Genomic DNA, 121,896 nt, shown 5'->3' with positions numbered 1-121,896 from the left:
GAGTTGCTTTTATGCATATACTTTGGGCACACATATTTTCTACATGGTTGCACTTGCAACCTTACTTCCCACATACATATTCCAATTGATGTATGCATTTAGGAGATAACAGGTTTGGGGTTAATGCAGAGAATATTTTGTTGTGATTTTTATTATTATTCCGTTGTATAAAATGCCTTTGCTTTGAACTCAGAGTATGCTCTGGCTGACTAGTCAAAGTAAATATACTGGGGAGAGCTTATGAGAAATGATTTGGAGAGTTATCTGATCCACAGTTTGATCCATAATTTTCTCCTGGCCTATAAATGAGGAAGTGTTGGGTACTACCCTGACTATAACATGTTGGAATATGTTCAGCCATGAGCAACAATAGCTAATTTCCTCACCTGTCAAATGAGGGCTTTTAACTCAACAACTTCCAGGATCCCTTCTAATTATAAAATCCACTGAATCCAGAAATATTTTATTAATAACCATATATTTGACCTAGAGGGCCAGCCTTAGAGTCAAGATGGCCTGGGTTCAGATCTTGCCCCCAACATATTTCTAGCACCATGAGCTTATCGGCAAATTGCTGATTTGCATCAGTGGAAAGAGTTCCCATGCTGGGAATTCCTTACATTCGTGAAATCACAGGTTCAGGCCTTTCTCCTCCACCGCCCTCCATATCAGGTAAGAAAAGCTATTCCTAGGTGTTATCTTCATTTCTTTTCTTGCTAAAAAACATTTTGTCTAGACTATTTTGGGTACTATAAATTGGGTGTGGTATCTTTACTCATACCGATTAAAAATTTAAAAGAATATGAAAAAGCTTAAAGCAAAATATCATTCACATAGGATTACTTAGGATTTAAATAAGCAAAATATATGTTTTTCTTTTTTTTAGTGCTCATCAATGATAGTATTGAGAATCTTCCTGCTTTTCTACACCGTGGAGTCTTGTACGCAGAAATGAGTTGCTGGGGGCTGGCAGTTGCTGACTTTGAAAGCGTACTTGAACTAGACAGGTCCTTTTCCCCTTTTTATGTAAGATTAAGTGAGAATGGAATAAATAAGTATGATTATACTGTTTTATATTTACCAAAGGTAATTAAACACAAGAAAAAGAAAAGAGGCAGTTATAGAATTCTTGGATTATGATGATGCCTATAAAAGTAAGATATTCTTAATTTTAACATTTTTAACTTAATATATTTTGAAGATTCTATGGGTTGTAAAGGTTATTAAGAAAGATTTTCAGATTACAATCCTTTTGAGGTTAACTACAGTTAAAAATAGTTACCACATTTTATCACAAAATATCCCTTGGTGTTAATATCAAAGATAAAAACGCTAGGTGGGATAACCCCTTTGATCTCCAATTCTTAGCCACCACAAAAAGAGCTTCTATGAATATGTTTGCACAAATAGACCATATTCCCTTTTTTTGGATGTCTTTGGGATACAGATCTAGCAGTGGTATTGCTGGATCAAAGGGTATATACAGTTATATGCCCTTTGGGCATAGTTGCAAATTGCTTTCCTGAATGGTTGGATCAATTCACAATTCCACTGGCAGTGTATTAGTGTCCCAGTTTTCTCACATCCCCTCCAACATCCAACATTTTCCATTTTTGTCATATTAGCCAATCTGATAGGTGTGAGGTGGTACCTCAGAGTTGTTTTAATTTGCATTTCTCTGATCAATAGTGATTTAGATCATTTTTTCATATGACTTATAGAGAGCTTAGATTTCTTTGTCTGAAAACTGCCTGTTCACGTCCTTTGACCATTTATCAATTTTTATAAATTTGACTCAGTTCTCTATATATTTGAGAAATGAGGCTTTTGTCAGAGACACTTGTTATAAAGATTGTTTCCCAGATTTCTGCTTTCCTTAAAATTTGGTTGCATTAGTTTTGTATGTGCAAAAACTTTTTTAAGTTTATATAATCAAAATTATCTATTTTACATTTTGTAATGCTCTCTATATCTTCTTTGGTCCTAAATTCTTCCCTTATCCATAAAATCTTGGTACCTTTCTTGCTTTCATTCCTGATTTCCCATAGGTTTTCCCATATGGTGGTAATTAGGGGAAGAAAGGCCTTTGAGCTCCCACAAGGGCACATGAACAGTTCCTGTGGCTGCTTCTTAACCTTCACATTTAGAGTAGCAAATATTAGCATAGAGTCTTTGTTACATTGGAAAGGGCCTTTCATTCTTTTACTTGGAATGGAATTTTGTCACAGTAATATACATAACCTTTTCAACACTTTGAGCATTTAAAACAATATTTTGTTACATTAATATGAAAAACATTTTATTGCATATAGGATTATTTAGGCAACTTGGTGTGGCAGACACTATTAATAACTAAATTGATAGACTTTGTGTTCCTTTTTTTAGAAGCACGTCTTTTGCTTTAATAAATATTGGCATCATATACCTGTTGCATATGGACAAGTACTTTGAAGCAATCCACAAGTTTACAGAGGCCATTCAAATTGATCCTTTGTGTATTCAAAGCTATCTTTGTCGAGCACAAACTTATCATAAGGTATTAAGAGCTTAGTACTTAAAACTGTTAAGAATTTGTTGAACCATTATGAAGTTATTTTTAATATATCGTAATATGTTCCCTTAATTAATCATCACAAAAGTTAAAACCTTTTTAGGCTATAATTTCTCCTTACCCAGTTATATCTCAATCCCTTCTCCTTTCCCTAAATCCCTTGCTCCTCAAACCCTCATCTCCTTGATACATGGCTTCTTTCCCAAGGTCACCAGTGACCTTTTAGTTGCTAAATCTGGTGACTTTTTCTCTTCCTCACATTTCTAGATCTTTCCGCAACATATGACACTACTAACTATTCCTCCCTTCTTAATGCTATCTCCTCTGTCTTTTGTGACCTCGTTTTCTCTTGGCTTTCTTCCTAGCTGTCTAATCATTCCACTTTGGACTCTCTCACAAGTTCATGAATTAGTTGATCCAATAGACATTGATTAAGCGCTTTCTCTTTGCAGAGCATTGTTCTACAAAGTTTAGACATGTATTACACAGTCCTTGCCTAATGAAGCTTATAGTCTGGTAGAGGAATAAGACATAGACGCAGATAACCATAGATAAATGTATCAGAGTTGTTGATCAAAGTATTATGTGATATCTAGGGGAGAATTATGGAAGGCTATGTGGAGAAGGTAGCATTTGAGTTGGGCTTTAAATGATGGATAGGAACTCAACAATTAAAGAAGGCATATCAGGCATAGAAAACAGCCTAAGCAAAGTCACGGACACAAAAGACTAGAGAGCGTGTTAAGGGACCATAAGAGTCCAGTTTGGTTAGAGCACAGAGTACATAGGAGGGAGCAATATGCTATAAGGATGGAAAAGTAAGATATTGCCGGTATGGTGGGTAGTGAGGGCACTTTGTACTAGGGGAGGTGCTGACAGAGCTATATCCACTCACACCTGACTCATTCTCCATTTTTCTACTGAAAAGGAACACCCAAGAACAGCTGACCTTCTCCCCCAGGGATAGCTGAGGGTTTGGGGTATAGTTTTATAGTACCGTAGCTCATGAGCCCCATTAGTGTGGTTCCTCCACTATGATTATGTCAGTTGATATCAATTAGTAACCAGATTTTTTTTAAAAAAATTATTTATTTTATTTTTACTTTGTGGAATAAAACAAGCATTTCCGTAACATAGTAGAACAAAAAAAGATTGCACATGAAACTGTAAATCTAGTATGTACAACTTGCTGTTCCTTTTAAATATGTAATAGTTATCATGTAACTTTCTTTTTTTTCTCCCCTCTCTCCCTCCCCTACCCTGGAAATGGCTACCATTAGACACAAATATGCATATATGTATAAAATCATTCTATACATCCTTCTTTTTATCAGTTCTTTCTTTGGATGCAGAAAGCTTCTTCCTTCATAGGTCTTTTGTAGTTAATTTGGGTATTTATAATAGTAAAAATTACTTAGTCACTTAAAGTTATTCTTAGAACAATATTGCTGTTACTGTATACAACTTTCTCTTGGTTCTGCTCATTTCACTCTTCATTATTTTGTTCAGGTCTTTCCATGTTTTTCTAAAATCAATGAGCTCTTCATTTCTTATAGCATAGTAGTATTCCATCACAATCATATACCAACTGACAGGCATCCCTAAAATTTCCAGTTCTTTGCCACCACAGAGAAAGCTGCTATAAATATTTTAAAAGATAAAGGTTCTTTTCCTTTTTCCCTCATCATCTGCCTGATTTCTCCCCTATATTGTCAGTCTGTGGCACAGATGTGATTATCTTTTAGAAATGGAAATTTGCTAAGTTGGTATAGTATAAATAGTTGGTACAAACATTTCCCTAAACCAGGGGTATATTCACTCACAAGTACATATAGCATCCAGGGGAAAGTGGGCTCAAGCTTAGAGTCCATGTGGAGAAAGGGTTACTCAGAGCTCCTGGTTTCTGGAAGTCCTTTTCCTCCCTTTTTAAGGTACTCCTGAAGTTCCCCTTGGTCAGGGAGCAGCTTTCTGCTGGGTTTCTAGTGGAGTTATGAAGTTGTTTTTTCTCAGTGCACCTAATTTGTTTTTGCTTTCTAATTCAGATGCTGCTGTCACTGTTGTTCTGAGAATACTGCTAGGGATGACCATGAGAAGTGTAAAATGTTCTAACTTTTAGAAATTCACAAAGTCATCCTCTGGTCAAGGGAAATGAAAAAATAGGTCTTTCCTGACCCCCAACCCCATACAATTCCCTTTTGAGGACTTTGGCTTAAACTACTTCCACTACTGGGTTAGCCTCCAATTAGAACACCAGGTTGCAGACTGGCTTGCTATTTTGTCCAAGTCTCACAAGGTACAAATGAATGTCATCAACTAATCCCAATCCACTGCTTTTCCAGTGTCATTTTATTTCAACCAATGGCTTTCATCTTTCCAAATTGTCTTTAAAATGTCTTTAACTGATTGATTAAATAAAGATGTTTTCGGGATTTGATCAGTTCCCACCTTTACTTACAGAAAACAGTGAGCAGTCCTGAAATTTCCTAACCAAAGATGTGATATATTATTTGGCCATTGAGTGGCACTCCAACCACACACTCAGTCTACTTCCCCTTTCATCTGCCTGATCCTCTCCTATATTGTCAGGCTGCAGCTGGCCCCAGGTTCTTTAAGACCTAGAATCTGTTCTAAAAATTAGCCAAAATAGGAAACCTTCATCTCTGTTCCTCATATGCTAGCTGACATTCATAGATTTAAACAGTTTGTTGTTTCCTTTCTTAATGGCTACATGCTTTATTTAAACAATCATCCATCATTTTAAAAAAAGCTATAAAAGGCTTTCAAAGAGCAAGCTGCAGGATTCTTTGCAGCTTGGATTGACTCTCCCCATTTTTTCTCCCTCCTACACTTCCTTCCAGCAAGTAGAAGAGGAAAGGATTTGGCAAGCTTTAAACTCATCAAGGTTTCCTCAGCAATGGCTTAGGGAGGAGAGAGGAAGAGAGAGAGGGAGGGAAGGAAGGGAAGAAGCAAGGAAGCATCCTTCAACTGCAGCAGCACTCAGAAGGAAAACTCAAAGCAGACCTTGGACAGGTGTCACTTTTTTCCCATCCTGTACTTATGAAACTCACAGCAGGAAGTGTCCTTAAGCATAAAAGAAACTGAAACCCAAGGACTCTGGGAAGTGTGTGCCCATACACATTTACCAGCTCCCCCTAAACCTCATTGATCCCAATTACTGCCTAGAGGTCTTAGAAAAGCCCCATAATGTCAGATCATGCAAGGCCTTAAATGCCAGGCAGAGACATTGAATGTTTATGAAAAGAGGAGGATTGCATAAAGAAGATTATTCTAGCAATGGTGTAAGGAATGGATTACAAAATATCAAAAGTGGAAGTGGGAAGATTTGTTAGGAATCTCTTACAATAGTTCAGGGCTGCAGTAATAAGGGATGGTAGAGGGAACAGATAAGACAGATGTTAGATTTTGTAGAGGTAGAGTTGGTAAGAATTGGCAACTGTGTATGAGAGGTAGAAAATGACTGACAACTGAACAACAACAACAAAAAAAGAGAGGTAGTTAGGTGGCATAGTGGATAGAGTGCCCAGCCTGAAGTCAGGAAGACTCCTCTTCCTGAATTCATACCTGGCCTCAGACACATACTAGCTGTGTGACCCTGGACAAGTCACTTGACTGTTTACCTCAGTTTCTTTATCTGTAAAATGAGCTGGAGAAGGAAATGGCAAACTACTTCATTATCTTTGCCAAGAAAACCCCCAAAATGTATTCATGAAGACACAACTGAAACAAGCTGAACAACAACAATATGAAAGGTGAAGGACAGAGAAGTCTCTCAGTTTGTAAACAGGGGAGTCTGGATAAACAGCAGTGCTGGGTATAGAAAAAATCATAAGGAGGAGTTTTAGAGGAGGAAGAGGAGTTTTGTTAGGCACATGTTGAGTTTGGGATGCTCCTGGAATGGATGAGAATAGGAAATAGAGAAGGGGAAGTTAGAGCCATAGGAGTGATTGCCAGTGACAAGAGAGTCATTGAAATGACAAGAGACAAGAAAAGAAGATGAAGGAAAAATCAGATATTTGATTTGTCAGAGAAATGAGATTATGTCCTACATAGTACCTATGATCTTTCTGTTTAAACGCATCATCATCATTCCTGGGATCCAGATACATAACCTCAGAATAATACTTTACTCTTCACTTTCCCTCAAAACTCATCTCTGTATCCAATCAGGTTTCAAGTCTTACTGATTTTTATCTCCACAATATCAGATGATAATTCCTAGAATCATTTCTTTGCTTCCACTCATTCGGTTTTTATTACTTCTTCCTTGGATTATTTCTATAGCATCCTAAGTGGTCTTCCTGCTTCTAGTGTCTCTTCTCTCCCCCTCATCCCTCAAATAATAATCTTCCTAAAGCTTAAATCTGACTGTGTCACTTCCCACCAAAAAACCTCCAGTGGCTTCCTATTAGCTCTATAATAACATGCAAGTTTTTCAACTTGGCATCTCAGGTCCTTCACAGACTTTTTAATCTCTCTTTCTAGACATTTTATATCATACCCATATCTTTTCAGACGTAATTCATCTCCTTTTCCCTCCTCTCTCTCTTCCATCCAAACTGGCCTTATTTTTCCCAGAATTCAGCATTCCATTTCCTACCTCAACCTCTGTACCGGCTATTCCCTATACCTGAAGCTCACCCCCCCCCCTTAGAATCCTTAGCTTCTTTTCAAGGTACTATTTGGGTGCTATCTTCTAAAGGAATCCTTTCCTTATCCCCTTGGTTATTCATGCTGTGTCCCTCTTCAAATTATATTGTATTTGTTTAAATGTTGCATCTCTTCTCCAGTAGAATATAAGCTTCTTGAGGGCAGAGAGTGTTTTTTGTTTTGTCTTTTATCCCTAGTGACTAGGACAGTGTCCTGCATGTAGTGGGTGCCAAAAAAAATCCTCATTGAATTTTATTCAGATGATAAGTAGATTCTAATTTCCTGCAGAAAACAAGAGAGGTTAGTTTGCCTACAGCAGACTCTTCTACAGGCTTCTATGATGCGGACCTGCATAAGCATATGGAGACAGTGGCAGTAAAAGGAAATCAGGAGTGGTGGGTTGAGGGGAAGACTAGGAGTCCATGTGAGATACACAAAGACAAGGGAGGGAAGAAGCTTAATAGATGAGGCCGGCAAAAAGGAAGTTGCCTTCCAGATAAGCCTTTCTAAAGGCCTGAGCTCCTCATCATCAGGGTAACTTTGGCAAGTGAAGAATAGTAGCAGCTGTCAATATTTGTTCACTGCCTAGTAATAGGTGCCCTTAAAAGTCATCCCCTTCTAGCACTCTAGATTGAGAGGAAACAAGCTGTTTTTGTGATAGTCACTGACAAGTGGGAGCCAACAGTGGAAAGAACACTGGCCTGAGAATCAGGAAACCTAAGTTCCTAGTTCTGGCTCAGCCTCTTTTGATTTTGACCAAATTATCCCAACCTCTCTGAGCCTCATTTTCCTAATAGGAAAATTTCCTAATAGGATTAGATGGCCTAGATGAGGCTCCCCTTTGCTTCTAACATTCTATAAATCTGTATTCCTGTAACAATCTCTCCCTTCAGCTCAAATTCCACCTTTCCCCTTCTTGTTGGACACTTCTACCAGGATACCCTGAAAGTACCTGAAACTCAACATGTCTAACCAAAATTAAGTCCGTCATTTTTACCCCCAAACTTGCCTCTCTTCCCAGATTCCCTATTTCTATTAATGGCACTGCCTTCTCTCCCATCACCCAGATTCAAAACCTCAAAGTCATCCCCCCACTCCACATATTCCACCTAATTTCTCGCATCCATCCCTGCCTCCCACTCACTCCGCTCTAGTTCAAGCTCTCACTGTTTCTTGTCTGGACTATTGTAATGGTTTCTTAATTGAGTTCCCTTCAAACAGCTGCCAAAGTAATCTTCCTAACTCACATCTGACCCTTTCACTCCTTTATTAAAAACTGTCAGTGTCTCCACATTGTTTATAGAATAAAACACAAACCTCTTATCCTATCCGTCAAGACATTTTGTTGTCTGGCTCCAACTTTCCCTTTCAGTTGCATTTAGAATTACTCTCCTTCACATTATTTACATTCCAATCAAATGGCAAGATTAGCTTTTGCCAGATCTGGTCTTGCCCTTTCCAGCTTCATCCATTCTAGCAAGTTTTCCTTCCCTTCTCCCACCACACTGATGCATAGGGCATACACCTTCTACATCTGCCTGTGGAAATATTTCTCTTTCTTTAAGGCTCAGTTCAGTATGTACTTTCTGAAGACTTCCTTGATTTGACCCTGCTAAAATTAATTTCTCCTTTCCCAATTTTTTATAGTATTTTGTGTCCTTGAGAGTAATATTATCCTCCTTTTCATCTTTGTATCCACAGTGCCTAGCACAGTACTTAATAAATATTTGTTGAATTAAATTTTTAGATAGTAACCATTGAGTAGGCACAGCAAATAATTAAGTGGTTATAAATCTCCTTTTTCTCAGATAAGTATGTTTAAATTTACAATCTTGTTCAATCTCCTTTATCCAGCATGAATTTTGAGAGTTTACATAAAGAAAAAAATCAGAAAGTCAGGAAAAAATGAATGATTAAAGCTTTTATAATTAAAAGACAAGTTTAGTTCACCTTTCTTTTACATGTGACCTGGTTATTAATAGTATCAGTGTACTCTGTAGATTTTTAGGAGATTGTTTTCATTCCAAGAAAAGTCATGTCATCATATCAGAAAGAGTAACACTGTATACCTTGGGTATAAATTCATAGGAATCTTAAATTTAACACTATTATTGCTAGTTAAGTTCTACTGTTACGAGGGCTATTGGAAATCACATTGTCAGATGGCGGGTGAAGTGGTAAATAGAAACTAATTCAAAAAAGAAAATATTAAATGCCTTGCTATACAGAAGGTACTTTACTAAGTACTGGGGAATATAATAACAAAAATGAAATAATTCCTACCTTTCTAAAGGGATTTACATTGGGTATATGATTTGCGTACAGATAAATAAATAGAAGGCAATTTGAGGCTGAAGAGAGCACTAAGAACTTGGAAAGGGATTGTTAGAATATAATGACTTTAATGTTGTTGTTTACTCATTTCAGTCATGTCTGACTCTTTGTGACCCCATTTGGGGTTTTCTTGGCAAAGATACTGGAGTGGTTTGCCATTTCCTTCTCTAGCTCATTTTACAGATAAGGAAACTGAGGCAAACAGGGCTAAGCGTTACTTGCCCAGGGTTACACAGCTAATAAGTGTCTGAGGTCAGATTTGAGCTCAGGAAGATGAGTCTCCTGACTTTAGGTCTGGCAGTCTATCCACTTCACCACCTGACTGCCCAATGGCCCTTAATAGTAGGAATTATTTATAACATACTCTGAGGTTACAATCCCAACTGCAGCTCTCACTGATGAGTCAGGCTCCTGTAGTATGGCTGCTACATTCTCTCAAGGATCTAGAGATAGCTCTGAGAGGTTGAGTTATCTGTCTAATAATACATAGCTTGTGAGCCCCAACTGGTGTGTTTCCCTACCATAACTATCAACTGAGAATCAATTAGTCAAAAAAGACTGAGTTTTTAAAAGTGGTATTTACAAGAATAGTACAAGGAGCAGGTGAGTGGTGCAATGGATTGTGCACCAGCCCTGGAGTCTGGAGGACCTGAATCAGACACTTAGTAGCTATGTGACCGTGGGCAAATCATTCAGCACTAATTGCCTCAAAAAGAAACAGTACAATAAGAACAGGTGGTCTAAAACATCTCCCAAAAAATCTGTGACACACTCATAAGTAAATACAGAATCTGGAGGAAAATAGGCTCAGGTTTAGAGAACACATGACAAAGTGAGTGGTTCGTCAAAAGAGTTCACTTAACCTTGGCTTTCAAAACACTTTTGACACAATCTATGTTTTTGACTGATTTATTGAGATGTGTTCTTACCTAGTTAAGATATCAAATATAGTTTTGACCCCACTCTTACATTTCACTCTTTGTTTTTTTCCCCCACTAATTTTTTTTTCTTTTGTACCCACACTATGTTACCAACCAGGTGCTAACACAGTGCCTGGCACCTAGTAGATGGTTAATTGGTTAATTTAAGGAACCTAATTCTAACAGAGGTAAGGAGACAATAGATTTGGGAAAACCTTTACAAAGGCCCTGACAGATAACATCCATAATTCAGGGAATAACTATTAGGCCAGTTTTTTTCCTGGAAAAAAGAGAGTGTAATGGGGAGAAAGATAATACGAAATATCTAAAAAGGTAGCTTGAGGTCAAATGATGGAAGATTTTTTTAAACTTTATTTTTAATTTGTGGAATAAAACAAGCATTTCCATAACACAGTACAATAAAAAAAGATGATTGCATATGAAACTGCAAATTGACTTATGTACAACTTGCTATTTCTTTCAAATATACAACAAAATTATCATGTAAATTTCTTTCTTTTTTTTTCCTCCCTCCACCCCCACCTTAGAGATGGTTACCATTAGACATGAACAGGTATATATATGTTAGGTTATTCTACACATACTTCTATTTTTCAATTCTTTCTCTGGATGCAGATAGTATCTTTCTTCATGTGTCTTTTATAGTTAATTGAGGTATTTATAAATAGACAAAATAACTTATTTGCTCAAAATTGTTCTTAAAACAATATTGCTGTTACTGTACACAACGTTCTCTTATTATGCCCAAAGAGTATAGGTAATTTAATAAAATGGTTGGATCATCTTATAATTCCACAAACAATGAATTAGTGTCCCAATTTTTCCACATCCTCTCCAACATTTGCTATTTTTCCCTTCTATCATTTTAGTCAGTCTGGTAGATGTAAAATGACATGAAGATTGCTTTAATCTGCATTTCTCTAATCAATAATGATTTAGAGCATTTTTATATGATTATAAATTGTTTTGATTTCTTCACTGGAAAACTGCCTGTTCATATCCTTTGACCTTTTATCAATTACGGAATGATTATAGATTATAGATTTGGCAAAGTTCTAGTTACTATTTATGAATTTCCCTGCATCTTATTTTTACTCACTATTTTCCTTCTCAGCCTCTATTTTTACCCTATCCATGTTACCTCATCTTTTCCCCTTATCCTCATTGCTAAAATTCCCTCCCTTATCTTCCCCTCCACATCCTCCTAAACTTATTCTATACATCCTTTTGAAAGTCCTTCCCCCATTCTATTCCCCCAGTTTTCTTACCTCTCTCAAAGATTTTAAATGGTAATCTCAAAAAAACTATTTCATCTTAGAGGCTATAGGGAGCTGTTTATGGATTTCACAGGATCATAGATTTAAAGCTACAGGAGACCTTAAAGGACATCTAATGCAATGCCCTCATTTTTATAGGTGAGGAAAACTGGGCCTTGCAAAAGTGAGTGATTTGCCCAAGGTCACATAGCTAGTAAATGGCAAATCCAGGGCTCAAAACCCAGTTGTCTGACTTCAAATACAAGATATTTTCTACTGAAAAGATACTTTCTCAGCTTAGAGCTGAGCCTTAGAAAGATAATTTTGGGATGGATTAGAGAGGTGAGAGAATGGAGAGGTTAGTGACTCTGATTAGAGAGAAGGAGATGGATGTGAGAGATGTTGAGGAGGGAAAATTGACAAGAATGGACAATCGATTGGATATGGATAGCAAGGTAGAGGAAAGGGTCAAGGATGACTGACAATGAGTGGTCTTGCAGTTTGGAAAAGAATCCAGACAGTGATGTCACAGAAGTCAGAGGAGGAAGACACATAAGAGAAGAAAAGGTGGTTGAAAATGTCAGAAACTGCTGAGAGGTAATGCAAGATGAAAACTAAGAAAAGGTCAGTGGATTTAGCAGTTACAAAGAAATTTATAACTGTGGAGAGAGCATGAGAAAACATGAGAATAAGAAAGCAAAGGCAGTAAGTACAAACAATTTTTTTTTCTAATTTTGCTGTGAATAAGTAAAGGGATTTGGACAATAGCTTGAGGGACTGGCAGAGTCAATGTTTCTAAGGATACAACATTCTGAGAATGTTTCTAAGGATACAAAAGTTCTGGGCATGTTTTTCAGCCTTTTGGGGAAAGAAGTAGTAGGTAAGGACTGAAGGTGAGAGAAAGGAATAATTGAAGGGGCAAACTCCTAAAGGAAATGGGAGTGATTGAGATCAATGGTGCAAATAAAGGGATTGGCCTTTGGCATCTCTTTGTGAGCCTGGAACAAAGAAGAAAAGAATTGGGAGGAGAGGTTGCAAAGGGGTGTGAGAAAGGAGGGAGAGTAACAGAGAAACTGATTAATCAATCAACAAACAGGTGTTTATGAAGTGCCTACTATGTACATGTCAAATATATTGCTCAGTACTGGGGATAAAAGAAAAAAAATCAAGACTAGTTTGGCCGGACTAAAGAGTATGTAGAGAATAAGACTGACAAAAAGTAGGATGGGTCCAGGTCATAAAGAGTTTTACAAGTCAAACACAGGGGTCTTTAATTGATGCTAGAAGTAATAGGCGCCCTCTGGAGATTATTGAGGGATGGGAGTGATATGGTTTGACCTACACTTTAGGAAAATCAGTTTGGCAGCTGTGTAAGAGGATGAATTAGAGTAGGGGGAGACTTGAGGCAAGGAGACCAAATAGGAAACTGTTGCAGTAGTTGAAACCAGTTGAGGACTTGAACTGGGGTAGTAGCTATGTGAGTGGAGAGAAGAGGACAGATTGAGAGATGTTGTGAAGGTAGAAACAGCAAGATTTGACAACTTTTCTACGTGGTGAGTAAAAGTGAAGAATTGAGGATAAGAGTGAGGTTGATAACCTGGATGGACTGGGAGGATAGTGGTATGTTTTGGAGGGGAAATAGGAAAGTTTGGAACAAGAGCAGGTTTTGAACTTGTTGAATTTAAGGTAACAGTTTGAAATGTCCAATGGAGAGAGGAAGGGATGGAGCCCAGGAGAGAGAGAGACTAAGTCTTCACCATAGAGATGGTAATTGAACTTATGGAAGCTGATGAGGTCTTCAAATAGAGACAGTATAAAGGGAAAAGAGAAGAGAGTCCAGGACAGTCTTGGAATAAACTCATTTGGTAAAAGGGATGAGACAGAAGACCTCTCCAAAATTGGAGAAGTCCCTGAGGGCTGATGGTTGCAGAAACATCTGGATATGTTACTGAGGAGTAAGGCATATTCCTACTCTTCCTCTTGACCTAGTGTATTACGGGACACAGGAGGAGTACCTGAATACAAAAGATGGAAAGACTGTTACAGGAATAGGTCTATGATGAAAGGGAATTTATTAGGGCATTTGGGAGATTTGGGTTAGGGAATTTGAAGGGTACCAGAGGTTATAGTCTACAAGAAAGAGAACAGGATGAGGTAGCACAAGGAGATGTCTGTCTTTGAATGAATAAGGGAAGGAGGAGGTACCAAGTTATTTACATGTTATTTTCCCCACTTGAACATGAGGTCCTTCAGGCTAAGGACTGTTTTTATTTTTCTTTGTAAGCCCAGAGCTCAGCACAGTGCTTCAGTATGTGCTTAATTAATACCTGTGGACTCACTGATTGACAATAAGACTGGAGAGTACAATTTGACTAGGGCTCCTATTTGGAGGTGGATAACATTTTTCATCATGAGTCCTCTGAAACTGTGGTGGATCATTGTATTGATCAGTTATCAAGTCTTTCACAGACTGTGATGAGTTAAAAGGATATGTTGAAATATAAAAATATGAAAGTACCAGAGTCAGGGTCTTTAACCCTGAGCCAGGATAGGAGAATTAGAAAGAAGATGCTAATAATAATGTAAAGAAGAACTGATATAACTTAGTCATTGCATATGGGAGGGTTGGAGGGAAAAAAAGAATTTAAAACTGTCTATATGGTTTTGAAGCTTGATAATCAATAATCATTAGGCATTAATTAAAGCACCTACTATATACTAGGTACTTTTCAAGGGCCTGAAGCAATAACAAAACAAAAGTGAAAGTCATGGCCCTGAGGAAGTTTACATTCTATGGAGAAAAACAATGGGTACACAAGTAAGTAAATTAAAATATAATGAAGTAAATACAAGGTAATTTTCTAGGTGGGACATGCATTAGCAGATGAGGGAGCAGAAATCTAGAAAGGTCTCATGTAGGAAGGGAAATCTGAGCTGAGCTTGAAGGAAACCTGGGAGTCTAAGAGAAAGAGGGGTGGAGGGAGTGCATTCCAGACTGGGGAACAGATGCTACAAAGACACAGAGATGAAATAATGTGTGTGAGGAACAAACTGAATCGTAGAGTGCATGAAGGGAAATAATATGTAATAAGGCTGGAAAGGGAGGCTGGACCTCAACTGTGGAGGACTTTAAATGCCAAGGAAAGAAATTAATATTTTTTCCTTGATGTAATAGGAAGTCACTGGAGCTTTTTGAGCTGTGATAGAGTCAGGCCTGTACTTTAGGATTCCTAGAAGTGAATGGCATTACCATAAATATAATAAGGAAGTTAGCAGGAGGGATACACATTGGGAGAAATATGTTGAATTTATTCAACTTTGGACAAGTTAAATTTGAGGTACCAGTGGAGATATTTAGGAGGCAGTTGGAAATGCAAGGTGTTGAGCTAAGTTAAGATGTCTAGATTTCTGGGCTGGGGAACCATCTCCAGGAAGTGATAAATTGAAGTCAGAGGGCTGGATAACATAGCCAAGCAAGATTGTGGAGGATAAAGCTACAGGAATGCCACACTTAAAAGGTGGGAGGGGGAAAGGAAATGGAAAGTAGTTAGAGAGGTAGGAGAAGGACGATGAAAATACACAGAAGCAAAAAGAGGGAGAAATGCCAAAGAGGGAGTTGTTAAAAACTATCAAACGTTTCGCCGAGGTAACTGAGGAGGAAGACCTTTTGGATTTGGTGATGAAAAGATCGTCGATGATCTTAAAGAAAACAGTTTTCCAAGTGCCATGAGAATAGAAGCCAGAGTGCAGGAGAAGAGAATGAGGGAATGGTGAGGCAATGACATCACGGAATGTAAACTACTCTAAGATGTTGACAGAGAAGGAAATGAGAATGATAGTGTAGTGCCAACGTGATACCCACAGAAGCTGCTGTAAAGATGCAGATGTATTTCCGAATTATAAAATCTAATACTTCTCCCTATTGCTGACCTGAAAGTTTGGTTAAAGGAGGCAAACAAGCTAGGTGATATGTAAATTCATATTGTTTATTCCCTTAAAACTAGCAGAGCTAGCTTACTTGTACGTACAAGGAGCCAGACCTTAAGTTCTCACTGTCTGAACAAAAGAATGAGAAGGTTTAAATACATATTTAGTCTCAGCATGTCTGTATTACTCAATTTTATGATCTCCATGTATGTTTAACCATGATACAAGAAAAGGATTTTCCTTAATTGAATAGGTTGTAAATACAATAAGATAAGAGAGCTGACAAAATGTCAATTGAAATTACAACCCAGGATCTCTGTGTTTAATTTACCACTAACATGCCATAACATAGTATATGCCCATCACACTATTCAAGATAGTTTCTCCAGTTAAGGATCGCATCCTTAATGGCCATAGACAGAGGAAAGGATGCTCTTAAGTCAGCCCGATCTGGCCTTGTTGACGTAGGAAGAGGCATTCTCTGAGTTTACTCAGAGAACAAAGAAGCATTTAGGTCTAGGCTCCTCTTCTAGTTGATTATTAGTTAAGGCTCTGGCCCTTATTGAAGTTACTAAATTGATATTAAATGATTGTCACTATGGAAGACTAAACCAAAACATTTATTCCAACACCAGAAAGCCAAATCCATCATAGCAACAAAGAAATCCATCATAGTAACACAAAACTCCCTTAAGCAAAATCACTCCTTCTTTCACTCATGCTAGCTGCTCTGTGTCTCTCTGCCTGCCTCCTCTCCCTCCAAGCTCCAACTCCAGTCATCTCTTTCCCAGCTCTGACTCACTCCAACTTCCTGCTCTGCCCCTTCCTGCTCCACCCATTCAGCAAGCTCATCCCACCACAGGCTCATGTGAGTCAGGCTTCCATGTGATTCAAGCAGGTCACATAGGCCTATCAATGGATGGGAAAGATCTTCCTGTTCCATTAACAATACATTAATAATAATTCAGCCCCAAGATCTTTTGTATCCATTACATAGGTCAATGGGAGCTTAGGAGGAACTTGTATCAACAGAACTGTACAACAACATAACAGGGATAACACAAAATAAACACATAAAATGATATCTTAGGGTGGGGCTTGAGCACAAGCACTCCATCACGCCCCCTCAAATGAATGGGGCCCAAAATCCCTTGGGGTAAGGGGCAAAGGTCTCTTCTCCTATAGCTACTTCCTGCTGAAATTGGATGTAGAGCTGTCCCTGCCCCAAGAGGTCCCGTTTGAGGGGTGAGTTCTTTAGCCAGCATCTGGAGCTTGGTAGGCGCCAGGTCCAGGGGCAACACAGCACAGTCTTGGACAAGGATTGTAACAACAATGTTGCTAGCAGCTGTTGTGGGGGTGAAAGACCAACAACAAAAGCACACAAGAAGGCTGCTACCACAGGTTCTTTGATCAGCTTTTCTAAGGAAAGCAACTGTAAGGGGTTAACAATTTCAGTTTAATTAATCATTCACTTAGTTCAGGTGGAAAAAGTCAGCATGCTGAACTTCAAGAGGCAATACAAACAGAAACTAAAAACAGATCAACAGACAGGCTTTGTTTGATCAAGACATCAAATACATAGTTACCAAAAAGAGAAGCACCAACATCTGGGTTTTCAAAGCCAAAGGAGGGGCTGCTTCATCGGCTCCCCAGTCTTGTCACCAACAGTCTTTCCATGAGTGTGCCCCCAAAGGCAAAACGCTAACCTCTGAGTTTTATATACGCTTCTTCAGAGTCAAAGGGCATCGCAACCATGCGACTCAAACCCACGTGACTAGGCCTTCCCTTTATATAAGCAAAGATTCCTTAGTACTGAGAAGCACTTCCAAAACGAAGACAACAAAAAGTCCACTTTGCTTGCCATTACATTTGAAAAGCAAAACTCATCAAAGGTGCTTGATTACCTCAGCATTCCAAAAGAGAAAATAGCAAAAAAAAAAAAAAAAAGTCCCACCCTAATTGCCGCAACAGGGGGTGACATCCAGCTCAAGCGGTCAGGCATCTACATGTGGAGGGCACTAAACCTGCAGGAAACAAATCTAGCAAACAAGTTGAAAAGCCAAAAAATATAAGGAGACAACAACCAGAAGCAGGGTAAGTATACCTCTGGAGTCCATTAACCTACTAAAACTGTATTGATTCCTACCTTCCTTACTGCTGTATATTTCTTTAATCTGAGCTGGGGCTTGGCCAATTTCCTATTCTCCCTGAAGGTATGACAAACTTGGATACGATGATTCAGGAGGATCTGTAGAGGCACTTCTTACTTCCCTATTCAGTCTAGCATTAAATCCCTTTTCTAGGTACATCTTATAGAGTTTGTTAGCTCAGATACCATCTATTCTTTCAAAATCTAGTCCTGCTCTTAATAGAGCAGTAAACAACTCTTTCCTTGTTAATCTATTCTGACTTTGAATCTGCTGTCTATTTGCTTTTCTCTCTTGAGGAAATTTATCTTTTCCTCTTTCCCCTAAGTCACTTAACTGTGAAATCTTATCTAGAGCCTCTAAAAAAGGGTACCCTATTTTCCCAATTAGTAAAGTCAGAATTAGGTGCTTATAAGCAGGAGGAGCCATCTTCACTATTATATTTCTATGAGAAACTGTTAAGGGAGTACCATGATAGACATCTGCATCTTCAATCATATTTGCTATCTTCATTACCTCCTCCTTTAACTTTCTCATACAGTCTCTAAGCTAATACCAGGGTCTATCTCCGCTAGGCCACACAGTCAGTAGGATACTGTTTGCTGCATCCTTCTGCAGCTAAAACTAACAATTAGTCGCATTGTTACCCCCTTGCATATGGTAATCCCTATAAACTTGCTGTACAAAAGGATTCTGATCAATACCTATAAATTTCAATCAATCTATGTTATCTATCCCTACTCGTCCGGCCCATTCATCACTGATTCTCACCATCCAAGATACTAATGATTCTCTCATTTTGGGGGGTGAATAGACTCAAAATGTCTGTGACCTCCTGCTGAGTAAAATCCTCAATTATTTCCCTAAAGGCTGTGTGCCCCTCGCCCCTGTTCTCCTGCTTCCGTCTTAGTATTGGACAATGTCTTTATTGCTAAAAGCCTCCTCAATTAACTTTGTTTCATTTTCCTCCCACACATCTTCCCGGCAGGTTTTTGCACCCCAATCAAGCCAAGCCTGTGTAAGGGCTGCATGTACCTTCCCCTTGCTAATTTTTTGCTTCTTTTTCTGAGCTAAACTAGCAGCTGATTTTACTTCCACCACCTGAAACTGTCTAGCTTGCTCTTCTAAAGGAAAGTTTAAATGCTGAAGCATAGAAAGCTTCTCATGCAAATCAGCTAACTCCTTTTTCATCTGAGCCTTTTCCTCCAGCAATTTGTCTCTGCTTTTACATATAATGTGATAACTTGTTAGCAAAGCCCAGCCTCTTCTACATACCCCTACTGGTTCTGTCCTCAGTTCTATTGGTATTCCTTGCAAACATCTTTCTAAATCGCTGAGTTCTCCCTGCTGTAGCCTTGGTTCCCAGTTTTCATAGAGTCCTGTGCTTTTAGCCCATTCTCTTGCGAGGGAGGAATAAAGTAAATCCTCCCATCCTGGGATATCCATTACCTTCTCTAAAGCCTTCTTGCCTCCAAGTAGAGGTTTTATATTTTATGATCCCATCCTTGTTACCAAATGTAGTGCCAATTCAATACCCACAGTGGCTGCTATGAAGATGCTGGCAAATTTCAGAATCACAAAATATAACAGACTCTCTCCATGAAGACAAAACTGAAACATTCATTCCAACACCAGAAAGCCAAATCCATCATAGCAACAAAGAAATCTGTCATAGTAACCAAGGAGTCTATACACATTACCAGTGCAGGGGGCACCGCCATCCCCAAGCCTTCCCTCTTTAGGGCCTTCCCACAAACAAAACTCCCTTAAGCAAAATCACTCCCTCTCTCTCACACTAGCTGCTCTGTGTCTCTCTGCCTGCCTCCTCTCTCTCCAAGCTCCAACTCCCTCTATCTCTTCCAGCTCTGACTCACTCCAATTTCCTGCTCCACCTGTTTAGCAAGCTTGTCCCACCACAGGCTCATGTGACTCAGGCTTCTATGTGACTCAAGCAGGTCACATGGACCTATTAATGGATGGGAAAGATCTTCCCATTCCATTAACAATACATCAGCAATACAGATAGGGTGATAGCAAAGCATAAGGAATGCTCAGAGAAGGAAAAGATTCATAAAGGAGAGATTAATGATACTCCAGAAAGAAAGAAAAATGATTGATGTAGCAAGAGAAGGGCAATAGATAAATGGGCTGACTTTGGCAAGGAAAAGGGCTACCTCTTCATCTGAATCAGAAGGGAAGAGGAAGCAAAGACATATCTCTGATTTGATTTCTTGCTTTCTAGAGTGGTTTTGAGAAGTGGAAGAAGGGAATCAAGAGGACTCATGTCGGATGATCTCAATCTCGAAAAACATTTATTAAATACCTACTGTGTTCAGGTTACAAGCTAAGAGTGAGAAGAATAGAAAAGCTCTGAAACAGGTTCTATGTGGACTGCCATAGTGGATTGGTTAGAGAGTAATATAAAGATTGCTAAGTAGCAATGGGGATCCAGCAGATGTCAGATAGTATAAATTTGCATTGGATCAACTTAATACCATTTTGTGACTTTCTCTTGTTGAAAAGGCAAGTGGCATATGTTATCCAAGATTAGAAATTATTAGGGTATTATAGTCATAATGTTAAGAGGAAAAGATATTCAAGGATGGAAGAAAATGTTTCTTGGAAATTGATAACTATTGGGTCAAAATTGGGTATAATGGCAGAACCAGGTATGATAGAATGGGAGAATAGGTAAAGATCGAGAAACCAAAGGTCATCATTATGTATAGAACAGAATTAATAGACAGAGAGTATGACATAATTGAAAAGGAAGAAATTTTGATCAGAAGAGGCTATTTTAAGGTTTGGGGAGTAAAGAAGCTTTGAATATTGATGAGGACTAAAGTATAACTGCCTTGGGGAAGGTGGAAATTATAGGGAGTTGGGTCAAGATCTTAAAGAGTCATCAACCTGGACACTGAATTTAGGAGGAGATAGGAGTAGGAAGGGAAAACATCACCCAAGTGTCAAAGTTGTGGAGGAAGGTATGGAAGTAATCTGGAGATCTATAGATGAGAGTAACAAGGTGTTTCAACAATCCAGCTAGCAGCTGCTGTGGGGGTGTAAAACCAACAACAACCAGCTCAGAAAACACCGCAAGCCCAGGTTCTTTTGATCTGCTTTACTAAGGAAAGCAACATTAAGGGGTTAACAACCTTACTTTAATCCAGTATACAAATATCATTCATTTAGTTCAGGGGAAAAAGCCAGCACCCTGAACTTCAGAACAAATACAAACAAATTACAAACATCAACAGACAGACCTTGTCTGATTCAAATCCCAATTCATAGTTACCAGAGTTTAACAAAGTCCCAACATCCAGTTTACAAGCTGGAGGGCTCTTAGCTATAGCTGCCTGGAGTCTCCACATCAGCGCACCACCAAGAGTGAGAGCCGAAAGCAAATAGCTCTGTCCTCCCTTTTTATGCAGTTTCAGACATCATCAAACATCAAACTTAGTCTCCATCAATTGGCTCTGGTGTTAGCACGTCCCTTCACTGGCCCTACCTGGAGCCCCACCTGGGCCTGGGGTTTAGCACCTAGTAAGACTCAATCAAAGACACTTAATTAATCATTTTAAAACAGTAAGAAAGTCCCAACTTAATTGTTATTACACAAGGATGGGGAGATGGAGAGTGATGGTCCAGAACAAACAATAAGAAGCACTTCATATGGTAACTCCTCTTTCTAATCTTGTGACTTTGGGAAAATGGGTATCCCCAATAACAGCCATAACTAGAAAGGTTTGTCAGATATCTATCCTCAGGAGAAAAAGACAGATTTCAAGTAAACAGAATTTATGAAAAGAGTTCAAGAAGAAAATATTAAGAATCTATGAGAGCCAATGTAATGGAAATAACTAGTAGAAGGATAAACAAGGTCTGGAAAGGGGAGTAACAAGGTGTATTTCTAGATAATAGAGATTATGGGGGCAAGATGTAGGCCTGAGAGGGACGTGTTTAGCTTAAGAGAAGAAAGGATAGTGCACTGACGAAATAAAATTAGTTAACAGAGAAAATATTTGAGGAGCAGGTGAGGTTTCAGATGGCTCTTGAAAAAGAGGTGAGATGTGAAGAAGCTGAGTGTAGAAGGGAGGGCATTCTAGAGCTCTGTGAAGAAATTGTGTGAACAGATGTAGAGGAAAGAATGTGCAAACAATTTTTGTGGGACAGTGAATAGAATACTGAATATAACGGAAAGATCATCTTGGGAAGTAGTGAGACATTTATGTGATGATATTTATGTTAATTATATTCAGTTGTGTTTAGGATATTTTTTCCTAGGTAAGTCAGTTAATTTGTGGTCAGTAGGAACACAAACATTTTGATTACTTGTCCTTTTTTCCATAGACACAAATTCTATCCTTCTGTCCTTTTTTGCTCCCCTAATTTATCATTTACTCTCCCTGACAATGAATTTCCCCATTCTTCATGCTACCTAAGTCTAATGTCCTCTTTTTCTCCATTTGACTAATGAATTCTGTATATATTCCATGGTCACTTCTGCATAGTAACCCAAGGAACCCCGTTGGATGCACAAATGACTATGTCCTTCTTGCTTGGTTGATTGGCAGGAAGCTTGTGTGCCACACAAACTACTCCTTCAAAGTGACTGTTTAATAAGTATAATTTTAGTTCTCCCCCACCAACAAGGTGTAATCAAGTTGAAACAGTCAGAAAAATAGTTCTGGTTCTTGACACTTTCAGAAGGAAGCACTGATCCATGTGTCTTGGAGCAGACTGGACCTGAGGTCAAATAATAGGCCACTACAATCTTTGAGATACTGATTGAGCTACTTCAGGGTATATGGACTTGGAAGGGTTGAATATTATTTCATGATATTATCATTTTGTTTAGTATTTAAATAAATAAATAAAATTTAAATAAATCCAACTTGATCGATTGATTGATTGCTTATAAATAAATCCAATATCTAATCTTTGTTATTGATGTATATACATATATATGAATACACACAATGGATACGTAATATTTTCCAACCTAGTGGAATCTCCAGCATGAGACTTCCTTCAACCAATGTGGCTTGCATTCCATCTGTAACTTAACTAATCAGTCTTAGGGAGTTATTTGAAGTACATTTGCTCAGGGTCATACAGCTATTAAGTGTTAGACACAGGATCTGAGCCTAGATCTTCCTGACTCCAAGGCAGGTACTCTGTCCTACGTGAAACTGCTTCTACATGTATGTATGTATAAAGTTTATTAGTATAAATAATATATAGTATAAATTTGTTCATTTGTATCTGAAGATTCTAAAGAATAGTATACTATATTCGCATGTTTTTTGAGTTTCCCTTCCAATTTACCTGATGAGAACAAATTAGGTATCCTGCAACTGAATAAGCTGAGGCTGTTTTTGTCAACTCGAGAGGAGATAGGAATTTTCACTGGCTTATGGAGGATGTGGGGCTTTCTGCTTGTTTGAAAGGTAGATGGGGTAATCTGATGGTTAATGAAAGACACAGGGTAGATAGGAAGGTTTTTAGCTGGCAAGACAAACAGGCCAAAGTATAAAATATATAACTATTACAGCAGTGAAATGGGCCACAGGGACATTATCTCCAAAATCCATCTGAGTTTCAGTCCTTTGAGCTCAAGAGAAAGGAAAACTTTTAATTCTTAAGAAAGGCCATTTAAACAATTTATCTCTTTTCTTACGTTTTTGTATCTTAATACCTTGTAGAACCCATAAAGCAAAATCTTCTAAGATAGTCTCAAAATTTTTACTTTGAAGAGACTGCACAAAATGATATAAAGGAAGCAGTTACTAATATTAAACACTAAGCTTCTATTCATAATTCAACAGATACATAAATTACCAGAAGCAGTGAAGGATATGTCTCGAGCCATCCACCTCCAGCCAGATGGAATCCAGTTGTATATAATGAGGCAAGTACACAAAAAGAACTTTGTTCTACCTTCATTGCATCAAGATAAAGACCAAAGTGGCACTTATATGTTGGCATACATGATATGTATATGATTATATAATATGCAAATGCATGTATATACATAATGCATGTATATACATAATGCATGGGTATATATACATATGTACTAATATATACTAGTGTGTATTGTGTGGGTATATATTAGGTATATACACTCAAAGATATACATTACATATTATTTATTTTAGGAAAATCACAAATTCTATTACCTAACATGTTAGTAAGATTTTTAGATTCATCTTGGCCATTATTTCCATCAATTAATCAATAAGTATTTATTAAGAAGCCAAGATGTGCCAAGTACTTTTCTAAATGCTAGGGATACAAAAAAGGCAGTTCCTGCTTTGAAGGAGCTCACAATTGAATGGGGGAGATAACACACAGTCATATAAAAATAAGGTATGTGCAGTATAAATAAGAAATAACCAACAGAGAAGAGGCACTAGAATTAAGAGGGATTAGGAAAGGTTCCCTATAAAGAGTGAGATTTTAGCAACGACCTAAAGAAAGTCAGAGAAGCCAGAGGTGGATATGAGGAGCAAGCGTATTGGAGGCATGGGGGCCAGCCAGAAAAAAATGGCTGGAGCTGAGAGATGTAGCATCTTGTTTGAGGAACAGCAAGGCCGATGTCACTAGATCAAAGAGCACATGGAGGTGTATATGGTGTAAGAAAACTGCAAAGTTAGCAGGGGGATAGATCGTGAAGGGCTTTGAGTGCTAAATAGAGCATTTTGTATTTGATTCTAGAGGTGACAGGAAGCTAATGGAGTTTATTGAGTAGGGAAAGGACACAATTGGACCTGTGCTTTAGGAAGATCACTTTGGCAATTGAGTGGAGGATGGATTGAAATGAGGAAAGATTTATGGCAGACAGACCCACCAGAAGGCTATTGCAATAGTCGAGGAATGAAAAGATGAAGGCCTGCACCAGATTGGTGGCAGTGTCACAGGAGAGAAGGGGACATATATGAAAGACGTGCAGAGATGAACTTGACAGACCATGGCAAAGACTGTACGTACTGCAAAAACACTGTAATTCATAACATATAATAAATAATCTTGAATCTTAGCCAAAGTGTTTCTGACAGCATTTGTTGGCATTGCATGGTGTGATGGCATGAGCAGTGTAAAGTGAGCATGTTGCATGTTCAGAACCAAGGCTGCAGTGAAGTTGCATGATGCAACACAGACAAGCACTGCCAGAAACACCTCAGATTCATTATGCATTAGGTTTTGAATTAATTTTTGGTTGTTGCATGTTCAGAAACCTTTTACTTTTTCTCGATCCCCACATTCAGTTCCATAATCCCATATGGGGTTGTGACCCACAGTTTAAGAAGTGCTGATCTGAACTTACACCATATATAAACATATGATGCTTTTATGACTATATATACATATTTATGTACATTTATTTATTACAATGGCTATCCCTTAAGTTACTCCTTAAATTTGCCTTTTTTTCTGATTTAGTCTTAAACCCTTTTTTCCCTTACAGAGGACGCTATCTACTTGAGATGAAGCGGTATGATCTTGCAAAGTCCACTATTTTCCAAGTAGCACAAATGAACAAAGGTAGGTTTTACTTATAACTATACCTACATAACTACAGTATAGTTTTTCTTAACAAATAATGCAAGAGTAAATTTTTGTGCACCCTTTCTGATGCTTCATTGAGGGAAAAAAATGAGAGAATTAAAGAACATAAAAAATGTTAGTCTTAGAGAAGAAAAGTGATGTAAAAAGGAAGAGCTGGTAACTGAAGAAGAAAAAAGGAGTCAAAAGACCTGTGTCTTATTCCTGGTTCTATTATTTACGCTCTAGGTGACCTTAGGCACTTAATCTATCCGAATCTCAGGTTTTTTTCATCTGTAAAATGAAGTAAATAATGCCTGGTTTTGCATAGGTGTGCTGTGAGGATCAAATAAAATAATGTCACGTGAGAGTGTTTAAATGATCTGCAAGTTCAAAGATATTACTGTTATAGCACAGGAGCCTCTTGAGGACAGGGCTTGTTATTCTGATTGCTTGTATTTGTTTCCCTGGCTTTTAGCTCTGTATCTGACATAGTTGTTTTTCCATTGAGATATTTCACATTGTCTTCTATTTTTCATTCTTTTAGTTTTGTTTCATTGTTTCTTGATTTCTCATAAAGTAGCTTCCATTTGCTCAATTCTAATTTTTAAGGATTTTTTTAGGGAATTATTTTCTTCAGTTAGCTTTTATACCTCCTTTTCCATTTGGTCAATTTTACTTTTTAAGGAGTTTTTTTTTCTTCAGTGAATTTTTGTGCCTCTTTTGCCATTTGGACTAGTGTGTTTTAAAAGTGTTATTTTCATCAGTATTTTTTGTGTCTCCTTGACCAAGCTGTAGACTCATTTTTCTTGATTTCCTTGCATCACTTTCATTTCTCTTCTTAATTTTTCTCCTACCTCTCTTGCTTGATTTTCAAAATCCTTTCTGACCTCTTCCATGGCCTTATATTTTTCTTAGAGGCTTTGAATGCAGGAGCTTTGACTTTGTTATCTTCCTCTGAGTGTGTTTTTGTCTTCCTTGTCATCATAGTAACTTTCTATGGTCAGAATTTTTTTGGTTTTTGCTCATTTTCTCAGTCTATTTCTTGATTTTTAACTCTTTGTTAAAGTAAGGCTCTACTTCCAGGGTGGAGGGCATACTGTCCCAAGCTTCAAGGGTTTTATGCCACTGTTTTCAGAGATACTTCTAGGGACCTGCAAGTTTTCAGTTCTTCCAAGGTGATATGATCAAAGGAGAGGTGTGTTTTACTACTCTCCTAGCCTGTGCTCTGGTCTGTGAGTGACCACAAGCACTCTTTTCTTCCTTGGGACTGTGACAAGGGTCCCCACTCCACTGTGGCTGAAAGCTTTGGTGAACTCTTCACCCTGGGACTGCCACCCAGGACTGTGACCTGGATCTGAGTATGGGCAAAGCAAGAATCCTGCCTCAGTGCTAACAAAAGACCCCTGTAATCTCCCGACCAGGTGTTTGACCCCCTTACCATGTGTGGACTGAGAGCTCTGGAAGCAGCTGCTGCCCCTGCTTTTTCAGTGGCTCCAAAGGCCTGCTGCTGGTTTGCTGGGGCTGGGGCTGGGGCTGTGCTGGCATGGCCTGTGCTGGACTGTGCTCCACTCTCACCCAGCTGCGTTCCTGCCAGCCTTCTGAGTTGTCTTTGGCTTGAAAGTTATTTCATCCTGTCCTTTTATCGGCTCTGCTGCTCCAAGAATTGTTTAATAGCATTATTTAAAGGCGTTTGGAGGGATTTGGGGGGAGAGCTCAGGCGAGTCACTGTCTTTTCTCTGACATCTTGAGTCCTTCCCCCTCCCACCCCATCACTATTGCTTAGTGAAGTAAAATCTGTCTGTTACAAGAGTATTTCTGTAAAATTTCAACCTGCTTAATGTGTTCTAAAAACATCTAGCAATCTTTTCCCTTCTTTTTTGCCCCGAATGTGTTAGTCTTTTGTAGGTACTATAGGGCAATGTGCTATGTGATTCATTAACATTGCAGGGAGTTTTGTTTGGACATCCAGATTTTTACCATATTTATGGTTCATTTTACCATACTAACAGTAGACATTAAAACTGGCATTGGATAGCTATTAATTGATCTAAATGTATTCTTCCCATTAAGCTTCAGGATGTCTGTCAGACTCTTAACATGTACATCTTCTGATTTCTTTTTGATAGCTTTACGTTCATTGTATCTTTTCTAGAAAAAGACAAGGAATTTTTAAATATTGCTTTTATCTGTTGGTTCAATTTGACCTCTAGATTCTAGCTCACAGCTTTTGGTCTCTTTTTATTAGGAACACATTAAGAATTATAAACTTATCTAGTCCATATGACATTTTGATGTCACTGGAAAAAGCTTCCATGCCATGAAGTAATAATTTAAGCTATTTTTCAATAAAGCCTTGCAACTTAATATTATCAATTCATCAAGATATTAATATGATGCTTTTGTTCAACTCTCTTTCACTTAAAAGTCATACTCAGTTCTATTTAGGACTGATGCACCACTGACAATTATTTTATGCAATAATTAATTTATCTTCTCTGACCTGACCATGTTCCAGTTGTGGAAGGAAAAAAAGCTAGTTCCAGTCACCTTTTTTCAGTTAATCATTCTAATGTTCACCATATTAATAGCACACTAATTTTTCATTTTGTATCTGATCCATTTGCATCTTCATGGTGATGATAGAGCATCATCAGTGTCATTTTATTCTTCTCTTTTTCAATGGCATACAGCTAGAAATGATCCTGTGACAAGTAGCTATCCTGCTGTTATTATTTTTATATTTAATGTTCTAAACATTATTGTGCAGACAGATAAAGCAATTTATTACAGTTGAATAAAAGTATTATGATTTAAGTTAATCCTTTGTAGGCTCAGCGAAAGCATCATCGACATAAATCCAACCTTAGATAAGAAAATAAGAATCGTATGCACCTCAACTTTTTCCCACAAGATTTTTATCTCCTCTGCTAAGTCTCTATATTTTAAAAATTTTCCCTTACATGTAACTTATAAATTAAGGGCATTTGGAATGGCAACAGCTATAAAAACATTCTTTAATGTTACATCCAAGTGATTTGGGGCAGTAGTTTGGCTAGTTATAATAGTGTGGTTCCAGTACAGTTTATTGGTTGAGTTATCCAAGATATTTTAAGGTCTAAATTTGTAATATGGGGATTTGTCATCTGTTAGTTCATGAAAGACAGTGAGCTTCTGAGGCTAAATTTGTATATCCTCCAGATAATGTGCTGCACAGTTTCTACTGTTTCTTTGAATAACCTACATTGGTCACTAAGTCTAGGCTCCTCATGGGAAGCCTGTCTGTAATTTCCAATGGCAATAATGTAGTCCTTAATCACCATCACAAACCCATTTGTTTCCACAAACAAGTGCACATGACTTAGGCATTGGTTCTATTCTTCTTGGTTGCCATATTGTTGGCCAAGTTAACATGGATATAACCCCTAGAGGGTCTTCTGATCCTATTCTTGGATCTTAGCAATTTCATAAACTCCATCCAGAGGCAAATCATTTTCCCTTAATATTCTGCAAATCCAATGATGTGAATTTTTATTGGCCTTTGCTATTGCTAATTGAATTTATATTAGGCGTTGCTATTCTCCATGAAGAAAGTACTCCCCAGTCTTTCTTAGGTTTTTGACCTATTGATCATGTGCTCTAAGAATGTCTACCAATCTTCTTCCTCTGTTTTAGCAAGGAAGTGTTCAGCTTTCTATAGCTGCCTCAAAGGTAAAGGTCCCTGTGTTTCATGAACATTGTACAGGTCTTTCTTGGGATAATTTCCAAACTTATTGGTCCATTTTACAGATCTAAAGGTATTGATTGGTTGGTATTACATAGGTGTTAATTGCTTTGAACTCTTTCTTTCCAGTCAGTTTTGATAACAGAATACCAATAAGTATCTTGATATATTCTGTCACAGGCTTCCCTTGATGCTCTTAACCCAGTTCATTTCTTAATTATGCTTAACATTTTCTACAATTTCTTACTAGCTGCATGACTCTGGGCAAATCACTTGACCTTTATTTGCCTCAGTTCTTCGTCTGTAAAATGGGGACACACTGGAGAAGGAAATGGCAAACCATTCCAGTATGTTTGCCAAGAAAATTCAATGAACGAGTCCATGGAGTTATGAAGAAAGGGGCAGCTGGGTGGCACAGTGGATAAAAGTGTTGGGCCTGAAGTCAGGAAGACTCATCTTCCTGAGTTCAAATATGGCCTCAGATATTTGCTAGCTGTGTGACCCTGGGCAAATCACTTAACTCTGTTGGCCTCAGTTACCTCATCTGTAAAATGAGCTGGAGAAGGAAATGGCAAACCACTCCAATATCTTTGCCAAGAAAACCCCAAATGGGGTCATGAACAGTCAGACATGACTAAAACGACTGAACAAAACAACTGTTTACTCATATTTTCAGCCTCAGTTCTTGGATGAATATTTTGTATCAGGTCATTCTTCTGAACATTCTGGGATGGGTTGGGTAGGACTTGTTTAGGTCTGCCCCTTCTGTTTTCTGGACAGTACTACTGTTGCTGATCTGCAAGGAGTGGCTGGCATTTAAGCCACCCTCTTACTCAATCCTTGCTTTCTGTCTGTGCCATGTAGCCTACTGTGGGCTCTGACCTTGGAGGATCTCTATCTTCCTTTCTTTGAAGGATCCTGCTGTGGCTCTGACAGGGATGATGGAGTTCATAGTGTTCTCCATAGCCCACGTGGCAATGATGCCCTGCCCAGATACTTGTCTCCTGCTATGACTACCAGTGCCAAGACATGAATATCTGAGTTGCCTATGGTGGCCCAAGTTGCTTCTATTTCTCTTCTGATAGGCCAGGGTTGAGCTGTGATTTCAGGACCTCCATTACTGGAGATTGTGTTGGCTTGTATCTGGTTGTGGAGCATCACAGCTTTGTCCTTATCAGGGAAATGCTTTCTAGTCCCTGTGCCCTAGTAGTTGGGAACCAAAGTGGCCAGCAGGTGCCCTGAAGAGGTCAAACTCAGACTCTATTAACAGAGAGAAGCTCAACACTAAGAAATAAGTGGTGACATATAGCCACGAGATCAGACAACTGATCCCTGCCATCCATAAGAGACCAGCAGGGAGCAGGCCCAGCAGAAACAGCATAAGACATTACCAGAAGATATTGGCAGCCTTGCGGCATGAGAGGTATGAATTGCTTCTGCATGCATATACCCTGGCTATGTATATTCCCTGTATCTGTGACCTTTCACAAATAAGTCTTGGTCACAAAGAGGCCACAGTTGCCACCTCCTATGTGAGACATTTCCTGATTCCCCCCAAATTGAGAGGGCCTCCCAAATCATTTTGCATTTACTTTCTATAAAGTTGGTATTTACTTATTCGTCTATGCGGTGTTTTCCCCAACAGAATACAAGTCATATGTGTAACTTCCAAACATGTGTCCCTCTATTCCTGCTATAGAACTGTGTCTATTCTTTCTACTGCTGATGAGTATATTTACAAGGGAGTAAGATTCAATTTTATGTGGGAAATGTTCATTATTAATTTTCTTACTATTCTTTTGCTTTGAACTAAATGCATCTCAAGTTAAACACCATAAGAGAAAGCTCCTATCTTCCTTCCCCAAAGCCTCCTCTCTCTCCCCTGTTTCTATTGAGATTACCACTCTTCTTCCAGTCACCCAGCTCTGCAACCTAAGAGTTATCCTTAATGCTTCACTGTCACTCCACACTTTCATCTCCAATCACTTGATAAGTCTTCTCAGTCCTATCTCCACAACATCCCTCACATCATCCATTTCTCTCCACGTATAGAACCATGGATCGCATGGTTAAGGCTTTCATTACTTCTTGCCTGGGCCTTGTCATGAGTCTACTAATTGGACTACCTGCTACAAATGGCTTCCCTCTCCAATCTATCCCGTCCACCTCTGCAAAAGTGATATTCTGAAAGCACAGTTGAAGTGACATCATTCTCGCATTCAACAAGCCCCAGCACCCCTACCTGCCTCTTGGATAAAATCTGAACTCCTTAGTTTGAAATTTAAAGGCCTTTACACTCTGGCTCCAGGCCACTTTTCCAAGCTTCTTATACATTACTCCCCTTCATGCACTCTTATGTTCTAGACAACTTGACCTGCTTACTCTTCCTCATGTAATGGCATTCCACTTCCCATCTGTATGCCTTTACACAAGCTATAGCCCATGCCTGGAATACGCTTGCTCCAGACCTTCATCTATTAGAATCCCTGACTTCTTTCAAAGTTTTATACAAGTGCCCTCTCCTACATGAGATCTTTCCTGATCCTTCTATGAATGATGTTCCCCCCAATTACTATGTATATATTTTGTATTTACTCATCTTTCTATGTATTGTTTCCCCAAAAAGTATACAAGTTCCTTGAGAGCAGGCATTCTTTGGGTTTTTGTCTTTGTACCTCCAATGTCTCACACGCAGTAGGTAATAACTCATTGCTAGAGTTTGTAAAGTGCTTTAAGGTTTACAAAGTTTGCCAAGAAACATATATTCTATTTGAGTCTTACAACAAGCCTTACAACAAGGTAGACACTATTGAAGCTAAGTGAGATTAAGTGGCTTGGCCAGGGTCACACAGTGAGTGAGTATCTGTGGCAAGATTCAAATTCAATTCTTATTGACTCTGAATCTAATATTCTATTCACTGTGCCTCCTGGTTTGTTGATTGACGGCTTGGTTGGTTGATTGTGTTCTTTGCCTAACTAGTAAAAGTATTGGTGGGGCTCATGAGTCATAATTTTGAGTGGTTTTAAACCCACAAAGTAGCTTAAACCTGAAACTGTTCTTGTGCCAGTAGTCAATCACTAGGTTCCCTCTCCCTCCAAGGACCCATCAATCAACACTGCTCTTGAGTGAACACAGATTGCTTCAATCTCTGAGTACAGGTAACATAGAAATTAGCAGACTGATTGTTGGCTGGCCCTTCTGGTAGCCCCAGTTCCCATCTAGTATAGATGATAGAAATCCTTTTTATTTTGTTAGTATAGCTGGCACCATTTATTAGTTACTTAGAGTAAAGAGGTCTTAATATAATACTTAATGAATTAGTTGATATGATTGTAATATACAGTTCTTGAATTACAAGATTTTCTCAAAATAATCTCTCCCAAAAAATAAATACCATTTTGATATTACATGAATTAGAAGAAGGTCACATGAAACATTTACAGAAAATTTTTTTTCACTTTTAGGTTCCTTTGAGTTGTCTCCTATTCAGCAATCATTGGTTTTTTCATTTTGTAATCATCACAAAGAAGCTATAAAAATCTTATTTACAGTTACATTGTGTAGGCCAGAGCCTGCCATGTACATACTATTGGGAAAAGCCCAAATGAAGGCCAGAAAAATAAAGGTGAGAAAATTTAATAAATGTGTTTATAGAATCAATATGCTATATATAATGTATACACACACACACACACACACACACACACACACACACATATATATATATATATATATATATATATATAAAACATTGCTTTTAAATTTATAGTGGAGTTTTCTCTTTCCATATAATGCCTTACTTTATGGAACTTAGAAAACTGTTATAGGAAGTCTTACTAAGATGGTTCATGATGGCATGGAGGTGACTTTGGCTCTTGCAAGTAGAGCACAAGATCTTTTAGATCTATCAAACTAGAAAGGCTCTGAATATAAGCCCAATGACAGACTATGACCTATCTGAAGACCACCCTAATGAAATTCAGGGAACTTCATCATCAGTACATTTTATTTTTCAGTCTCGTAATTTATAATGATTATTTACCTTAAGATATGGAGAGAATGTGATCTGATCTTGTGAAAGGAATGCTGACAAAAATCACTAATCCTTGAAGTATTGGAACCATTTTTAATAGCTCTTGTACCCTTGGTTTATCAGGATGAGAGCTTATGATAACTAGTCTAGTTCAGGGATGAGCAAACTATGACCCACTGGCCAAATCTGGCCTGTTGGATAGTATTTTTTACATTAATTACCAACTTGAAGGCTGTACAAAAACAGTCAGTGGGATGGATTTGACCCTGGAGCCATGATGTGCTGATTCCTGATCTAGCGGATAGCAGTTTCATTGGCTCCATAGTTTGGAGAGGGGACAGATTAGAAGTAGGAAGCCCACTTACGAGGCTCTTATAGTAGGTGGTGAGGACCTGAACTAGAATAGTAGCTATTGCCACTGATTGAATTGGAGAGCTAGAGGGAGAAGGAAGAACCAAGGATGATACCATGATTGCAAACCTGAATGTTTGCAAAGTTGGCAGTGGGTTCAATAGAAAAAAAAAAAGAAGAAGAAGAATTTTGGAGGTGGAGTGGGTTTAGGGGAAAAGATAACTTCTTTTGGTTGAGTTTGAATATTCAAAACCAAATACAGTGGATATAGGCCAATTAGACATTCAGACCAATTTGAGAAGTAAGTGTACTTCAAATTGAAGCCTGTGAGAAGAATGTCGCACTAGGTACTTGGTTGAGCTTGCTGAAGGCTGAATAGAAGGAATAAGACAGATTGAGAATGTCTTGCTGGGATGGGAGTAGAAGAAAGAAAGGGAACTCTGGACTAATTAGATTTGCAGTCCAAATCAAACCAGGTATGCACTTCACAAAACCTAAACTTCAACTGTTCTGGCTTCTTAAACAGTAAAAAAATAGGCAAAATTAAAGAACTCTTTTAAAAACAGATCCCAGTGAATATAAATATATGCATATCCATATAAAATTAATTTTCTTTTATTATGGAGTTGGTTTTAGAAATTTAAGAAATTGGTTTTCTTCATTAGTCTGTTCAAGCTGGTATTTACTCAATAGCTAAAAAGAATGATTTGTTAGTAGTTTAATTTCAAATGGCAGTAGAGTCTCCTTTTATTTTTAAAAAGCAAAGTAAAAATTGTTTAAAAATTAAATGTATATCAGATTTTTTCATGAGTACTCCTTAATTAGACCCATAATATTTTGCCTCCCTAAATCACTAGGGAATGTCGCTTGAAACAGAATGAATGTCTTACTTGAACTTCAAGGATATAATTCTTTAATATTTTCAGGAACTCCTTAAGCTAATACTCCTAAATTTTAATTTTCTAAGAAAATCCACTCAACATATTTACCATAAACATACTACAATAGTTTCATGTTGTTATGGAAAGAATATTAGATGGAGGGTCAGGAAACTTAGTTTTAATTCTTGGTTTGACACTGCCTAGATGAGTGACTTTTCTGGACCTCTTTTTAAATGGCAAAGTTAGACTGGTTGATCTTTAAGAGTCCTTTCAATTCTAAAATTCTGTGATTCTAAACAAATAAGAAAAAAAGTTTCACTTTTTTTGTCATTGTAGAATGCTGTGATAACTTTTAAAAGGGCTTTGGACTCAATAACTTCAGACAAGACGTCAAAGGGATCATTTCTGCCTGCAGAATGTCACTATTACTTAGGTCTTTGCTACATGGAAGAAGAGAATTTCCAATTGGTATTTTCTGAGATTTTTAAGATATATGTATTTGTTACTTTTGGAAACTGTTAAGGAATATAGCATTTTTTGGTTATATGCAAGAATCCCACTTATAAAGGTTATATCCCCCCAAGGTAGTCTAAGACTTCTTCTACAACATCACCACTGTTACAGATTCTGTGGTAAGCTAAACTCAAGAAAATTACATAAATATTATTGAGCCAACTCACTCAATCCTAGTTCTACCGTATCTAAATATAATTATTCAGTAATGGAGCTGATGTTATTCATTGTAATGATTTATTATCATAGTGATGTCATTATTCAATAATGATTCTTCATGTCTCTTTCATGACTGGTATCTTAGGTACAAATGTTCAAAATACACTCAACACGTCTAATTCTAGAAAATATTTTCATAAAATAATCCAACTTATTTTATGAAGCAATCTTTGTCCTGAAACACATGTCTCAGTGTTATGAAAAACATCAGACTAGATGGTGACCAATTAGCCACTCTGTACTGCCAATTACGGTGGCTAATCAAAGTATGTAGAACTTAGTCATTAACATTAGCAGTCCGACAATAGCCATGTAATTCTGCAGCTAACACTGGGTGTTCTTTTATTAACAATAAAAGCTATTAATAGTTTAAAGCTACATGAAGACTTTTGGGACACTGTATAGACAACCTCGAGCATTACATAATAAAATTCACACTTCAGTATTGTGACCATTATCTTACATATTCAAAATAAAAATAGTATATAATAGTATATGGATAATGCAATGGGTAACTCCTTCATCCTTAAACAGATACTCACGCACATTTGTGATTTCAGGGGCTAACGTCTATGCAGTTGGTCAGTATTCTAAACTTACAGCTTAACAGAAGGATCCATAGATATTCTTTATGTTGTGTGTGACATTTTGCTGTACTCTTGCACTGATATGTATATTTTGGCCTAAAGGTCACATTAGTACTTAGTAGGGCTGCAGGTTAGCTGTTCTAACAAGAAATTCCAAAGAATCTAAGGTTCATTCCTTGCCCTCCTGCTTTTTTTTTTGTTTATTTCTTCTGGATGGTCAGAGTGCAACTTTAATTTAAACACACACACACACACACACACACACACACACACACATTTCCTAAATGCCCACTGCCTATTAGGCACTGTGCCAGGCACTGGGGATTGTTTTTGTTGTTGTGTTTGTCCTTGATTCTTGAAGAAGACCATGACATCAGGGTAATGATGACATGGCTTGAAGTTGACTTTGATTTGAGTGAGGGAGGGCTGTGCAAGGTCACCAGCCTCACTTTCTCCTCCAGAGCCATCTGGATCCAGTGGCCTGATATTCACCAGGATGACTGGAGATAGCCCAGGATGCAATGGGAGACCCTGGCCCTTTCAGTCTAAGATCTTCTCAGGTTCTCACTTTGAGTGATGTAATGCCCATTCAGTGAATAGACCTCTTTAAGAAGTTAATCAAGGGATGGCCCTTTTAATTAAAACTCAAAAAAAAAAAATCAAACTGGGAGGGGAAGGCCCTCTGGGTTCCTGACCAAAAGAGAAACAATTACTGTTTAGTATTTACATTCACTCTGTGCTAGGAGGGCAGGGACCTATTTCCAGTCCATGAGCTCCAGAGTGAACTGGGTTTAAGGCTTGGATTTTGAGAAAAATCTAGCCAGTAAACCCAAAGTTAAGGAGGCAGCCTTCAGCCATCTAAATGTACCTTCCTTTGGGCAGAAGGGGAGGAAGGGGTAGAGGGAGAGAGAGGTAAGGGAGAAGAGGAGGGGAAGGGGGTGGGAAAGGTGGAGAGGGAGGGGAAGGGAAGGGAGAAGGAGCAGGAGAGGCAGAAGGAGAAGGGGAAGGAGAGGAAGAGGAAGAAGGACAGGGGGAGGGAAAGGGAGAGGGAAAGGGGGAGGGGAAGAGGCTACTCACAGGTTGTGTTTGTCCTTCATTCTGGAAGAGGACCCTGACATCAGGGGATGGGCATTACCCCACTCAAAATGAGAAGACTTCGGCCTGAAAGGGCCAGGGTCTCCCAATGCATCCTGGGCCATCTCCAGTCAGTGAATATCAGGCCACTGGACCCAAATGGCTCTGAAGTGAGGCTGGTGACCTTGCAGAGCCCTCCCTCACTCAAATCAAAGTCAACTGCAAGTCATGGCACTGGAGATACAAAGATGAAATACAACCCTTACTCCTTGTAAGAAACTGGGGGAGCAGTTTTGTTTCCACAGAGTTGAAAGTATTCCTCTTCCACCCCCTCCCCAACCCCAGCTTTAGCAGAAACCAGGCTTCTGGTAGGTCAGGTGAAAGGTTAGACGCATGCTTAAATGAGCCATTTGAGGAGGGCATGACGTAGGCAGTCTGGTCAATAAAGAGCCTGGTGGGAGATTCGAGGTGGGACTCTATAAAAGGACTGGCGTCCATCTGAGTACTTTGTACTTTCTCCTGTACTCTGTTCAGGGGATGCACCCATTTTTTCAGGAGGAACAAATGTAAACTATAATTAAAACATTTCTGGCTCCCCAACCAGTATTGTTTATTCCTGGACAATGTAAGAATGTTCTAACACTCCTTGTCCTTGAAAAACCTTACATATATTGGGATTATAAGATCTTAGAGCTAGAAATACTTTTGAAGCATAATTGAAATTTCATTCCTGATTCTCCATTGATAAGCATTAATAGAGATTCAAGTAGGCTCCACTGAAAATTAACCTGGCATTCCTTTTTATCGTGAGCAAAACTTGAAGTCAGTATATTACCAACTACGGTAAGGTCGTGGGTATAAGTTCTTGCTTTGTCACCGAGTAAATTACGTCGGTTACGAGCAAGCCATGTAATTTAATTGATTGATATTCAAAATCTGTAAAAATTAGTTAATAACACATGTTCTGCTTCCCTTCCAAGGCTATTTCAAATGTGACATAAAATAATATGTATAAGAAAAATTTTTGTAACTGTAAGGTACTATGTAAATAGAAATTAATAATAATGTGACATTATTATTATTATACACACCATTCAAGTGAGGAGCAAATATTTTTCTAAACATAGTAATCATTGTTTAGTATTCATTAGCTCAGTTGCAAATGTTTTGCAAAGCAGCATATAGTAAATAGGTCTGTAAATAATTATAGAATGTTATTTATAAATTTTTATTTCTATTTGCTTTACATAATGCTTTTAAAAATAGCAATAAAAGTATCCATAGAGACAGAGTTATTGTTTTAAAATTCACATACTATTTTATTGGCCTTTCAAAAGTGATGGCATATGGTTTATTGATCCAAGTTGTTTCTTTTTTACTACGGGACCTTTATAGGCCTTTGACTGTTTTAACACAGCAGTAAAAGTACATCCTGAATATGCTGAGGCCTTTTATCATCGAGGCCTTTGTAAAGTGAAACTCCAGAAGGATAAAAGTGTGCAGGATTTCAATCGAGCAATTACCATCAATCCAAAACATTATCAGGTATTTGAATTTTCACTGTTTATGATTTGAATGCATATAATGTTGCTAAATAGTTAAAAAGTCATTGAAATCCTAAGACTCTTTCTACCTCTAAATCCTTTGATCCTTGATTTGTCATCCTAACTTAATGTGATCAATAACCACAATTCACATACATCTTTATTAACAGTTTTTTAAAGGAGACATATTTTGCCTTCACTCTATGTGCTACTTATAGATTATTTCTTGCTCACTAAATCAAAGTCCTACAATTAGTAATATCCTTAAAGACTATCTAGGTCAGGGGCTCTTAACCTGGACTCCGTAAACTTAAAAAAAAATTGGATAACCACATTTCAAAAGATTTCCTTTGTAATGCTATGCATTTTATCTTATGCATTTAAAAATATTCTGAGAGTGGTTTTATAGGTTTCTAGGCCATCTCACACCTGAATAAGAATCCCCTTTATATCTTGTCTAGTAAATGGTTATTCATCCAGCTTTACTTGACCAGAAGGAAACCACTAGTTGTACATACTAGTTTTTAGACAGTTCAAATATTATGAGAGGTTTTTCTTCTTACATCAAGATTAAATCTAATTCTTTATAGTTTCCTTCTACCCATCATTTCAATATTGTCCTTGTGAGGCTGAGCGGGACAAGTTTAATCCTCCTTTTACATGAAAATCCTTTAGATATTTAAAGACACTTATCATACCATGCTTACATCTTCTCTAGGCTAACCATCCTTTCAATTGATTCTCAATTGGTTTTTCAGTTGATCATCATATGGCATGAAGGTGAGGCCTTCTATAATGCTGTTTACCTTCCTTTGGACATACTCCAACTTCCCACTATCAACTGTGGTGCTCTAAATTTCATCAATTAATTGACTTTTAGAAAGCATTTATTAAGTACTTATTAAGGCCCTGGCATTGTGCTAAGCATGAGGATACCACCCCCCGACACACACCAAAAAAAGGCAAAAACATGATTACTGGCCCTCAAGAATCTCACATTTCAGTGGGCAAGACAACATGAAAATAACTAGGTCCATACATGATATATACAAAGTAGATTAGGTGTAACCTCAAAGGGCAAATCAATCACAGCTGGGACAAGGAGAGATCGGGTCCCAGGAAAGACCTCTTAAAGACAGCAGCATTTAAGCAGAGACTCGAAATAAGCCAGGAAAACTAAGGAAGAGAGGTAATAGGTATGGAGAGACAACATTCCAGACAGAGGTGACAGAGTTCTATTTTTCTTTGTGTTTTCAGAATTTCATTCATAGAGCTTCCCATCTTTCTTGAGCTGACTTCTTTAGAATTTTAGTCCATGGTAAACTACGAATTCTTTGTAGTATTACTTTCAAACTTATTTTCCTAAGATCCAGGGTATCTGACGATCTTGCTCAGCTTTCTTCTCCTACTTTACCACAAATTATAAGAGATATAGTGGTCACTTATCCCCAAAGTGGCAGCCTAGTGTAGTGGATAGAGTTCTAGCTTAGGAGATTTGGATTCATATCACCTCAGATATTTACTGCGTGATCCTGGGAGATCAATCTCTTGACTAAAATGGGAATTTTAGAAACCAAAGAAGAGATTTAACAAAAGTGAAAGCAAGAAGACCATTGAAATAATAAAACTATGAGCTTGGGGGGATGGCACAACAAAATAAACAAACTATTAGGCAAGTCAAGAGACATTTACCAAATGCATACTATGTGCCAGTCATTCTGCTAACCACTAAAGATGTAAAGAAAGGCAAAACCCACCCCTGTCCTCAAGGAGTCTACAATCCAACAAGGTTAAGCAACATGCAAACAACTATGTATAAACAAGAGATAAATGGATGGAGAGGGAGAGAGAGAGAGAGAGAGAGAGAGAGAGAGAGAGAGAGAGAGAGAGAGAATAAATTGGAGATCATCTCAGAGGGAAAACACCAAGGTTAAAGAGAAACAGGAAAGACTTCTTGCCAAGGTAAGATTTTAGCTGATACTTGAGTAAGCCAAGGAAGCCAGGAGATAGATGTATGAAAGAAAAATATTTCTTGGCTAACATGAGAGTCAACCAGTGAAAATAAAAAGAGTTGGAAGCTGGAGTGTCTTGCAGTATCTTAGACTATGTATGGAGGGGAGTAAGATATAAAAAGCTTTGACGTAGGAAGAGATCAGGTTATGAATAGCTTTAAATATCAGACATATTAAATGCCAAATAGAGGACTTTATCTTTGGTTCTGGAGATAAGAAGGAACCCCTGGAGCTAACTGAGAAGAGAACTGACATAGTCAGACCTACATGTTAGAACAATCAACTTGGCACCTGATACCAAGAGGAAGAAATTTGAGGAAAGGAGACCAATTAAAAAGGCTATTAGTACAGGTGAAAGGCAATGAGGATCTGAATTAGATGAAGAGAATGGGACATATGCCAGAGTTATGTTGCCTTTGTTCAACTGTTTTCTTTACAAGAATTTTTTTAAGCTGCTTCTCTAGTTTGTGAGTTTGTTTAGTTAAAACTAGATAATACAATCTGTAAATTCACTTAACCAGGAACATGTAAAATTTATTAAAATATGCTAAACACAAATGAACAAGTGAGGGTACCACTGTTAACTCCTCTCTGTTGCATTACTCTCATTCTTTCCTTAAGATATCTCCTGTAATGTATGTAATATGAGGGTACCAGTGTCAATCAAAATATTAAATATTTGTAAAGTTTAATTTCTTTTTTAGACGATTAACAGACATAGAAGTTCTGATATTGTTTCCATATCCCAGAGCATTGTATTGCACATTCCTTCCCCACCCCCATCCCCTTTAGAGACCACTGGTCTAAATTCCCTAAACTGAAATTCCCTGTCACAACCATATAATGTTTCCTGGTCAGCCTTATGATTTGCTTTCAAGATATCTCCTCTATTCCTCCTTATATCCAAGCAGTGTGGATGATAATATCACTTCTGTTTTTGTCTTTGTTGACTTTAGCCCAAATGTTCTTCATCATACTTCCCCACTCTGTTTTCTGGACATCTTTATCATCATACAATTCTATTCAAACATTATTTATGCTATTTCTTTTGAATATGGCCTACCATTCCAAAGCCAAGTCCTGATCACAAGTCTCATCCCCCACTGTCTCAGCCATACCTGTGGTGTCAAATTTGCCTCTTTGTTTTAGGACCATCTTGCTTATCCTCTATATTTTGTGCATCTGTGAGGAGAACTCTGAGGTCATCACTTCAATTTTTGATATTTTTCTTAAATTTTCTTTCCTGAGGATTTTTGGATATCTCTGCTATTATTATTCATCTCATATAGTAGCTATTTTTATGGTATCCATCTTGGGAGTTTCTCCCTCTCCCTTCCTTTTGAGTTTATAGCTTCTTTTTAAATTAGATTTGTGAGAACCCAAACAAATCATTCATACTAACCTTTGTTAGAATCAGCGTTTCCCTGGGCAAGAGCCAAAAATTATCATATTTTAATCAGTAGCCCAGAAATGTAAATGTCCTTTACTGTCAATATCATTTTAACTTGTCAACAAGCATTGATTAAGCACTTGATCCGGGCACCATGCTAAGTGCTAAACATTCAAAGAAAGACAAAACACAGTCCCTGCCCTTAAGTAGCTCGCATTCTCTTGGGTATATTCAAGACACACAAAATGTACATGAAAGATAATTTCAGAAGAGAGGAAATAGCAGTGCGTGTAGGTAGGAAAGAAGAAGCGGTAGACCTAGAAGAATGCACTGATGAAATTTGGATTCAAGGTGTTTGAAGGAAGCCACGAGAGCCAAGAGGAGGAGGTAAAGGAGAATATTTAAGGCATGAAAGACAGTGATTGAAAAGGCATGGAGTAGGAAGCTGGAATGTTGTGTGCAAAATAAAATATGAAGGCCACTGGATTGTGTAGTACATGCAGGTGAGTAAAGTTTTGGAAAAAAAACTTGGAAAAAAATGAGAAAGGTAGGAAAGGGCCAGATTGTGAAAGATAATAAATGCCAAATAAAGGATTTTATATTTGATCCTGAAGGAAGCCAGGAGAGTTTATTGAGTGGAATAGAGGTTTGATGACCTGTGAGAAATTTAGAAAAATTGCTTTGGCAATTGAGTAGAGGATAGACGGGAATAGAGAGAGTTGTGAGGCAGAGAGATCAATGGGAAATAGTACAGCTGAGAGACGATGAGGATCTGCACCAGAATGATGGCTATGTGAGTGAAAAAAAGGGGCTTAAATGAGAGATGTAAAGAAGATGGAAAGGTAGAATTGTGAAGGCGGAAATATAGTGACAGACTTGAATGTGTGGGTGGTACAAGAGTGAGGCGTTGAAGTGGATGTCACAATTGCAAGCCTGGATGACTGCAACGATCGCAGTGGCCTCTACAGTAATAAGGAAGATAAGAAAAGGAGAGAGTTTCGGGGGAGAGATAATGGATTCTGTCTTGGATATGTTGACTTTGAGATGCCTATGGGACATCCAGTTCAGCTGGTGAAGTGAGAATGGAGCTCAAGAGGAGGGTAAGGCTGGATGTACAAGTCTGGGATTATCATTGGATGTATGATGAGATCACCAAGTAAGATAGTATAGGGGAAGAAAAGAAGAGAGCCCTGGACAAAATCTTGGAGAAAATTTATGGTCAGTAGTTGTAAGTAGGAGCATACAGCAAAGGAGATTGAGGAGAGGTCAGATGAGAGGCCTGCACATGGAAAGAGGACAGTGTCATGAAAACCTAGACAAGAGGTAGCATCCAGGAGAAAAGGGATTCTGACTATGTTAGAGCTTGCGAAAAAGTCAAAAGAAGGGTGGGCACTGAGAAAAGGACATTAGGTTTCAATAAAGAGATCACTATTAACTCTGGAGAGAGCAGTTTCAGTCAAATGTTGAGAGCTAAAGTCAGATTTAAGAGAGAATGAGAGGAGAAGAAGCAGAGGCATTGATTGTAGGTAGATTTCTCAAGGAATTTATCTGAGACAAAGAGGAAATAGCTGTTTGGGATGGTTGGATCAAGTGAGGGGTTTTTTTAAGGATGGCCAATACATTTGCCCCAAAACTTATTTTTCTTTTGAAGCCTTTGCCTCTTAAAGACAAAGGTGATAATCCTGAGCAATTATTTCTAGATTCTTTAGGGCAATAGCTTTTTTATTTTTGCCTTTATAATTTATGAGAAGTTATCCGGTACTTGAGAAATTCCTTTTGAGGTCCTAAATACTTGCCCCAGAACGACAGCAAACTGTCTATTATTATTACCAGACTGACAAGTAGATGCCTCACTAGCCATCAACAGGAAGTCACCCAACACAACTACTTGTTTCTTCCTCCTCTCTTACTGGATGCCATTTCATCTAATGACACCTGTGGACCCACATCATCACCCCTTTGGGTGCAAGCAGCTGCTTTTTCCCCACTGAAAAGGAATAGTCTTTAAATCAATTAATATTGATTACTTTGGTTTGTTTTTAATTTGATTGAAGGATTAAATTCCCTTCTTTAAAAAAAGCTAGCCCTAACAGCTAAGCTAAGCCAACATAGACATTCCATTTAGCCTAAAATCAATAGATTTAGGAAATAGATAGATTGGTAAGATGTTATTGTTTAATAGCAGATAATTTAGAGTAAGACACATATCTTCGTAGGAATAAAATAATCATAGAATTATTAGATTTTTTAAAGGGTAAATTCCCCTGTCAGGCAGCTGGAGGATGGGGGGTGGGGTGGAGATTGTTAATTTACCAACTACAGGCCACAAGTTCCTCTTTCCCAGTCTATTTCCCCTTTTCCTGAACTCCCTGAAGCCACCTTTAAAGTAAGCCTCTTAACTGCAAAATGCTACAACTGCAGGGCAGATTCCTAAGGCAATCTCACTTTGACAGACAGGCTGATAGGGACCCTAATCCAATACAATATCAGATTTAATAGTTGTCCCACCCTACAAACTCCCCATTATGCCCCCTGACATGTCCACACTCTAAATGGTGCCAATAGTAGGAATTTAGGTTAAAAAAGCCTGGGAGAAGTGAGCTAATTAGATGACCCGCCTTGTCCAAGTAAATTATGTTCAAAACAAGTTTCCTAAGATTGCTGTAATTTTTTCCTCTTTTCTGTTATAAAAATGAGCTTTGTAAATCACTCCTTTGTCTCTGACATCTGAGGAGTAAGATGACCTGGTTTGATATGCAAATGCTAACTTTGCAAATTAAATCAATACGAAGAAGTCTTATGCCTCAGATTCTTTTTTTGTATTTCAGATAATTAATTTAACACCACACTGTGTCCAGTTGGTTCTCTTTTCTTTAGATGGTGCTTCATATCTAAAATTGAGTTTCAAGAGTTCCAAACTCATTTCGTTGTCGTTTTAATTACTACCATATTGATGTCTGCTTTTTAAAAATGCTATGCATTTTCAAGCTAGCACATTTTGATTCTTAGATCATAGCCTAACGGTGGATTCAAACTCAAATAAAAATAGATTACTGTGGGTTGCATATTGACTTAGAAAACCACAAATTAACATTATCTCTGGTATATTTTTATTTATTTTGCTAAACACTTCCCAATCACCTTTTAATATGGTTTGGGCCCTACTAGGGAGTTCTGTGGGAGTTTGCTGCCTGCATATAATAAGTTTGACACTTCTGGGACCTAAAATACAGAATCGTGATTTTTCTAAGAATCCATGTTATTACAGCATGTATCTTTCCTTTTCTGAAAAGGCATATATGAGTCGTGCAGCTTACTATGGAATAAAAGGGAGGTACTCCAAGGCAATTTTGAACTGTAATGAAGCAATCAGAATTTTTCCTAACAGTGTGAGAGCCTTCCTCTACAGAGGAGTTCTGAAATACTACAACAAGGTAAGATTGGTTTTTTGACTGAAGAGATGAAGCTGAAGGATAGGCAAGATGCTGACTGTTGTTTTGTTTTGTTTTCTCTTTAAGCCAAACATGAATGGGTGGTGTAACAGAGGAGGCTCCTTTACTTTTGGTCTTTGGAGTACCTTCTTGGCTGTAGAGTATAGAATTAAACAATACTCTATTTAAATACAGAAAAAACCTTTTCATTCATAGTATTTCACAAAAACTTGATATAATTCTAGAAAATGTCCCCCCAAAATTTATGAAATGTAGGTAACTGTTAGCAAGTTGATAAAATATGGAATTCCAAATTATTTTATCTTTCTATTTCTTATTAATCACTGAGCAATTAAGTGAAGCATTTGAGAGTGCTTATATACATCTGAGAGTTCTGCATATAATGGTTTTCTAAAATTATTTCACCTATTACTAATCACCACAAAGGAACAATTGCATCTTAGATTTTTATGACATAAGAAGTAATTAATTTCTTATTTAGCATATAAGACTATACAAACAGGAATGAATCCTAGGATATATTGTCACATATACTGGATTTCTCACATGGTCTTGCCAATCACTGGGGCAAGTTCAAAATTATCTATTTAGTAAATTAAAATTAATTAAAAAAATATTTTTATTATTGATAAATTGAAGGATATCTGAGATATATATGAATTCTGTCAATTTGTGGCAATTGATATGTTATTTTTATGTACTATGGATTTTACTGGGTTGCTATAGCCAAAGGAATTCATCAATGTGTAGCTCGTCTATGGGTTAGAGCATAAGGCTCTCCACGGTCCTCAAAAAGCAGCTACAATCTGTTGCTAAGATTGTACTTTGAAATCTTTCCAGCATTGTACTGGCATATCATTCAAAAACCCAGAATCCCCACCATGCCACACTAAGGCTTTGGAGTAGGATAGACAGACATTTATTGGTTTTCATATGTGACAGTAGAAAGAACATACTGATGTCACAGATCTACTGATATATAGAATATAATATGGATTTGACTAATAGCTGCTAGGTAAATCAGGGCTTCATGAAGATTTGTATTTTTATAATTTCAATTACCATTTTAGTAGCAAATAGAATTTTTTCATATTGCTTCTTATTTGCATTTTGAAAATATTTTCACATTAAAATATATTTTTGTATTTTAAACCATGTTTAAAAGCATGTTTTATAAAGTATGGGTGTTTGCAACATTATTTCTTTTTAAAATTATTTATTATAGGTATTAAAACAATATCTATACTAAATAACATATAGTTATAGGCTTCCTTAAGTTCTCTGCCCTCTCACAGGCAATATATAGTATTACCCTCTACTTCGCTGGAAAAAGAAATTAAAGCTATGAAACTACAAATGGAAATTATCTCAGAGAAATAGACTCCCTAATACAGCCTCAACAGGTAATTGTCTAGCCGTCTCATGAATGCTACCTATCCATCACTGGATAGCTCCAACTACTAGGAAATACTTTATGAAGTCAAGAAAAAAAATTGAGGAGAAATTGAGAGACTGACTCAAGTTGGAGGAAAAAACTCAACCTGAAGGAAAAAAGTCTTGAGGGAGAGGACCCAATGATAAAGTAAAGAACTCAAGGAGAAAGAGCCTTATTTGGTAAGGCAAGAAAAATAAAACAAATTAATAAGACAAGATAAGAATCTAGTAAGAGAAGGAAAAAGATGTTGGGTGTGACTAGCCAGTAGTTAAGGGGTCATTAAAGGGAATAGATTATAAGGGAAATAAATGAAAGCAAACCTAGAAAGGGAATAAAGGGGAATAGACCTGTAAAGGAATCAAACAAGGTAGCAAAAGGATTAAATGTGCAGAGGTGAAGAAAGGACATAAATGACTATTAAGAATGGGAAGAATTTTAATTGGATATTTAATGTTTATGTTTCTGCTATGGCCAGATGCACAAAATGCAAGCTGGTCTCCTTCGTAGAAGAGACGGTGAAAGGACTGGAGACATGCCTCTTAGAACTTCAGGTTTTCAGTTCTAAAACTAAGAAACGACTGCTGGACCCAGAGGAGCTAGGACATATAAGGGACCCTTCTTCTGTGGACCCAGGAACATGGTCTATAATGAGTTCATTCGTATCTGGCCTCTAATGAGATGTGAGGGATCAATTCTCTTTTCTCTTTCTTTTGTTAAGCCCCAACTCTGGCAACCTGAGGGAAAAGTGCTTTAAGACTCCTATCTAAGGACCTTCCAAAACAGGGGGGAGTAAAAAGTACTCATTGTACAATGTTAATTAAATATTGGAGAGATAATTATTTCCTACACATAAATGAAATGTGTAACACAAAACCATTCATAAGTACCCACTAACAACCTAACTACCGTCTCTCCAAAAGCTAATATTTAAATCTCATCAGAACATAAAGCAGTATGTGGAACTACTAAACAGACATTCCATATTTCACCTTGGCTCTACACTGTGCAAACAACTCCTGCCTGTGGTCATTTTTTTCCAATGAACATCTCGTGTTGAAAATAAGCTTCCCAGGCTGGACCCAGTTCTTCTCAGACTCACAAGGCAACCTCCATATCTGGACACATCCCTCTCTGTATATATCCACGAAAGCTCATTCACCTAAGGAAAAACAAAGAGAAAGTCCAAAATCCACACTCAGGTTTACCTGGCCAGCATCATGTGCATTAGACAATATGAATATGTGAACGATTCATGGATGGGGTGGAGGCCCGTCAAAGGAAAGCAACTCAAAATCATCCAAACAGGATCTGAAGTCAGAAGGGAAGAGAACACTGAGGGTGCTGTCTCCTTCTTTTTAATATTCACTCCTCCCACTCAGTGGCCAATAAGCAGGGGACCTCAATGCCTCAAAGCAACCCTTCAGCACTGATTCACACATGGCAGACAGTCTATAAAGATATGGGTGGTATTTTCCTTAACTGATCTTTGAAGTCAAAGCACATATGCACAAAAATCTGATGTGAGAGGTGAATTTTAAAAGTGCCATCTAAAAATGATAGTTGATTTCTGGACCACAGCTGAAAATATAGAAATGGCAGGCTCTTGGACAGGAATGCAATGCAACTGAGATTTGTAAATCTTACTTTTATTTCTCTATTGTCTTACAAATCTATTTTTTTTAAAAAACTTAAGATGAAGAAGGGAGAAAACTGCCTAAGTATTTCCATCAAACTGGAGACCCTAGAGAGAATTACAAAGTAGGAAAAATTGCTATTGAGATATATATTCAGATGCTCACAGGGGACAGAATCCAAGAAAGGATCCAAAAAAAAGTCCTTTACTTTGTAGTAGAAAAATGTTTAAAAGACCTGTTCCTCCATAAAACATTCCTCCATACACATTAAAACCTCCATTTAAAGAAGTTCCCAGCCACCTCTTCATTTTCCATCCAGCTGCATTCCTTTGGACTTCTCCACCATGACCCTACGTTAGTTTCCTTTCTTCCCCCAACCCCACACCCATTCTCTCCACCACTATTTTTCAGCTTCCTTTTGTGTATCGTCTTCCTCCATTAGATTGTAAGCTTCTTGAGGGTAGGGAATATGGGGGGGGGGGTTTTGGTATCCTCAGTCCTTAGCATAGTGCCTTGCACATAGTAGGTGCTTAATAGATGTCCATTGAATGACAAATGCCCAATGTTTAGACAACAAGCAATGTGAATTGAAGGTCTTAACTTTAGGAGACAAGTTTGATCTCATATGCATGGGAACCTGGGGCCTCAAGGCCACGTGTGGCCCTCTAGGTCCTCAAGTACAGCCCTTTGACTGAATCCAACCCTAACCCTAACCCCTTAATAAAAGGATTTGTTCTGAAAAACTTGGACTCAGTCAAAAGACCACACCCAAGGACCTAGAAGGCCACGTGTGGCCTTGAGGCCACAGGTTCCCTATCCCTGGATTCCTTTTTTTTAAGGTAGACCTTCAAATATTTGAAGACAGTTTTTATGTTCTTCGGTTTTCCAGGCTAAACACCCCCAGTTACCTCAACTGAACCTCATATTGATGTGGATACAGCATACAGTACCCTAGGGGTTAAAGAGAATATTAAGGGCTGCTTTTCCAGTACTTTGTGAGGCCCCTCCTGGGACGGGTGGGGGGGGGGGACTCATTCTGTAACTTGAGAGCATCCTAAAGTCCTTTTCCCCACATCTTGAAACACCATAAAACTCCTTATCTTGTACCACAAAATTCCTTCTGTCTCCCTTATCCTGTACCATAAAATTCCTCCTGTCTTCCTTATCCTGTACCTCCTTATCTTGAACCACCGTAAAACTGCATCCTCATCTGGAACATCTATAGGCTATATGGCTTTCTGCCAGAATTTTGCTATATAAACCTAGTTCTCCAAATACCAGTTGCCTTAGCCCCATTGCTATATAGGCCTGTGTGCATCAGTAAAGCTCTCGCTGGGTAAGAGAACATCTAAGTGAATTCTTTCATGCCTGAAGCTGCTGTGCCACATTCCAACCTCATCAATATGGCATGAATTCAATGCCCTTAGCCATACTGGTTTCCCTCCTCTAGGTACACTATAGTTTACCAATGTCCTTTTCAAAACATGTTGCCCAGAATTCTATATGTGGTCTAATTAGGACAGAGTACAGTGGGACTATCTCATCATTCCTATTTCATCACACCCATCTTAATATACCCCAAGAAAACATTTTTTATGCCATATCATAATGTTGATTGATACTCAGCTTGCAAGCCATGTCATATATGAACACACACATCCCAACTAATCTTCTTTTGTCGTGGCTTTCTGTCCCCTCACCACTCTGGTCATCTTGTCTTTCTTCAAATATAGTACCCAAAAGTAATAATTATATTCTATATGTAGTCTGATAAGAAAATGTGTCACGGAGTTTTTGGGGAAACATTTCGTATCGATGGCATCAGTTATGCCACTATACTAAATTACCCCTTTCTAAATGCTAATTAGATCTGACTAATTTATATCAACTACTAATATCGGGGAGAAAACACCAGAATGGGGGCTCAAGTTGACAGCATTAGAAAGATATCTCCGACTCCTCAGAAATACCCCTAACACTCTAACCCAACTCTAGGGATTTGACTCATCAGTTAAAATGGAAGTTGAGACAACCCCCAGAGCCTACATATGCTACATGTGAAGCATTTTAAGTATGAATACTGGTCCCTTCACATTTGTAGGGATTCTTGGAGTAATTCTCCAACTAGAAATTTAATTATTGGGTTCCCTAGTTTCAGGATCCAGCACAGGAAAAAAATAGCAATTTTTTCTCTCTTTTAGACTGTAAGTGACCAATCTATTTTCTATTTGGAAAATAGACCAGTTCTTTTGAGACAACCTTTGTTTATTTGAATGTCTATGTACCTATAGCAATTGTATTATTGCACCATTATTTGAGTACTCCAGCTGCTTTGAGAAGTATGTATTTTGCATCCCTAATATGCAGTGTCTAGCGGATAAATGTTCATTTTTGTTTTTCTTTTGAACGATCTTGGATTGTTTACCTTATTATAAGATCCTTAACTACTGCAGATCCATAAGGTCAAATCTGCAGGTTGGTCAAGAAACCCAGAGTAATCAACCTTAAACGCTTAAACTCTTTTCTTGGGAGGCTCCTACTTGTTCAGAGCTTAACCGATTCTATTCTTTGTTCTTTAACTAAAGCTACTTGTCCTGCTTTGAAGAGTTCAGATTTGTTTGCATTGACTTTGAAGTGGAAAGAATCCATTGGAAAATTTCTACTTCCAAGATCATCTCTTGAGAACTTTTAGTATGTCCATGTGAAAAGGGACCCCCAGGAGATTTTGTCCAGACTTCTTGCTGAATTCCCTATACATTTCATGAATCCCTGGAGAAAATTTGGGCTACCCTTTGTTGTAGGGGCACAGAACAATTTGACAGTATTAAAGTCACTCTTTGAATGTGGGTCTAGAACAGGGGGAAAGGAGAGGGAAAGGGATTAGTGGAAGAGAGAAAGGGTGAAGTTTCCCAGCCTCCCTCAGCCTGGAGATAATCTGCAAGTACCAAAGGCAACCTGATTTGGTTTCTCACCCAAAGTTGAGAGAGTATCTTCCAGTCAACTCCAAGTCCTGATATCTACTGGATGAGTTCCAGATACTCTGGGATGAGTCCCACATGCTGTGGGATTTCTGTAGTGGCTAAGCTTACCTTCTGAGATAAGAAGCTTTATTTTATTTTCCTTTTCAAGTTGCCCAATGATTAAACTTTGACAATGCATATGGATAAGGAAATCATAAGAGCCTCTAAGTTCCATTATATGCCATGCCTACAACTACTTAGAAGTGAACCTGGAAATCACTATGATAGATTTCTAGAAATTTGTCACTGTGCTTCAAGTCATAGACTACATTAATGGAGCCCAGGGAAATGTTTTACAGGCTACCTTGAACAACTGCTGGAAAAAAATAGTGTGATTTGTTTATTTCCTCTTTACTCGGCTGATAGCCAGATCTCTGGGTCAGACCCTTTCTCTTTCCCTGTATTCCTCTCTTTTTAATCAGCTTTCAGTCACTAAAGAGTGTTTTCCCTGTGACTATTCACCCAACAACTCTACCATTTTTCTTAAACCCCTCTCCTCCTCCTCTCTGTTGCTATTTAATTCATTTTTAGATTATATTCATTTTATATGCATGTGTCTTCAACCTGACTAGGCCCAGTAGAGAAGAGAATGAGATTCATGAGATGCCTGTTCCCCTTGGCCTCACCTCCATGATTGTATATGCTACTTCTGATGCATTCTAAATATGAGAAATTATAAGTTCCTCTTTTTTTTTCCTCATTTCTTCCCTAGTATATTCCTTTCCCCTCCCCTTTCATTTCTCTCAAAACAAAAATGGAAGAAAACTACACCCAGGACCTGAATTTTTTTTTCTTGTTCCCTCTTTGACCTTTGAATACAGTGAGATTCTGATGACACAGTAGTCTCTTTCCCCTACTAGGATGTAAACATTAACTCTTTTCAGTGTACTCAAATGTATTTTCAAAGTTTTTCTTCTCTTTTGTTTCAAAGATCCTGCTGAGCTCTGATTTTCTCAGCAGGAAGGTTTGAAAGTAATTTCTTTTATTAAAGGTCTACTTTTTAGCCCAGTAAAATTGGACTCAGCTTTTCAGTATTTTGGATAGAAACCTTTTTCTTTTGCCATTTGGTATGGCATTTCCCAAACTTTCCTTTACTTTATAATAATATCTACATAATCTTGTGTGAACCTAACTAGTTACTTGGTATTTGATTTCTTTCTTCTTAGTAGCTTGCAAGTAATTTTTATTTAACCTGGAAGCTTTGGAGTTTGGCTATGAAACTGGTATTTTCAACTGAGCATTTCTTTTAGTAGATGATTTTTTTTATTCTTTCTATTTTCATTTTGTCCTCTGGTTCCAAAAATTTAGGGCAGCTTCATTTATGATTTCTTGAAGTATTTGGATATTTTGTATAGTCAAAAGTTTCAGGTATTAAAATGATTCTTAAATCATCTCTCTTCATTCTGTTTACAAGGTCTTTCATTTTTATATTAGCTTCTTCACATGTTCTGATTTTAAAGTGTTTTGATTTTGTCCAAATATATGTTACTACTACATCACTAAATTTTCAATTTCTGATGACCACATTCTATTTTTCAGTATTCCACTATTTGGGTAAAGTTTTCTACTTTCTATTCTGAGCTACTTATTCTCTTCCAAGTATTATAATTACATTCTTTATCTCTTAATTCAGTTTTTCCCTCATTTCTTGCATTCACTTTTATAGTCTTTGTGGCCAATATATCCTTTTTTCTGAAGTTTTACTTATAATTATTACTGAATTATTCTCTTATTCTTGGATTTTACCTTGGCAGTCTCTCAAACCCAAATTTTTCTTCGTTGTGTAAGAGTATTCTTCTGTTTACTCATGTCTCCAATTTTAGTTCCTTGCATTGGGACTTTGTGCTACATCTAGGCTCTATCCCTTCCAACAATCTGGAATGAAATGGTTATACTCAAGTCCTATTTCCCACTTTGGGGACAGATTGGGACAGAATTTGGAGACAGATTCTACAGAACCGGAGCTGAGCTAGGTCATGTCCCCTTGCTCCAGTTCTAGATGGTATAGCTGGATCTCCTATTATAGTTGCTAAAAGACAAGCCAGCAGGCCCGATTCCTTGTAAAGTTCAGTATTAAATGCAGTCTCTAGCTGCACTGGCTTTAGGTCTTTTAGCTTGGCACAGTCCTTAACCTGGAAGTCTTATTCTTTGGCCTTGGCCCTTGTACCCTGGTACTTCCCCCAGCTAGCAGATTGAAGGCTTTGGCCCATTTCTTGGGACACCCCATAACCAGAAGATCTCACTGGCTTCAGGCCCATTTTCCTTACATGGTAACCGAGAAGTCCATCAACTTTGAGCTTTGTCTCCTAGTACAGTCTTCAATACAACACCAGTTTCTCTTTTTGTTCTGTTGCTTCTTTGTTTGGCTTGACTCTTTATCAGTCAACCAATCAATACAGATTTGTTAAATTCTGACTATGTTCTAGGCACTGGGAATACAAACACAAAGAATGAAGTGAAACCGATTTCAACACAGCTAGGTGAAACAGTGGATAGAGTAGTGGGCCTAGAGTCAGGAAGAACTGAAGTCAATCCTTGGCAATTCACTTTGCCTCTGTCTGCCTTGGTTTCCTCAACTATAGTGAGGATAATGGTGCCTAGCTTCCAGGGTAGTTGTGAGGATCAAACGAAATGATATTTGCAAAGTGCTTGGCACAGTGTCCAGTCCATAACTGGTGATTAAGAAATACTTGTTCGCTTCTACTTCATCATAATTCTTGACGTGGTTTCACACAGAGATGGGCCTCTCACATCATCATCTTTACCAGAAATGTGGAATTCTATTTTTCTAGTATCTTAACCCTTCAAAATCCACTCTCCAAAATTATACTATGTTTGGTTTTCCTTTCCTTCTCTATCACAAAGTCTAAGAGGGAGTATTCACTCTCCCCCAACTCCCACTCCAGGTCTCAACGTTTACATCTCACCAACCAGTGTCTCCCTATTAGAGAAAATCAGAATAGAATATACCATTGTCAGTTCCTCCATCTTTAAATAATGAAAATATCAAGGCAGATCAGATGTTGTTTGCTGCCCCGCTTTTGGCTGAGAAAGAATTCCAGCTGATGTGAGGATAATTGAAGTCTCCCATTATACTCTGTGTCAGGCCTATCGTGTGTTAACTACATTAGTCATACATTTCCTCTTTCGGTCCAAGTAGCCTGCACTATATTACAGTGACAAAATTGTTTCTCTTTCTCCATTGTTCTGCCTCCAGATGTTCTCCCCCATGCTTCCCTACTCTGGTTCCTGAATTTCTTCATATTAATATATTGTCTTACCTCACCAGCTGTACTGGGAATCAAGATGGGCTCTTAGCACTTATTCAACCAAGTGCCCTTGAAGAGTTTGGCCTTTGTTTCCTTGATTAAATTAGGAGTCCTTGATGACCTCCTTGACTCAAGGGAAAGCCTAGTTTACATGGGTTTGAGTGACATGTTTGTGACATCAGAGGCTTTTGGACCACGTAGGTTTAAGTCGCATTTTTGTAACAATTTTAGGTCACATGGGTGAGTTGCATGTGTGACTCACCTTTGACCCTGAACAAGATATATAAACCCAGAGATTGGATTTCTCTTTTGGAGCTCTGAGCCACAGCAGCAGTGGTGCTTGACTCTAGGCAAGTCATTGCTATGAGCTCCCTGGCTTTGAAGAAAACCCAGATGTTGATGCTTCTCTGGTAACTGTATATTGTGATTTTGTCAGACAGAAATCTATCTGTTGATTTGTGTTTATTTGCTCTGTTTGTATTTTCTCTGAAGCTCAGGGTTCTGGATTTTCCCCCTGAGCTGAGTAAATGCTATTTGTATGTTTGATTAAATTGAGATTGTTAACCCCTTAACATTGCTTTCCTTAGTAAAGCAGATCAAAAGAACCTGTGTTGGCAGCCTTCTGCGTGCTGGTTGTTGTTGGTTTTACACAGCCACAGTAGCTGCTAACAAGATTGTTGCAACACCAGCCTGCTTCTTTTGTTTTGACATCACCTACATTTCCTATCACTCTCCCAAAGAGCTAAGTGGAATAAGAAGGATGAAAAAAAGAAAGAAATTGCCAACATATCAGAAAGTCTGGCATTATATGTAATATTTCACCTGCCTCTGCCAAGAAGAGGGGAAGGAATGGATTATCTTCTTATATCTCTTCGTTGGGACCCAGCTTGATCATTATTTTGCAATATTTCGTTTTGGTTATTTTGTTGTCTTGATTCTTTTATTTATGTTATTTTAGTTGTGTACACTATTTTCCTGGTTCTCCTTACTTCACTTTACATTAGTTTATGTCTTCCTATGTTTTTTTTGTATTCACCATATTCATTGTTTCTTCCATTACAATAATACATTCCACTATTTTTTTAGCCATTTACCAATGAATTAGAATCCACTTTGTTTCCAATTCTTTGTTATTATATAAAGTGCTGCTATAAATATTTGGAGCACAGTTAATTCTCCCTTTATGTAAATTCACATTATGGAAATTAAATTTTACACAAAGAATTCTGAAAGAAATCTGCATTAAAAAATTACGAAAATTCATTACATAAAGCAGACCCTGTACAATAAAATGTTGTACAATCCAGGCAGCATAAACGGTGGTAGGAAGCTGAGAAGTATCTTTAAGTTAGTTCCCATGTGTCTGCAAACAGTGAGTGATACTATGCTCTTCTTGTGTTCATTAGTGATCTTTATATTTTCACCATAGCTGACAGCAAATGTGCTCTTGAGGAGAAAAGTGCACCATCTCATAAGTGTAAGCCAACAGATTTGAAAATGATAATGAAAATAATTAGAAATATGAAGGAAGACAAAAATTGTTGATAGCACATGAATTTAGTCTTGTGGTGTGTCGACTGCAAACACTAAGCTGAAGGATACTGCCTGGATAAAGGAGCATATAAAAGACAGTGCTTGCATGAAGTGGACATATCTGGAGAGAGAGAGAGAGAGAGAGAGAGAGAGACAGAGAGACAGAGAGAGAGAGAGACAGAGAGAGAAAGTACTTTTTAGAGATGGAGAAACTATTAACTATGTGGATAGAAGACCAGACTCAGAAGACTATTCCTTTAAGCTTGATGACAATTCAAGCCAAGGCTCAAAGCCTCCTTGAAGATTTAAATGTAAAGTACCCTGAAGGAACACAAAATATTTACAGTACTTGGTTTGCATGATTTGAAAATTGTGCAGAATTTCGTAACGTACAAGTGTCAGGAGAGGCTATCAGTGCAGATTTTGAAACATCAAAGAAGTTACCAGAATTCCTGAAAAAAATAATAGATGAATGTCCCTACTTGCTGGAGCATGTATTTAATGTGGACAAAACTGGCCTGTTTTATCAAATAATGGCATCTTGAACCTATATCTCAGTGGAGGAAAAAACTATACTAAGGCATAAAGTTTCAAAAAATAGTTACTCTTCTGCTTGGAGGGAATGCATCTGGGACTTTCAAATTAAAACTTGCTCTTGTGCACCACTTAGAAAAATCCTAGAGCATTGAAAGGAATTAGCAAAACAACACTACCTGTATATTAGTTCCCTAACACTTAAGTTCACTTACCTTGGTAATGTACTTTGCAGGGATGTACACATTGATAATGAGGTCGACTCATGCATTGCCAGAGCTAGCTCAGTGTTTGGGAGGCTCTGAAGGAAAGTATGGGAGAGAAGAGGTACTAGACTGACTACAAACTGAGGGTCTACAGAGCCATTGTGCTGACCTCATTGTTGCATGCCTGTGAAACCTGGACAGTCTACCAGCGCCATGCCAGGAAACTGAATCACTTCCATTTGAATTGTCTTAGGAAGATTCTGAAGATCACCTGGCAGGATAAGGTAGCAGACACTGAGGTCCTCACTCAAATTAAACTGCCAAGCATTCAAACTGCTTCAGAGAACCCAACTCCAATGGGCTGGCCATGTTGCTCAAATGCAAAATGTAGGCTTGCCAAAAAGACTGTTTTATGGAGAACTCACACATGGCAAGCGTTCACATGGAGGTCAGAAGAAGCAATACAAGGACACTCTTAAGGTCTCAAGAACTTTGGAATTGATTGTGTGACATGGGAGACTCTGGCACAGGACCACTCAGCATGGTGTGCCCACATCGGAGAAGGTGCTGTGCTCTATGAGCAAAGCAGAATTGAAACAGCTCAAAGGAAACACAGGATGCGCAAATTTAGAGTATCCACCCCACATGTTCACCTGAACTATTTGTGCCTGACCTGTGGTAGAGCGTTCCGAGCTCATGTTGGTTTGATCAGCCATAGTCAGACACATTGAAACTTGACTTTAACAGAGCGATGTCATTTTGGTCCTCTTTGAGAAAGAAGGACAATAACCAGTTCCCTAACCATAAGGCATGGATAGCCAATAGTCTATGTACTGCTTTATTCCTGAAGTGGTTCTGTAATAATAATTGGCATCCTTTTCAACATTCTACTTAGTTTGGATAATGCCCCAGGCAATTGAGAGAATTGGGCATGCACTTCCAAATAGGGCATCCGTCCTTGTCCTCTATCCTTTGGAAGGTGTGCCCAGATCCATGGCCCCAAACATAACCACTGGACCAAGAACCTGAGAGTGTCAGAATGAGTACGAGACAGCCTCGTAGCTGTCTGATCTACTGAGACCTGGGAAGTGGGGGCTGAAAAGCACCTCCAAAGTGCTTAGAGGGCAAGAAGAGGATAGGGAGAGAGGGAAGCTTACATACCTTCCAGTCTTGGCTGGAGAAGAACTTGAGATTAGCAGTATTCCCAATCTCAGGGAACCAAAATAATGAGGTTAGGGAACCATGGGCTTTAGGGGTGCTCAGGGACCCCAAAATACCAACACATCAAGTCGTGCCGAATGAATTAAACTCAAGCCTTCTCAGCCAAAGAAAAACAAAGTTTATTAAAGATTCACCATATTGGGTAGCCTCTTAGGGAGCCTGAGCATTTGTGATGCTAATACCAGTGGGCCAGACTGAATCTAAACTGAGCTAGATTGAATCTGAGTGCCTTCATGGAGGCAAGATGATATTTATATACAGAACGATTGGGGGAGGGATCTAGGGGTGGTCAAGTAGTCTGGTGTGACGGGAGGAGGGGTCCAGGGATGATCTTGATGGGACTGGAATGACTAGAGGTCAGATTCCAGGAACCAAGAGAATGGTATTTTGATGGGATCAAGGGTGGGAAGCAGGTGGCGACAATCCTGAGATAACAGACAAAGCAGGGCTAGGCTAGTTTAAGGGTAACAGAGTTTTGGGCCTAGGGATAATGGAAGGCTTATGGCCTCAGGCAAAGACCAGATCAAGTGGGAAGATTCAAGGAGAGTTCAAGGGGGCTCCCAGAATCTAAACCCCATCAGTTCAAAGACTAGTTGAGGATAATATTGCTTGCTATCATCAAATATATGAGGGGAAAAAGAGAGCCACTGTCCAAACATCTCTTGATAACTTCATAAAAAAGCTGCGCAGTCAACCACCAGTGATAAAGGCTAGGAACAGTGGGTATGGAAGGGGCAGCATACTGCACACCTATGTTAACTTTTCTAGACACTGCTATGGGGTCTATGGGTGTTCTATGGCTTACTGATCCCTTTTCAGGACTGCTCATCTTTGGTGCCCACCTGGCACTCAACTCTCACCTCTGGCTCCAAGAAGCTGTAGAATATGCAGCAGCCACACCTCAGTAAACCATTTTGGCAAATGGGCTAAACCAGGTCGAGGGTAACTGATGGCCCTCCAACCCATCCCAGTGGAATGGGCAGATGAGAACAATTTGTTCCAATGGCCTAAAAAAGGTGGCAGAAGCAGGCATTGTGGAGAGCTTAGAGCTTGGTCAAGCATCTAAGACTCCAAGGTCATCCTCTGCATCTTGTCCATCACCAGTCATCATGACTTTCGTCTTGCCACTGGACTTCAGTGACTCTGGAAGAGAGAGTAAGGCTGATTTCTTTGTGTAACTCTGACTCACTTAAATCCAATTCATGCCAGGGTCAAGATATAACCCTGTGATGTCATTGATTCTCTTAAAAAACAAAGGACAAACAACAAACAACAACTGTGCATACTCTATCATTAATTGTACCTTTATTTTCATAATTCTGTTTATTATTATGGTACAGTATTATATCTGCATTTAAGTTTATTTTATGACTTGCATAAAGATATTATTTGGTGTGTGCCTTTGTCATGAGAAAATGTCTTTGGTAAGTGAAGTGGGTGGGTAGAAGCAAATCTTCGTTACAGAACATTTATTTAAATCTGGTCAGAACAGCAGGCTCAAGCTTTTTGTACTTCTTGCAATGTGTACCTAACAGTAATAAAAGGTCATGGACATTTTAAACCCTTTCTTCGCAATTCCAGATTGGTTTCCAGAATGGTTGAACCAATTCACAGTACCACAGGTGAATATCCCTTCCACTGTTGAATATCCGTAGAATGCAGCTGCCTGATCCTAGACGTATGAATTGCTTGAGGGTTATCAAAATCAGTTTAAAAATGTGTTGAATGTAAATATCAGAAGGGGCTACCTGACTTTGATCCCAACCCACCCCACAATTGGAGCAGATCAAACTGATTTCCCCATTACTTCACCTGTTCTGACCAGATGTCACCCCTCTTCCCCCAGCCTCCCTCAGCCTTCTTTGTAGAATCTTTATTGTGGTCCATTGAATAACTTTAAAAAAAGTTTTATCCCATACTAGATAGTATTAATAGTTTGTGTAATAACTTGGTATCACCAGGTTCTCCTCTTTTTCCCCATTATCTCAATATTCTTAACTTTTTTTTAAATGACTTTCATTATTTTTTCTAATTCTATAAAATATCCCTTTGGCAATTTAACCATATAGCATTAACTTTGTGGAATATTATGAGTAGTATTCTGGTTTGTTTGTTTTTTACCGTCAAATCCTCAACTTCCTTGTGGGTAGCATTCCTAGAAAATAGTGCTAAAGTGAAAAACAGAAATGTAGGTACATTAAACTATGGGAAATAGGGAGTTAGGTTCCTGTGAACACCAAAAGCCATAATCATTTATTAGAGATTGCTGAAAATACACTTGCCTGCGTACAATTCTTTACAACAAAGCATTATTTTTGATAATAATGTTGAGGAGTTGTATAATCTAGACAGGTGGAATCATTGCCACATCAGTGAAATCTTGGAGTAGAGTTTTATTTTGAGTTTTGTTTTTTGTTTTTCTATTAGATTTGTGATTTCATTGGAGATAGGAACTACCAGCGAGGAAATTCCCTTTGCCAATGAAAATGGTAACTGTTCTCCAGTGAGAGTTGCTTGGAGTCATTGAGAGGTTTCATAACTTGCCTAAGGTCAGAGGCAAACTTGAACCTCAGTCTTTCTGTCTCAAAAAACTGCCTCTCTACTACCTCATAGATACTTGAAATAGAATTAAAAGTTATAGTAATTTCCACTGGGAGTGACTTTCAACAATTCTATAATAACTATTGTGGTAGTCTTCATTTTATATAACGTGGTTTTGGGGATCACTGGACTTCCCAAATTGTGAACACGCAGCTTTGGGGATCATTGGACTTCCTAGGCAGGGCCAAAATCCTGAGGAAGAACCCTGTGATAATCCCTAGGAAAGGCTGTACAGACCACAGGATTCCCAGAGGAAGACCAAGTGGTAGCCCCCCCCCCCTTAATCTGTGGGGATCACAGGGCCTCCTAGGGGTCAGACCCTAAGGAGGACCCAAGTGATGGCCCCCTTAGGACAGCAGTAAGATCACAAGGCTCCCGAGACAGGGCCGGAAATCCCAAGTCCGAAGAAGGCTGTGTAGACCACAGGGTTCCCCGAGGGAATCCGGAGTGGTAGCCCTCTTAACACCACAGCAGGGATCACAGGACACCCCAAGGCAAGATCCGGGAAAGTGAGCTTCTGCTGTCTATTGCTTCCCTTCACTTGACCTTAGGAAGATCCATGTGATTTGCCCATTCTCACCCAAAGAACTCAAGACCAGAGTGGGCAGAGGAAAGCATTTTATTACACTCCTCAAGAGAGCAAGTGCAGTACTCACAGGAACACTCACACTGATACACCTGCAGGAGCAGGGGTAACCATTCCCTCCACTCCTGCTAGAGTTACGGTTAGTTTACAGTCTTTGTTTTTTACAGTTTTCCTAAGTTATACAGTTTATATAAATAGGATAATAAGGATACAGAAGCAAAAGTGAAGTTAATTAGATTTTCCTTGTCTTAGTTTAGGATTAAACTATACTCTTTTACTTCCCCTACTTTCCCTCTTTAACATACGCAAATTATGCAAATCAGTAGGCCTGGATTCTTGACCAAGACCAGACCCTAGATAAGCTTGAACTGGTTCAAGTGGGTTTGGCCTCTGTAATTCCCCAGACTGCCTTCTCAAAAAGTATGCACATGCATACAAGCCTCTGACCTCTCACCTGACCAACCTTGAGGCCTGGTCTCTGCTAAAGCTGGGGTGGGGGAGGGCGGGGAAGCACACCTTTAGTTCTGTGGAAACAAAACTCCTCCTCCCATTTCTTACATATGATAAAACTGAAATACATAGTAGGCAGCTAAATGGCACAGTGAATGCAATTCAGAGAAAGACCAGGGTTCAAATCTGACTTTAATCACTTACTAGATTGTGACCCTGGGCAAGTCACTTAACCTCTGTCTGCCTCAGTTTATTCATCTGTAAAACGGGGGTGATAATAGCACCTACTTGGAAGGACTGGTGTGAAGCACTTCACCAACGTGCTGTGTAAATGCTAAATATTATTGTTGTTGTCCAAAGTCTGTCAGAAATCCAAGACTGAATGACTGGTTTTAGTACTTATATGATTGTTTCTTCTTTGCAGACTTATAAGCTTGCAATTACAGATTTAAACATAGCTATCTCTATGGACAAAGCCTGTTTTCTAGCATTTTATAACAGAGCAATATGCTACAACAAAATAAAGGAATTTCATATGGTAAGAAAATAAACATCTTTTTTAACTAAATAGAACATTAATGAACCCCTTCTGATTGAACCACTAGACTGCTCAAGCTTGTTTTTACATTCAACGCTGCTCCTGTAAGAGAGTAAAAGGAAAGTCAATGCTATGATCTTTGCTCTCATTTAAAAGCATACATAAATTAAAATTCAGTATGCAGCCAATTTCAGTTTCATTAGGAGTTTTTATTGACTCTATGGGACTCGAATATTTAAGCAAACAAATTGTCTCTGCCATTACTTCAAGAATTTAATGAAACCATGGGCTCAGAAGAGTTTTATAGAGATATTTCTTGAGACAGAGACTGGGCAAAGTAAGCACCGTAGTATAAGAGAAAGGGGCAGATGTTCTGAAGTCAGAGGACCTGAGCTAGACCCCTGCCTGAGACCCTGGAAACCTATTTGTATCCCAGGTGCTTTTCTCAACTAATGTGATAGGATAGACCAGTACAAGTATGAATACAGTACAAACATCTAAATGCTGTTAAAACTCATTTCTCTTTTTATTCCCATTCCTATTTTGTAGAGACTGAACTCTCAACAGTCCAGTATAATGCAGTAGAAAGAACTTTGGATTTTAAAAACAGAAAGCCTGGGTTCAAGACCTAGTTCTAGCAAGGCAACTTTGGACCCATCATCTCCCCTCTCTGGGCCTCAGTTTAGTGAGGCAATGCTGTCTAGAGCCATAGACTTGGAGTCAGAAAGACTTTGATTCCAATCCTGCATCTGATATTTAAAAGTCAGCTAGGTGGAGCAGTAGACATGGAGTCAAGACCTAGATTCAGATCCTGCCTTGGGCACTCTCTAACTGTGTGACCCTAGGCAAGTTACTTAAACTTTGTGTGCCTCAGTTTCCTCTTCTTTAAAATGGGAATGATAGTAACACCTACCTCCTGGAGTAGTTGTGAGGGTCAAATGAGATAATTTGTAAAGCACCTCGTAAACCTTAAAGTGCTATACAAATAAATGGTAGCTGCTACTATTTTTAATAATTGACTGATTCTCAGTGCTTCTGATGACTCATCTATAAGATAGGATCAGCAGTACCTGCAGTAAGTGTTGCTGTGAGTTCACAGGGAAATATTGTATAAAAGCACTTTGGAAATTTTAAAGCACTATCTAAGCATCAATTATTATTATTATTGTTAATTTCACCTGTCAAATGAGGGTTATTGGAACAGATCTCTCAGGACCCTTCCAGCTCTAAAGGTATAATGCCTTTTTTTTCACCTATTCCCTTATGTCAGAGGCTCCCTGATGATGACAAGAATCCAGGCACCCAATGAAATGAGTGACTTTTTTGAGGCAATGGGGGTTAAGTGACTTGCCCAGGATCACCCAGCTAGTAAGTTTCTGAGGACAGATTTGAACTCAAGAAGATGACTCCAGGGCCAGCACTCTATCCACCGTGCCACCTAGGTGCCTCTGTGACCTTTCATTTCTCTGGCTTGTCCTCACCCTGATGATTTGGTTCCTTGCTAAACTTTGATCTCTCCCCTTTTAGAATAGAGCTTTCAGCATCAGAATTCCTTGTCAGAGATGTAAATAGTCCTCAGTTTCTGAGGCCCCTCCACAAAAACAGCTTTTGTTGCTCTTACCGCCCTTCTCCACAACTTCACCTCTCTTTTCTCCCTTCCTACCGTCTCCCTTATTGTCTTTTCCTCTCCTCTCCTCTCCTCTCCTCTCCTCTCCTCTCCTCTCCTCTCCTCTCCTTTCCTCTTCCTATATTAAACTTAATTGTTTAAAAGGATAACCTTCTTAATCTCTCTCATCAGCTCTCTGCTATTGTAAAATGAGGCTATGTATGGAAAATTTTAGACTTTTATAAATGAGTTGCTAATTGAAAGATTTTGGAAAGCACTGTTCTAGTGTTAAAAAATTTTACTCTAATTTTAATTGTGGATTCATGGTAGTCTCCCCTTTTTAATAAATATTGTTGACCTAATGAAGGATTGGAAGTCCTTCAGGATCTAAAGATTGATTAGAATATGTGATGTTTGTAACTGCCCAACAGGTTGTTTTGTTGTTGTGTTTTTTAAAAGACAGTTTTGCTTCTCTAGAAATTGCTGGATGACAGCACTGAGAAGAGAATTTTATAGAGCCCTGAACTTTTAGTCAAGAATATCTGAGTTTGAATCCCATTTCTGACACTTTCTGTCTGTGTGAACATGGGCAAGCCTCCAAAGCTCAGTCCTCATACATAAAATGGGGTTATTTCCATTTTACAGCAACCTACCTCACAGAACTCCATGGGGTAGATGTGGCTTCATCTTGAATGGAGACATGGCTTCAATATATGTTACAGTAGTTTGAAATTAAGGTAAAGAAAATGGAGAATTCTGCTAGGTTCTAGATTTCACTCAGAATCGCAGAACTTAAGGGTTAGAAAAGACCTCAATGGCCATCTATCTAGTCCAACCTATACACCCAAGAAATCTCCATCATAACCGACAAATGATAATCCTAGTATTACTTAAATACCTTCAAAGAGGAGGAATCCATGACCACTTGAGATGGGCCATTGCACATTTAAACAGCTCTAATTTATTAGGAAGCTTTTCCAAACACCAAACCAAATTTGCAAACCCCTTTGCAACTTTTACACATTGCTACTGGTTCAGCATTTTATTCACCTTGTGTAAAGCAACTCTGGTTAATGTCTTTATACAAGAAACAAATATTAACATTGATTAATTAAGATTCTGTTTTTAAGTTCTTTCCTGAAAGGTTTTGATTTAGTAGCTTAAGTAATGTGGTACCTTTTAGAACATTTATCATTACGTATATTATTTACTTACATTAATTACTTAACTCATTTACTTAAATAAATAAGACTGGCTCCTGTTAAGTAAGACTCATGCAAAGGAGCACGAGATTTAGAGTTGGAAGGGTCCTTAGGGATCACCTCGTCTGACCTGCCTCATTTTATAGATGATGAAACTGAAGCACAAAGTGGTGATGCAACTTCCCTAAGGTCACACACTGGTACGTAGGTAGAAGAGCCAGGGTTGAAATCTAGGTCTTCTGACTCAAACCCATTGCTCTTGTATGGTTGTTCCTAATATAGAAGCTGTTTGAAGAGAATAGATTGTTCCTGTTCCCAGGGGAATGAGCCAGGTTCGAGGTTGATTAGGACTAAAAACCTATTTTCTCAATGTTGTAAGGGAGGGCTATAATGTTCAACGTGATTGCTGCCCTCAGAGAGCTTATAATCTAGTTGGGTAAATACACATAAAGGCGGCTGACACAAGGTAGTGTATGATAACTGTCATGCAAATCAAATGGTAAAGAGTTAATTTGCTAAGGAAATTCATAGAAGGAAGTAATCGTTATATGCTGGGATGGTTGATGGTCTGGCAAGACTTCACAAAAGAGTTGGGATCTGAGGTGGGCCTTGAAGTATACATTAATTCAGATGAACAGTAAAGAGCTTAGGGTAAGACATTTCAATTGTTTCTATGCATGGGGCAATGGGAGCAGTGAAGAGATTACAAAGTGAGTTCCAGGGAAATTAAGTAGACCACTCTGGCTAAAGGAGAGGATTAATGAAGGGAAATAATGGGAAATAAAACTGAGGCTGGTTGAGGGCATTGAATACCAGGCTATTTTTTCCATTTCCCTTCAACATTCTTCTAGTTCCAGCATATGCAAAAGTTTCTTATTGACTCATAAAAGATGATCTAAAGAGTCAGCATAGTTAAGAGCTAAAAAATATGAAATATGTGATTCATATATACTTGTAATTCAATTTGTTGTTATCCCTTATGGACAAGTAGCAATAACTCAAAATAAACTGCCCAGATCTCAGTTGAAATAAACAAATGATCACTTTGAACAGAAAATTCTAAGCACAATGAATGAAACAGATAATTTAGATATAAGCTTGGACAACACATCTGATAGCATGCAACTGAATTTAAGTTGTTTTTTTAATTAAATCAGAATTTAAAGTGATTGTTTAAATTTTATAGGCGTTAAAGGATTATGGAATTGTTCTTCTTCTCAACGTGGGAGATGACATAAAGGCAAAAACTTTAATTAATCGTGGCCTGATCTACTCAGAACTAAAAATGGTTGCCAATGCATTAGAGGTAAATGGATCTTGTGAAATTTGCTTATTTGATATTGTATATCTACTTCCAAAGAGCAATGCACAATCTTCTTTTGTCACAAAACAGCAATAGTAAAGAAGATATGGGAACTCAATTATCTTAAGATGTAATATAATGTGTTAGATATTTTAATGACTATACATGACTAGAATAAAAATTAAAAATATGTTTACATACATTTAAGAAAAATGTCTACTGAATTTTCAAAAGTGGTTGGTACATACCTCTTACTTAGTTTGAAGGTATCTTTTCTCTTAGAAGTAATTCAAATATATTGGGGAGAAATGTCAAGATACAAGTTAAAGTGATCATTAGACCATGTTTAAAGTCTCAATTTCACTCTACATTTGAAATAAGAGCTTTTGTTACCTTACTCATTTGCTAAAATAACTATTTCCAAATGAAGTATATTTTAAGATAGACTGAAGGTACCCAAATATATGACCTCTTTTAGATTGTGAGCCTAATGACAAAGACATTTATTGTTTATAACAATATACTCTAGGTACTTAAGATTCCAATACATCATTGGATTTGTGGTTTTACCCCTGTGAGTGTTGTTTCAATGATAGACACCTCAACCCATCCTTATCTGCCCATCTTCTATGACTCTCATCTTTGTCCTCCCATGAATTCACCGCAGGAGATCCACTCCACGTGTTGAGAACCTACTTTGAGTACTCAGCATTTGATAGATATCAGATATCAGAGCCTGCAGACTATCCATTATTTTTTATCAGTTCATCTGCTTTATCTCTTCATAAGACTCTCATGCAACATTCTTTATACCACTTCTCCTGCATAGTTCTTCATTTGTAGTGGCTTGAAGTGTGATTTTTAAATAAAGAACAATGCTTTGTTTAATATGCCTGAAATATATATTTCAAAACTACCATTTTGCCAAGGCAGCATTTAAACTACACCACATATCCAATTCCTTGGCAAATAACAAAGCATTTTTTCTATGTCCGTTGCTCTTAGTCATTTCATCTTCATATAGAGAATGCTAGTTTAGAAAACAAACTCATTTGTATAGGGTGTCCCTAAAGTCTGGACACATAGGCAATGTGGAGGTATTGCATTGAGTTCATGTGAATCTTACAAAGTGCATCAACCTTTGCATCACAAATGATGGAAATCATATTGAAGATGTTATTTGTTAATATTCCAATTAAATAAAATGTTGAAAATTTCATTTCTTAAAAATATGAATTTTTGCCTATGTGTCCAGAATTTAGGAACACCCTGTAAAACACTACCGAGGAAGATAGTAGAAGACTGTATTTTCACTTCTTAAAAAGTGAAAAACAGTGGAAGCAAAAACAACTCTACAGAAAGCTTCAAGTGAGACCCACACACACGAGCTGCATCATCACAAAAGATTCATAGATCTTTAAATAGCAGGACAACAAAAAAAGTACAAAATGGAACAAATGTTTCTGTAATACTCCATATTCATCATCAGTAATGGGAATATGGAAAGGTAAAAATGGCACTGGAAAAGATGGAGTTCAGGAGATTGTCTGGGCCAGATAGACCATGCATATGCTGAGGAAATATTTGCTAGAAATGATTGGAAACCTGGAAGCATTTACGGGTAGTTTTACAAGATATCTCAGCAGGGAAAGAAACCAAAATAATGGAAAAACCACAAATAATTTTGACACACAAAAAAGGTAATCAAAAGATATCAGCAACTATGAATCCATATGCCATTCTCATCTTTATAAAACCTTCATAAAAATTGTCTACATGTGTATTTATATCCCTGATGAAAATACAAGCAGGAAACAAGCAGGTATTTCTGAACAGTATTCTAGATGTCCAAATCACATGACTGGGTGGCAAAGTAAGATTTCACTGTCTCAAAAATCTCCCAAAAGAGGAATTATGCACTGGAAATAGAGCAATTACACCAAAATTGACAGGATAAAATGAGGGGAAAAAATCCTGACAAAGTAAAAACTTCATAAATTAACATCAGAGAACACTGATCCATAAAGCATCATTTTATACTCCACCATCTGCCTCTGGCAGGGATGCAGGAAATATCCCAGGCTGACCATGGGCTTATGCCTGGAACCCATGCTAGGATTGCCTTCTACATGTAGAGACCATTGGCCACTTCACTCCATATCTGTGTCATCCACTAGGACCAAGAGAGCACAAGAAAAGAAACAAATGCCAGAGTCTGTCATTATCAAAACAGAGTTTCTTTGTAAACTCAATTAGATTAGAAAAATTATATCCATGTTGGAAAGCTTCTCTAAATATAAAAAGGAGAGAATAGCACATTCAGAATACAAAAATTCTGAAGGAAAGTTTGGCAGAAGAGAAACAAGTTAATGTTAAAAGAACATATGATATTTATATAAGCCAAAGCTACTGATCTTGAAGGTAGGATGCTGAAAGACAATTTAAGAATCATGTCTCCCAGAAGAGCATGACAAATTAAAAAACACTAAATACCATAATGCAGGAAATAATACAAGAAAATTTATCTGAACACAGAAAACAAAGATTACAAATAATAAAATTTCAGGATACACAGGAAGGCAAGAGATTTATTAAAAACAAAGCAAAAAAACTCAGGAAGAGGAACAGACCCTCTTTATCATGCCATGTTGCATAAAAAAGGAGATGTCTGATCACAAAAGGTTTTCAACATTACCATGAAGGATGTCTTATGCAAGGTACAAGTTGGAGTAGGATTCTCTAGTGCTAGTAAAACCCTCCAGATGTTTCTGTTTGTATATTATTCTAACCACCTCCAGAAAATTACAGGGCCTCCTCAATGAAAGGACCATGACTATTCAAAATAGATTGACCTAAAAATCCATGCATGCAAAATAAAATAGATGAAAAAAATGCATAATGTCTCAACTATGACATCCAGTTGAATGGCCAGTCCAATGAGTTGGTACATCAGTGTGTGTAGCTGGGACAGACTGCATATAGACAGTGAGTTAGTTCCAGAATTGGATAAGAGGAAGAGAGGACATTTAAGGACATTTTTTCAGTGTTTTTAGTGATCCCAAGCTGTCCTCCAGTCAAAAGACACCCCCTCCTTCTCAATACTGTAGTCCCTCTGGCAAAACTGTATGGTTGTGAAACTTAGAATACCACATTCTCTAGCACAGGGGTCCATAGGTAGATTTAAAGGGGTCCATGAACTTGGATGGGGAAAAAGTGCATATTTATTTTCACTAACCAACCTCTAACAAAAAACTACATTTAGTTCAATTACTACTCAAAAAAAAAAAAACCTTCTTAGAAGGAGTCATCAGCTTTATCAGACTGTCACAACAGAAAAAAAGGTTAAGAACCTCTACTCTAAGTTCACCTGCAGATAATGGAGAGTTCATGGTGGGCTCTAATAGGCTATAACAATTTTCCAAAGATGATCTATGCTCAAAAGTGGTATGACGGATAACACTGAAGAAATGCATGATCCGAAAAGGAGATGCACTGTCAGATGGGCAGCACAAGGACTTCGCTGGTACTCACAAAAAGTCAAAAGATTGAGAAGAAAATAATTAGCATGTTCTCTAGATCTAGTAGAATGTGGACAATAATTTGCTCAGGATGAAAAGACATGGATAGGTTGCAATAAAGGAAATTCCCAGGACTGCTAAAATATTTAAATTTATTTAATTTTTATTCTTTATTTATTCCTTATTTAAATTCAAATATGCTAAATATTTTAGTTGTTGAATTAGGAATTTTAAAATTGTGATTCTATGGGAAAGTGCACATGCATGGTACATGCAGGTAATCAAAGTAATGTTGCAAAAATAATGAAAACATGTAAAATCTTTTCAGGATTTTAGGGAAGCAATGCAGATAAATACAAATGATGCTAACCTGTTTCAAGCTGCTGGAATTTGCTATCACAGGTAATCAAAGTGATTTGTGTTGAAATAGAAAGTGAAGTTAGCCAAAATACCTAATGATATTACAGTTCTATTTGTATATAAGTTGGGAAGTATAAAAAAGGCTAGAATGGATTGCGTGGCAGAATACAAAAAAAGTTACAAAGCAATGTCTAGAAATGCCAAGAAAGAAATGTCTCTAATGCCTGTGGTTCAAGGCCATAATGAAGCAAATTCTGGATTGTGTTGCTTTATCTGTTTTAGTGACATGTGATTTCATCATCGCTGAACTTATAAATAGGGTTAGAGGTGCCAATCTGGATTAGTAGATGGTGTTTCACATCACTGCTCCTTGGTTTCATCATTCTTTGAGCCCCAGCTCTAGATAGGTGGATCAACAAATGTAACTGTTGTCTATTACACTGGAGATGTTTTAACTGATTCAAAAGAGTAGTGAATATACTTGGGCTAGTAGAGAAGAGGAAGGGAGAAGGGAAAAAGCATTTACATGGTACTTACTACATGCCAGGCACCGTGTGAAGCACTTTACAAACACCGTCTCATTTAATCCTCATAAGAACCCCGAGATGTAGTACACTGTTATTATCCCCATTTTATAGTTGAGGAAACTGAGGCAGACAGCAATTAAGTGATTTGCCCAGAGTCACACAGCTAGACCCTCAGATACCAGGGTTTGAGGCCCCATTTGAACTCAGGTCTTCCTGACTCCAGGTCCAGTTCTCTATCCACTTAGCCACCTACCTGCCTCATGCACAATTCCATTAGGTATAGTTTGAGATAGGCATGAAATTCTTTTTATCTTATTGCTTCATCCATTGATTCGGATAACAAATATTTATTTAATACCAACTACACATAAAGCATAGATGTGATCAACATTAATGTTAAAGTAGAAGGTGACTTTTTAAATCCAGACATTTTTAGGAAAGCTAGATATTTTAACCATTTTGAAATTCATTTTAATCATAAAAACTTTTTAAATGACAGGGACAGGTTTTTAAAAGTCAAGTTTAACCTATAACATTTTTGTGCTACGTATTTTTTCTTCATTTTAGGCATATCATAAATTCAATTGATTTGTGAGTTAATTAAAATAAGTATATAGGATAATATGACAAATGAATCTGAATGAAAGTTAATAGATATCCTGAGTACTCAGGTCAACCTTCTATGATATATAGTATTTCTTTTATTTTATAAGAATCATCAGCTTATCATACATTGTGATACTGTTTAGTCACAAGACAACTTTATGGTATTTTTAGTTTTGTAAAAGTAAGATTTGATCTTCTCAAGTTAATTAGTTTTGAAAGTATAGAAGAAATTCCATACTTTGAAAGAGTACTTCTCTTTCTCCACACCTGCCCTTCCCAAATTAAACAGTACATTTTAAAAAACTTTACATAGCTATAATTTAGAGCAAAAGTGTCAAACACTGTAGGCAGCAAACCCAATTAAAATGTAACTGGGAAATATTTAACAAAATGAGTAAAAGTACTGTAGAGTATAATGTTAATATGTGGTTTTCTAAGTCAATATACAGCCTGCAGGGATCATTATGTACAGCTTAGTGGCCCTGTTTCTATTTGAGTTTGACACCACTAATTTAGAGGAGGCAATCCAGAGTTGAGACCGTAATTATACGGGGGAAGTTAGGTAACTGTGACATTTATAGAATTAGAAAGAGTTTGAATAATTTAGGAAGTCAAAGTCAATTGTCTTCACCCCTAAATAAGTAATGAAAATAAACTGCAATTATCCAATACTGTAAAAATTATTCTTTATCCTGGTGGGATATGGTCATAAAATACCTTTTTAAATAAGTGGTTAAAATTGCTCTTGGTTATGTGATGAAATCTGTCTCCAAATATTAGATACATGGGCAGAGAGTTAAACAAATTTATGATTTCTTAACAATATTCTTTTTTTGTTTGTTTTAAAGTGAAAACAAATGTTTATTTTACAAAATTTAAAATTCCTAGGATATCACATTTTTGTTTTATTTAAGGAATGAACACTTTCAGGTTTATATCTCCAAATTTTAGTAAAGTCAGTATTTCCAGAGCCTTCTTATTTTTCTGTTATACATTCCAAGCGGAGGAAGAGAATGAGGAAATGGAAGGAACAAGTAAGGTATACGACCAGGTCTTTGTTCTAACAGGCCAATGGTTTCCTTAAGTGAGGTCTCTTATCCTGATTATAGATATAAGTACAGTCTACAAACATGTTGTTTCTGAAAGAAGCCTTCGAGATCATTTAATCCCTTTAACTATGAAAAAAAGGAAACAAGCATTTATCATGTGCTAGGCACTGTGCTAAGCACTTTATAAATATTTTCTCATTGGATCTTCACAACAACTCTGAGGAAGGTACTATCATTACACTCATTTTCATTGAGGATACTAAAAGCAGACAGAAGTTAAATGACTCACCCAAGGGTCACATGGCTAGTAAGTATCTGCGGTGGAATATGAACTTAGGTCTTCCTCATTCCTGGAAGCAGACCAAAGGCCTTTAAAAAACAGAAGCACAACATTTTCTATTCATTTTGGCCATATGCTAACATAATATACCATTTAGGCTGAGTTGGTTTGCATAAATCTGTGGTTTTGTAAACATTTGAGCATAAAGTATTGGGAGAAAAGCACACTTGTAAAAATCATGTCAGAATAAGTGCTTCAGAAACCACGGGGGTAGTAGATTTAGAACTGGAAGAGACCTTAGAAGATGTCTAGTTCAATCCTCTCATTTTTAATCAGATGAGAAAACTGAGGCCTAGAGAAGTTGTAGCTTGTCCAGTGTCACTGCATCACTGGTTTGCATGTTAATCCATCCAGGAATAGTTTGGGATGGAGGGATAAAGTCATCTTGATGATTAGTGAGTATCACTGGTGGGTTCTTCTGTCCCCAAGTGAAATGAGTCATCTCCATCTCCCTCTTGCCTGCAATCAGCTATATTGCTTTCTAATTATCTGTGTATAATCCTTGCCATTGTAAAGCTCAAAATTGAGCATTGTTAAATACAGCTGCAATAACGAGCAGAAAATTCTGTTTGGATTCTATATAGAGAGGAAGCTAGCATGACTGAAGTGACAATATTCTTAAAGAGGGGGGACCTGATGATTCCTCTTCTAAAAATTCATTTTCACATTTAGTAGCTGTTTTTATCTGAGATTTTTGTATAGCTCTGATCAGATTCTCTTTTACTGAAATGTGGTTACAGCCATATAATAAAATGTCTTTAAGCCAGTGTTGCTTTGCAATTGCTAGTCTAGATTCTCTATCATTAAAAATAAGATATTCTAAATTCCTAAATTTAGCATAGTGCCTGGTACATGATGGGTGCTTAATAAATGCTAATTGATTGATGGATTAAATTTCAGTTAAAAGTCCATTTTTGTCAGTTTCAAGTGTTCTAAGACAAGAAAATTTCATAAGAAGAAATATTTGATAATTGCTAGTATTAATGATTTGTACCCATATCCCTCTTCACACACACCCCAAGTTCACCTTTACTTTTTGTTACAAAGAAATAATGTTATACAAAAGAAGGAATACTGGACTGGTAACCATGAAATCTTGGTTCTAGTTCTGACTATGCCACTAACTAGCTTTGTGACAAGGCAGCTATCCCCTCTAGGCTCAATTTATTTCATGTATAAAATTAAGAGGTTGTGATAAATGCTCTCTCAATAAATACTACTGACTCTAGTAAGTAGTCAGTTTAAAAGGAGCTAACAGTTCTTCCATGCTTCAGCTTGCCATTTTTCTCTAGTATGCCAGGCAGAAAAGAAGGTTGTGGTTAGCAGTTCTTTAAGATCTGACCCATAAGCACATTTCCAAAGGGGAAGTACAACAAATATGTTTTTAAAAGAATTCTTCAAATTATGCCTTGAGATCTTTTTCTGCAATAATAATAAAGTGAAATTGTAAGATGTATTGTGGACTGCTGTTTCTCAAATAACGCCAAATTGTGTAGTGAAGCTAAGTATGATTTTAAGTTTCATGAGAGTACTGGTCATGTCTGTTCTTTCTTACTTGCCCGCAAGCAGAATTCAACAGCTATCAACTGACTAATACATGTGTTGGATGCTGCCAATCTGAAATCTCAAGGGACAAGTTATATTAATTGTGACTTGTGATTGACTTCCCATGTGACCTTTTAGCAATGTACTTGACCTTCTAATTGAGACTGGCCAAGAGTTTTCCCATCAGGGACTGCCATGCTGATCACTTAGGCGTCACTCAAAATTGTCTTTCAGGGAGACACTGGGAATGTGGTGATAGTTACAGGAATTTGTGCTTCATTGTGTCATGAGATGAAAAAATGCTATAATGTGAAGTACCAGCACCCACTGGCTCCTCTGCCCCTGACTTTCACTTAAATCCAATTCACCTACATATCATGGTATCACCTCCATGATGTCATGGTCCTTTTTGAGAATGGACAAACAACAGACAAGGTACCAATTTGAGGAGTGTGATAGAGATAATGGTAACTTCAGGTAACAGCCACACTGAAATCCATCAAACTACCTAGGAAACTAAAAGGCCTTGTCCGCTAAAAAAAAAAAAAATTGATTGGAATAGTAATTTACCTCCTAAGATTCGTACCAAATTTTGTCTGGTTTTTTTTTTAATGAAGAGTATTTTAAGAGGCCAACAAATATCAGTATCAAAATGTTATGGTTCTGGGAGTAGGGGGAGATTGAAAAATAAACTGTCCATGCTATAAATTTATTTTCAGAATGGGCGAGTTTGAAGAAGCTGTGTGTTCCTTTACTCGTGTCATTGAACTCGATCCTTTTTCTCTGGATGCATATGTTGGTCGGGGAAATTCTTACATGGAATATGGTCATGAAGTAGCCGATAAACAAGCACAAAAGGACTTTATAAAAGCCTTACACTTCAATCCAACATACTCGAAAGCCAGAATTAGCTTTGGATATAATTTACAGGTAATTACACAAAGGGATTCTTCCACATTAAACTTTTTCACTGGATATGACTGCAAATGAGGTATAGTAAATGTTTTTCCTTTGGTTGTGAAAGCCTTACTATTTCCTTAACTTCTTTGCATATAGTATAAGATGACAAATTAGAGGCTTAGTATTCTCATGGCAGCTAAGAACCAGAAGCCTAAGGACCAGTTGCCTTCAATTCAAGCCTGGTTCTCATGAACCTGAATTTTCTTTCCTCAACTTTTTCTGTTTTTTGTTGCTGGGTTTTTTGTTTGTTTGTGTTTGTTTGTTTCTTTTTTAAATTGGCCCTTCCATCCCTACAAACAAAGGATATTTATTTCATATAAAAGAAGCTTGCTAATTTTCATTTTCCAAGCCCTTGTTTAACTTGTAAGTTAAAGCAGACTAGAATTTTAGTGGTTTCATATTAACTGGAAAGGAGATCTCTAATGGAGTGTCCCGGAGGAGCTATTTAGTATTTTTGTTAAAGTCAGTGATAGGATAAAGAAAGGCTTGGCATACTTAACAAATTTGCAGATTATAAAAAGCTGGGACATATATTTAACATTTTGCATGACAAAATCAGGATCCAAAAAGAATTGGAAAGGCTAGAACTATGGGATAAGATGAAAGTTAATAGGGATTGTTACGTTGCAGTTAAAAAGAAAAAAATCAGCTGTTCCTCCCCCTCCCTATACTCCCCCCACCCATCCCACCACCCTCACCTCCCCTACTTATCGCCCACTCCCCCCACCCCACCCACCTCCTGCCCCAAGACAAGAAGAAAGAGTCAGGACTAGAGAGATTACCTGAAAAATCTTTCTGAGCTTATATAGAGTTTCATTGTTAACATTCTGATATGGCAGCCAGAAGAGGTTATTCAAACAATCAACAAGCATTTATTAAGTGCTTACTGTATGTAAAGCACTATGTTAAGTGCTGACAATTAACAATAACAAAAGTAAAATGGTGTCTGCCCTTGAGAATCTTATAGTCTAATGGAGGAAATAACATGTAAACATACAAGTATGTACAGAATACATATAAAATTAATCCGAGGTAGTTTGGGGAAGGAGGGCACTCTTGAAGCTAAATTTAGATGTATAATTTTATCAGCATTTTTCTTCTCTTACTTGGATTTTTTTCTTTCAAAGTATACATTTGAAACAGTGTATCATTGCCCCAGTAATAATATTGGAGGGCTCCCCACCTCTACCTACTGTCTGGGATTTTAAAATATCCAAAGGCATATGTGTAAATGGAAATTATACAACAAAATTGATTTTAAATGATTTAAATTTTAACACGTTTTCAGATGTGACCAGTCAGTTTAACTCACTTGCCATATTTCACCACATAACTGTCACAGATTTTATGACAAATTTTTCGCAAAAAAGCGGGGTGCGACCATTATGTGAAACTTTTTAAAAAAAATTTGTGCTGGCATTACTTGTCTTTTCGTTTCCACCAGTCTCACATCAACTTTTCACTCACTGAAAACTCCTTCCTCAACTCTGTTTCCATGCTGTTCAGCAAACTCAATCACTTTCAGCTTGAAGCCCACAGAATAGTTTTTATATTTACCCACAATCAGAAAGAAATGCTTCACACGTTAACATATGACTGGCAGATGAATTGTACAGTTCAGCTAGCGCAGGAAGATGCAAGTCTTACCATATCACATGACTTACTCATGGCAGCTTGGGTTGAATGACAATACTGTTAGTACTGCAGTGCTCTAAACAAACCACGCAGGTCAGCTTTTAGAAATATAGCCATGATGCACGAGAGAGAAATGCATATCCATATGCCACTGGTGAATATATTGCTGCTCTGTTTACCATTTAAACAGCATGACGAACAGAATTATACTATGAGACTATTACATGATGAAGGGTTATAAACCAATTTCTGGATTGAAAAAACAGGAGGTGACGATTATGTGGTGGCAATGATTATGCAGTGAAATATGTTATTCTCTGAATTGCTTAGTCTCATTTAAAAATGTAGGGTAAAATTATACCAAATATCTTTGAGATATATATATATATATATATATGTATATATATATATATATATATATATATCTTTTTGTTAAAATTTTTATTTTATTGAGGTAGAATTATAAGCATTTATACTAGAATATTTGGTTTGTTTTTGTATTAAGGACTATTTCTCAGCATACGCGTATGACATATCATTCCAGGCTCTAGGGAAATTCCAAAAAGCTTGGAATCACTTTACCATCTGTGTGCAACTTGACCCAGGAAACTACCAGGCATATGAAGGAAGAGGAATAGTGTGTCTTCAGATGGGAGATAATTTTGCTGCTATTCAAGATATAAATTCTGCTCTAAAGGTAAAATAAGAACATAAAAATGCATTAGTATAGGTTTGGTGGTACAAGGCTGGGTGACAGGAACAGTGGGGGAAGGGTTTAAGCAGCAGAACCTTCACATCTCTATTCTCACATAATCGCTGTGTGGGATGAAAGACCCTCACCAATTAAAATTTAATAAGGAGCCATCTCAGGATGGGAACAGAAATAAATTTTATTCAATTCTCAAGAATTGGGCATCCTCTGCTGGAACAGATCTAGCAAGGGAGGCGCTTTACAAGGGGCAAAGCACCCATAATTATACCCAACACAAGAGAATTCCCGCCCACCTCTGACCCTTCTCACCATTGGCTGGAAGGTGGGCTTACAATCTGAGTACAAAAGCTAGACAAAGAAACAGGAAATTGAGGCACAGAAACTCCAATTCCCATTCCCTTAGTTAATGATTACAACTGAGGTGACATCTATAAATCTAAAGAAGGAGAATAGGATAAGGGGAGGGGGAGACCCTCTCCATTCTTCTACAATACTTTTACAGTAAAGGAAAACAGGTCACAGTGACCCTATCCTTACTGAGCAAATCTTTAAATCAGAACCAGAAGAAAGAACAAAAAGTTTCAGGGTAAACTTTCCCAGAGGCTGAGCCATCAAGCTCTCACAGCCTCAGAATTTTTTTTACTTCCCTATTTCACTATTTCTTGATTTTTAAACATTTCTTAGTATAAATATAGATGTATACATACATATATATATATATATACACATATATACATATATTTATACATATCTTCCCTGTGAAGTCTTCATTTTATTTACCTCACACAATCGCCAACCTAGTTTGGGCTGTAATTTCACCTCTCATCTGGACTACTGTAATAGCTTTCTAATGATTCTCTTCATTTCCATTCTCTCGCCTCTGCAATCCACTCTCTTCAAAGCTTCCAAAATAACCTTCCTAAAACACAGACCTATGTCATTCCCCTGCTCAAGAGTATGATCTAGATCCCTACTACCTCTAAGATAAAATGTAGATGCTTCAGTTGAGTGATCAAAATCCTTGACAATCAGGCCTTTTCAGACTTAATCATTTCTCTTCATTCATGCCATATCCCATCCAAACTGGCCTGTTTGCTATTTCCTCATTCCTTTTTCTATTTGCTATTTGCATTCATTTGCTATTTCCACACTTGCTATCATCTCATTCCCTCAGCTGTCCATAAACCTGGGTGTAGGCTGGTCCTTCATAATTTTGTAACAAGACCAACAAATTTCTAACTACTATAATGTTTTCTAATGATCTCCTTTTGGTCTTTGAGAACAAAGGACAAAAACCAACCAGCCATTCTCTGTAGTTTCTAGGACCCCTTCTTATGTATAAAAGAATGTAGTTTTGCTTTTTAGGATTTTTTAACTGTGAGTGCTATCCTTTCTCCCTTTCAATTAATGTTGTTTGCTGTAGAATATATAGCCATATTAATAAACAAAGCTTTTCCCCATTAATAGACTTGCTGTGGGTTGGAAGTTTATTCACTCATCCCTATGGAATCTAGCTTAGCATTTCATATGAAAAATACAAAGAAAAAAAACATAAGGACCTTCATAAGGCCTTTGGTTCCACTTATCAATAATCCGCATACGTCACGGAAGGCAACACCATCTTCCCAGTCCCTCAGGCTCACAACCTAGGAATCATTCTTAACTCCTCACTATCTTTTACCCCCCATATCCAATTTGTTGCCAAGGTATTGATTTCATCTTTGCAGCATCTCTCCAATATGCTGCCTCCTTCTTTCCTCAGACATTGCCACTATTTTGGTGCAGGCTCTCATTACCTCATGCCTGAACGATTGTATTAGCCTGTTGATGGGTCTCCCTGCCTCAAGTCTCTCCCTACTCCAGTCCATCCTCCATTCAGCCACTAAAATGATTTTCCCAAAGCACAGGTCCAACCATGTCTCCCGCCCACCCCTACTCAATAAACTCCAGTCCCTACCACCTCCAAGATCAAATACAAAATCTTCTGGTTAGTGTTCAAAGCCCTTTATAACCCAGCCCTCTCCTACCTTTCCAGTCTTCCTACACCTTACTCTCCACCACATACTCTTTTCTCCAATCCAGACACTGGCCTCCTGGCTATTCAATGAACAAGACACTGCATCTCTTGATTCCCAGCATTTTCTCTGGTTGTCTCCTATACCTTGAATGTTCTCCCTCCTCATCTTCACCAACTTCCTTTTAGTCCCAAATCTCATCTTTTACAGGAAGCCTTTCCCAACTGCTCTTAATTTTAGTGTCTTCTCTCATTTAATTCTCATTTATCCTGTATATGGTTTGTACGTATTTGTTTGCTTCTTGTCTCCCCCACTAGGTTTTGAGCTCTTTGAGGGCCGTGACTGTTTTTTGACTCTTCTTTGTATTCTCAGAGCTTAGCACAATGTCTGACACATATCTGACATGATTAATAAGTGTTTATTGACTAGGACTCACTATCTCTTATGTGTTAATTGCCCTTTCTTACTATTTCACCCCATAAAACAAGCTGAGTATCCCTCCCTCTTTGCTCAATAATAACTCATAAATAAATTTTCCACTGGGCCCAAGCTGTCCCATGCTCCCTCATGTCGTAGAAAAGACTCACCATGTTCTTCTCATTGATCAGCCTGGAGTTATCAAAGAACATTACAATGCCATACTATTATCTGCTCTGCACCTTCCCCAACCCAACCAATCACCACACTAAGATCCCAAATTTTATGTCATGAAGCAGAGGTAACAGATAACCCACCAATTACCATCCTGTAATCCTCCAAGAAAAGAGGGCATCTCTAACAAATATCAGAGATGAGGTTTTCATATACAAAGAATCTGTCATTGGAGCTGCCCTACCATGGAGCTCCCACATCCTCATCCCAATCTAAATGTAAATTTGGAAGCCAATAGTAACCAACTACCATCTCTAGCTAACTATCAAAAGTATCTTAAATAAATCACTTTGTACATGTCAATCTTATATATGGGTTTCCTTTTCCCCTATTCCCATGTTGATGCAGGGTTACCATTTACCATATTTTATGTTTAGAGAGGCATTTGCTACCAAATGGAAAAAAATCAAATGGGCAGAACAAAACAGAACAAGTCTCCTCTTTTTCTTTTCAAATTCCTCAAACTCAAGCAGCCCTCATGCCAGTTGCTTCAGTATAAAGAAGTGTTTGAACCCACTGCTTAGCAGGTAGGGTAAGGGTGGAAACTTGATTGGAATTCTGGAATTTGGAGAGAGAAAGGAAATTGAGATAAGAGAGGGAGAGGGAAGGAAGAGAAGGAGGGAGTGAGGGAGAGAGCATTTTCTGCCTATCCAAAGAAGGACTGGAATGACCACAGTCTTTGAGCTGGGAGAAATGGAGTTGTCTGCAAAGGAGAAAGGCAGTCTGTGTAGAGACTTAAGGGTAGCAGGGTTGCCTCGCAGCAAGATTCTCCTTTATTTATCAGCTCAGGCTGACCCTTTGAGTGTGTGTGATTATCCCTTTAGAACTGAGGAAAGCTGTGGGAAAGGTTTTATTCTCTCCAACTCTCTCTTCCCCATTCTTCTGCTTTTGTTACCTTTCTCAGGATTCCTTTAAACTACTTCTTTATCTTGATTCTGCTTAGTATAAAATCCGTGATTGATCCTGAATCGTGATCATGTACTGAATGTCTGTATTTTTTTCTACGTGATAATAGGGGAAATGGATGCCAATGACTGACTGGGCTGCACAGAATTTTTAAAATAGGTCAGAGAACGAGAACCAGAATATGCTTCTGACCTGGTAGCTACAGAGCCCTATGCATGAGAGGATTTTTTAGTAATTCTTTTTATTAATAAATTGTATTTTTAAGCTCCCTGAATTGGTCCACTGAAGTCCTAAGCTAAAGAGCAAGTTATTGTTTTATCCAGGTGGGGCTGCTTGGATTGTAGGTGTGTTAAACAAATCTCCCAACCTCTGATGTGATGAGACAGAAAGAGTTTGGGGGAACCATAAGAAAAGGCATGCCCCCAAGTACACCTAGCGAGCAGAAGAAAGTGTGGTTTGGGATGAATCATTTCCTCAAATTCTTATGAAAGGAAGGAATCAGTTAGCAAACATTTATTAAGGACCTGCTACGCATGAGGCATTGTACTAAACCAGGAGATATCAAAGAAAGGCAAACTAGGATTGAGAAGAGAGTGCCAAGCAAACTCTGCTCCACAGCGACACCTTCTGGTTACCCTAACATGTAACTCTAAATTGGGGAATGCAGCTATAAAAGGATTCACATGTAGGGCACGGTAGGTACCATGGACTAAATTTCAATGAAGTTAGTTCATTGGGAATGGGAACCTTTCAAGAATGAGTTTCTAAAGATACAAAGAGAAATAACCCGCACAAACAGAAAACGGAGGAGACCCCTTGTCTAAAGACACCAATAAGGATGCACAAGGATTCCAGACCAGCTTGGGTTTTAAAAAGACATGGAAAGAAGGGATGGTAAAAGAGAATAAAACATCACAATCCTGTAAAAATAGTATCATGAGGAATATAGCATGAAATGAATTGAAGCTAATGAGGATAGCTAACAGCAACAACAAAAGAGTTTGGGTTTTTTTAAGTCCTGTGTTGGGGAAAATAGGAGGATAAAATTAGGACCATTGCTTGGAGTAGATGGAATGATGACAGAGAAGGCAAAGCTGAACATCAGCTTTTTAACTTCATTTTCTCTCTGCCAGCTAGAATGATCTTTGGAGTGGAAAGAACAGAACAAAAATTATAAATGTGGAGGTGAAACCTAAGAAAAAGGGCAAGCAAGCTAGCAAGAGAGAATTTAGCTGCTCCCGATGAGTTCAAATTACCAGAGCAACTTGAACAGCATCCAGGATTGTGCTGATAAATATTTACCATGGAAGGGGGAGGGAAGGGAAAGGGAAAGAAAAAATATACCGAGGACCGACATACTTTCTATATTGTTAATCTTTTCTCCATCACTTTAAGTCCAGGCAAACAACAAAACAAATAAAGCCCTGATTTGTGGCATTTGCTGATTCCAATTTCACAGTTGGCTCTCTAGCTAGAGCACACTGCTGAGTGTACATCCCAAGAATTCTATAATTATTGAGCCCCTGTCAGTGATGTTTGAGAAATTGTGGAGAACAGAAAAGGTACCACAGGACCAGATAATTGAAAATATAATTGGAATTGATGTCTTCAAAAAAAGGCAAATGATGTCTTTAAAATATAGAACAATGATCTTGACCTTGATTCCTGGCAAAATTCTAATAGATATATTTATTTGGCAAGGCAGTCAGGCTTAAGTGACTTGCCCAGGGTCACACAGCTAGTAGTTGTCAAGTGTCTGAGGCCAAATTTGAACTCAGATCCTCCTGACTCTAGGACTGATGCTCTATCCACTAAGTCACCTAGCTGCCTCTAATACATATTATTAAGGAAATGGTTAGTGAAGATCTTGGAAAGGAAAATATATATATCTACAGCTATATCTATATATCTACACATATGTTTCTATATCTATATACATACAAACACACATATGTACATACGTACATACATACATACATACATACATATATTCCATTAAGAATTGGTCCTCCCAGATTAACTTCTTTTATATAGAATTACTAAAATAGTTACTCCGAGAAATTTGAAATATTTAACAAAGTCTCACACCATTTATCCAAACATGATGGAGAGATATGAACTAAACTGTTCTCTACAGTATATAATTAAGTGTAGAGTCATGACTAGTCAGCAGTTCATCCAAAAAAGATCTGGAGATTTTAATGAACAGCAAGCTTTGTTTGAGTCAGTAGTATGATTTGGTGACCTGGAAGGCTAATCCACTTTGCATCTATTACCCTGCCTGGTTTCAGCTCCTGGGAACAAGATGCCCCTCCCACGATAAGCTCATCACTTCTAAACTCACCAGCATGCTGCTAACTCAAGACTTGACAGACACCACCTCCCTCAGCTTCTCATCCCCTCTGATTGGAGGGCTGGGAGGGTAGAGTAATAAACTCTTCCTGATGCCTTCATTTATAGAGGGCAGAAACTGGACTCTCAGCTCACTCCTTTCTGTATCTGCTGCCCTGCCTGGTATAAATGGAACAAGATGCCCTTGTATTGGTTACCCCCAGTGTCTTGTTCCCCTACCCCCTCAACCCACCTCCTTTTGTGTGTTGTCTCCCCCTTTAGATTGTAAGCTCATTGAAGGCAGGGACTTTTTTTTTATTAACTGTATCCCCAGTGCTTAGAGCAGTGCCTGGCACATAGTACATGTTTAATAAATGTTTATTAGATTGGATATAGTGTTAAATTCTAATAAAGGAGGTTTAGTTTTCATAAATAGGAGGTCATAGTCCTATTGTGCCCTGCCCTTGTCAGACCAAATCTGAAGATTCTGTTCCAGATGCCACTTTTTCAGAAAGACAAACTGGAGAATGTCCAGAAAGGGGGAGTCACTATGAACAACTTGAGGGTGTTTTTAGCGCAGAAAGAGAAGATTTAGGGGAAAAAAATGATAGCTGTCTTCAAGGATATGTGACTTAGCCCCAGAGAGTAGAACCAAGAGGAATGAGTGGAAATGAAGGTGAATTTAAGCTTGATGTAAGGAAAAACTTCCTAACAGAGCTCTTCAAAAGCAGAATTGATTAACTCAGATAGTCATCAATTCCCCCCTCACTAGAGTTCTTTGAATAAAGGCTAGAACACTTGTTCCAACAATTTTACTGCCTAGTTATCTTTTTTTAATCTCTCCCAGGGCTCGTTTTTACAAAGGATGAAAGGGTGAAAGGATGAAAACGTCATTCTTAAATGTGAAGTACTCCTATTGTTGTCTTTCAGATCACTACTTCTGCAGAATTTTTAACAAATCGTGGTGTGATTCATGAATTTATGGGTGAACGGCATATTGCTATGAAGGACTATCAGGCTGCACTTTCTGTAAACCCTAAGTATTCTCTGGCTTACTTTAATGCAGGAAATATCTATTTACACCACAGGCAATTCACCCAGGTAAGATGGTCATTACCTGACCACCCCCACCCCCAAAAAACAACTATTGTCTTCTCAAAGATGTATTCACTCCTTAGCCATTCCACTTTCACAATCTCATTACAACTTACTTTTTTCAACTTTATTTCCCATGACATCCTTCCAAAGCCAGAGAATTATTATAAGACAAAGATGAGCACCTATTTGATGAGGATGGGTTTTCCATTTTGTCCACAGACTGACTTCTACATTTCTGTTAATGATTTTTCTTAATTTCTTTCCTAATCATTCTGTTATCCCAGGAGACTTACCCTGTGGTAAGCCAGCCAGTGTTTCCTCTCTTAAATATTATCTTAAATATTTAAATGTAAGGGTGAGGTTGATTGATTTACCCAACCCACCCCATTTAAAATAAGTGATAAGATGTCCAATATCACTCATAAAGCTTAGAGTATGTGTACAAAGTCTTTGAAAGTCAATTAATGAAATGAAATGATGCCAGACCAGATTTCTGTAGGATTTCATCATGCTCTCTGGGTACAGTATAAAAACATCAAGTTAGCTGGAATTAGGACTTCAAGCAAGTGGCAAGCCAGGAGAAAGCATTCCAGCAAACACAGGAGGACAGTTTCCTGGGGTGGGGGTGGGGGGCAGGGAAGGCAAAGAAAGGCTTGGTCTTTAGCCTTCCTCCCACCCTCTTCTGGTGAAAGGAGGACTTTACAAGCTTTGAAAGATGGAGAGGATAAAAAAAGATAGAGACTTACTCTCTCCCCATCAATGTCCTAGTGGCACTTCCAAATCATCAGACTGCAAAGTCTTCATGGGAGCCAAAGACAGACTGGATGTAGATCCATGGCTCCACAAGGAAACTAGCAAATACAAACAAACAGAAACAAAAAACTACAGCATGCCTAATGGGAACTTATTGAGCATACCACAAATAGGCAAAAGAACTCCTACCAACAAGAAGCTGTGAATTGTCTGTTTGGCACAAGTGGTCTCTTAGCTCCAGCCCTGTTCTCCTGGACTCTGTGTATACTTACTTGTGGGAGAATAGATCACAGGCTTTTGGAAGGATGTGTTGTACACACTACTCTTACCGTACCACCTTAGTAAATACTCCTTTTCTAAAAACTAGTAATGGCTGATAGCTAAAATGACTATAGCTGAGTCATATCAATGTGCATTCAAGCTAATAGCATTAGAGAATACGTAAGGGATACCCCCTAGAAAGAAGTATACCTTTTCTCAGCTGTGCATAGCACCTTCACAAAAACTGACCATGTATTAAAGTACAAAAACCTCACAAAGGCAGAAAAGTGGAAATAGTAAATGCATCTTTTTCTGACTATAATATGTAAAAATTAGGTGGAATAAGGGGCCTTTGAAGTACACAAAAATATTAATTGGAAACTAAATAAGTGTAATATTAACTAAGGTGGGACTTTTTTTACTGTTTCTCTTTTAGAATGCTAAAGTAATCAAGTACCTTTGATTAAGTCTTGCTAGGTGCTAAGCCCCAGGCCCACACCCTTTTCCTGATTGGATGTGAAGTCTTCAGGCCCTAAAAAGGGTATATAAACCCAGAGGTTAGCATTTTGTTTGGGGCTCTCAGTCACTGGAAGAGTGTCCTGTGATTTGACCAGATGAGACTCTGGGTAGCCACTGGAGCCCCCCGGCTTGGAAACTCAGATGTTGGTGCTTCCCTGGTAACCATGTATTGAGATGTTGGATAGAAATCTAGAAGCCTGTCTACTGGTTTGTGTTATCTCACCTGTTGATATTTTCTGTTTGTAATTTCTGCTTTGAAGTTCAGGGTGCTGACTTTTCCCCCTGAACTAAGTGAATTATATATGTATGTTTGATTAAAGTGAGATTCTTAATCCCTTAAAGTTGCTTTCCTTAGAAAAGCAGATCAAAGAACCTGTGCTAGCAGCCCTTCTGTGTGCTGGTGTTGTTGGTCTTTCACCAGCTTTCAACAGCTGCTAGCTGGTGTTATAATAAGCTTATCCTAAAGAATAGGCAGGTTAAAGAATAAATAATAGAAATAGTCAATAATTTCATCACAGATGATAACAACAGTGAGACAATGTACCAGAATTTCTGGGATGCAGGCATGGAAGCCTTTGGGGAGAAATGTGTATCTCTTAATACATACATCAAAAAAAGAGAGAATGAACATATCAATGAATTGGACGTGGAAAGTCAACAATTAACCACTATAATAGAAATCCTGAAAATCAAAGGAAAAGTTTTAAAAATCAAAAGTTAAAAATCTGTTGAACAAATAAAACTAGGTGCTGAGGTTTGGAGAGTTTTTTGTTTGTTTTGGGGGGGCTTTTTGAGGGGGAAGGCATGGCAATTGGGGTTAAGTGACTTGCTCAAGGTCACACAGCTAGTAAGTGTGTCAAGTGTCTGAGGGCAGATTTGAACTCAGGTCCTCTTGACTCCAGGGCTGGTGCTCTACTCATTGTGCCACCTAGTTGCCCCTGGAGTTTTTTTTTTTATTTTGAAGAAACAAAACAATAAAATAGATAAGCTATTGGATAATTTAAAAAAAAAAAAGAAGGAAGCCAAATTACCAATATCAAAAAATGAAAAGGTGAATTCACAACCAATGAAGACGAAATAAAAGCAATTATTAGGAGTGATTTGACCAACTATATACCAATAAAATTGACAATATACAAGAAATGAATGAATATTTACAAAAAATATAAATTGCCCAGATTAAAGGAACAGGAAATATACTTATACCTATCTGTGAAAAAATAAATTGAACAAATGGATGAACTCCCAAAGGAAAAAAAAAATTGGACCAGATAGAGTTACAAATCAACTCTATCACATATTTAAAGAACAATTAATAAATACTAGGAAAAAGATTACAGCAATGTCACAAAAATCATACACTATGACCAGAATGGATTTATACAGAGAATGCAGAGCTGATTCAATATAAGGAAATATAAGTATAAAATATAAGTATAATTAACTACATCAAAAACAAAACAAATCACCTGATTACTTCAGTAGATGCAAAAAAAAAGTTTTTAACAAAATATAACTTCCATTCCAATTTAAAAAAAAACAATAGGAAACACAGGAATGAACAAAAGTTTTCCTTAAAATGATAGCAGTATTTATCTAAAACCAAGTACCAGCATTATCTGTAATGGATTCAAGCTTTAAACCTTAGCAATAAGATGAGGAGTGAAGTAAGGATGTCCATCATCAGCATTAATATTCAAATATCATACTAGAAATGCTAGCTATAGCAATAAGACAAGAAAAAGAAGTTGAGGATTGAAAGAAATTGATAAAGGGTCAAAGGATATGAACAGGCAGTTTTCAAACAATGAAATTAAAGCAATATTCACATGAAAAAATGCTCTAAATCACTAGTGATTAGAGAAATGAAAATTAAAACAACTCTGAGATATCAGACCACACCTATCAGATTGCCTAACATGACAGAAAAGGGAAATGAAAAATGTTGGAGAAGATGTGGGAAAATTGGAACTGATCCAATCATTCCAGAGAGCAATTTGGAACTATGCCTATAAAAATATGCATACCCTTTGATCCATTATCCCAAAGAGATCATAAAAAGTAAAAAGGATCCACATGTACAAAAAAATATTTATAGCAGCTCTTTTTGTAGTGGCAAAGAATGGGAAATTGAGGGGATGCCTATCATTTGGGGAATGGCTGAACAAGTTGTGATATATGAATAGAAGGAAACACTATTGTTCCATAAGAAATGATGAACAGGTGGATTTCAGAAAAACCTGAAAAGATTTGAATGAACTGATGCTGAGTAAAGTGAGCAGAACCAAGAGAACATTGTACACAGTAAAAGCAACATTGTGCCATGACTAACTTTGATAGACTTAGCTCTTCTCAGCAATGCAATGATCTAAGACTATGATGAAAAATGCTATTCACATCCAGAGAAAGAATTATGGAATCTGAATGCAGATCAAAGCATACTAACTATTGTCTCTTTTTTGTTTGTTTTTTCTTTTTTTTTCTTTCTTGTGGTTTTCACTTTTTGTTCTGATTCTTCATTCACAACATGACTAATGTAGGGAGGAAAAAGAAATAGAAATTGAAGGAATAAGCACAGGCAATGAAATTGTGTCTATTTGTTACGAGGATTTTCTTTTTCTTTTTTCCCATGGAAGGAGGAGATGAGAGGGAGAAAAAAAATAGATTTTTGTTAGTGGAAGAAAAAATTCAATTTTTGTAAGAAGCTCTGGATTCTTCTAGAAAAGTAGCAGAGTGGGGAAAATTCTGTGCCTGAAATCAGGATGACCTGAGTTCAAATCCAGTCTCAGACACTTACTTACTACCTGTGTGATCCTGGTTAAGACATTTCATTCTGCTTCAGTATCCTCAACTATAAAATGGGGATCAGAATAACACCTACCTACAAGGTTTATGTGAAGATCAAATGAGATGATATTTGCAAAGCACTAAATAAATGCTTGTTCCCTTTTCTTTCCTTCTTTGTTCTTTTTTTTATTCCTATTATTTTAGTTTTCAACATTCACTTCCACAAGATTTTAAGTTCCAAATTTTCTCCCCATCTCTCCCCTCCCCCACACCAATGTGCATTCTGGTTACCCCTTCCCCAAATCTGCCCTCCCTTCTACCACCACCCCACCCCCATTCTCTTATCTCCTTCCCTTCTATTTTCCTGTAGGGCAAGATAGATTTCTATACCCCATTGCCTATATATCTTATTTCCCAGTTGCATGTAAAAACAATTTTTAACATTTATTTTTAAAACTTTGAATTCGACTTTCTCTCCCTTCCTCACTCCCCTCCCACCCTCATTGAGAAGGCAAGCAATTCCCTATAGGTTATACATGTGTAGTCATGCAAAACTCTTCCACAACAATCATGTTGTGAAAGACTAACTATATTTCCCTCCACCCTATCCCACCCCGCCATTTATTCTATTCTCTGCTGTCCCTCCTCAAAAGTGTTTGCTTCTCATTACCCCCTCCTCCCATTTGCCCTCCCTTCTACCATCCTCTCCTCTCTTATCCTCTTCCCCCTCTACTTTCCTATAGAGTAAGATAAATTTTCATACCCAATTGATTGTGTATATTATTCCCTCCTTAAGCCAAATCAGATGAGAGTAAGGTTCACTCATTCCCTCTCACCTTATCCCTCTTCCCCTCCAATGTAAAAGCTTTTTCTTGACTCTTTTATGTGAGATAATTTACCTCCTCCTATCTCTCCCTTTCTCCTTCTCCCAGTACATTCCTCTATCACCCCTTAATTTTATTTTTTAAATATCATCCCTTCATATTCAACTCACCCCTACAACTATCCTAATACTGAGAAAGGTCTCATGAGTTATAAATATCATCTTTCCATGTAGGAATATAAACAGTTAGCCTTTAATAAGTCCCTTATGATTTCTCTTTCCTATTTACCTGTTCATGCTTCTCTTGATTCTTGTATTTGAAAGTCAAATTTTCTATTCAGCTCTGGTCTTTTCATCAAGAATGCTTGAAAGTCCTCTGTTTCATTAGCTTTTTGGACCTCTTTTGCCATTTGGGTTAGTCTATTTTTTAAAGTGTTATTTTCTGCAGCATTTTGGGGGTCTCCTTTAGAAAGCTGTTCACTCATTTTTCATGACTTTCTTGCATCATTGTTATTTCTCTTCCCAATTTTTCCCCTACTTCTCTTACTTAGTTTTCAAAACCCTTTTTGAGTTCTTCCATGGACTAAGACCAATTCATATTTTTCTTGGAGGCTTTGGATATAGGACGTTTGACTTGTTGTCTTCTTCTGGTTGTATTTTTTGATCTTCCTTGTCACCAAAGTAAGATTCTATAGTCTGATTTTTTTCCTGCTGTTTGCTCATTTTCCCAGACAATTACTTGACTTCTCAGCTCTTAGCTCTTTGTTAAGGTAGGACTCTGCTTCCAAGGTGGAGGGCAAACTGTCCCAAGTTTCAGGGGTTTTGTGCAGCTGTTTTCACTGATACTTCTAGAGACCTGTAAATCTTTAGTTCTTCCAAGGTGGTATGATCAAAGGAGAGGTTTTTACTCCTCTCCTGGCCTGTGCTCTGGTCTGTGAGTAACCCCAACCACTCTTTTCTGCGTTGGAACTGTGAAGAAGATTCCTTTGCCTCTGCTGCCACAATCTCTGCCACACTGGTGCTTCTCTTCACCTCGGGACTGCCACCCAGGACTGCAACTCAGATTTTCTAAGTTGTCTTTGGCACTTCTGGGTTTGTGAGAAACTGCCATAGCTGGCAGTGATTCAGTCCCCTGAGGCCTGCTCCAGCCCCATGCCAGCATGGCCCATGCTGGACTGAGCTCTTCTCTCAAACAGATCTTTCCTGTCGACCTTCCAGGTTATCTTGGGCTGGATATTTATTTCACTCTGTCATTTTGTGGGTTCCCCTGCTCTAGAATCTCTTTAGGGTCACTTTTACAGGTATTTGGAGGGGTCTGGGGGAGAGCTCAGGCAAGTCCCTGCTTTTACTCCACCATCTTGGCTCTGCCCCCAATGTCTCTCCTTTTCTTTCCTTCTTTATGAATCTGCAATTCAAATGAATTGAATACAATTCAATAATAGATTTCACACAATTACCAAGCTGTGAATGCAGCCACTCAACACCTAAAATGGAAAAAAATCTTAACAGTTAATTATTTTCATCCTGTAATTTCAATGTGTGGCTTGAGGGAATTCAACTAATCAAGGGTCCCCTAATCCTGTCCCTATTATATTTACATGGGAAAACTTTCTAAGATACTTTGTAACTCTGAAGTTCTGAGATTCTGAATGTGCCAGAAATGTGAGCTTCCTCAGCATTTTTATTCCTTTTTTGCCTGTGTTTGTCATTTCAAAATATAGCTGAATTTTATCTAGTCATGTGGTTTAGAATTTGGAACGTTTTTTCCCTCCCTTGGAAATTGTCTTTATATGCAAAAGGTTTTTTTTCCCTTACTTTCTGGAGATTCTCTCTCCTTAAGAAAATGCTACATAACCTTTTTTATCTGTGTATTTTGTAGGCCAATGACTTCTACTCCAAGGCATTGCAATTTGACCCACTAAATGATTCTGCAGTCTTGAATCGAGCTATCACAAATATAATATTACAGAAATTTGAAGAAGCAAAAGAAGATTTTGTAAAAGCAGTTAACCTCTCTCCTTTTTGGGCTGCAGTATATTATAACAAGGCACACTTATACTACAGTTTACAACAATATGAGACAGCTGAAGAAGATCTCAGTACAGGTACATATATATATATATATATATTTTTTTATTTCCTGGTGAAATTGAGATGATTAATACATTTGAAATTAGGTTAAAAACAAGAAGAATCATTTAATTGCCCAAGGAAACAAAAATAAAACTTAAGGTGTGAATAGTATTAATTCTATAATTACATCAACAGATCTCTTTCATGTTAACTTCTTAATTTAAAGTCAACATAATAAAACATTTATAGTACTTTTAATAAGCCTCCACAAATTCTTGCTTTGATGTCTCATCATGGTGTTGAGAACTCTGGGTTCTCAAAGTATGCCAACAAAGCCCAAGTTCTGGTTGGTTCTACTATGTAAGAAAAGTTTTGACTACAGTTCTAAGTATGGTTCCCAAAGACTAGTATCACTAAATGTACAAACATTCATCTCTAATAGACTGGTGACTTGGTGATGGAATTCTATGCTAATGACAATCCACTGAAAATACAAAAGTGCCCTCAGACTTCTGTGTTCCTATTTTGCTTCTGCATCGGTTATATCAAAGTGGCAGAAAAGGAGGGCAAATAGGGACAAAGAATTGCTTTCTTAAAACTATCAGTAAGAACTAAATATTAGATCCTTGTCTAGTAACCAAATATCAGACATAGTACTGGAAGAACAGCTTACAAATTTTGGCATTCTCACTATAAGTGAAACCAAAAAACAATACAAAATGGTAGCTAAATAGAAGGAGGTATCAGAGGATCTCCCTAGAAATAAGCAAATAAAGGAACTGGCATAACTGTATTACAAAACATCAAAAAATATTATTTCATTGAACAATTCACCATCTTGTATTGTTAATGATAAGCAGTTTGCAAGATGACTGCCATGGAAATGGCACTTAAACACCATCATAGCAGCTTATGCATCAGCATTTATCCCTCAGAGAATGAGGTATAAAAATGATATGAAGAATTTATCTTTTTTTCTAAAAATCTACTGATGCCTTCTATTCTATTCTATTCTGTTCTGTTCTCTTATGTTCTGTTTTGTTCTATTCCATTCATTCCATTCTATTCTATTCTATTCTATTGATGCTCTTTCCTACTTAATATCTTCTGTTGATGTTATGATTGGCTCTTATTTCTACATGCAAATTTCCTAGGACTTGGAAAGAAAGACATTTTAAACCAGAATAATTAATGCATCTCCATTAGCTTTAGGAAGTCTTAAACAAATCAGCAAGCCCACAGAGCAGCTTTACTTAGATTGATGGTTTTTATTTGTTGAGAAGTTGTTTCAACAATCTGGCTAGCAGCTTCTGTGGGGGTGTAAGATCCACCCACAGCCAGCACCCAGAAAGCTACCAACAGCACAGGTTCTTTTGATCTGCTCAACTAAGGAAAGCAAAGTGAAGGGGTTGACAAGCTTACTTTCATTCAGCATACAAATATCATTCACTTAGTTCAGGGAAAAAAGCCAGCACCCTGAACTTCAGAGCAACATACAAACAAAGTACAAACATCAACAGACAGACCCAATACAATTCACAGTTACCAATATCTAGGTTCAGCCCAGGAGCTCAGAACAAGGGCTGGCCCAGAGTCACCTGCCACCATGGCTGCAGCAAAGAGCTCCAAGGAAATGGAGGCCAACCCCTGGTTTTTATATCTTTTTCAGCATCAGGGGTGAGTCACACATGCGACTCACCCATGTGACCTAAAATCGTCACAAAGAGGCGACTTAAATCCACGTGGTCTAAGAGCCTCTGCTGTCCCAGACATGTAAACTAGGCCCTCCCTGGAGTTAGTCCTACCTTGGGCCCCACCTTAGTTGCCAATCCATACCCACTAAGGTTTTACACCTAATAAGGGTTTGGGCCTGGGGCTTAGCACTTAGTAAGACTCAATGAAATACACTGAATTACTCAAAGCAAACAAAAGCCAAACTCTTCAAGGGCACTTGTTGAACTAAGTGCTAAGGAGCCCATTTTGCTTACCAACACAGAAGTATAGTTACCAGTACATTTAGAAATAGGGAAATTTTGAGAAGGGATAAGATAAGGAGAGCTGGGAAGCCTAAAAATTATGTTCTGGTTTACCCTGAGGTGGCTTTTTTTATTAACTTAACAGTAACAGAAACATACATGGGAAGGGACCTTCACAGTAGTTATTATTTATTTTGAACTGCTGTGAATTTCCAAAATGGATATACCAATATTCAAGTTTAAGTATAAAAAAGAGTCAAAAGCAAATATAACTGATTTTTAGATTAGCCATGTCACCATACCCTCCATCAGCAAATTGCATAGGACGTTATACTGAGCCCATTTTAGACGTAGTATAGGCCATTACTTTAAAAAAATATCTTTTCGAAAGTAAAATAATGTGTAAGTATTCACTGAGAAATAACAGTAAATATGGAAAGTGCTTAGGGTCTATATAAACTTAATTTGTTTTTTAAAGTATTTCCTTTATTTATATATTTACAGAATATTATTTTATATTCTATAATTTATGATATTAATATGAGCATTGATTTTTATTAATATTAAAATATTAATGTTAAATAATATAATTTCTATAACAATCCAGGCTTGAATTCAGAGGTAAGCAATGCTTTATCCTTTAAGCTGTTTTTAAAATTTCTTCATATTTTTCATCCCTCAAAGAACTTCTCTTTAACATTTGCTCATTTGCTCAAGTATCAAGTATCTTTATCCTAAATCAAATGTTAGGTTTTAAAAGTTTGTAAACTCTAATTTTGCTAATTGAGGTATATTAGAAAGAATGCACATATAGTAGCATGGCAAAATAAATCTGGCACCATAGATTTGTTGGAATGTGATTTCAATATTAGTGATATTTAAGTTTTAAAGGAATTTATAACCCCCCAAAATGATACGATTTTAAAATTAATGGAATAAAATAAATCTTGAAATTTATTATTGTCTTTTGCAGCCTTGTCATTACAACCTAATGATCATCTCGCATATAAACTCAGAGCAGATGTTCGTGGAAAAATGGGTTTGATTGAAGAAGCTCTGAAGGACTATAACCAATCTCTCGACCTTCAAGAATTTGCTAAGGCTTAGATTAGATTAGATATCAATGCAAAGTACTGCAGAGAAACAGTAGCCTTTCTTCTCTAAACTGAAATCTGTTTTTGAAAAGAATGAATTAGTATTACTGCTAAATTATTTTTCAACTTTCATATAATTATCAAAACAATTAGCAGCTTAATATTTATTCCATCCTGTGATTTTTAAGTTACTAGATTATCAGCTTGCATATATTTGTCCAGCCCAAATAATTGAATTATTTGGTAGTATTTAGTTGCTGCTGTCCCTTAAAGAATACTGAAATTATTGAAGTAGGCTCTTTAAATTAAGAATTTCTTTTTGAAGTAGTAATACCTACCATGTGGATACAAGAAAAAAGTGTCATATATTAAAGGGCTAAATAGTTATATTCTCTGTAGAGTTCTTTTATTAGAAAAAATGAACTTTCTGACTAAAATAAAAGAAATGTGAGTTTTGAGAATTTTTTTTTCTTATTGCCCACAATAACGTGCATTATATGCATCCTTTCGATGGCATATGTATTCTCCAAATGTATACTGCTATAAACAAATTTTTCCTTGAACATAGTAATTTATAAAGGCATTCTCCTCATCAACATATACTTCTTAAGGGTGCACATACCCTATTTCTTTCAGATATCCTAGTGCCATGAGATAAATCACATAAATATGGTCAACATCAATACTCCGTCTCCCTGCCTTATTTGTATCAGAACAAGTGCTTCCCAATGGTCATCCATCTCTTTCACTTAGAAGATCTTTTCTGTAAATGAGTCCCTGAGAGGTTCCCCAAAGTCTTCTACGAGCTTCCTTTCACTTTATTGATGTCGACTGATGCTACTATTACAGTGAGTTTTACTTCAGTACTCACGGAGTCAGTGAAGGATGAGATGAATGTTAAAATTTCTTTTCTACCTCCCACTTTCATTTCTACTGGCTTATATCCTCCCCACTGCAAGTGCCTGATTTCACCTGAACTCATCAATATTCTTAAAGTAAATTATGTTCACCCACCTCCTGTGCTAATTATCCAATCATACCAGGTGGCAACATGAGAAAATAGATTTTAATTTTTATTCTTTGTGGAGATACTTCTTGTTTTAAGTTTCTTGTTTTCGTATTTCTTATCAACCCAGTAACAGGTTTTTCCATTTCTTGCTAGCAGGAATGAGTCAACTCCATTGCTTAACTGCTGATTTCCAGGAGTGTGATTTTATAGTTGATTGAGTTGGCAAGGCATTACATAAAGATAAGCAATTGTTATTTGCAAATAGTATAACTTTTGCTTTAACTGCTGAAAGATAATGATTATGACTCAAGCTATGTTGTAAAAGAGTGTTCAAGCTGTAAGAAAATATCCAATCATGGCTTCTTTAGGAAATAGATATCTAATGTCTGTCTCAGTTGTAGCCAACAGATCCTATCCCTTCCCTGTGACCTTTAACATCCACTTTAATAACCCCTTAAATGGTTTCAGATTTGTCATCTATTTGTCAAGGTGCTGGCTAAGTTTGTCTGGATTCTTTGGATTCTTGGCAAAGGTAAAGTGCATCTGTGAGACTGATTCTGAATCTGTCTTGTAATGTCAAACATTAAGTTTCTGGTGGGTTATTTTTATATACATATATTCAAATTCAGTAGGCAGGTAGGATACTCATAATACTCAGAAATGGGTTGGATTAAACCTGGACTAGGTTCTATGGTAAGATTTCCATAAAGTCAGTCTTCAATCCTTGAATTCTAGTTCAAACCTGCATATCATTTTTGCCTTCACTGTTATAAGCTTGAGCCTTGGAGTCCAAATTAATTCAAGTCAACTATATTAATGTCATGTTAGGATAATAGATTTAATGGAAAATTAAGGAAAAGCAAAAGTTTTGCTCAATAGCTGAACTAGCAAAGAAAGATCACCTTTTTTCTTTTCCTGTTTTTTAAATGTGTAAATTTAAACCACTTCCCAGAAAAGAGCAAATAATAAACATTAAACTCTATTTTCAACATTCATATTCTCTTCTAGCCTTTCTTAATGTACATAATGCAATTTTACATTTTTTAAATGTCTGTACAAATAATCTTCTATTCTGCTGTTTTCTACTAATCTTATTTGTTATAAAAAATTTCCATTTTTCTCATAGTCCAAATAGTGTTCTATGTTGATGCCTCATTGCTGCATGTAGGTGACCTTGAAAGCTATGCTGGCTGAGCACAGACTCTGGCAAGGACTTCAGGTATAAGTTCAGCAAGAGATTCTATGTCTGCTGCCCTAGGACCTGCCTCACTAAGCATGGACAGGCTCAGTGCCAACAAGTTGGCCATGAGAAAATGGAATTTTGTTGGCCGCAGAAATTCACAAAGAGCCATCTGCTATGGCAAACAGGAGTTATAATTTGTCTTTTTTGAAGGGAGTACACCAATGATGAAATCTGATTTTTTTAAGGTACATATTTTTTAAAGCCCACTTTTTTCATTTTTAGTAGTTATATCATAATGTTAAGACATCATCATAATAACTATATAATATCTTAGTTTTCTTGACCCTTTTCCTATTGTGGGGCATTTGGATCATTTCCCATTTACAAATGTTATAAATTGTTGTAAATGTTACAAATTGTTATAAATCGTACTATGAAAATATTTATAAGAATTACATTGTTTTTTGTTTCAGTTGTTTATATCTTCAAAGTGGAGTTTGTAGTTCTTTTACATATTGCTAGATAATCCTATAGAAAGACTGAACCAATTAACAATGCAATTATTAAAGTGTATGTTTGCTACTACATTCCCACCAATATGAGGTTTTATCATTTATTTTGCTAAGTGCCAATTAGATGCCAGGCACTGTGCTGAGTACTTGGAATACAAATAGAAAAGACAGTCTCTGCCCTCAAGGAGCTTGTACTCTAATGGAAAAGATAAACATAAAGAATATTTCAGCTGCAAGTAAGATGGAAAGGACCCATAGTCCTTAGGGTATAACAGCAATATTGTTTCCTTCGATAAAATTATGTCTGCTTCTGATGTTGAACCATTTGGCAGTGCCATATATGAAGTTGAGGTTGGTGGTAGGTAGAATGGTGAGCCCTGTATCCACAGGGTTTGCTCTCCTCGATGATGGCTGCAATGGCCAAAATGGAAGTAGGGGCTGTGGTGTGAGGGGTATTGTTATTTCCAGGACACTTGGGCTAAGGGTCCCGGACTGATTCAATTGAGGTCTAAGGGGAGGTGGTGGTTGGCATGATGGCAGTAGTTTAACTTGCCTGACTCATGGTGCCTTCTATCTTTCCCTAAAGGAGTCTTGGTACAACAACTTATTGTAAACATATACACATACTAAAGGCAGGAATTTGGGACAAAGGATTGAAGTGATAGAAGTGAAAGATGATGTCTTGAAGCATCTCCACCTAGAAGTTTTTAGCTTCTTTGGCCTCCCTCCCCCCAACCTCACTCCACTCATTTCCATGGGCAACACAAAAGAATCTTATGGTTGAGAAAACTGGGTGGCCTCAGATTCAGACAGCCTTTGATATTTTATTGAAAGCATAGCCCATAAAATGATTTTGAATGGGTGCAGTTTAACAATTGGATATTTAATGGGCATTACGAGGACTTTCTAATCCTAAATTAGACAGAAACTTTGATCAGCTAGTAGAAGTTTAAAAATAAATTTATTAGCTGTAGTCATTACTTAGCTGACTAACTACTCACCCTCTGGAGGTAAAGTTCTTCTTTTAAAGAGGAAAAATCTAGCATAACCAAAACTCTGAAAACTGATAGACTGTCCTATTTTACATTTTTTTAATCTGTGTGAACACTTTATCTTGTGTTCCACTGTTTTCCATCAAAGTTATTTTTGAACTGACAGACAAAACAGCTAAAGATTTTTCCTTAGTCTGATAACTGGGTATGTGAGTACCCTGTCTCTGAAAAGAACTGAAGCTGACTTGGTCCTTTAAGATAAAACAGAAATGGCAGAACTTATTCTTTTTCTTCTTGAGGAAGAAGAAGGTACATACACCCCACCAGTGAGGATGGCAGAAGCAAAAGAGAAGGAAGAAAGGAAGAAGGAAGGAAGGAAGGAAGGAAGGAAGGAAGGAAGGAAGGAAGGAAGGAAGGAAGGAAGGAAGGCAGGAAGAAGGAAGGAAGGAAGGAAGGAAGGAAGGAAGAAGGAAGGAAGGAAGGAAGGAAGGAAGGAAGGAAGGAAGGAAGGAAGGAAGGAAGGAAGGAAGGAAGGAAGGAAGAAAACTACAATTTCATGCCTATTGGCATCACACTTCAAAATGACTAGCAGCAACCACACAACCAGAAGTATACAAGCAAGCAGTATCTACTCAAGACCAAAAGGAAGCCATATCTGGCAGAGACAACACATCATTAATGCTATGCCCTCAGAGACTACAGAGACCTGGCAGAAAGAGCACACTGTGCTAGACCAGTGAAAATTACCATGATAACATCCCCAAAAAACATCATTAGACCCATAATATCATAAGTGTTTCCCTTTCATACACATTCCCTCCATGTTTGTCCCATCATTACATTTCCCTAAGTGGGTTTATTCTTCCCATGGATGATCCGTGTGGTCATGAGAGAGTATGTTCCAGGGTGTTGGGGAAAAGGTTCTACTGCTACTTTTTCTTCCCATGATAATTACATTTAGTGTTTCTTCTTCAGTCATGTCATTTTTTGTTATTCACTCGTTTTTCAGTCATGTCCCACTCTTTGTGACCCCATTTGGGGTTTCCTTAGCAAAGAGACTGGAGTGGTTCACCATTTCCTTCTCCAACTCATTTTGCAATTGAGGAAACTGAAGCAAAGACGGTTAAGTGACTTTCCCAGGGTCACACAGCTAGTGTCTGAGCCCAGATTTGAACTCAGGAAGACTCATTTTCCTGGTCCATACTTGACTGTCTACTGCGTTGCCTTAGTCACCCCCTGTAATAGCAATTTAGATTTAAAGATCTTTCCCACCCATTGATAGGCCATGTGACCTATTTACATCACAGGAAGCCTAAGTCGCATGTGATGGGAAGAGCTTCCTGACAGGAAAAGGAAATTATGTCACAGGAAATGCAGAAAGAGAGAGAGAGAGAGAGAGAGAGCACAGTTATGGCTGCTAATGGCTGCCGTCATGGTAGTTAGAGCTGAACAGGCTGACTTAGCTGTACTGTGAGTTTGTGTTTGCGAAGACCCCAGCAGGGGGTCAGAGAGGCTTTGGGACGATGAGGCTCCAGGTGGTGATATTGTGTGTTGAATGTTTTAAGGCTCTGATAGATTAGATAAATGGCTTGTGGGATCTGGTTCTCTGGTATCTGAATAAATGGTTTACTTCTTCTACCTTCTATGTGGAGAGTCTTGTATACTTTGCCATACAGAACTACATAGGCATATTCACAATTATCGCTGATGTGTTTATTACCTTACTGATACACCCCATCACATCATTTAGCTGAATAGTAAAAATAAACAATACAGACTTACAAACCTCAATAAATGACTTTATGAGTTGCTTTGGCCAGAAAAGAAATATTCATTAACTGAGTGCCGATCTTCTGGCAATCCTCCTTGAATTTATGCAGGTTTATCTTCGCATGATAATCTGTTACCAGGCAAGTACCTGAAGTCTTTCTAGCTTGCCGGAGTCTACCAGATTTGGGGCTACACTACTATAGCTTTTGAGAACCCAGGTTTGAACCCGTCTCATAATGAAATATTAGAATGGAATATTAATAAGTTTCATTTTGAGTTAATTTAATTTTAATTACTAGTGAAACAATGCAATTTTCCGAGAAATAAGTTGCTGTCTTTGTTTCCTTTCTATGTTGTCTTCAGTGGTTGTCCGACTCTTTGTGACTGCATTTGAGGTTTTCTCCGAAAAGACTAGAGTAATTTGTCATTTCTTTCTCCATATCATTTTACTGAGGAAAACAGGGCTAAGTGATTTGCCCAAGGAGAGAAACTTTCCTGACTCCAAGGCCAGCACTTTATCCACAGCACCAACTCACTGCCCTTTCTATGTATACTGTTTTCTATCTCCTTTGACCATTTATCTGATTAGATTTGAGGTTGTTTTTAATATTCATGGTACTTACTAAAAATAGAAGAGCTGGAAAATAACTAACAATATCTTTAAACTTTATTTGCCCTTTTGGAAAGATAGAGAAGAACTATTAGTGAGGAAAGACAAACATTTCTTTGATAAAATACAATTAACAGTACTCGATGGCCACATCTATATATTTGTAGGAATGTTTAAAAGATGCCTGTGAAGCAGCTGAGTGGCACGGTGAATAGAGTGCTAGGTTCAGTCAGGAAGTCCTAAGTTCAAATCCAACCTCTGAAACTTCCTAACTGTGTTAACTTGAGTAAGTCACTTAACCTCTGTTTGCCTATGGACTGGTGATCCACTGGGGAAGGAAATGGCAAACTACTCTAGTATCTTTGCCAAGAAAAGCTCATGGACAGAGGTCCACTGGGTCAGAAAAATCATACCCAACTGAACATATTAAAAGATGCCAGCTATGTTTTACTCATGGCTGTCCTAGAGTATTTAAAAATAAGCACTATGAGCTCTGAAGGAAACTTCTGAAGGGATAAGGAACCTTTCAATGTGACACAAAAGGATTTAACAGAAAGAGTTACCTGCACATCCAGAACCAGTTTCTTAGACAGTCTCCTATTTTCTTCCTCATTGAAACTGTGTTTCTAATTTCTTAGAAGTTTCCCATTTCTCTTCTACAAAATGCTGACCATGGGACCCTATCTATTCTTTGAATTCCTTAAAATAAACTCTTCTAAAATTTGTGGTACTCATCAGACTGTGCCCATTTCCTCCCTCCTGTTCCTAGGTGGCATAGGGGATAGAGCACTGGGCCTGGAGTTAGGAAGACCTGAGTTCAAATCCATCCTCAGACACTTACTAGCTGTGTGACCCTCGGCAAGTCACTTACCCTCTCGAAGTCTTAGCTTCCTCAACTATAAAGTGGGGTGAACTGTTAGAAGAATCAAATGAGACAACATTTGTAAAGAGCTTAGCATAATGCCTGGCACAGAGTAGTTGCTTAATAAATGTTTTTTTCCTTCCTTACCTGTCACAACACCTAAGATAGAGTGGTCATTTCTTCCCAAGGTTCCTATCACTTCTACTTTGACAACTTTTGTTATTGTTGTTCAGTTGTAACCCCACAATTTGCCATTTTACAGTCAAGGAAATTGCAGCAAACAGGGTTACGTGACTTACCTATGGTCACACAGCTAGGAATTGTCTGAGGCAGGACTTGAGCTCATGAAGACAAGTGTTCTTGATTCCAGGCCCAGTGCTCTAGCCACTGAGCCCCCTGGCTGCCCAACTTCAACAACAAACTTCTTTTTCTTTGGTCCACATATCTAGAATGGTATTTCTCCTTATTACTTACTCCATCTTTTTATTCTTGTTTAAATAAATATTTTTATTATGAAAGTAATACCTATTAATAAACCATAAACATTTCCATGTCTAAAAGACAGAAAAAGTGGATTGTATTGAAAATATACAATGTAGAGAGAGAGAGAGAGAGAGAGAGAGAGAGAGAGAGAGAGAGAGAAAGAGAGAGAAAGAGAGAGAGAGAGAGTCCCCTGGGGACCCCCATGCTCTCCTGCAGTGTTCTACAAGGGCTCAGCGTGCTTCCCAGCCCTGGCTTTCACCTTGGCACTCCTGCTGCATGGAGCAGTATCTGGAAGAATTCACCATCCACAAGTAATTCTCCCTTGACCTTTGCTCTGTGCTGGATCTCCATTATGATGGCAAATAATTTTAGAGCTGGGAAGAGTTTGGAAGATGGGCTGGGTGAATCTAAAAGAATGGATGGGCAGTCATAGACACATTTATTGCTACATCTGGAAAGGAGCCTTAGAAGTAAGCCCCCACATTTTATGAATGAAGATGGGAAGTCTTGGAGAAGGAAGTGGTTTATCCATGATCACTCAGCTAGTCAGTGGCAGAGAAATTGCCAAAAATTTAAGATTTCACTGGACTGATTCCTTGTATGAACAAATTGAATAATTCAAATATGGAAGCAGCAAGCCTAATGAAAATCCTATTCCAAATTTTTCTTGAGAGATGCCTTATCTTTAGATAACCACTAAGCCCTCTCCAAAGAAAAGAGTCTGAATTTTCCTGGTTTTAACTTGGTTTATGCCTTGGATGATGGAAATGATGGATTCAATGGTGATGGAGGCAGGTTTAATAGAAAACCTGGTGGAGGACAGACAGTGGGGGTGGCTACAAATTTGATCAGGGCAAAGGTGATGGCAAGTATGACAACAATGATTACCTTGGAGCTGAAACAACAATAGAAACTGGGACAATTGCTGGCATAGCCAGTGCCCTTGCAGTGGCACTCATTGGAGCTGTCTCCAATTATATTTCCTTATCAACAAAAGAAATTTTGCTTTAACATACAACAGGGCCTCAATCCAGGCTATGTCAAAGGAAAAAAAAAACTAGAAGTGTGAGCCCTGAAGAATGTCAAGTTAGATATTCAACATTGCAAACCCAATCCGCAGAGAGACCTTCCCAAGAGATGCCAAAGATCTAAGTCCTCAGCAAATGCGCAAACACACATTTCAAATGCTTGTAATTTTGCTTATTCAATTTGTATTGAAAGCTATTCTCCAGCTCTGTGGAATAACTGGCTTCTTACTGGTAAAAGCTTTTTTGGAATGAGAAGGATTTGATTATGTAGGGCTAATAGAACATAGCTGTAATGCATTTAAAAGTGCTAGGAGTCTGAAAAGTAGAATTCACTCTGATCTGCTATGAGATAATTGGCCTAACACCTCATGAAATAGAAGTATCTAAGACGAAAGTGATGAAAACCCAGAAGATTTATTCTAGCTACTAGGTACCTCTGGCTTCCTTGTACTCCTAGATCAGGGGTGGGGAACCTGCAGCCTCGAGGCCACGTGTGGCCCTCTAAGTCCTCAAGTGTGGCCCTTTGACTGAATATTCGGTGAAGTTTGGATTCAGTGCAACCTGATCCCTCCTTATCTCTCTCAAAGTGGGAAATGCAGGTGTTTTTACTTTCCCAGCCCAGCAAAACTGAAAGTTGTAGAAAATAATGTATATGATTGTAATTTTTATTTATTTACTTATATTATTATCTTGAGGCAAGAGCTTGTGACTTAAAGATTGTTATCTTTACCTGTCAGTATGTGGGAATGTGTTTATATCTGTAAAAAAGCATAACTGAAAATATCTATGGCTACACTGAATTAGACATTGGATAGTGGATAGAAAAAGAACCATGCTTGTGTGTTTTCATCCCCTCCTGATTTGTTTTCAAAAATTTTTGACAGCAGAAGATTGTTGTTCTATTATGGAGAACATATCCTTAAGCCTATGAAAATGAACTAACAAACAGCTTTCTTGGCCATCACTTAGAAAACTGAAAGCATTGGTAACATCAGAATTAAAAATGCAATCATGGTCCCTGAGCACATGTCCAAGGGACAGGATACAAAAATCTTTTTTATTTATTTGTCAAGTTGAAAGAAATTTGATGCCTTCTCTGGCCAAAGGTCATTTTGGTTTCTAGTCCCTACTGAGCCTGTATGTGACGGGGCAAAGGTCATCGTTTCTGTTTCATTCTCTATAAAATAAGAGATTGAACCAATCAGTAAGGATTCTTGCCACTCAAAATCTGAGATCTATTTAGAATAGGAACAAAGTAGCTTTAAATTAAACCATTAAGAGCTATTTTAGAAGTAAAGATAAAAAGCATTTCATAGGAGTAACAGAATTCTATCTGTACAGAATCATCCAACCACATTCTAGCCATGCTTCCCTGGACTGGCATATCAATTCCCATGCAAGTGAACCACTCTGCTTTCCTGTAAAAATTTTTAAACTAGGTCTATCCACAATATTCTCACATAAGAAATGTCTTGTGAAACTTTTTTGAAGTACTTTCTTACCTTTAAAGCTGTGTTTAAAATCATTTTTAATTAACACTCAGAAATAAGTTACAAAGAAAAAATAAATAAAAATAATTTGGTTGTGCCAACACTGCTTTTTTTCCCTACTCCCTTTGTGAGTGTCCTTAAGCTTCCTTCTGTATAATTGTTAATATACTTCATTTATTCTCTTTTCTTTTTTTAATCGTTTACTACACTTTACTTTCATCCAGAAAACTGCTGTACCCCCAATAGCAGACTTCCCTAGGAATAAATGCAGTGTAATCTTTGTTGATGTTTTCCACAATAACAGGAATAAATGTAGTATAAAGGTAATTTCAGTCATTCAGTCATGCACTTAAACTAGGTAACAAAAAGTTTTCAAACTACAACTGTAATAATGCTGCTCAAGAATCGTGCTTAGGGGGCTGCTAGGTGGCGCAGTGAGTAGAGGACCAGCCCTGGAGTCAGGAGGACCTGAGTTCAAATGAGGCCTCAGACACTTGACACTTACTAGCTGTGTGACCTTGGGCAAGTCACTTAACCCCAATTGCCCTGACTTCCCCACTCCAAAAAAAAAAGAATCATCTTTAGACAGAAAGGAAAGCTTGGCTGCAACCCAGGGATCATTTCTAAGTTACTAAGCAAGTTGAGAAGGGGTGAAATTTCAGAAATTTGAACAAATGTGACTTCCTAACATATCCCTAAAGAGGAAACACCATGAGGAGGGAAAGAAGTCTCCTTCACTCTCCTCCCTTTAGAGGAGAACCGTGTATGCTTCAAAGAGTCTGAAATATTTTAAATTTTCCATCTTCCCAGCTGTATCTCAGCATCGCCTCCTCCACGTAGGGCAGCAGCGCTTGGTAAGTGGTGTCTGCATTGGAAGCCAAGGACAGACTGGACTCAACAGCTCTACAAGACACCCTGCAAAGAAATTACACCATACCTAAAGGGAATTTTTTGAGCACCTCATGCATAAGGACTTCCAAGAACCATGAGTTATGAGTTATTCTTTTGTCATTTTTGCTTTCAAATCTTGAGGCCATTTTCCCCTGGACTCTGTAAATACTTGTTGTACAGCATGTCACTGTACCACACTGTACAGACTTTTGGGGGACATCTTGTACCAATATTTTCTAAAAGCTACTTAGGGCTGGCTGACTAACATACGTGGGAGCTTGAGCCAATAGCATTAAACCCCTCCAGGCCACACTCCACAGGAGGGGAGATGTAGCCAACTCTGCTCTGGGAAAGTGAATTTTTATATGTATGTATATATACATATACACACACAATATATACACATATATACACATATATACATATACACACATATACATATATATATGTATCAAAAAGCAAAAGAACTGGGGTTGTGATCGAAAATATCATACCCAGCAAAGTTAAGCATAACCCTGAATGGAAAAAATGGACATTTAGTGAATTGCTAGACTTTCAGAATTTTGTTGCCAAAAAACCCGAACTCAATAGAAAATTGGACATACAAAATCCAATAGAAATATAAGGTACACATCAAAAACCAATTACAAGGGACTCAGTAAGGACAAACTGTTTACTTTTTACATGAGGAAATGTGAAACATATGTCTAAGATTGTTATTAGTAGTTGGGTAGTTAGAAATAAAGATTGGGGTAGACCTGGGTATGATGTGATTCTAAAAAATAATCATTTAGGAAAAAGTAAAAAGAGTAGTTATCTTGCACAAAGGAGGTGCTAGAGGAAGAACTGACACAGAGGAATTAGGTGGGGGAGGAGGGCTGGTAGTTCACACACACACACACACTTAAGTATGTATGTATGTATGTATAAAACTCTTTAAATTCAGAAAGAAGTAAAAGGGTAACAGGATAGGGAGGGGGGAGAAGACAAGGGAGGAATTTTTAGAGGGAGTCCTACTTACATCAGATCTGGGTTAAAGAAAGAACAATATATATATAGATATAGATATAGATATTTAGAAAGGAATAAAAATCTAAATTTATAAAGAAATAAGAGGGTGAGGGAATGAGATAAGGGAGGGAATACAGAAGGGTGTTTAGATTAATAGGAATGGGAGGATAAGGGAGGGATCTCTGGAGCGGGCTAGGTTAAGTAATAGGTGGGCAAGGTAGTGGGTAGAAGTAGAGGAGTCAGGAGGGATAGGAAATAAGAGATAGACACAAACATAAAATAAAGATCAGGAGTAGAATTTATTAGGAAAGAAAGCAGGAGTACCAAGCATGATCACAGACAAAGTTAAAGCTAAAATAGATTTAATCAAAGGAGAAAAATAGGGAAATCACTATATGTCCGCCATACTAATATTGTTTTAGACTACTTAAAATAACTGGACAGTATAAGGTTGGAACATTGCTGTGGTGTAGGAAATGATGAGTTGATGGACTTAGAAAAAGATGGAAAGACTTGGACTTATGAAGGAAGAGAAACAAAAGACAAACAAGTATAGTATAGTCTTACATAAATGCATATGAAGGTATATGTCCATATATAAATATGATTATAGATATCTAAGTATATGTGTATATGTGTGTATATATTTTTGTGCGTATTTGTGAATATATGTGTATATGTGTGCGTCTGTGTCTGTATTCACACTTAATTGTCACATTCTTGGAAGGGGAGGGGAAGAAAGGGGTAAAAAAGAACAAAGCAAAAAGTGCACAGCAGAAAGCAAAAGAAAACTTACAAGGAAGCAAAGAAAAGTAGACGGCTCTGAACAAAATGAATAGTATTATGCAAGATGTCCATAAAGTCCATGTGCAATTTAAAATAGTTGTAACTTTGTAACTATATGTGATAGAAAGAATCTGTAACAAGGATTATAAAGCTTGATGTATCTAGTTTTTGTCTTTAGAATTTTTATCTTTATTTTATTTTTATTTTTAGAAATTCAACTTAAAAATTACTTATTTTTCACGATTACTGTTGACCCATGGCTTCACTAGAAGAGAAAGTAAACTGTGTTCTTTGGTTGGCTGAACTAAAATCTACCACCACTGTCCAAAGAAGATTTAGAACCCAGTACAAGAAAGAAGCACCACACAGGAATTCCATATCCAAGTGGATGAAAACATGTGATGTGATTGCTGGCATTACTGAAAATGTTTTCCATGATGGTGGACATGTTGAAAATTAAGAAGAACAATAAAAAAAATTGTGTTTCTTCTTTCTTTTGCTTTTTACAGATTCTTTCTCTTGCATACAGTTACAAAGTTACAACTATTTTAAACTGCATACAGACTTTATGGACACCCCATATAGGCTTTCTTGAAATGGAAATTTATTCCTATATATTTTGAATTCTCTATTATGTTCTGCTGTGCACGTGACATGCTATTTTTTTCTTTTCTTATTTTGTATTTAGGTTTATAATTCAAAGAAAGAAAGAAAGCGAATTTAGAATATTGCCACAATAGTCAAACAAAACAAATTTAGGATACATTGGGTGACTGAAAATGTGTGTCTCATTCTGTACCTACATTCTATTGATTCTCCATGAAGAGGTGGGAAGTACTCCTTATCATCAGTCTTCTGGAATTGTGACTAGTTATTGTGACCTCTTAAGACTTTTGAAGTTTTTTCCCCCTTTACAATGTTTTAGTCCATGTATAAATTCTTCCATGTTACAAAGGAGTAATAATAAAAATAATTTTGTACCAGTTGAAAATAAATAGGTGGATTAAGTAGAACAGATTAGATACACAACATCCAACAAACACATTTGACAAAAAAAATCCTGGGAAAACTGGAAAACAGTCTGGCAGAAAGTAATTTTAAACCAACACATCTCATTATATACCAAGATTAGCTTTAAATGGATACGTGGCTTATATATAAAATGTCACAAGATGGAGAAATTAAAGGAACAAAGAAGAAATTACTTTCCGTGTGTGTGTATGTGTGTAGAGGGAGAGTTCATAACCGAAGCACAGAGAGGATCATAGGAGATACAATGAACAATTTTGATTACATAAAATTTAAAAAGTTTTGCAAAACCAGATATCAATTCAGCTAAAATCAGAAGGGAGTTAAGTGAGAAAAAAATTCTTCGTAGCAGTTTTCCTAATAAAGTTCTCCTTCCCAAGATAAATAAGGAATTGATTCTAATTTATAAGAATGAGAGACATTATCCTATTGATCAAAGAATGTGAACAGGCAATTCTTGAAGAAATCAAGCTATCAACAAATGTGAAAAGTGCTTCAAATCACTAATTAAGGAAAATGTAAATTAAAGCACCTCACACGCCAGATTGACAAAGATGGCAAAAAAAATGGCAAATGAGAAATATTAGAGAGGTTTGGGGAAACAGGTGCATTAATTCATGTTAAGTTTTGGTAGAAATATGAATTGCTCCAATCATTCAGGAAGACAATTTGGAATTAAGTCCACTAGATTATGTATACCATTTCCTCCCATAATACCACTGCAAGGTATATTCCCCCAAAAGATCATATGTACAAAAATATTTATATCAGCACTTTTTGTAATAGCAAAGAACTAGAAACTAAGGGGATGCCTATCAATTGGTGGATCACTGAAGAAATAAAAGTTTATGATATAAAGAAATGTCAAGAAATGACAAAAGGGATAGTTTCAGGGAATTCTGGGAAGATTTGTATGAACTGATGCACAGTGAAATGAACCAAACCAGAAGAATTAGAACAATGACTACAAAATTGAAAATGAAAATAACTTTGAAAGACTTAAGAAGTTTGCAATGATTAACCATGATTTCACAGGACTGACAGTAAATCAATTATGTTACCCACTCTGCTCCTGGCAGAGAGGCTATGAACTCAAAATGCAGAATGAGACAGATTTTTTTAACATGACCAATCTGGGAATTTGTTTTGTTCAATAGTGAATATTTATCATGATTTTTTTTCTTTTTTTCCTTTCTCCACTCATAAAGAGAAAATAAAATTTTAACTGAAAAAAAATAGGAGTGGAAAATAATACTAGACTTGTATCTCCAACCATTACCCCTAGCTACTTTCACCTATAGCATTCAAAAATCTTCTTCTACATGTATTGTTCTTTGGTTTTATTTACTAAGTTTTTTTCTGAGTCTGCATTTTTGCCCCACGGGGCTTTTCTCTTCTTCATAAATTCTGTTGGGAGGATTTTCAGAATCTTCACAGAAATTTCCAGACTGTTGAATCTCATGTCTTTGTTCTTCTTTGATTGATTTTAATTCTATCTGTGTAGGTGCCAGATCTTCCTTAGTTTGTTTTGTTAAGTTTATTAGCCACTCTGAAAAGAGTATATTAATATTATATAGGTATGTGTATGTATACACACACAAATGCACACACACACACTCCCTTCTGGGACTTATTTTTGCCTTCTTTTATCCCTTTTATTCCTATAATTATTCATTGTGTTGGAGTCCAAGATTTGTTAGTGTTTTTTTGGTTTGGCTTCATTTTATTCATTTTAATTGAGGGAAAAGAGGTTATTTTGGCCCATTTATTTCTTCTATTGATTGCTTTTTTTTTGGAAGGTGACTTTCCTTGTTAGGGTTTTCATTTTTCATTTGGTTGTTTTTCACATTGGCACATGTTCCTACTTTTGAGATGATGTTGGAGCTGGGCTCCAACACAACCATTTACCTGGCAATCTTGTCTCTTTCCCCTACCCTACTTTCTATTTGTAGCACATAATCTAAATTTTCTCTCCCAAACTCCACTCCAACTAGCAGGCTGGCTCCCCAGAGCTCTGATGCCTTTTTCACTCTATTTCTATGGAGAATATTCAAAGGGCTGGAGATGTTAACTGAGGTAGGATGACTAGGTACATTGACTCAATGAATGCTCAGGCTTACATAAGAAAATCAGAAGTGTCTGATAATTTCCATACTATTTGACATAAGTAGTTTTGTAAATTAAAAATTGATTCACTACAATCCATCAGAAATAATTTCCACCTTTTGTTAACGTTCTCAATGCTTCTTTGTATAGATTTTGTTTTCTTTCCATTCTCCAATCCTTGCATTTTACCACTACATTAGACTATTTCCTAGGTGTAGTCTGGGAGGATTTTCAATATCTTAGGTCAAAGGCAGAACTGTGAGGCATAGAACTTTAAGTCCATTGAGTCAGAGAGGAAGTAGCCCATTTTATGGTTTCAAATTTAAAGCTAGCTTAGTGTAATTAGTGTAATATAGTGCATGGAACATGAAGGATTTTTATATACTGTACATGACACTCCCTACAATATTTTTCTCCAGTCTCTCAAAACTCCCTCTTAGCTCTATCTGTGTCCACTGTAACCATAGTTTAGGCAATAAGTGCAAAATAAATTTAAAATATGCATTTAAAAATATTTTAATGGTGTAATCTCAATACCATAAGAGGTTTTCAAATTATTTTTTGCCTTTTTCAGAGCTGAAAGTAATAGACCATTCACCGCTTCTAATCTCTGACTAAAAGTAATTTCAATATATAAATATTATTACTCAGTCAGGAAGCTGACATGACCATGACTACCCTGTTAGTTTACTAAGATGCTCTTTTATGCTACCTTGAAGAATGATCTAGAGTCTTGTTTTATTTTGTAATATAGCAGATTTAAATTAGAAACCTAAGTTTGATAGCTCCACATCGTTGCTAGTTTTCCTCTGAAATTCGAACTGGTGCCAAGTTAACCCCCTAGGTCTAGAGAATATTTGGGAAACTAGTTTAGTTTTGAAGTTTAAATTTCTCTCTGGAGATATAGGGATATTTTAGGTGTGTGAAGTGTGAAGATGCATGTTTACCACTTTCTTGACTGAATCACCAAAAGAATCTTTGGGTCTACCACCTAGAAGGAACCGACTGAACTTAGTTTGCTAGGTTCCTCTTGTAATACCTCATTGTGACATGGAGGTGACCCTGGGTTCTGAAGAGCTGTGTCAGGTCAGTACAACTTCTGGCAGGTCCTACCATGTTGAAAAGACTGAGTATGTACCCAGTAATAGACTGAATGTTTATTTTCTGAGACCCACTTGGTAGGCAAAAGGTTAAGTAGTAGTTGTAGGATGAAAATCCTGGTCTTCTGACTGTGAATGTAGCATTCTTTCCATTACAATATACTGTTGTATTACTCACTTTTTCTATTTTTTTCTCTCTTAAACACATATAAGAAACTATTTTGTGCCCCCTTTTTTCCCCATCCCCTTCGAACTTCAGGTTTTTCCTTTGCTTTGGATTTACATTTTTTGTTTGCTACAAAATGGAGACTAAAGGCTTCTATAAGTGCAGCTTTAAAAATGGAATGTGGGAGTAATCCTATATGAGAGTCAAATATTAGTGGGGAAGTTTTTGATGTATTTGTAAGGAAAGATTATTTCACGGCTTGCCACAACTTGTGAATCTATCACCTATTAGTCAAAACAATTAGTGATGAGCCTCTTCAAGCTTATTAGGCTGGTCCTCAGATCATAGACACAAATGGCTACTGGGACCATATTCAAAGTTTTACCAGCTTTACAGAAACTTTCAGCACTTGAATTCTACTGGCATCACCTTTAAGAATCCAAGATCAGTTGCCTTTGAAACACAATGAGAAATAATTATTTTTATGGATAAGCCTTGGAGTGAGACCTAACTAAGCCAAATCATTTAAATAGCACTGAACTGGAAAGATGAAAATAACTAGATAGAAAATCATCTATTTGCCAGCATTTCTAGAATGATCTATTCTCATCACTGATTTAATACTTCAGTAATCAGTATGCTATGTATATATGATATATACATATGTATATATACATGTATGCCATATATGCATATACACATGTGATACTTAAGAAAATTAAATTCTGAAAAACAACCAAATCAGAATCATAGGATCACAGAATTTTAGAGTTAGAAGAGACTTTAGCAACAGTCTAGTTCTACCTATCTCAAAAAGAATGCATGTCGTAACATACTGGGTAAGTGATCCATCTGCCTATGTTTAAAAGCTTCCAGTAAAAGGGGTGGAAGTACCACTTCCTAAGGCAGCCCATATCACTCTGGGGCAGAATTATTAGGAAATTTTCCCTGACATAAAGCCTAATCTTGTCTCTTTGCAACTTCTATCCATGGTTCCTGGTTTTGCTCTCTAAGGCCAAATGGAACAATCCTAATCCTTCTCCCATTTGACAACCCTTCAGACACTTGAAGCTAGCTCTGGTGTTTCCACTGAGTCTTCATGTTTATGGGGTAAACATCCCTACTTCCTTCAACTAATTCTCATATGGCATCAATGCTGGAAGTGAAAGAATTTCTAAAACACTGTGATCCACTTTCAAATACATGTTTAAACAAAAAAAAAAATTTTGAGCTACCACATGATTGGGAAAAAGCACAAATGGTATTATTACTCAAAGAAAGGCAATCATGAGATTGCATATTGTTTCCTACATCATTTATTGATTTAAAAAAAACATTTCTTAGAACAAAATGAAGCCTTGAAGATTTTCTTTGAAAGATCTGTCTTGCATGTATAAGTCAACTGAGTCAATAAAATTACCCTTCTCCATATGCAATCAGATCAAGTCAACAAGCATTTATTAAATGCTTATTATGTGCCAAGCACTGTGCTTAGTGTTGGGGGATACAAATACAACCAAAAATAAAGATAGCCTGTCCTCAAAGAGCATACATCCTAATGGGAGAAGGCAATACGTAAAAAGGAATTGAAAAATCAGAGGAGAGAGAAGGTACCAATGGTGGTGAAATCTAGATAGTTGGAAGTAAAGTCAGGAAAAGAATGAAACATGGCTCACCTAGTCCCTTCCTCACAACAGAAGTTCCAGGAGAAACTCACCAGTAGAAAAAGGAAGGCACATAGTAGTAGAGAGATGTTCCAGGATGACAAGGAAGATGTGGCATGGTAGTAAAGTCTAAAGAGCCAGGAATGGAAAGTAAAGTAGCTAACAACATTGACAATAAGCTATCTCTTACACCTCAACCAGGTGAGCACATATTTAGAATAAATCAATCTATCACTGATTTTTGACTAAGTGGAGAAAAAAGAGCTTTTTTAGGTGTCCTTAAAAGCTATTCAATGAACTAGAGTAATGGTACATAGGAATTATTTTTCAATTGGTTAAAGAAATTTGCCACGCCCTGACAGTTATTTATAAAATAATGGGAAATCAAAGATTTGAGTGTTAGGCAGTGGAGAGCAGAGGGGGCCAAGCCCTTGAGAAGAGGACACTTGATGGCTTCAGGGAGGGAAAAGAAAAGAACCCTAGCCTTTGCCTCAACCTCAACATCAGTCTCTTCTTTCCCTCTCCTCCACATCCATCTTGGCTGGAGGAGGATCTTATGAACTTCAAAGGATCCAGAGGATTTGGACTTCCCACTGGCATCCTAATTCTAGCAGTGTGCCTGGATCAGCAACAGCTATTGGAAGTGTTTACCTTGGGAGATGAGAGCAAACTAAACTCATCTAGGAAAGGCAACTTCAAGACTTCTGATGGAGCCCAGCAGAAAGTTTCAACGTGTCTTAGGGGAACTTCCTGGGTACCCCACGATGGAGAAGAAAGGACTTCCAGCAACCAGGAACTATGAGATATTCTTTTGTTTGAAAGTATTCTCTAGACTTGAGCCCTGTGATAAGATCAGCTTTCCCTGCTGCAACTTCCTGGCCTAAAAAGTCAGCCATGTGGACTCTAGGCCTTTCAGACTTGATGGCTACCTAAGATCACAGGAGTCACCTCACCCAGCCCTGGTGACCAGACAATTTTCTATATGGAGACAGAGAGGTCATGTCCAGAAAAGCTAAGTGTTGCTCTATCTACAATATTGCATATACTTGTTGTCTTAAAGCAAAGTAAACCATATTACATTAAATATTTAAAGACTCACAAATGACTCATTCCCTTCCAACACTGAATCTGAACTTTAGAGCTATCTCCAACAAACTCACTTTTCCCTGGATTCTCTATGTCCTCAAGGAAGAGTGAATCATAGACCTTTAGGGGATTGTTTTGTGCCAATTGTTTATAATTATACCATGTTGGTAAGTATTCCTTTCTAAAAGTTAAGTAAATCTGCTTGACTAATTGTTATCATCTGATAATCATGGAGGGAAAGTACGCTGGGAGGAGCTCATGAGCTGTAGGATTAGAAAGATACCCCCTAAGTAATTACCTTGCCACATCTCCTTTTCCTCCCTAGAAACCAGAATGTGAGACTTAGCCTGCGTGTGAGCGAGGATTTGCCCAGAGTATCTCCACACCTACATTATGATCACTTAAGATAACTTGATAGATAACAATCACAAATAGCTTTATAAAATTACCTTCTGATTATCAATAAAAGCAATGCATAAACAGGGAAATATATGCATGCCAATGGTTACTGGCCACTATCATGGAAGATGGACAAATAGGAAAGGGTGATGAGGTCCTCTAGATGCTCCTATTTACAAATGACATTGTACTGATAGCGTCAAGCCTAAAATACTGCAGGTTCTCCTCAGTAACATCCATGGCCATTCAAAAGAGATTAGCCTAATATTTTACACAGGAAAAACCAAGCAGATGAATAATATCCATTTTCCAGATTAAGATATATAGCTGGATGCACAATCCATGGGCTTAATCTATTAACATAAGCTTGTGGTTTTGTAGATATTGTTGTTCAGTTTTTCAGTCATGTCCAACTCTTTGTGACCCCATTTGGAGTACTCTTGGCAAAGATATTAGAGTGGTTTGCCACTGCCTTCTCCAATTCATTTTACAGATGAGGAAACCATGGTAAACAGGGTTGAGTAACTTGCCCAGTGTCGGAGGGCAGATTTCAACTCATAAAGATGAGTCTTGATGATTCCAAGCCCAGTGCTCTACCCATTGTGCCATCTAGATGCCCTGTGTAGACATACTATAAGTTACTTCAGAATGGAATTGAAGAAATTAAACTGAATTGCATTTCAGCAATTATATAGCAGTTTCCAAAATTTCAAACTGCTCTGCAAAAAAAAAAGGAAAACAAAAAAAATTTTTAAACAGTATTCTCCCAAAAAATGTATATGACCATGAATAATTGAACACAATCCTTTGTGGAGGTAAACCAATGAGCCTGAGGCAATGATGAGACTTGTAATAGTTATAAGCAAGCTATGGCCAAATACTTTTATTAATGATGACTTACAAGAAGTAGAATAAAATATATCATCCAGAAAAGATAGTATCAAAAAAAGAAGAAGAAAGAGGTAGGTCAAATAATAGTAAGGGGACAAAAAGAGAAGGACAATCTGAATCTGCTGCCTATACAACATTCAAAGATTTATTAGAAGGCTTCTAGTTCATTGGGTGGATCTCCTATGTAAGATTTATAGGAACGCATGGTCAAGAATCAAGAAAGATGAAAGAGCGCAAGAAGGTGTTACAATCTGCACTCTTGATGGTGGCATCCAAATGGATAACACCATACACATTGACTATTGAGGTATAATGAGGAAAGTCAACCATGTTGATGCTCAAACATCATGGAGGCAGCACTGTTTGGTCACATTGTATAATGGGTGTAATCAGAGAAACCCTCCTTTCATGTTGTCTCTTACTAGAATGCACCCCCATGGAACATTAAAAAAAATTCCTGTGAACAAAATTAAAATTAAAAAGTAAATTCAATTTCCCCTAATCATTCTCCAAAGTAGCCAGTAATTTGTAAATTCAACTTTAAACTCAAGCTGAAAAAGGATATTTGCAGGAAATATCAATATGTATGTTGAAGTGTCCTTATAGCAAGGTAGAAGTAAGTGAAGGGGAAAAAAGAATGAGCCAAGTAGTAAACTCATTGAAGAAAGAAAGAGAACGTCCTAAGAGGTCTATAGATAATGGCTACCAAAATCTGGACTGGGTGATTATTTGGACAGTATGACCTCAGAGGAAAAGAACTTATTTAGCAATGGTTATAGAGGAAAAGACTGGAAATGGCAATGGGGAGCAAGTCACATTCCAATTCTGCAACGGCAACCACTGAGGGGTGGGGGGAAGTGTGGAGAAAGAAGTATAGCTAGTATTGGAAAAGTTGGTGAGAAGAGGTGGGGCCAGGGGTCAGTGAGTGCCAGAAAATAAAAACAGTACAAAAGTAAGAATTCTGAGGAGAAAGAAAGTTAATTATGGAGCAAGCATTAGAGAGAGCAACAGTGGGCTGATCTAGAGTGGGACATTGGGTGAATAGCGTTGAGGTAGATGTGAGCAATGCAGTGCAGAGTTGGGAATGGGGCACAGATTTGCATATCAGTAGCTTGGGGTTCAGAATTACTGGAAGGAATGTTCACCACAGTGACTGACAGGATATCAATGGTTTGAGAGAGATCTGTTGAAGATGGCATGTGATTAGATTGTTTGAAGACTATCCTCATGATAGCTGATAATGTTTCATCTTGTGAGACCTCAACAGGCCTGTTTCATAGCAGAAAGGAACAGGAGGAGTTATAGGAGTTTTGTCAGAAGGAAGTGGTGCCTGCCTACCTTGGGGAAGGCCCTGGGGATGGGATGTGTCAAGGGTCCCGTCATAGGTTGGTACAGGACTGGAAAAGGTCCAGGAGAATTGAACTGGGCCCTAAAGATGATCTTAGGATGAAGTTGGGAGAGGCAGGTGATATGTATCTCGTGCCAGGCTGCAGTCACTCCTTCCTGTTGCAAGACCTGAAAGAAGCCAGGAGAATCAAACCAGGTGCCTTTCGCAGCTGAAGCTAGGAGAATAATTCTTAACTAAGTAAAGGATAAAGTTGATCATAAAAGAAAAAACATAATTTTGATCACCTGAAATTGATGTTTTTACATGAACAAAATTAATGCAACTAGAATAAGAAGGGAGGGTGATAGTTCAAGGGGAAAAATCTTTGCATCTGATATCTCTGATAAGGGTCTGATTCCAAGATACATAGAGGACTAATGCAAATATATAATGCCTGCAGACATTCTTCAATAAATAAGTGTCCAAATAATATAAACAAATAATTCTTTAAAGAAGAATTATAAACAATTCTGCTGTTGATGGAGCTATGAATTGTTCCAATCATCCTCAAAAAGAATTTGGAATTATGTTTTAAAAATGACTAAAATATCCATACTCTTTAACACAGAGATTCTATTATTAGGCACATGCCCCAAAAAGATTCAGGTTAAAAAGAAATTCCCACATCCACCAAAATATTCACACTTTTGTAGTAGCAAAGTTAGAACAAACTAGGATCATAGTATCATAGATTTAGAACTGAAAGGAACCTCTGAAATTGTCAAGTCCATTTTACATATGAGGGAATAGTCCCAAATAGTGATTTGCCAAGGTCCTATAAGTGGTAGAGCTTAGATTTAAACATAGGTCTCCTGATACCGAATCTACTAGTTGGCACAGTTCCTCAGAGTGCTGGACTTGGAGTCAGGAAGACCTGAGTTCAAATCCTACCTTAGACAGTTACTAGCTATATGGACCTGGGCAAATCACTTAATCTCTCTAAGCCCCATTTGATTGGGACTTGAAGGACACTTCACTTCTCTAAGCTCCATTTAGTTGGGATTTGCAGGAAATCGGTGAAGCGAGGAGGTAGAGATTAGGAGGAAGAGCATTCTAGGAATGGAGGACAGCCAGAGAAATGGCCTGTCCTGAGAAGTTGAGTATCTTGTTCGAGGAAGAGCAAAGAGGCAAAACAAGTATCACTAGATTAAAGAGTACATGGTAGAAAGTAAGTTATAGGAAGAATGGAAACAAGTGGAGAGTTAAGTAGGTTATGAAGGGCTTTGAATGCCAACTTGAGGATTTTGTATTTGGTCCTGGAGGTGATAGAGAGCCAATGGAGTTTATGGAGTGGGGGGCAAGGGGATATGCATGACATAGTGACCCTTTCACTTTAAACCACTTTAGTGCCTTGAATGGAGGATGCATTTGAGTGGGGAAGAACTTGAAGCAAGCAGACACCAACAGGCTATTGCAATAGTCCAAGCATTAGGTGATGAGGGTAGCAGTATCAGAGGAGAGTAGGGTGTATATTTAAAAGATGTTACAAAAGTGAAATCCACAGGTCTTGGCAACAGATTAAAATTGGAGATTGGGGATGAGATTTAGTGAGAAGTCAAGGATAATATATAGATTGCGTGTCTGAGGGACTAGGAAGAAAGTGATACCCTTGGCAGTAATAGGGGATTTCGGAAGGGGGAAGGTTTAGGGGAAAGATAAGTTAGGGTCATGTTGAGTTTTAAGATGTCTACTGGACATCCAGTTCAAGATATCTGAAAGGCAATTGGAGGTATGAGAATGTAAGTCAGCACAGAAGTTAGGGCAAGATAGATAAATTTGAAAATAATCAGCATGTAGGTGATAATTAAACCCATTGGAGCTGATGAGATGACCAAGTGAAATAATATAGAGGAAAAAGAGAAGAGGACCCAAGACAAAGTCGTATGGGACACCTGTGGTTAGAGGGAGTGACCTGGTTGAGGATCCAGCAAAGGAGACTGAGAAGTGTTCTGATAGGTAGGAAAAAACCAGGAGAGAATGGTGTCCCAAAAATTCAGAGTGAAGTGGGTGATCAACAGTGTCAAGGAGAATGAGAATTGAGAAAAGACCGTTGGATTTGGCAATTAAGAAATCATTGGCAACTTTGGAGAGAGCAGAATCTATGGAATAATGAAGTCAGAAGCTGAATTGTGTGCGGAAGGGCAAGAAGAAAATGAGAGGAAAGAAAATAGAGGCACCTATTGTAGATGGCCTTCTCAAGCCACAGAGTGCAGAAGAGATAATTGTATAATAGTTAGCAGGGATGAAAGATCAAGTGAAGGTATTTTGAAGATGGAGAGACATGGGCATATTTGTAGGCAGTCGGGGAAAATCCAGGGGACAGGATGAGACTGAAGATAAGTGAGAGAGCAGGGATGACAGAGAAGGCCATCTGTTGGAGGAGGTGGGCTGGAACGGGATCCTTGTGTAGGGTGTATCTTGAGTAAGGAGTAGGGTGACCTCTTCATTGGAGATAGGGGGAGGAAAGAGAGGCAGAAGGCATCTGGGTAATAAGAGATAAGGAAGAGAAGAAGGAGCTCAGAACAATGGGCTTTAATTTTTTCTATAAAATATGAGGCAAGATGCTCAGCTAAGGTGGGGGGGGGACCCATGGGAGTTTTGAGGAGAGATGAAAATATATGGAAGAATCACCATGAATTGTGGGATAATGAGTTGATAAGGAAGGTATAGAAGGATTACCTAGCAGCAGTGAGGAGCCAGTTGAGGCTGTGTAACAAATTTGTAGTGGACCCAGTCAGACCATGCGATTTGCTCTACCTCTGTTCAGCAATATGTGTGTAGGAGTGAAGGCAGCAGACTGGAGGAACAATCCAAGGCTGAGGCTTGGCAAGGTACAATCAACGATATGATAAGGGATCTAGGAACTCAAGAAAAGAGAATAATGTAGAGCTGAACTACTTCACCAAAGGGTCAAGGTGGGGAAAAAAGAGTATCAGAATCCCCATACCAAGACCATTCCTATCTTTTTATTCTTCTCTTTATTATTATTAGAAGACACTGTTTTCCAGGGCTAAGGCCCAGCAAGCAGGCTGTTCTCTAAGCTTGGCATAACAACAATCCTTTGCACTCACCCTCCAGATGAACTCTGCCACAGCAAAATCCCAGAATTGTTTTACACCAGCCCTAGGTAGTCTCTGAGCTCAGACAAACACCTGCAGGAACTGTGTTCTGGTCATGAAGCCCTCCTGTGAACCAAACATCTCATTGCTGCTGTTGCCCCTCATTGTCAGGGCTACAACCCACTGCGTGGCCATTGCTATACATATATATAGATATATATTAGGGATTTGGCCTCACTAAAGAAGGTCACCTCCTAGAGCAGGCCCTGGCACACGTGTGTAGTTTCCCTCTCCACCAGAATAAAGCTTTTTGCTTATGACCACTGTTGGCTCTTTGGTTTTATTTTGGTTTTATTTTATTTCTTAGAGTTAACCATGGTTGTGACACCTGTGGTTGTGAGCTCTTTGGTATTTTCATAGTTAACAATAGTTGCGTAACCTCTGGGACTCTTTGGTCATTTCTTTTCAGATTTGACAAAAGAGAGAGACTAGTGCAGTGGAGGAGGCCTAGGAAAGTACTGGAAGTTGAAGGAATATGGAGGAAATGCTATGAACACAATTTTGCTGAACTGAGGTGTGTCAATTGCTGTATCAAGGAGACCAACTGAGCACAAAAAGCACCTTAGTGAATAGACACAACTTCCTTGCCAAAAGAAAGATGTTCAAGCCAAGAGTGATGCAGATGTCAACCTTAACCTATTGCGTTGCTATCACAAGAACATTGCCCCAAAGATATCAGTCTTCAGAAATAGAAGAATAGATGGTTCTAGAGTTCATCAGTTTGGTAACATGCTTAAACTTGGCTTTGAAATTATAGGAAAAGAAGAAATCTGGCATCTTGCATGCCACTACATAGAATGTGATGTGGACAAGGTTGAGTGGATGTGTTTGACCTCTGGGTGCTGGTTCCTAACCCTTCATGACTCTGGTAGGCTCCACCTACAAGACCACATGGCCTTTTGAAATATGGGACACTTGCTCTGTGCCCAATCAAGGAAGATGAGACAGGAGATATAGAGCTCTGATTCCTAGTTGCTAGCCACATGCAGTGTTTATTCAAATTGTTAACCTCCTGAAGGAGTCTTCTTTTCAATATTGTCTGTCCATATGTCTGATTTCTGAAAAATGAAAACTCTGATGGCCTCTTACTTCTTTGTTAAAATGCAGTCTCCTTGACAGTAGGAATGGTTTCATTCTTTGATTTGTATCTTGAGTTCCTAGTACAGTGCCTGGCTTGGAAAAGACACTTAATAAATATTTTTGATTGATCATGAAATTAATGATAGCACAAATAGAAATTTGGGAAAAGGGTTTTGGCCTCTTTAGAGAGACAAGGGACATTTTGCCTCTGTCAACCAAAGTGGAGACACAGGGCAAGGTTAAATATGCATCCAGTTTGTATTTCCCAAAAGCAAGAGAGAGGGATTACACTGAACATCTTCTTGAAGGAAATGCAAGTTTCCCATAAATAGGAGATCATATAAGTATAAACATCATTTACATACTCCTAGACCAGAGGTTCTTAACTTTTTTGTTATGTGGACTCCTCTGG

At 37.7% G+C, this 121,896-nt stretch overlaps 1 protein-coding gene across 1 annotated transcript; it reads left to right on the top strand.

Moving 5' to 3' along the window:
• Nucleotides 1–602: 602 nt before the first annotated feature.
• On the top strand, nt 603–94,843 carry TTC6 (tetratricopeptide repeat domain 6). The gene is made up of 14 exons (XM_036749703.1): nt 603–672; nt 887–990; nt 23,653–23,735; nt 25,296–25,372; nt 32,562–32,722; nt 34,699–34,830; nt 62,067–62,180; nt 66,175–66,294; nt 70,138–70,211; nt 74,956–75,166; nt 77,376–77,528; nt 84,377–84,547; nt 91,567–91,792; nt 94,710–94,843. The coding sequence occupies exons 1-14, from the start codon at nt 603–605 to the stop codon at nt 94,841–94,843; spliced, it is 1,830 nt and encodes a 609-aa protein (XP_036605598.1).
• The last annotated feature ends 27,053 nt before the right edge of the window (nt 94,844–121,896 follow it).

This window comes from Trichosurus vulpecula, chromosome 3, assembly GCF_011100635.1.
Source record: "Trichosurus vulpecula isolate mTriVul1 chromosome 3, mTriVul1.pri, whole genome shotgun sequence".
NCBI classification, from domain to species: domain Eukaryota; kingdom Metazoa; phylum Chordata; class Mammalia; order Diprotodontia; family Phalangeridae; genus Trichosurus; species Trichosurus vulpecula.
The sequence above is the reverse complement of the archived record's forward strand: the minus strand, read 5'-3'. Positions and strand labels throughout refer to the sequence as shown.

What these genes read in the sequence shown, in the direction of transcription:
- TTC6 (XM_036749703.1), top strand. Translation starts at nt 603, where the DNA reads ATGCTGGGAATTCCTTACATTCGTGAAATCACAGGTTCAGGCCTTTCT. An exon ending in AAGAAGAGAATTTCCAATTG is followed by an intron (nt 34,831 to 62,066) that starts GTATTTTCTGAG and finishes TCTTCTTTGCAG; the next exon opens with ACTTATAAGCTTGCAATTAC. An exon ending in TGAAGAAGATCTCAGTACAG is followed by an intron (nt 91,793 to 94,709) that starts GTACATATATAT and finishes TGTCTTTTGCAG; the next exon opens with CCTTGTCATTACAACCTAAT.